General features: G+C 41.3%; 1 protein-coding gene across 8 annotated transcripts; it reads left to right on the top strand.

Moving 5' to 3' along the window:
- The first annotated feature begins 53951 nt into the window (after positions 1-53951).
- LOC140727745 (solute carrier family 22 member 15-like) lies at positions 53952-139815 on the top strand. Of its 8 annotated transcripts, XR_012098909.1 has the most exons (13): positions 53953-54109; positions 58657-58869; positions 63023-63155; positions 70980-71144; positions 71815-71944; positions 79761-79973; positions 87118-87258; positions 87805-87890; positions 115206-115320; positions 116397-116469; positions 120053-120116; positions 122254-122350; positions 129700-129815. XR_012098909.1 is itself a non-coding variant. In XM_073045457.1 (12 exons), exons 1-11 carry the CDS (start codon positions 54026-54028, stop codon positions 129781-129783), a joined length of 1437 nt encoding a protein of 478 aa, XP_072901558.1. In that variant the 5' UTR covers positions 53952-54025; the 3' UTR covers positions 129784-129822; positions 130345-130482. The 8 variants fall into 8 exon arrangements, 4 of the variants coding, with proteins under 4 accessions (XP_072901558.1, XP_072901559.1, XP_072901555.1 ...); XM_073045457.1 differs by lacking the exons at positions 120053-120116; positions 122254-122350 and adding an exon at positions 130345-130482 and having other exon boundaries at positions 53952-54109; positions 129700-129822; XR_012098911.1 differs by lacking the exons at positions 122254-122350; positions 129700-129815 and adding an exon at positions 130345-130477 and having other exon boundaries at positions 115467-116469.
- Positions 139816-144179: the final 4364 nt, after the last annotated feature.

Raw genomic sequence — 144179 nt, 5'->3', positions numbered from 1 at the left:
CAGCGCCCTTTTCAAAGATCGGAACGCCTCTTCACATCGATCATCCCATCTCGAGCCAAAAGGTTCCACCAGGTTCCAGTATCCTCCAGCGTCTTGCCTCCGGTCCCCCTTCCTTTTCTTCCCCACTGGGGGATAGCCACACAACAGCTGAGTCAACGGGTGACACATTTTGGCGTATCCTTTCACAAATCGGCGGTAATACCCACAGAACCCCAAAAACGAGCGTAGAGCGCTCACTTTCTGGGGTCTCGGCCAGGTGGTCACGGCCTCTATCTTAGTTGGATCAGAAGCCACTCCCTCTCGCGAAATGATATGGCCAACGTAGCTGACCGACGACTTGCAGAACTGGCATTTGTCCAGGGAAAGCTTCAGCCCTTCCTCCTTAAGCGGGCTTAATACCTTTAACAGCCGCTCTTCATGTTCCTCCAAAGTCGATCCAAACACTATCAAATCGTCCAGGTACACCAGCACCTCCAACAGATTCATATCCCCCACAGTCCTCTCCATGAGCCTCTGGAAGGTGGCTGGGGCCCCCAATATGCCTTGGGGCATTCGTTCGAACTGGAAGAACCCCAGTGGGCAGATAAAGGCCGTCTTCTCTTTATCGCCCTCTCTCATTGGGATCTGGTAATACCCACTTCTTAAGTCCAGCACACTGAACCATTTTGCTCCACTCAGGTAGGCCAACACGTCCTCGATCCTCAGGACGGTATATTGATCAGGGACAGTTTGCCAATTCAAAATCCTGTAGTCAACACACATGCGCACCCTCCCATTCTTCTTCCGTGCCACCACTATTGGGGATGCATAAGGACTTTGAAACTCAGCTATGATCCCAGCTTCCTTCAACTTGCACAAGTGCTGCCGCACATCCTCAACATCTGCTGGGGCCAGCCGCCGGGATCTCTCTCGGAATGGGGTGTCCTCTGTCACCCGGATGGTGTGGCGAGTGCTTTTGGAGCAGCCCACATCAAACTCACCCCGAGAAAAAACAGCTTCCATCTTCAGCATCTTCTCCACCAGCCTGCGCTTCCATTCCGGCCACACAGGAGAATCCCCGAAGTTAAAGGCTTCAGTGGTCAGCTCCCTTTGATGCTCCAATCCCTCCCCGTTAAGGGTCCTCACTGGTGCGCTAGACATTACTGTCATCGGGAACAGATGTGCCAGTGGCATTCCCCTTTTAAAGGTGATTTCTCTTGCCGTAGTGTTCCTGACACTTACGGCTATACGCCTCGCATGTACCACCCCTGGACTCTGCACTTCGGGCCTCACCAGCGCCCCCACCGGAAATCGTGTCTCCCCCTCAAGATTGTCCGGGGCGTCTACTAACAGGGCTTCGCCCGTCGGCACCCCGGGGAATCTGAGGGTCCCCATCACGAGTGCTACCTCCCCTGGTCAGATCGCCTTGGGCCTCGCCTGCGTACACCACACCATCCCTCGTTTACACTCCGGGTCCAGCCCTTGGGGGGCAACCCCTCCTTCGAATATCACTCGAAACACTGGATGCACCGAGAGGGTCTCTAGAAAGTGTTCCCCCCCTTTCTCCTTACAAGCTTCCAGGAGCCATCGTACAATGGGAGAGTTAGTCCCCACCAGGAGGGCAGCACCACCAGTTTCCACCGGGTCAGGACACACCAACACCAACGTCTCAATTGCTTCAGACACTCCCACATCGCCCTCCGAGAACTCCAATCTCACCGATAGGTACCCATCGTATGGGTAGTCACTCTCGCTCACACCCCAAATCTGCAGGGCGTCAAATGGGGTTACGGGCAAATGCTTTAGATATTGGTTGTAGAAAGACCGGTACAATAAGGTCACCTGCGATCCCGTATCAAGAACGGTTTTTGCGTAAACTCCCTCTATCCGTAGACACACACTGACACGGGGTCCTACCAGCCCATCCGGAATAGAGGTGTGGGCACCCAGTGGTCCCCTGGCTGATCTCTGGGAATGTGTTCCTCCAGAGGCTCCAGTCCGTTCCCTCACTGAACCTCTCCTAAGTTTCCTGACACCTCTCCCTTCTTAGTCGCACGGGGGCTTGCCCTCCGCGAGACTCCTTGTCTCTCACAATCCCACCGAAAGTGTCCCTCCTCTCCACAGCTATAGCACACCCTCGGTCGCCCACAGTCCCGCCTGAAATGCCCCTCTTTTCCACAGTTAAAGCACACGCTGCCCGCCATCCCTCCTCTCCCAGGACGGCCCCCGCTCCCAACCCACTGCACGGGCCGCCCCCCAGGAGTGGGTACCTTCCCTGTCCTTTCCCTCCAGCGGGGGGGTCCCTACTCCCCTGGGGATTTTCAGTCCTCCACCCAGCCACCACTTCCTGTATCGTTGAGGATCACTCCCGGTGGCCCAAGCCCCTTTTCCGCCCCAACGCTCTCTCTTCCTCCCACACCTCTCTAATCAGTTGCCCGAACGATGGAGGGGGGCCCTTTCTATAAGCCTGCTGGATAGTCCACGCCACCTTGTCCTCCTCCAGAGAGCCCCTGAATATCTGACTCATCCTCATCCTCGGAGAGGGCGTGGAGCCCCCACGGCCCTGCCTCCCCCGGAACACTGACCGTCACTGGCAGTTCCAACATCATGACGTCAGCACTCGTACAAACCAACACCCAACTAGACTCTACCTCTTTACCACACCATCTAGCTACCAATTCTACCTGCCCAATACCTTTTACCAAACTTAACCCCCGCACTGACACGTCTCCCGAAACTCGAACAACCACTCCACTCACTACACAGGCATACTGAACTGGTACATCTTCCAACTCACACCAGCTAACAATCTTATCTCTGTCCATCTCCACTCTGCTGCCTGCGCGATTCCACAGCCCCTGACAATCCAATCCCGGGTGAGCCCCCACAAATGTAACACTTACCCAACAGGCTGGTATATGTCTAGGGGAAAAGGAGATCCAGCCACTCACCAACCCCACCTCCTGTACATGCAGGTGCTGTGAAAACCAAGTTTATGCCGCGTGCACACACACCATATCAAACTCACACCAGATACCGTTATGGAATACACTTTAAAGATTTTACTAAAACTAAAAGAGTACTATGGAATACAATATATATGAAGGAAAAGAAAATAAAGTAAAAGGTGCCAACTTATCAACGTTCAGTCAGTTTAGTGCACATCGTTGGAGCTCAACCATCGAACCATGCGACCCCTCGTCACTTTCCTCCGACCTCCACGTCCTCGCACCTGGGACCACCCGGGTGGTTGACCGAGCAGAGCAGCGCATGTCCACCTTCCTCGGTGTCTTCTTCCCGACTCCCCTGAAAAGACCGCGAAAACCCCCAAGCTCCCAACCTCACCAGACAAAATAACATTCCCCATTGGTCAACAAATGAATACAATCCCCATATCAGCAAGTCCAAAGCTAAACAACTGCGAGAGAAAGCACTTATCATACAAAGAAGCATTTCTACTCTTAACAGAACAAAGAAGCCATTTTGATTAACATACACAGTACATTGTACAGTAGTTACTGGTGACCCTAGTGTTATGGCAATTTTTCCTGCAATAAGAAAGAAGTGTGTTAGAAAGTGTTTCACAGCCTACTTAAATGTGTGCCTCTGATAATTAAATAAAAACAGTGGTGTGTGCAAGCTGGTGAATGTGAGTGTGATATTAAGAGTGGAGGGAACATACAAAACTATGAACACTGACTTTTAAATATTGTTGGTCACTAAGTGATGAAGGTGTGGTGCACTAATCAGTGATTCATTATTGCATTTGACAATTGAACACGTCTCTAGTCATTTCAACCATTTGTGTGAAGTGATTTAACTGCTTGTAAACTCTGTCCACGCTTTCAAGTCCTAACTCTTGGTGCTGGCCAATGCAGCTAACAGATCTTCCTGCCTTTGAGGAGCTTGTATTGAGGCCTCCAAGTTGGGAGCATACTTTTGCATTCAGACAGCGTGGCTTTGAAAAATCTCAGATCCTTTTCTCTCCTAAATTATACTATTTCTGGATCAGAATGACATTTATCTCCTGTTGTCACAATGAATTCCTCCTTTTAATGTTTCAGCCTATTTTTTGGCATTTCAGGGTAGTAACAATTGCCACTCACAATTTTGAAGCCAGTGGAGATGAATGCAGTAACTCTTTCAGTTTCAGCTGCTCACAGCCATAATGTTGTAAAATCAGTCAGCTCCATCTTGGGAAATAGCCTTCCTAGTATCCAAGACTTCCTTAAGGAGTGATACCTCAGGAAGGCGGTGTCCATCATTTTGGACCCTCATCACCCAGGACATGCCCTCTTCTCATTGTTACTGTCAGGAAGGAGGTACAGAAACCTAAAGGCACACACACAGCGATTCAGGAACAGCTTCTTTCCCCTCTGCCATCTGATTCCCAAATGGACATTGAACTCATGAACACTTCCACACTTACTATTTCTGTTTTTGCACTATTTTTAATTTAACTATTTAATATACATATATACTGTAATTTACTTTTTCTATATGTATTGCATATATATACAATGTATTGCATTGTACTGCTAAGTTAACAAATTTCACAACATATGCTGGTGATATTAAACCTGATGCTGATTCTGATTCTGAAAATATAGGTATGTTGAAGTTGGCAAAGTGCCTTAACCAGAAGGAATCTTCTGAAATCCTTCTTCTAGACTTCTGAAATCCCAACTTTCAATTCTGACATGCATGTTAGACTATCATCCAACTGAATTACCCAGGTATGGGTTTAGGTATTCCATGTGATCATCATACAATACTCTACCTCTGTAGATACAAATAAATACCAAGATTAAATGACTCTGAAATAAATATTGTTATATCTCAGAAATTATAACATGTGATGTCAATTTAAAATGTGCATCTATAATGAAATAGTATGTTTGTAATACACCTATTAATGATGCATCAAATGAAAATGTGATTTGGTACAGCCAAGTGAATCCTGCCGAACGGTTTCGGCCCGAAATGTCGACTGTACTCTTTTCCATAGATGCTGCCTGGCCTGCTGAGTTCCTTCAACATTTTGTGTGTGTGTTGCTTGGACTTCCAGCATCTGCAGATTTTCTCTTGCTTGTGATTCTTTTGTTGTTTCTATAGTAATATAGTTTCCAGGCTTAAAATACTGCTAACATATTTTGGTTGCCTATCTGATATGCCAATTCATGGTTTAGATGGTTACTCGTGGAAAACAATTCTTTTTAACCATTGTCTTCATAAATTTGTAAAGGTATTCTCAATAGGAATTCTTTATCAGATTTCAAGAAATAATTGGAAAGAATCATGCATTTGTTCCTGTTGTTTTTGACAAGTGGACATCACATTAAAATAATTGAGTGAAAACGTTTGTTGGATTGCAGAATGAGTGAGGAACAGTGGATTAAAGGAGAGAAAGCTTTACACATAAACAGACTTTGACTGTTTAAATAGTGAGATCAAAGTCTATCAGGTAGTTTTACTCCCCTCAGCCACTCTTTACCTATTGGCAAAAGAAGATTGACAACATTCTATATTAAACAAAGGAACCCTATGATGTGAATAATTCCAATTCAGCAAAGGATTCTGTAGTCCATGCTTCATTTATGTTGTAATGAACTTGACACTACAATTAAGGTCTTCCCCTTTCTTGCCGCTGTTTCCCTTCTTTCCCTCTGCCTAATCCTCACTCCTTTCCAATCTTTCGCCTTTTCTTTCACTTTCTACATGTCTGTTTCTCCTTTCCCTTTGCCTTGTTGAGTTGCTCACTCTCCCTTTCTCTCTCTGGAGACAGGTAGTGTAGTTCTGACTGCCATCTGCTGCCTGTTTTACGAGGTTGGGATCAGATGGCATCTAATCAATCGTCGCCGTTTCCCTGGTAACAGGAGTCCACGGGAAAGATGAGAAACTCGGTCTCCAGCCTCAGGCTGTTACCAGTCCAGAGGGACTCTCTTTATTTTGTACAGTCACTCCTTCAATCAGTCAAGAACGCCTCCTTTATTTCAAATTTTCATCCCCTTACTTGATCGCTTACAGAACAGGATTTTAATCTTTTTTCATTGGTGCGCCTTTACTCGGTCTCTCAACCTACCAATAACCCGGTCTGATGTGTGTCTACTGTGTTTCTCTTCAGTCCTACAGAAGAAAGGATTTTCCTTTTATGAAGCAGCATTCATGGCTGTGCCCCTTAGTACTTGAGGGAATAAAAATCTGTCTAAGGGAATCCACTGGGCTCTGTCCGATTCTCAGGTGGGCCATCCATTGCCATCAACATGGAACAAAAACAAAATTCTTTTTAACGCTTTCAGTGCCAGTATCTCAGGGTAGTTTTCAGCAGAAACATACAATATTTCTATCCTGTAAGATTTAAAATTTATTGCATTTATTTCTCACATTGAATATTACAGTTAAGTATCTTGTGTCCCTTTTTATTGCTTTGAAATGAACTGCATAGGTTTATGACTAATTAGGAATGATATTTTTCTATCTTGTGTTTTGCATCTTCAGATTTTCCTCTTATTTTCCCTCCATTCTAGGTTCCACCATCCCAAGTCCCTTTGCCAGTGAAATGATAGCAGGTGGCCTGATCCCAGACCACTGCCAATTTTACTATTTGGCCAGCTGCACAACAGTGGCCCAGTGAGACAACCTCCCCATGCCATTCCCTTCCCCCTGTGGGGAGACACCTGTCTTCTGCCTTACTCTGCTCTCCATACAGCGTCGCCAGGATCAGGAACTGTGGAGAATGGGGATCGAAATTCGTTCCTCCCAATTTGTGACATTGCACAATGAGTGGCTTATGGGTTTGCCAGAATCTTCAGATTTGTTGTTTTTGTGACTAATTGCGCAGAGACAATAAAGACGTTAACCTGGGGAAGTTGTATTCTCAGTAAACTTTGTGGTAATTGTACGATATTTCCTAACTTTATCCTTGTTTACTTATTTCTCTTTTGTAGAATGACCTGTTACTAATCAGTTTTCCTTTTTGCTTTGCAGACAATAGGGGCATTTGAAATTTAATGTTAGTCCCAAAATTTCCCTATTGTACCAAAATTATTAGTACCCACTCATACAACACCTGTAGCAATTAATCCATACTTTTGGTCAAAATATTACATATTCAGTGATTTTCAAAGATTAATTTTCTTGCTTGGATGCACTGAACCCACTGATTCTCTTTAGTCTGTCCACAGCTGTAATATTAGTCATCGCTGAATTATTCATGACATTGTCCTCAGCTGGCCATTAGCACGAGTGTTCCCAGAATGTCCCTGCACTGACTACATGCATAACTTTACTGCAGGTGCAGAGGGGTGCCAGTGCTAATCTAAAATTCATGCATTAATTTTTGGTAAACAATTATTAATAATGTGAATTTGATATTTATGATGTTGACCCATTATATTTTTCAAACTAATGGGCTCAAATACAAGGTCCACTGGACAAGCTAACCAAAGATGACATCCTGCATTGCTATTTTAAGAAGTACTTACTCTACTTTTTAAAACAACACAAGAAGGAATCTTACATGAAAACATTCACTTATTAACATCTGAAGAAGACTAAAAATAAAAAATTGTCATTTCTTACTGTTCATTTCTTTTAATATTATGAATTAATTGTGCAAATACAACATAGTTAATATATACATATGCATTGGAAGAAAACATTCCATTATTTTATTTTAAAGGAATGGATCACATACACTTCTGAAATATTCTTCCATATAAAAATATTTTGTTACAATACAGGACTGATGAATACAAGGGTTGGATATTTAACTTCATTTCATCATGAGTTATGCACAGTAATTTTATCTTGGGGACATGAATGATGTACTAAAAATCTTGTCACTTAGCTCGCTAAGAGTGCCTTCTATGAAATTAGTTTGGGCAGTCCAGTTCCCATGGATACAAAACTAATTTCAATTTAGCAGAGTTTGGCAATTACATTTAGACCATATGATGGATGATGTGAAAGGCACACCCACCATAATATCCTACAATACAAGGGACAATACATGTGTAATCAGCTGCCGGATCACCAGAAAAGCCAGGTAAGTGCGTGTTCAGGATAGGGGAGGTGAGGAAATTGATAGGAATGAGAAGAGCTACTGTGAGCACAAGAAGAGCATTTCTACTCCAACAATCAAATATAACATTAAAAGTTTCCTGACGTGATGATTGCTATTGAGGTTGATTGTCATCTGATACAAAAGGATGAAGTGTGAAAGTTTCACCTTCTGGGTATGATATCACTAGCAATCCGGATGACTGAACTTTAGACCCAGAGTTTGAATCCCATGGCAGGGCAGAATTTAAACTCAAGTCATTAAATGCATCTGAAGATGTTTTTAAATAATTACTATCAAAATAGCAATCATGAAATCACAGAATTGTAAAAACCATCTGGTTTACTAATGTCCTTTTAGGAAAATAATAAAACATCCTTCTTTAATCTAGACAATGTACAAATCCAAAGTCTCCAATATTGCCATTAGCCAGGGGCAACTAAGAAAGGCTAATAAAAGTCTTCAATGTACTAATCTCAAGAACAAAAATATATTAAGAAGTACCAGAAATCTGATCCAGTATAGGTCTGGGGTATGACTCAATGCATATATAAGCAGCCTTCCCCACATTCTTTTACAGATAGGCAAGTGTTTGAAAATGCTTTCATAGAACCTTATATGGCTGCTTTCAACTTTTATGTAAGGAACAATGGGAAGTTTCTCCCACATTTCCCACTGTCCCAATGTAGAATGTTTGCTCCCAACTTAGACCCTTGAAACCTAGCTTCTTGGGCTTGTGACAAGAACTGGCAGTTATTTTCCTTCATGGAGTGTTGAATAAATCCTCAGCAGTTTCTAACAACTGAGTTTAGTCACTTAGCCACTGTTTTTCACTCAGAGTTCCCTTTCATCTAAGATGTACACTTGCATTAGTGCCAGATGCTTGAGGAGTTCAGATGCTGTAGTTAGTGGGTGAATCAAGTGAAGAAAGAGTCCTTGGTAAAGAAGTCAACTTTCTGGCTGACATTTCTTTCTGGAACCAGTATGTGATGATTATTCAGGACAATTGGCTTTGGGAGGTTTTCTATAATATAACAACAAAACAGTGGGAACCATTTCAAACCGTTGTATATCTAATCTGTCTGGGATGTATAAAGCTTCTTTATTGTGACTATTTTAAAGGTCAATGGATATCTGATTACAAAACATTCATTGGCTGTTAAATGAGCACAATAGAGAAGTTCTGTGCATCCTGGTCAGATCATACAGGCAATGGTTTGAATGAGCATCTACTGTTTCTTTCTTTTAATTTATTTGCAAAATCCATTCCTTGTTACAATTGTTTACCTCAAAAGCATTGATTTTCAAAGAAAATAATTATTATAAGGTTTGAGATGAGCGTTGTCTATTCATTTTGATAAAAGCTAAGTGTGTGATGAGTGTTTAATATGATATGCCACTTGGCTTGCCTCTTGTGCTATGTTCACTAATTGCCTTGGACCTCCTTGCGCACTACAGTTAATTGATATACTGCTGCATGGAATAAATGCTGAGGCTTCCTGAGGAGTCTCCAGGGGATCTGCTTGTGATTCAGCTGCTCCTTCTGTCAATGTTTTGCCAGCCCAGAAGGTGTTGCCTGTATGTCCCATACCAACAGCAGGAGCCTGATTTGCTTTGTGCCTGTGGAAGTAGAGAAGGGGAGCACACTTTTGCTGTCATTTATCCAGTATCATATACCAGCAAGGAACTGATGTCAGTGTGAGATCCTCCTGCTCCTACACCTCTTCACTCATGCTGTTGTTGGAGAACAAGTCTAAATGGCAGCCACTGATCCCCATAAGTTAAAACTCCGCCAATACAATGAAAGCTCTGAATACTTCCATCAGAGTTCACCATAATTGGTTTTGGCCAAATTCAGCAGCCTTGGTATGAATAGTGGGAACATTCTCTATATTTTAACCTAAGCATGCAAGTTAATGCAAGTTCTTGCTGATGTACACTGCAGGGGAGTACACAGATCCGTCACCTTTGCTCTCTTGGAAGAAGCTGCATCAGATTAGGCTTAAAAAAGTGCTAAAGGTGACTTGAATGGACATGCTCTTTGCTGTGAATAGCCTCTGGAAATTGGATTTAGCTACAGCTTGCTAATCCAAAGAGGGTTTTGCTTGAGGGGCGGGAAGATGTGAGAATGCTATTATCTTCATTTGGTTCCTGTTCAGCACGGACCAGAGCCACAGCACTGAGAATCACAGTAATGATGATCATCATCTCCTTCACAGGTTTTATAAATGCAGGCTTGTCGAACTCCCATTGATTGGTTCTCATTGCCTCCAGTTCTGTTCTACCTTTAGTGCAAGAGATAGAGAAGTATGTTGGTGAATGTTGAGCTGTCTGAGCAATATGGTTGCCATGGCTGTGTATTAAGGTCCTAGCATGTGGCCTTGAGACTTGCTACATTGCTAACTGTGCAAAGTGCAGAAGAGTATTTTGATTTTAGTTAACAGTTCTCGTTGATTGGCATTATTTATAGGTGAGTGTTGGAGTCACTGTGCAAAGTCTGAAGCCACTGATGCTTTTGGCAGGACATTGTATTTTGAAAATACTTTCTGTGAACTTGACCACATATGGCAGGTCAACTCATTTTTTTTAATGACACTGTATATAGATCTAAGTCCCGATTTGTTCATCATAACTACCATCTGATCATGTCTGAGGAGTGGATAAAGGACCCCCTCTTACTTCTTTTTCACCAAGTGCTCCAACCTGTCAATTGATAAAATGGAACTTGATCTGTGGCATATTGCTTGTTGTTGTTGTTCAGTTGTTTAGTCAAGTCAGACTCTTCATGACCTCATGGACCATAGGGTTTTCATGACAAGATACAGAAGTAGATTGCCAAGCCTTTCTTCCACACAGATACTGCTGCTGCCCAGGTTGGGACCCGGCTGGGTTTGAACTCTGGATCATCTGCCTTGAAGTCCAGTGCTGATGCCACTACACCACCAGCCGGCCTGTGGCATATTGTACATTTATAAAATCTCATAGGTTAATTTCAGTTTTTGGAATTGCCAGCACCAACTCCAATCATATTGTTTCTCCCCATTGGTTTTAACAGTTGATAAGCATTCATGGTATTGACCCCAGACAATACCTCCAGCTAACAAGCAGCTCAGCCGACATTGGCAAGCTGCTGCAGTCATGGAAATGTGCAGGCAAGATGAAAATCAGTAGGCAACTGACCTTCTTCTCCAAAGGCATGATCCCTGCTCTTGTTCTTGAATATAGCAGCTGCTTCCAATGAGATGTGGTGTACTTTGCATTTCCTATTGCAAATTATTTATTGCTGTACGTTGATCATGGTTCCTTAAGGTTGTTATAGTGATAATGGGGACAAACTCCCACTACCCATTAAATGCTCCCAGTGGCATGGGCCTCAAATAGCCTCTGACAACCAAGTCCAGCTCCTGGCCTTCACGTGCAGCTTAGCTTCTAAGCCCAGCAGAACAGTTGCTTCAGGCAGGTGGGGTTTATTAGCCATGGTTGGCAGCTCAGCTGGCAGAAGGAAAACTCTGATCTCAAACCTCTGCTGCTTTGCAGCTATACCCACTCATTGGAAAGGCTTTGGGAGTAAACCCAGAGGGAAAAGTCTGAAACTGGAGTCCCTCAGGAAATCCTACATTGAGTTCAGTGCTGACTGGCAACTTCTGTGACGCTTTTGGTACCAAACTGTATCGGTCTCTGCCGTTCCTTTGGGTTCATCAGGTGAGTAGAGATGGGGTGCTTGCTACATGAGCAACAGCTTGCTCTCCATATTGTATTGCCCAGGCTTGTGTATCTAGACAGCTAGGATGCAATATCCATGGTCAACAGACCTACAGAGGCCTCAACTCAACAACATTGAGCATGGTGTCTGCATCAGGCTGTGGTGTTTATATTGAGTACTGCAATTAAGTTTAACATTTGAAGAAATATTCTTCTGTTCCTGGAACATACACATATCTGTCAAAATAAGAAAGCAATCTCAAGTGAACGTATGTCATAACTAGACGAGCCATTCTTGCACTGCTAATACATAGCATACTTTGTAGCATGCTTGTTTAAATTATACAATTATAACAACAAGACCAACGATTTGATCTTCTCTGACTTGCAGCTACAGTTAGCTACAATCCCCCACCTGTTTGTTAACCACTTTACACTCAGGAAGGAATGACTTATCGTGTTTTCCAGTATAAATTGAAATCTGCACCTTATGTTGACGACTGTCTTTTTCATCCACGAGAAGGACAATAGGCACTAGATTAATAGATATCTTGTACTGCCCCATTTAGGTTAATCAGTGCATCATGATACCCTGCATAATTTACCTAAATTTCTAAAGAATTAACTTCAGAAATTCAAGGAAATGCCTTACTGTATTGGAACTGACAAGTGTGTAAGTATGAATAATGCTAGTCAATCATCAATCCCTCTCAAGTGCATCTTTTAATGTTTCTATTGGCTCATTCTAATAATTACCAATAATCCTCATTAGTTGCTGGAAGTGCCCAATTACAGAACAGAATTGCTTACTGATCAATTTTTAAGTTAAGTGTACCAAGTCATTTCATTAAGTATGCTTCATCATATGAAACTTCTGTTGATTGCCATAAATGCCAAGTCTTCAACTGGCACTGGAGACACATCTTCTGGGAAAGATGTTTTTTTACCTGTTGCATCCTCCTTCTGTTTCCAGTAACAATTTGTATTCAAAGAACACCTGGAATATAGAAATACATCTAGGGATATTTTTACCAGAGAATAAAGAGAGACTTAATTTAAGGAGAAATGATAGGTAAACAATGCCTCAATTAAACATAACTAGTTATCTTCATTTTAGGCTAGTCCACTTTTTCCACAATTAATGGATCAAACAGTCTTTGACCTGATATGTTTTTCTAATATTTTCTGTTTTATTTCAGATTTCCACCATCTGCAATATTGTTATTTCTGGATCACATTTGCTAAATGGCTAATTATAAATTTAAGCACTGTTACCACAGGCATGTTGCTATTGGCCATCCAATAATTAAGTGGTGCGGGGATTGGAGCAATATAAACTTGGTTGAAGCCATTGTTTGAAATATTATTTTGCAGGAGAATGCTAAACAGAGGTGGCTGCTCTTTGCTGAATATTCCCAGGACACTATCTGTATGGAAGATGTGGTCCTGGCCAGTACTGCTAATTCTATCCGCATTGCTGGACGATAGACTGGACATGCAATGTTATGTTGCTTGTTGCAGTTAACTTGTATTAATTGTTTACCCAATAACAATGACTATAGCTTCAAAAGGTAATTAGAAACATAGAAAACCTACAGCACAATTCAGGCCCTTCGGCCCACAATACTGGGCCGAACATGCATTTATTTTAGAAATTACCTAGGGTTACCCCTAGCTTATTTTTCTAAGCTCCATGTACCTATCCAAGAGTCTCTTGAAAGACCCCATTGTATCCTCTTAATCAGTCACTCTCAGTCTGTGCTCATATCCACAGCATTCATGATTTTTGTTCTGGTAAATTCCAATTTTACAGATTTCCTGTTTCCCCACTTCTGTTATTTGCTGACCTTCACTAACTCCATCACAATTAGTACTGTGCACACAATTAGGTCAGAAAGCACACTGAGAGATCTCGAGTTTGAATATGAAAAGTGAGCAGAGTTCCCTTTTTATATACATGACCTGACCTAAAAGATGTAGCTTTATCATCTCTAGCTCTGCAGTAAAGAGCTGTGTGGGGTTTTTGTATCCTGGCTGTTCCTCTCCACCCAGCGCACGGTCACTTTCCAACCTCAGTTCTGTGTTCCCACTGATCTCACCAATATTTGGAACCTGCACCTCTGGCCATGTGTTTTATTAAGTTACCTTTATTGAGCCGGTCCAGCCTGAGGACTTAGAATCCTTCAGAAAGCCATCTCCATACATCCAGATTGGGCTTGTTTGCTGGGGTGGAAAGGCATGGCAGCACCTCTACTTTGTTAGGTGTTTGAGGAGATTTAGTGTGCCACCAAAGACCTGCAAATTTCTACAGGTGGACTGTATTCTGACTGGTTGGAGGCTCCAGTGCACGGAACTGCAATAGGCTGCAGAGGGTTACAGCCTGAGCTGGTTCCATCATGGACACAACCCTCCTGACCATTATGGACATCTTCAAGGGTCACTAAGGACTCTCACCAACTGGGACATGTCCTCTCCTTGTTACTACCATCGAGGAGTAAGAACAGGAGCCTGATCACCCACACTCAATGATTCAGGAACAGCTTCTTCCCCTCTATCATCAGGTTTCTGAATGGTCCCTGAATCCATGAATACTATTTAGTTATTCTTTTATTTTTTTTTTGCACTATTTATGTATTTCTGTAATTTATGGTGATTTTATGACTTTGTACAATACTGCTGCCACAAAACAATAAATGTCACATTATATTTCACATCAATAAATCTGATTCTGAATCAACATCCGTAGGCTATAAAAGGGATAAATCTTGGTATAAACACAAAAGAATTTAGAGCAGGATCAGGATATACTGAATGTAGAAGCTTCAAAAACAGCCACGCCGAGAATAAAATAATATTGTCAGAAAGCTATTTTTAAAGTAGCAGTTAGACAATTTTAAGCAAACCTTACTTATAACTTTAATAAAACTCTACCATTATATTTCTTCAGCAGTTGCCTGGTAATCTTTAGACCGTACTAAAGCTTGCAAAACTCACTTGCACTGTGTGAGGATAGGAGATCAATTCCCATCTGATTATTTGGTGCAGGTATTTAGCATAAATTATTTCAACATTTCATCACATTCATTATCTTCTTCCTATAACACTAAAATCGCTGAACTTTGGTTCTTTAAGTATATTGTGCTATGCTAATTTTGGGAACAGGAGGGATGTGGCTCATCAGAATTGAGAAATACAGAAACGCTTCCTGAAAGGACAAGGTAATATGTGTAATATTAAACGGGAAGAATCAGAGCGTATAGTGATTACAGCGAGACAGCAAATAGAAACGTAGTATTGCAGAGGCATGCATTCATGAGAGCAGAGGAGATTATTGCCATGTGTGCTTTTAGAGGTACTGACCAATTAGTCGTCAAATGTTTTTTCAACATATAATCACAAAATATCAAAACTGCTTTTCTCTCCTCCCACACCAACTTTCTTTATCTTCCATCCCCTCTTTAGTTTATAACTCATTGTATTTAATGGTTTCTACTATTACCGATGATGCAAGCAGACTTCGCAGTGAATATCAACTGGTGGAGATAAAGGATGCATGGCATCAATTGGAGACAAGTACAGTCATTTCTAGTTTCCTGGTTAACATACTTTCAACAGTTTTTAGGACTTTTCTGTGTCCTAACCTTCTATTGAATTCCCTGCATAACAGCATTAACTGCACTTTGAAATATTGCATTGGTGCGTAGTGCTCAGTGGCATCCTGATGTAGTAATATAAATGCAAACTTATACTTTCTTCCAAGGCTGATTCTGTCCTGACTGGAAACCCACACACTTCCAGCAGAAATTTCTGAAAAGATATTCAGAGTTTTTAAAAGGCAACAATTATACCAGTGCCTAAGAAGAATAATGTGGGCTGCCTTATGCCCAGTAGCACTTATATGATGAAATGCTTTGAGAGGCTGGTCATGACTAGACCGAACTCCTGCCTCAGGAAGGACCTGGATCCACTGCAATTTGCCTATCGCCACAATAGGTCAACGGCAGATGCAATCTCAATGGCTCGTCACATGGCTTTAGACCACCTGGACACCACAAATACCTACGTCAGGATGCTGTTCATCGACTATAGCTCAGCATTTAATACCATCATTCCCACAATCCTGCTTGAGAAGTTGCAGAACCTGGGCCTCTGTACCTCCCTCTGCAATTGGATCCTAGACTTCCTAACCGGAAGACCACAGTCTGTGCAGATTGGGCATAGCATATCCTCCTCGTTGACGATCAACACTGGCACACCTCAGGGGTGAGTGCTTAGCCCACTGCTCTTCTCTCTATATACACATGACTGTGTGGCTAGGCAAAGCTCAAATACCATCTATAAATTTGCTGATGAAACAACCATTGCTGGTAGAATCTCTGGTGGTGACGAAAGGGCGTACAAGAATGAGATATGCCAACTAGTGGAGTGGTGTTGCAGCAACAACATGACGCTCATCGTCAGTAAGATGAAAGAGCTGATTGTGGACTTCAGGAAGGGTAAGACAAAGGAACACATACCAATCCTCATTGAGGGATCAGAAGCTGAGAGAGTGAGCAGCTTCAAGTTCCTGGGTGTCAAGATCTCTGAGGATCTAACCTGGTCCCAACATATCGATGTAGTTATAAAGAAGGCAAGACAACGGCTTTACTTTATTAGGAGTTTGAAGAGATTTGGCATGTCAACAAATACACTCAAAAACTTTTATAGTTGTACCGTGGAGAGCATTCTGACAGGTTGCATCACTGTCTGGTATGGACGGGCTACTGCACAGGACCGAAAGAAGCTGCAGAAGGTTATAAATCTAGTCAGCTCCATCTTGGGGACTAGCCTACAAAATACCCAGGACATCTTTAGGGAGCAGTGTCTCAGAAATGCAGAGTCCATTATTAAGGACCTCCAGCACCCAGGACATGCCCTTTTCTCACTGTTACCATCAGGTAGGAGGTACAGAAGCCTGAAGGCACACACTCAGAGATTCAGGAACAGCTTTTTTCCCTCTGCCATCCGATTCCTGAATGGACATTGAATCTTTGGATACTACCTCACTTTTTTTAATATACAGTATTTCTGTTTTTGCACTTTTTATAAAAAATCTATTAAATATATATAACTGACTTATCTATCTATCTATTTATTATTATTATTATTATGTTTTATTTTATTTTTAATTTTTTCTCTTTTTTACTCTGCTAGATTACGTATTGCATTAAACTGCTGCTGCTAAGTTAACAAATTTCACGTCACATGCCGGTGATAATAAACCTGATTCTGATTCTGCCCAAATATGGGACCTTCCATATTAGAGGAAATTATTTTCTCTAGACTTTATGCTGAATAAAACTTCCAAAATAAGCGTTCAGTTTCAGGATACCAAAGCAACAACCCATGACTTTGTACTCACTTTATGATTGTGGGAAATCAGTAATCACCTGGTGTGATCCCTGTTTATCACATGATATTGTGTAATTATTAAATTATACCTCAGTGCTGGTTGAGACAGAAATGAGGTAATGACATACCAGGTGATGAATGGGTTTTAGATGATCTCATAAATCCGAGACTAACAAATGGCAAATCATTAATGCACTTTCAGCCTGATGTCCATCATTTTATAATTAGAAAGGAAAACACTTCATGTCAATTAATGAAAATTAATAACAAGCACAAAATCCATGATATTAGAAACTAATAAAGCTATATTATGGAGAAAATATTCTGAATGAGTGACTCCTTAATATCTACTGATAAATCATTAATTTTAGCACAAAAACATATTATCATACAAATGTTGATAATTCATCAAACAAAGTTTGCTATTAGTACTGTCTAACTTCACCTACATCATTATTTTTCTTGTTTTCACAATATTACATTGCCATTTGTTAGCAATATGCTCACTTCACTGTTTTCTTAACCTTATCTTGATCTCACCATGTTAACATAATACGTTAGAACTCATTTTGCAACTTGCTTTATATGGTCCTAAGCACTTACCAAAGGTCCTCCAAAAACTTCCGGTCATTTATTCATCATATATTAAAAGTTGCTCCATATTTCAATTCCAAAGACAGGATGAATCTTTCTATTACTTCAGTGTTTACAATGTTTGCTTCTTACTGTCCACATCCCTTCAGGTCTCTGAGAGTAAATCTCCATTCTTTCGCTCATGTACCACCATGATTACCTATCATGAGGGTGTACTGCAGGAAGATGTGTAGATTTTTATGTTATGCATTGGAGGAAGGACCCTAAATCATGTGAATGCTATATGGGAAAGAAGGTCGAGAGGATGTGACTTGGAGCAAATTAATTCAACTCTATATCTTTACAATATGTCTCACTAAATAAAGTATCCTCTCATTGTTCTATTTACACTCAACCATCATTATGTCCCACAATGTCAAAGAGCTATCAAGTTTTATATAACTCATAAAACTCAAGGAATCCTGCATTATCCTTCTTAAAAAGCTTTTAAAAACATCTAAGATTTAATGCAATTCATCTTATTATTGTCTTGACAGCAGAAGGTGCTAAAAGGATCTGAATAATAGTATTTACTGTGGCTCAAATATGAGACGAATTTATAAGGCAATTTCTATCACCAGAGAAAAAAATACCAAGTAAACGAATAAGACTGAAGGTTAACAAAACCCTAGGAGCTGGTGATCTGCAACCCTGCAATATAAAAGAAGCAGCTACCATGGACGGAATGGATGTGATCTACCAAAAGTTAATAGATTCTGGAAACCTACCAGTGAATTGGAAAACTGCTAATATATTAGCGTTATTCATGACTGATCAAATTTCATGAACATTCTGGTGGTAATAAACCCTATTCTGATCCTGAAAGCAGGAAACTATAGTCCGCTTATGATTTGTCACTGGAAAAATACTGGAATCCATTACTAAGTAAATCAACATAAAATTAAACAGAATCAACATGGTTTTATAAAGAGAAAATAGCATTATATAAATTTATTCAATTTCTTTGAGGATGTAATTAACTTGCTGGATAAGGAAAAAGCTATCCGATCTTTTGTCTAGGCATGTTGTAGCCTTTGGACTCAGTTTTAAATCCAAATCCTTCAGGAAACTTGATTTCTCTACATAAGTCATCCCCTCTAATATTAGCTCAGATTGTTTGTTTTCTTTCCCTTTTTTTCTTCCTTTGGGAATGGAAGACATGCAATACAATGTGCATCTTCTTGCTCTGATTTTGTAACTCTTACACTTTTTTCCTAGTTTCTTTTCTCAATCTTTAACTCTTCCCATTTACCCATGATGAATTAGCCTTATTTTACAGTCTATCCTCATGGTCACTCCAGTTTTAACGTATCAAAGAACCCTCCTCTCTATCTTCCCTAAAGCTTGACAAGCATCTTTTGTTTCCCTCCCAGTTCAGACAAAGGATCTCCAACTATAAATACAGGTATTAGCCTTACTTCCTTTCATGCAGCCTGATCTCTGAGGATTTCCTACACTTTCTGTTTTGATAGCTTTATAAGAAGTACCAATATATGTTTTGACATTGGATTTCTAAAAGGCATTTGTTAAGGTACCACAAGTACGATAGGATAGTGAATGTTGTATTATTGGTCCCCCCAACTTCTTAATCTGGCTTCTGCCCCCTTCCTTTCTCTGATGAAGGATCTTAGCTGACATGTTGACTCTTTGTTCCCCTCCATAGATGCTGCCTGACCTGCTGAGATCGTCCAGTATTTTATGTGTTCCTCTTGATTTCCAGCTTCTGCAGAACTCCTTTTGTTGACTGCATGATTGGTATTCATATTGGTTTATTACTGTCACATATACCAAGATAGAGAGAAAAACTTGACTTGCAAACTGTTTACTCAGATCAAATTATTACACAAATTGAGTATAATAAGGTAAAACAATCACAATGCAGAATGAAATGTAAAAGCTACCAAAAAATGCAGTGCAGGTAGATAAAGTGCAATATCATATGAAGTAGATTGTGAGGCCAAGAGCGCATCTTATCATAAAGAGGCTGATAACAGTGGGATAGAAGCTGTCCTTGAGCCTAGCAGTGTGTGCTTTCGGACTTTTGTATCTTCTGTTGGATGGGAGAGGGAGAAGAAGAGAGAATGCCCAAAGTGGGTGGGGTCTTTAATTCTACCGAGGCAGAGAGAAGTACAGACAGAGTCCACAGAGAGAAGGCTGGTTCCTATGATGTGCTGAGTTGCGTTAGCAGGAATGAAGAGACAAATTATGGAGTGGAGAGAAATGAATCATTTTAAGTTTGGCAGGCTGAAATTGGCAGACTATTAAGGGTCTTCTGGTAAGATTGTAACGCGTTTGGATGGCCACTCCAGGATCAACCAAAGGTGTGTTTGCTCATCCTGCACATCTCTTTTACTATTGCAAGTCACTGTTAGATACTAGAAACATCAAGTACTGCAGGACTATCCCATCAGTAAGTTGCTTGTAGCAATGGAGCTGGACTTGTCTGTGTGTTGTGTTGTCGCCTGGACTTGTCTGTCTTTGTGCTGAGACGGTGTGGTTCAAAGAAAGGTGCGAGTGATTGTCTTGGATGTTTTTGTTGTGATTGCAAGACCCTGTGGACATTGGTAATGTAGAATATTGCAAGCCCAGGGTCACTGGTTCATTGGCGAGAATGACAGCTGGGGGTGGAGGTTGAGGGAGGCACTTTTCCTCAGTTGTAGCAGTGAAGATTATAATGACTGGTTGCAGGGCCCAATATGGAAATACCAATACTCTTGGACAAAAACTTCCACAGAAGTTAGTGGATACAACCCAGTCCATCATGGGAAAATCCCTCCCCACAACTGAGCACATCTACACAGGGCGCTGTCACATAAACACCGCACCCATTGTTAAGGACCACCAACCCCATGCCATTCTCTCTTCTCGCTGCTGCCATCAGGAAGAAGGTACAAGAGCCTCAGGACCCTCACCACCAGATTCAGAAACAGTTATTACTACTCAACCATCAAACTCTTGAACCAGAGGGTGTAACTTCACTGAACTGTTTCCACAACCTATGGACTCACTTTCAAGAATTATTCACCTCGAGTTCTCAATATTTATTTATTATTAATATTTATTTTTGTACTCATACAGTTTGTTGTGTATGCACTCTGGTTGAATGCTCTGGTTGGGTGGTCTTTCATTGATTGTTATGGTTATTATTTATAGATTCATTGAGAATGCCCACCTGAGACATCTGTATTGAAATTCCAAGTTCAAGTTCAGTTTAATTGTCATCTGACTACTTACATGTCTATAAAAAGTATTCACACCCCCCCCCCCGGAAGTTTTCATGTTTTATTGTTTTACAATACTGAATCACAGTGGATTTAATTTGGCTTTTTTGACACTGATCAACAGAAATAGGCTCTTTTGTGTCAAAGTGAAAACAGATCTCTACAAAGAGATCTAAATTAATTACCAATTTAAAACATAAAATAATTGATTGCATACGTATTTACACCCTTCAAGTCAGTATTTAGTAGATACACCTTTGGCAGCAATTGCAGCCTTGAGTTTATGTGGATAGCTCTATCAGCTTTGCACATCTGGACACTGCAATTTTTCCCTATTCTTCTTTACAAAACTGCTTAAGCACTGTCAGATTGCAAGGGGATCGTGAGTGAACAGCCCTTATCAAGTCCAGCCACAAATTTTTCAATTGGATTGAGGTCTGGACTCTGACTAGACCACTGCAGGACAACCACTTTGTTGTTTTTAAGCCATTCCTGTATAGCTTTGGCTTTATGCTTGGGGTCATTGTCTTTATGGAAAGCAATTCGTTTCCCAACTCACAGTTCACTTGCAGACTGCATCAGGTTTCTCCATATTTTCCCTGTATTTTGCTGCATTGATTTTGCCCTTTTCCTTTACAATCTTTCCAGGACCTGCTGCAGTGAAGCAACCCCACAGCATGAGCAGCAACCACCATGCTTCTCGGTATGGATGGAGTGTTTTTGGTGATATGTGGTGTTTGGCTTATGCCAAACATAGCATTTAGTCTGTTGGCCAAAAAGCTCAAATTTGGTTTCATCTGACCATAGAACCTTCTTCCAGCTAACTTCAGAGTCTCCCATGTACCTTCTGACAAACTCTAGCCAAGATTTTGTGTGTGTTGTTTTCAACACCGGCTTTCTCTTTCCCACTCTCCCATAAAGCTGCAACTGGTGAAGCACCCGGACAACAATTGTTGTATGTGCAGTCTCTCCCATCTCAGCTACCAAAGCTTGTAACTCCTCCAGAGTTGTCATAGTCTCTTGGTAGCCTCCCTCACTAGCCCACTTCTTGAACAGTTACTCAGTTTTTGCAGACAGCCTGCTCAAGGCATATTCACAGCTGTGTCATATTAGTTCCTTTTCTTGACGAGTTTCTTAACTGTACTCCAAGTGATTCATCACTTGGAAATTTTCTTGTATCCACCTCCTGACTTGTGCTTTTCGATAAACTTTTCACGGAGTTGCTTGGAGTGTTTTCTTTTATCTTCATGGTGTAGTTTTTGCCAGGATACTGACTCACCAGCAGTTGGACCTTCCAGATACAGGTGTATTTTTACTACAATCAATTGAAACACCTTGACTGCACACAGGTCTCCAAAAACAGATCTCCATTTAACTAATTATGTGACTTCTAAAACAAATTAGCTGCATCACTTATGCAATCAATTATTTTGTGCTTTATATTTGTAATTAATTTCGATCACTTTGCAGAGATCTGTTTTCACTTTGACACAATTTTTTTGCTTTGATCAGTGTCAAAATGCGAGATTAAATCCTCTGTGATTCAATGTTGTAAAACAATAAAACATGAAAACTTCTTGGAGGTGTGGAGGGGGTGAATACTTTTTATAGGCACTCTACATATTCTTAAAAGGACAACCTTGACAGCTAGTGCTGGTGTTTTTAAAATACCATGATTGAATTGGGGAGGGAATATCGATGGCTAAGGATATGGCCAAGCAGGATCATTAATTTCTGTACATGAGTGCAGTCCTTCTTCTCCTGGCTACTGTGAACCTTTGACAGTACACAGAATGTCTGCATTTACCCCGACAGCATTTTGTGCCGAGCTCAGATGATAGTGAAAGAGAACCGTCTGCACAATCGTATCAGTTTAATTGCTCTCCTACCTCTCTGGGTTTTTCTGTGCATGAATTCAGACATGGACGACATGTGGACTGGGATGGTTGGTGATGCTCCTGTCCTGACCTACAATTTTTATGGAACTGTAATGTATTTCTGTGTATTTTCTTAAATATTCTCCATTTTCAATTCCTGCAAAATTTAAGAACAATGCCAAAGTTTACTTTTTGTCTGAACAGACACATTAAGATCTCAGATAACTCCAGATGGACAGATTAAATACACATTTCAAGCATGTAATTTAATATAGTGCAGAAAGAGCTAGGTTCTGGATGATGTTCTTCCTCAGCCTGTGGTTCACAGTGAACCAAACGCTAACAGTATTTTGTGAACCTGTCCATTCCTAACATTTGTGCCTATGCAATGAATGCAATGTGGGGTTACAGAGCAGAGATCAGACACCTGCATGTCTCTCCTTTCGCTCTGACACGAAGTCTAGGAACAGAGATCAGTCACACCACAACTTCACCCGTCGTAGCTGCCACATCATTGGAATTCGTTTGCCAACCTCAATGAAAAAGATAAATGGTATATTTTTCTCCTTTATTTTAATTAGTATGAATGCTTAATTAATTCATATGTTGGAAGTACGTTTGTATTTTTAAAAACAAGAGAAAATCTGCAGATGCTGAAAATCCAAGCAATACACACAAAATACTGGAGGAAATCAGCAGGCCAGACAGCATCTGTGGAAAAACTAAAAAGTCAGGCCAAGACCGCTCATCAGGACTGGAAAAAAATGATTGAGACAGAGTAAGAAAGTGGGGGGGGGGGTGGGAGGAAGAACCACAGCCTGAAACATCGGCTGTTTACTCTTTTCCATAGATGTTTCCTGGCCTGCTGAGTTCCTCCAGCATTTTGTGTGTGTTTATTACTTTTTAATTTAGTTTCTGAAGATATTAATTTATTAAATTATTTTAATTTTTAAACTTACTTAAATCAATTTTACTGTACTTACATGACTAATCATCAGAGAGAGTTAGGCCCCATGAGCTGTGAAGTGCTCATTTGGGAGATAATAAGTAATTTGTAATTTATATAAACATTCTGAATGTAAATGTACAAGGGGTGATTAGTAAGTTTGTGGATGACACCAAAATATTTGGATAGTAGAGAGTGCAGAATGTTATGAAAGCTTACAGTGGAACCTTGGTCAGATAGATATTTGGGCTGAGGACTGGCAAGCGGCTTTCAATCCGGATAACTGTGAGGTATTGCATTTTGGGATATTATAACAGTGAATGGCAGGGACCTGGGGAGTGTTACAAAACAGAAGGACCAAGGTGCGCAAGTAAATATTTCACTGAAAGCAGTGACTCAGGTAGATAGGATGGTGAAGAAGATGCTTGGAATTTAGCCTTCATCGGTTGGGCCATAGAGTAGGAGGAGTTGGGAAGTTATGTTGCAGTATGTGAAATATTGGTGAGGCCTATCGGGTACAATTTTGGATAACCCGTGAAAGGAAAGATATTATTAAACTAGATAGTGTGCAGAAAAGATTTAGCAGGATGTGCCTGGACTTGGGGGCTGAGTTGCAAGTAGAACATTATTCCCCGGAACATAGGAGATTGTAACCTGACAGAGATGTATGAGGTCATGAGAGACACAGACAGGGTGAAGTATAAGGACTGTTTCCCAGGGAGAGGATGCTAAAAACAAGAGGGCAAATGAATGACAGAGCAAGTTTGCCTCTCAGACAGACATGCTCCATCACTCTATTTTCTTTCTCAGTCCCCCCCCGTTATTTGATTCCCACAAAATCAAATAATGACTTGGTTATTTGATTTACATTATTGGTACTTCTATGTATTTTCTTTGCACCTAGTTCTCAAAATATAACTCGGTATCGTTTAGCTTTAGTTTTGCAGAGCGTTTTTAGGACTTTTTACAACAACACACACAAAATGCTGGTGGAACACAGCAGGCCAGGCAGCATCTATAGGAAGAAGTACTGTCAACGTTTCGGGCCGAGACCCTTCGTGAGGACTAACTGAAAGAAAAGATAGTAAGAGATTTGAAAGTGGGAGGGGGAGGGGATGGATGAAGCTAAGAGCTGGAAAGTTGATTGGCAAAAGGGATACAGAGCTGGAAAATGGAAAGGATCATGGGACAGGAGGCCTGGGGAGAAAGAAAGGGGGAGGGGAGCACCAGAGAGAGTTGGAGAACAAGCAAAGAGTGATTGTGAGAGGGGCAGAGAGAGAAAAAAAAAGGAGAGTGAAAAAAGGGGGGGGGATAAATAAATAAATAAGGGATGGGGTAAGAAGGGGAGGAGGGGCATTAACGGAAGTTAGAAAAATCAATGTTCATGCCATTAGGTTGGAGGCTAGCCAGATGGGATATAAGGTGTTGTTCCTTCAACCTGAGTGTGGCTTCATCTTGACAGTAGAGGAGGCCATGGATAGACATATCAGAATGGAAATGGGACGTGGAATTAAAATGTGTGGCCACTGGGAGATCCTGCTTTCTCTGGCGGACAGAGCGTAGATGTTCAGCAAAACGGTCCCCAGTCTGCGTCAGGTCTCATCAATATATAGAAGGCCGCACAGGGAGCACCGGTTGCAGTATATCACACCTTTTTACAATGTTGTTTCTGTCTATGTTTTACATTTTTTGGAGCAGAACAGAATTTGGAATAGAAAATTCCGATTATTTGTGAAATCACTAAATGTGATTAAGCTTCCTTCCATGGTCATGCAAAAATATTGTTTTAAATGAAGTGAATAGAGTTTTATGCTCTCATCTTTACATCCACAACTAAAGTATTGAAGGTTACCATTAATAAGAAGTCCAACGCTGTGCTGCTCGCTTTGTGCTAAACGATTACAGTGGGAAATCCAGTGTCACCAACATGCTCTCTAACCTTCAGTGGGAACCACCTGAAAACCAACGTACTAAACTACGGTTAATCTCCATTTTCAAAGAAGTTCACAACATCACTCCATCAGATGTCCAAATTCGTCACAGGGTCAGTTCAACTCGACAGCAAACCGGACCTTCCATACTGGAAACCCCTTCATTCAACAGGATTTGCTACCAATACTCCCGCTACCCAAGATCAACAAGCGAGTGGAATCTTCTGCCGCCAGACCTGCGCAGTATTTCTGACGTTAATATTTTTAAAGATAGACTCAATTAAATCAATTTAGGGGATCTAGTCAAAAAAGCTCACTTTACAATTTAACTCTCACGCTGTTCATACCGACTGCGCGCTGTAACAGCCGTCCGGCAGTGCTTATGCAGTACCAAGCAGAAGCAGAAGCAGAAACTAGAAGGTGGTGGGAGAAGAAGGAATCTGATCGGAGAGGAGAGAGGACATGGAAAAAAAGGAAAGAAGAAGGGACACTAAAGGAAGGTGATAGACCAGAGTGGGAATAGAAAAAGAGAGAAGGGGAGGAAATATCGATGTTCATGCCACCGGTTTGGAGGCTACCAAGATGGAATACTTTCCTCTAACCTGAAAGAGGACTCATCATAGCAAACGATGTGGCCATGCACCAACATGTCAGAAATGAATGGGAATAGGAATTAAAATGGATGGTCACCGGGAACTTCCATTCTGGTGGGTGGAGCAGAGGTGCTTGACGTTGGAGGTGCCCCAATTTATGTTGGGCCTCACCAATGTAGAAGAGGCCACATTGGGAGCACTGGACACAATAGACAACCCCAATAGATTTGCAGGTAAATTGTTGCCTCACCTGGAAGGACTGCTTGGGGCCCTGAATGGAGTAAGTGAGGAGGTAAATGGGTAAATGTAGCATATCTGTCACTTGCAGGGAAATGTGCCAGGAGGATGATTAGTGGGGAGGGACAGGGGAATTATACCTAGTATGTGTGAGGAGAGATGCATCAGTAAGTCAGAGGGAAAAAGGAAATATGAGTGGTTGACAGGACTTGATGTGGGTGATTCTGCAAACCTGGTTATGTTATGAAACTGCTTTCTGCACTGTTTCTTAGATAAGGTCACAAAACACCTGCTGCTCATCTCCGTGCTAACCGCACTTCCTGAGTGAAGCCAACAGGTTTCTTCCACCCACTGCTGGAGAAACGTATGTGAGTCTTGTTACTGACTACATCCAGCAAAAATCCAAGGGAAGGACTGATCTTTCTGAATCCATCCAAAGCACTTCTTGAGTCCGACAAATTGTATTGCTGCATTTGGTCTTTAAACTACAGATACTTTATTAGATAAATGCAACATTTTTGTAGGAAATAAAGGGGCAAAAGAAAATAAATTCATCAAAACTCAGAATGTACAAACACATGGAAAATCACAAAGAGAAATAATACAGGACTTTTCATTCTGCCCAATGCATTAATAATTTCTTTGGACAACAAAGATTCTGCTTCCTAAGTACTTTTGTGTGTATCTTATGGATTTTGGGCTGCTGGTGGTGAATATTACCATGAAATTTCCCTATCATCCACCATTATTTTTAAAAATTGCCTATGTTTGTTATTTCAAGTCAATTAAAATATTGCCCACAATGTAAGCTGAAAAGTTTTCTGTCTTGTCCAGATATGCCTGGGCATGCTTGGGCAGGACGGATGCTGCATGGCAGGACAGGTTGTCGAAAGGCTATAAGAGCATCATGCACATGTCATTCTTCGCGTTGCGCTTACAGGTATATTGGTTTGCGAACACGTTCATGCGCATGCTTTACCCACATAGCATAATGTAATTACTCATTGTAATAAAGTAATTGTACTTCATTTTGCTAAGCATTTTGTCATACCAAAATGTCTCACCAATGTTGCAAAAGCTATGATACTTTCTGTTATATTTGTGATGAGTATATACTTAAATCTCAAAGACGGAGCATGACTCCTCTCATAAGAAAGCCTACGAGCTCCACTTTGGGTGTAAAATTGGTGACCAAGGCAAAGCCTGGGCTCCTCGCATTTGTTGTGCAACATGCTCTGTCGATATGACAGCCTGACTCAGAGATACTTGGAAGTCAATGCCATTCGCTGTCCCGATGATATGGTGAGAGCAGAAGGATCATGTGACAGACTGCTACTTCTGTCTGACCAGTGTGTCTGGTTTCTCTGATAAAAACAAAAGATCCATTGAACACCCCGATCGCCCTTCAGGCAATGAGACCTGTCATGCATGATAGTACATTGTCTTCAGTCCTGAAGCCACCAGTGACATGGAGTCTAGAGGAGGCAGACAAAGATGCTGTGATACCTGAACCAGGAATGGAAAATGACACTGATACTGATACAGATTTTGAACCCTTTATGTCAAGTGAGCCTCAGCTGCTAACTCAATCTGAGTTAACTGACCTGGTCAGAGACCTGGGCTTTTCAAAGGCAAAAGCGGAATTACTGGGTACAAGACTGCAAGGATGGAATCTACTGTCACCAGGCACAAAAATTTCTGTGAAGGATTTCAATATTTGAGACAGATGTTTCCCAGAATAACTGATGCCAAGATTAAAGAAGTCATTTTTGTTGGTCCACAAATCAAGTGAATCTTCAATAAGCAAACACGAGGAAATCTGCAGATGCTGGAAATTCAAACAACACACACAAAATGCTGGTGGAACACAGCAGGTCAGGCAGCATCTATAGGGAGAAGCGCTGTCGACGTTTCAGGCCGAGACCCTTCCTTCGTCAGGAAATCTTCAATGACGTGCAATTCGTAGGACTTCTAGTGGGACCGGAGAAAATCACATGGAAGGCATTCAAGGATGTTGTTGAAAATTTTCTTGGCAACTACAGAGCACCAAACTACATGCAGCTGGTTGATGAAATGCTTCAAACATACAAAACAATGAAGAGCTACATGTCACTAAAGATTCATTTTCTGAATTCCCATTTAGACTTCTTCCCTGCAAATCTTGGAGCTATCAGTGATGAGCATGGTGCAAGTTTTCACCAGGACATTATGGTCATGGTGAAACGGTATAAGGGCAACTGGAATCCATCAATGCCTGCTGATTATTGGTGGACACTTAAGGAAGAAGCCTCAGACACTGAGTACAAATGAAAATCACCAACAAAACATTTTGGCTTAGTTGAACTATTGCAACGTGTCAGCACTGTTATGCAATTCAGCACATCATACTCAATAAAAATTCATTTCTTTTTTCTCCAAATTCCTATGTGATACAAGTAGTTATATTTGAGTTCAGCTTCAAGATGTCTATCATAAACAAAACTTTCAAAAACATTTGCTGTCCAGTGTTTAGTGGCTCTTTTCTATCCATGATTATATGTGCCTCCATTTAGCCACGTGTTCTGAAACAAGGAAATAGCCAACTGAACAGATGTGATCAAAAAGCAACACCTGGAATAATTGCATCAAACAAATACAAGATTAATACAGTATGAGAAAAAATAAAATACCTGAAATGGCCACAGAAGTCTCTATAATATATAAATAATTCAAGTGGAACAAAACACAAAGTATGGAAGTCCCATTTGTACCATTCTAGTTGTTGGTAAGCAAAAATGGGAGAGGTATTTCTTCAGCGCACAAACTTAAGCTTAATTTTTCTCCTGTTTTTAAATTTAAAAACCACACTTATTTTAGTTATCGCTGTGGCTCAGCTAACAGCGTTTTATGGCTGAGATGAAGTATGAAAGCTCAAGTTTCACTCCAGAGACAAGATCCATGGTGACATTCCTATGCAGCACTGAGGAAGCACTTGGTGGCGGCATTTGTCTGTTAAACTTCAAGATGAGACTTCACCTGTAGTTTCAGGAGAAAGTAATAGATCAACCACATTGTTTTGAAGATAGCTGAGTTTCTCCAATGCCTTAGCGTTATTCATTATCGATATCTTTGCGTTTGATTGTTTTAAGCGATTTGACTGCTGAATTTTCTACATTACAATAGTGACTCTAGAAGTGCTTTTCACCAACCTGAAGCTCGAAAGGGAGAGCCCAAGTTCAATCCTTTCCAATATGGTATGCCACTCAGTTCAAGAACTGTAAATAAACACACCAGACACTGATCAAACATCATCTGCAAAAGTGCTGTTGAATCACAGGATCACATCCACACAGACATGTACCTGTTATGGGTGCTGCATAGTGCTCAGACAGTGGCAGTTGGGAAGATTTCAAAGCACTCGTTGAGATTCTGGCAAGCCATTGAATGGGGTACAACAAGTAAATGTAGATGTCATTGGTAAAGGATGAAATATCCTGAATCTCTATCCAGGTTTTCAACCCAAACTGTTGGACATTCCTTGCCTCCCATGAATGCTGCTGAGTTGCTCCAGCAGATTGTGTTTTGCTTAAGATTCTGGCATTTGCAGTCCCTTATGTCTCCATGAACTGTTCTTTCCACATTTTGTAATGCAGTGATCACAATCGTTAATTGAGTGAAGAATAATGAAATGTCCGTCCTGTTGCACAAAGAGGATGCTTGTTATTTGAACAAGCTGCTTAAATAGTCAAATTTTTAAGAACGTGTTCTGTGAATCTGTGACTCCATTTATTACCCGATTCTTGTTGCCACGAGATGGCAATGGTGCCGTTTTCCTGGAATCCTTCCTTTCCTTGTTGTGACAGTGGTGAGGTCAATGGAAAGAGCAACCAAATGAAAAGAATGGATAGACCATCAATTTGTAATCACCCTTTTGACGTGATGGTGCAAAGTCAAAGTTTATCTCATAACTTTATAATACTCTCGAACTCCATTTCCCTGATGTATGGCAGGATCCATTGTAATCTTCTCCAGTGAGTAGGAAAGGAAAACTACACAAGTTTTGAATCTACTTGAAATTTAACTCTGGTGTATTGCAGGATCCATTACAATCTTCTGCAGTGGATAGGAAAGGTAACACTGCACTAGATATGAATCTGCTTGAAATTTAACTCTTCGTTGTCATCAATTTTAAATGGCAAGATTCCACAAATAGACAATGTTCTCTTTCAAACAACAGGACATCAGGAATTCATGTAAATTGCAACTCTTTTATACTAATTGACTCAAATGTAATTTTAACCAGGACATGAATGGTTGTTGTAGATCAGCAAAAGGTAAGGACAAAGTCAAAATAAGAATTCCATTGTAGAATAGATGGATGGTCATAACTTTCCCTGCCTTGGACATCACTTTCCAGAAAACTGGGAGGCAACCACCTAGCAGCTCAAAATGTCAATCCTTCTTGGAATGGTTGGGGGATGGTCTGTGGCCTGTGAGAGGAGCTTGGTGTTTAATCCTGTTTTAGTTAAAATAGGGAGTGGAAAATTAGTTACTAGCTCCCCCCCCCCCCCCCAGTTAATATTTACTTCTTCTGTATTTCCACAGGAGAATCAAATGACAAACTGCATAGGTTTTGTTGTGGAAAAACTTGTTTTAAGACTTAAATTAATACCACCCTGTGGTAAGTCAAATTGCTTAAAACAATCAAATGTCTTTCATTTCCATTTTATATCATCCTGAAGCACTGAAAAGGTAACGACTTTTGAAGTGCTATCGCTTTGGTGATGTAGAAATGCAGCAAGCAGTTTGCATGCAACGTGCTCCCAGTAATATTGACAACAATCATATTATAAACAGATAACTGTTTAGGAATGTTTCTTGATTATTAAATGTTGGCCCTGATATTTGCTTTTCTAAATGAATTGATTCCATAACCTATGGACTCACTTTCAAGGACTTAACCACTCATGTTCTCAGTATTATTTATGTGCTTAGTTATTGATATATTTATCTGCACATTCTGTCTTCTTTTGCACATTGGTTGTTTTTCAGTCTTTGCTTGTGTATAGTTGTTCATTGATTCTGTTGTATTTCTCTATTCTACTGCGCATGTCTGCAAGAAAATGAATCTCAAGGTAGTATGTGGTGACATATGCATAGTTGGATAATAAATATACTTAGAACTTCAAAGTATTTTTAATGAGAAAGTGATAAAGATCTGATGAATCAGCTGAATTATGACACCTCACATAGCTTAATACTTGACAAATACTATGCCCAGAACCAAACTGGAATATTTGTATGTGGAATGGAACCCATACTTGGAACAGTGAGAGTACTACTACCAACTGCACTCCTTTGTTTCTGTACTGGTGTTATTATGATAATGCTATAGATGACTCCTTGAATAATCTGCAATGAATGATGCATTAATAGTAAATAGTTTTTGTTTAAATTCATAATCCTTCTGAGTGAGTATTTTGTTTCTTTTTTAACTGGCAGGATGATGCGTCTGTTCTGTATGTGTGGCTATGAAACAACAAGCAGCTTTTTAATTCACGAAGTCGGGGGATAAGGCAGTATTTCATTTGCTCGTCTGTATGCTGGCAAATTTCTTAGGTCACATTTGGAAGTATGACAAGGACAGAATACTAACTAAATAATAACTATTGTGCAAAAAAATTGTCAATTGATTATTTATTGTTTCTGACAAATGCCTTATATGTTGAAATCAATTGTAATTTACATCTATAACCAATTATACTTGAAAGTAATCAACTGTGACTGCTGCAAAAACAAAGAAGATAGTATGTGTAGCTGAAGTAAAAAAAAGTCATAATTAAAATAGATTTGAGCATTTTCTCTAAAATATTAGCTCGCACATGCTGAAAATGATTCTAGCTTATCTTAAGTGACACAGTATTTTCGTTTTGCTGTTTTCTCTTTAAATTTTCACTTTAACACCATTTTTTTGACATACAGACAGAATATTTTATCAGTGAAAAAAATTCAAATGAGCAAATCAATATATTTGGATGACCAAACAAAATTTCAATTCATATTAATAATATTTGCTCTAAATATCATTAAATCCATGATGTAAATACAATTAATTTTATTGTATATTCATATAGAGATATCTTATTTCTCATATCTCTGTGTACAACTGAAATTACTCATTCGTTTTAACCAAATGATTGGAATAAATGCAAATAAACACATTTGAATATATAATTAAAATTATTATAACAACAAGAATAATAAGAAAAATACTAACAATATTTAATGGGGGGTAGGAAAGGAAATTAGTTGTAATGGGATTGGGATTTAGTGCGGACATGGATTGACGAAAGTTTGGGACAGGCAAGCAAAATGTTAGGTAGTGGCCAGATATACCTCTGATTGAAATGTTAAGACCACATGAAGATGGCTGTGAATGTGGACAAGAGTTCATCATATTGGAGAAAATCAGGTCTACTAAGAGGGAGGTGAACACAGTTGAAAGGGAGCTTGATTAATTCAGAAGAAATTTAAGATGACTGAGGATGAAATAACAGTGCAGAGGGCAGGGGAAGACCCGTAGGTGTGCATCAGAGAATGTTCCATCACTAACAGAACAGAGTCTCTGTTCATCAGGCAAGTGTTTACTGTTCTCTAGTTCTATAAAAGTCAGGGGCCTTGTTATTTTTGGATAACACATTGTGTCGTATTTTTTTGGTGTGAAAGCAACCTGGAATCTGCCCAAGGCAAAAAGTTGTGTGGGAATTGCTGTTGGCCACTGGTTGCACAACTATCAAGGAATTTTGAATGGAGTTGAACATAATATATCAGAAACAATGGGAAGATTACACATGATCAACAGAAATTTTGCTTTCTGAATACTTTTGGGTGTATCTTATGCATTGTGGGCTGCTGATCATGAAAATCACCATGAAATTTCCCTATCATGCACCGTTTTTTAAAAATCACCTATATTTTTTTTCAATTCATAATTCAAGTCAGAATAACTGAAGCTAAGATTGAAGAAAGCATTTTTGTTAGTCCACAAATCAAACAGGCCATCAATTATAGGCAATTTGAAGAACTTCTAATGGAACTGGAGAAAATCCATGGAAGCCATTCCAGGGTATTGAATATTTTCTTGGCAACTACAGAGCACCAAACTACATACATCTGTTTGGCAACATACTTCAACCATACAAAACCATGAAGTGCAACAGGTCAGTAAACATTCATTGTCTACATTCTCATTTAGACTTCTTCCCTGCAAATCCTGGTGCTGTCAGTGACGAGCATGGTGAAAAGTTTCACCAGGGCATTGCATCATGGAGAAATGGTATCAGGGCAACTGGAATTCATGAATGCTGACTAATTATTGTTGAACACTTAAGTGAGAAGCCTTAGACACTTACAAATGGAAGTCATCAACAAAACATTTTTAGCTTAGTTGAACTATTGCAAAGGTCAGCATGGTTATGCAATTAAGCACATTACATTCAATAAAAAATCATGGCTTTTTTATCCAGGTTCCTACCTGATACAAATAGTCTGAAATTATATTTGTGTTCCGCTTCAAGTGGTCTATCATAAAAATTTCTGAGGAAGCAACACTTTTCAAAAAATTAGTTGATTAATGTTATTGGTAATAAGATTCTGGCAGGGGCTTTACAAAAGAATTTTGGTAAGGATTTTGGTAATCCTTCACTAAGGATGTTGCCTGGATTAGGGAGCATGCCTTATGAGAATAGGTTGAGTGAACTTGGCCTTTTCTCCTTAGAGTGACGGAGGATGAGAGGTGACCTGACAGAGGTGTACAAGATAATGAGAGGCATTGATCGTGTGGATAGACAGAGGCTTTTTCCCAGGGCTGAAATGGCTAGCGTGAGAGGGCACAGTTTTAAGGTGCTTGGAAGTAGGTACAGAGGAGATGTTGGGGTAAGTTTTTTACGCAGAGAGTGGTGAGTGTGTGGAATGGGCTGCCAGTGGCGATGGTGGAGGCGGAAACAATAGGGTCTTTTAAGAGACTCCTGGATGGATACATAGAGCTTAGAAAAATAAATATGTTCCTTAATTGAAATACAGCTGACCTCCAAATCTTTTCTGATGATTGATTGGCCATATTAATTTAGTCCTACATTGAGATATTATTTGAATAATTTTTTGATACTGTTGACTAGATGGAATTAGCACAGTCATGCTGGAATAACTTGAATATGGGAAAGATTAACTCTGATGAATGTATTGTCAATGTTATAGCCTTTACTGATGATTAAAAGAAGTGGGGTCTGCAGAGGAGATGTAAGGCAAGCATTTGTGCAACATTGGCACCCAGTGCACCCGTACATCACCACAGTACATCAATTGCAAGCCAATGACTGCTGGAGAGGCTTCAGGAATCTTTCATGTTGAGATTGAGAATTCCACAAAACTATGAGGTAGAACCTCTTACCAATCCCAAGAACCAATCCCAGGCCAAAGCTGTCCTCCAGTGGTTGTCATGGTAACCATTACCTTATTATGTTCTTAAAACTTCCCAAGCAACAGCAATTGTATGAAGATGATTTGTATACCCAGATCAGCGAATTCATCAATTTCCCCACAGAAAATTGACAGCAGCACAAAAGAATCCTGCACTTTTACTGTTTGACTGGATTCCCTAAAGTGCAGACATTATTGATAGCGTGCATGTGGCCATATGTGCCTCTCCTCCTTTAGGAACAGAGAGACGGTGTACTTTGTGAGCATGCAGCTGGTTGTGACCACGAATACAAAATCATTCATGCTAATATCTGAGGTCCAAAAAAAGCTAAATCATGTCAACCATCTCTCACTATCTTACCTCAACTCCCAAGAGCAAGCCGGCATTCTTTACAACTGTCTTTAATCAGTCTATTTTAAATAAGTGTCAATGCACACTAGAGTATCACTGGAAATAAATATTACTTACCCAATGCATGATGCACGTCATTCACTGTATTAGATTCAAGTGCTTCCCCTCAGCTACTTTCCAACTATGTTTTACTCCTAATAGCTTCCCCAGTGAGAAGAATTTCAGTGGCTACTTTCGTAGAGTTACAGGATGGATTATTGGTTGTTTCCACGGGTATGGATAGTACATACTAAACTGATGGCTGTATAAGCCTGTGGATTAACTCAGGATCAGGTTTATATTGTGAAATTTGTTGTTTTGCAGCAGCAGTTCAGAGCAGGACAGAAAAAAATTATTATAAGCTACAGAAATAGATAAATAGTGCAAAGGAAGAGAAAGAATGGGGTGTTCATGAGTTCATGGACTGTTCAGAGGTCTGACGACAGAAAGGAAAAAGCTCTCTCTAAAATGTTAGGTGCATCTGAGTTTAACCGCAGTAACTAGATGTTAAAGGTGTGGTTATAGACTTAAAAAAACTCTTTATTATCCATACCAGAACTTTCCTGGTTAATCACTCTTCCACACATTCACATTGGACTTTCTCCCAAAATAACTTGACCTGTCCTCAGTCATGTTATCACACTCGAAGAATGGAAAGGCTCTTGATTTAATGACTGAGTTGCCATGTTGTCTCCTCCTGGTTGTTGGTCCACGAAGGTACGTGGCAAGAATGTTTCAGAGCATTGTTAAGAAGATAGATCTCAATAGAGAGCTGATATGGGAAGACAAAATTAAATAGAAATTGCTGGAAATATTCAGCAGGTGAGGATGCATTTATTGGAAGAAAGACAGTTAAGCCAAGTAGGCTTCATCACAATGTAAGATCTTTGACCTGAAATCTCAGTTATGTTTCTATTTCCTCAGATGCCGCTTGACCGCCAGAGTGTTTCTTTTTTTTAAAATTTTAGGGCATCTGCAGTTTTGGTTTAATTTTCATTTATATAGCAAGACCATCAACTACATTGCACAAGGGTGTTGGGCTGCCTTGTGATCCATTTCTTTCACCCAGTTGGCTGACCTCAAGGACAATGAAAGAAGGGCAGTAGATGTCGCTCTTGCCACCAAGGACAGATCACAACAAAAGAATAAAAATATTATGATGTTTTAAAAGAATAATAAGAAATTATAGACATAATATGATACTGACAATGTATTTTGGTTAGATCCCCAACATACTCTCCCCACTTTCTTTATTTTTTCATTCCTTGAATTTCCAGACTGATATTGGTTCTGTATATTTGAAGTAGAAGGGAGAGAAGTCATGCAAATCTCATCTGTAGTGAAACAAGCTCATACTCAGATTATCTTTCATTTGCTAGTAAATTGAAAGAACTGATAAGGCTGAATGGAAAACACAACACATTTCAATTTACAGTACTATATGAGGAGCTATTCGTATCAAAACTCAGACATGACGAGAATGTTAACCCTTACAACTTAGAAATATCGATCAGAAAATATTGATAATGTGTGACATTCCATTACCAGCCCCTCTAGTCAAAAATTCTCTTCAGGGATCCACAGAGACCTGGTAAATAATCTGTATTTCAACAATTCAGAGGCAGTTTTGCTGTCATCCCCAGATTCCAGAGAACATTAACAGTGTCATGAGAAATTGGAGCACTGAATTTCTGCCCTGAATTTCAGAAACAGTATCAAACTCGTTTGTACTGATTGACTCAAGTAAGAAGCGAGGTATCGGCTTTTATTGACTGGAAGAATGAACAACACTACATCCTAGAGAATGAGGCCGGGCATCAGGCCTCAATCGCCTTTATACAGGGGTCTGTGGGAGGAGTCACAGGAGCAGTCAGCAGGGGTCTGTGGGAGGAGCCACAGGAGCAGTCAGCAGGGGTCTGTGGGAGGAGCCACAGGAGCAGTCAGCAGGGGTCTGTGGGAGGAGCCACAGGAGCAGTCAGCAGGGGTCTGTGGGAGGAGCCACAGGAGCAGTCAGCAGGGGTCTGTGGGAGGAGCCACAGGAGCAGTCAGCAGGGGGTCTGTGGGAGGAGCCACAGGAGCAGTCAGCAGGGGTCTGTGGGAGGAGCCACAGGAGCAGTGGGTCTGTGGGAGGAGCCACAGGAGCAGTCAGCAGGGGTCTGTGGGAGGAGCCACAGGAGCAGGGGGTCTGTGGGAGGAGCCACAGGAGCAGTCAGCAGGGGTCTGTGGGAGGAGCCACAGGAGCAGTCAGCAGGGGTCTGTGGGAGGAGCCACAGGAGCAGTCCAGACAGGTATATGTAGTTCACCACAGCTCCGAAGTTCCTTATGTGTGGATGGTAGAAATTTTTGGAATTTCTGGTAACATAGTATACACAGCAAATGGCATGGTGTGGCAAGTGTTCATTTTCTGTACTTGGGGGTATTAAAGTGAGGGCAGTAAGTTACTATAAGGGAAGCCACCTGCCTTGCTGGTTCGAGGCGATCCAATACACCCAGCCAATTGAACATGGAAAAAAAAACTATTTTGGGTTCTGGACATAACTAATGATATAGCAATGAACATCTGTTTTCTCAGCTTACATGCATTCCTCCAGCTTTGGAAATGATTTTCCAAGTTCCCCCTGATTAGAATTTACAGGTGTTGTAGTTATACACCTGTTATTGTGGAATCCTGTTCGACTGGAGTCGGATTCCAATGAAATCTGCCTCAAGCCAGGCTCATAACCCTTGGATTTGACTTGAGGTTCCGTGGGACTGATGGCTGATAGAGGGGATATTCAAACAGATATATCATGCACAAATCCTTGTGCAATAAAAAGGGGAAATTTTATGCACAGTTTGTGTATTTAGTCATTGACCAACTGTATTTTGATAGAATACATTGCTACTTATGAAAGTTGTCAGAGTTTATATTACTCGCATTCCACTGGCATAATGGAATGTATTTTCTGTGAGGCAGGAGCTTGAGCTGGCAGGCTCAATAACCTATTTTTATAATGGTGCTCATTGAATGATATATTTGTCTGACCTACACTGCTTTTCTTTAATATTGAGTGGGATGGAAATTTCTGGGTGACATTGCTTCAACAACTATCGTCAAGACAATGGGAAGATTGGAGCAGTTAATTCAAATGAGCATCCCTGCTCTGTTGTTCAGTTAGATGACGGCTGATCCGTATCTTAATTCCAAATATCTGATGTTTCACAGTAATTTTAACACTAACCGAGCACATCTATCTCTGATTTGAAAATGTTATACATATACGATTTGTTAGATGTATGACTAAGCCATGTATTCTTGATGTGCAAGCCTTAGGGGTGTGCAGTAATAAATTGGTGGGAGGGGAGAAGTAGTTTCTCTGCTGCCCTTTTAATGCCAGCACTAAACAACAGCACACATGCACATTCATCAAAATTCTTTGCCAAGGGTTGGTTTAAAAACTCCACTAGCGAGATTTAGTGGCTAATCGTACACCAGTTCAGTTATATCAAAAATAAATTCCTCAGATTTTGAGGATCACCGTGAAAGGTATTGTTATTGGTAAAATGTTAGTGCCCTTTTTTTGTTTCTAAAGGTGTAGCCAATTACATAATTCAAACAATTTCAGACTTTCAGTTCAACTTTCTAGTAGGTAATGCTGGTTTATTGAATAAAAACCAATGCAGATTTCACAGATCTAGCCAAGCCTTTCCTCAAGCCAAAAATAAGTGACACCAGCACCACCTACAGAGTAAACATCCAAATAACATGCTAGAAACACTGTTAAAGGAAAAAAGTTTAAATGTATTATTAAAGCACTTATATGTCAGAATATACTGCCTTGAGATTCATTTTTTTGCAGAACTAAATCCAATTGAATCGATGAAAAACTATACACAAAGACTGAGAGCCAATGTGTAAAAGAAGACACATTGCGCAAAAAGAACAAAAGAAGCAAATAAATAACACTGAGAACATCAGCTGTAGAGTCCTTGAAAATTAATCCGTAGATTGTGGAATTAATTCAGAGTTGAGGTGAGGAGCCTGCTGTTAACTGCTTGCCATTAATATGTACTTTGCTTTAATATTTGGTTTGGAAAAATAATTTACTGTAAACTTTTGTGGCTGAAACTTTTATAGAATATCCATTCATTGTATTTTAAAATAACTGGTTGGTTAATATTTCAGAAACTCTTTTTCTTGACTTCTCCAGATGTCCCATTCAACTGACTAAAATAATGCGTGTATTTATATGTACAATATGTTGACAATGCCCAGTGATGGGCAGAGCTAAGATGGCACCAAATGGCTGCTTCTTCAGATGAGCTTGAGGGAGAAGGAACGGGGGCAGATGCAGCTGACGGAGATCTCCGTACTCGAGTAATTGCTCCCTCTCTCTCTTTCCCTCGATGGTGGGGAAAGTTTCCTGCCAACTTTTTGAGTCAGAGAATCTCAGAATAAAAAGTGACGCGTCACACTGTGACATCGTAAAAGCAACTGTCAGTCTCCCCTGTCGTTGTGAAATGGGTGACATCTCTCTGTCCCTTGTTAGTGAGAGAGAGAGAGAGAGAGAGAGAGAGAGAGAGAACCTGTGGTATGTCAAACTGTTGGGTAATCAATAGTTTTTATTGACTGCAGATCATGGCCTCTCTTTGGGGGCTTTGTTTTTGCTTGTTTGGTGGATGGTGGGTGCTGATGCTTTCTGCTACATGGGTGGGGGGGGTGGAGAGATTGATGCTTTGTTGTTGCTTGTGTGTGTGGAAAGAGGGGACTTGGCATTCTAATGTTTTTCTGTTACTTATTCTTTGGAGTTCTCTTCGGTTTTTGTTGATGTGTGTGAAGAATAAGAATTTCAGGTTGTATATTATATACATTATTTGATATTAAAATGGAACTATTTGAACTATCTTGATTCATCCTGAATACCATGACTGCTAATTTCTGACATGGTTATGGATGCTTGTTCAAAGAGAGAAGAAAGTGCTGATGATATATTTCCTTTGACCAATATTATCGTCACAGTCAAAGCTGAGTTTGTCATACGTACACTTACATGTTTGTGCAGATGCAATGAAAAACAAATTTGCAGCAGCATCACTGGCACATGGCAGTGTACGTTCACAAAAAACTTAAACATAAATTATACAGTTATAAATGGTGACAATGGATTTAGGGTCATTAATCTGAAATGCTAACTCTATTTCTTTCTCTTCAGATGCTGCCTAATCGGTGTATTTCTAGTATCTCCTGTTTTTATTGTTTTTATTCAATTGCTTACAACAAGAGATTACACTTCAGAAGTCTATTCATTGGAATGTGAATCTCTGGGACTTGCTGGGAAATAAATAAAAGAAATAATGATATTAATCTTAGAAATGAGCTTGTTTTTAATTCCTTGAAACGCTCAACTGTCATCATATGCTATCCTAAGAATCATTTTCTTGCATTAATTCACAGTAGAACAAAGAAATGCAATAGAATCAATGAAAAATTACACACAAAGACTGACAAACAACCAATGTGCAAAAGAAGGCAAATTGTGCAAATACAAAAAGAACTAATAATAAATAAATGAACCGATAATAAGAAATAAACAAACAGACAGACAGATAAATAAATTATTCTTGGAACATGAGACATGGGATCCTTGAAAGTGAGTCTATAGGTTGTGGGATCAGTTCAGAGTTGAGGTGAGTGGAGTTATCCATGATGGTTCAAGAGCCTGATGGTTTAATGGTAATACCTGTTCCTGAATCTGGTGGTATGGGACCCAAGGCTCCTGTACCTCCTGCCCAATGGTAGAAGCATGAAGAGAGCATGACCGGAATAGTGGGGATCCTTGATGATGGATGCTGCTTTCCTGTGGCTGCACTCCTTGTGGATGTGCTCAGTGCTTTTCCTGTGATGGATTGGGCTATATCCACCATGTTTTGTAGGCCGTTATGTTCTGTAATTCCAAAACATAAAACTAATCAAAAGAAAAACATGGACCTAGGATAACATGTCTAGTTTTGTTTTTACTTTAGCGAGACATGTACTTACAATGTGATGGAGTAATGACATATGCCATTCACATACTCCGTATATATAACCTGTAATAAATTATGTGAACAAAGAGTGCTTAATCATACAATATATTTACAATATTTGTCAAATATTACTAAAATACTGAATGCACTACACTCCCTCCTGCTTAGCTATAAACTCTTGTGACATGTTCTGAGCCCATAATCTTCCTATCTTTTTAACACTCTTGAGATTTTACCAGTAAAAATGATGTTATATCCAGGTAGCACTGATTGCCTGGTCCATAGCTTTCAGCCAGAGTGCAGGTGCAGATGCTACTCCAAAAATAATCGTATTATAGCAAAACAGCCCTTTGTGAGTGTTTCTGGTGAGAAACACTTGGGATTCTCCTTCCATCTCAGCTGTCCACTTTACTGAAGTGTTTCCCTCCAGAAAGGGTTGCAAGGGTATCTTCTATCCTTGCCAGGAGGTATTGATCTACTTCCAGTATTGTGATTATGATGACCTTAAAATCACCACAGACCAGGACAGAGCCATTCTTCTTGGCTACTGGGAACACTGGCTCATGGCTCCACTCAGCCTATAAGACCATAAGATGTAGGAGTAGAATTAGGCCATTTAGCCCATTGTCTGATCTGTCATTTCATCATGGCTGATCCAATTCTCCTCTCAGCCCAATCTCCTGCCTTCTCCCCGTATCCCTTCATGCCCTGATTGATCAAAAATCTATCAACCTCTGCCTTAAATACACATTAAAGACTTGGCCTCCACAGCTGCCTGTGGCAACGAATTCCACAGATTCACCACACTTTGGCTAAAGAAATCGCTCCTTATCTTCAGTCTTAAAGGACACCTCTCTATTCCGAGGCTGTGCCCTCTGGTCTTAGACTCCTCCACCATAAGAAACATCCTCTCCACATCCACTCTAGCAAGGCTTTTCACCATTCCACAGGTTTCAATGAGGTTACCCCTCATTCTTCTGAATTCTAGTAAATACAGGCCCATCAAATGCTCTTCATATGACAAGTCATTCAATTCTGAATCATTTTCGTAACCCTCCTTTGAACTTTCGGGAAGCTGCCTGGTCGAGGGAAGTGCCTGGTGTGAAAAGTGCCTGTCTTTGGCTCGAGAGTCTTTGGCGAGGAGGCTGAGGGAGGAGACTACACCAGGCACAATTGGAGTGGGTGAAGACATGACCGCTAAGCTGATTCAGTGTGCTATGTGCATGATGTGGGAGGTCAGGGACACTGATGGTGCCCCCGGCTGCTACAGCTGTGGAAAGTGTGTCCAGATTCAGCTTCTGAAGGAGCATGTTGCAGCACTGAAGAAAGAACTGGATGACCTCAGGTTTATCTGCGAAAACGAGAGTTTTCTGGACAGGACCTACAGTGAGGTCGTTACACCGAGGATACCGGAAGAGAGAAAGGGGGCGACGATGAGGAAGGAAAGGATGCTTGAAATACAGGAGACCCCAGGGGATGTACCTCTCGTAAACAGGTTCACCTTCTTGGAAGCTGTCAGGACAGAAGATACTGCCAGTCTGAGAGGCGGACAGGTCTGCGAGCTGAAAATTGGTGCAGAAGCAGAGCCGAGGGGTCAGACATCAGGAAGAGCTGTGGTAGTAGGGGACTCCATAGTAAGAGGTACGGAAAGGGGTTTCTGTGGCAACAGGCGAGATTTAAGGATGGTGTGTTGCCTCCCTGGTGCTAGGATCCAGGACATCACAGACCAATTGCAGGCAATCCTCAAGGGTGAAGGTGAACAGCCGGAAGTGGTAGTGCATGTCGGCACAAATGACATCGGGAAGAAGAGGAAGGACATTCTGCAGCGGGACTTCAGAGAACTCGGAAGAAGGCTGAAAAGCAGGACTTCCAAGGTGGTTATCTTTGGTTTGCTTCCAGTTCCTCGTGCTGGAGAGGGCAAGAACAGGGAGATAATGGATCTGAATGTGTGGCTGAGGAACTGGTGCAGGAAGCAAGGATTTACATTCTTGGACTACTGGGATCTGTTTTGGGGTAGAGATGAATTGTACAAAAGGGATGGGTTGCACCTTAATAGGCGGGGGACCAGCATTCTGGCAGACAGGTTTGCCACTGCAACATGGATGTGTTTAAACTAAGTAGTGGGGTGGGAGGGGATGAACTGGAAATATAAGGATGGAGTTAAAGGGAAAGTGAAAATAAGAAAAGTTAAAAAGGACAACAGAATCAATGGAGTAGAAAGCTCAAGAAGAGATCATACAGTATGGCCAAGTGAAATAGGAATTGATATGAAAGGAGAGGGGAGTACCGAATTAAAAGTATTATATATGAATGCACGAAGTATAAGGAATAAAGTAGATGAGCTTGAGGCTCAGTTGGAAATTGGCAAGTACAATGTTGTGGAAATAACTGAGACATGGTTTCAAGCGGACAGGGCCTGGGAAATGAATATTCAAGGATATACATCTTATCGAAAGGACAGACTGACTGGCAGAGGGGGTGGGGTGGCTCTGTTGGTGAGGAATGATATTCAGTCCCTTGCGAGGGGGACATAGAATCTGGGGATGTAGAGTCAGTATGGATAGAACTGAGAAATTCTAAGGGTAGAAAGACCCTAATGGGAGTTATCTACAGGCCCCCAAACAGCAGTCTGGATGTAGGGTGTAAGTTGAATGAAGAGTTAAAATTGGCATGTTGCAAAGGTAATGATACAGTTGTCATGGGGGATTTCAACATGCAGGTAGACTGGGAGAATCAGAATGGTACTGGACCCCAAGAAAGGGAGTTTGTGGAGTGCCTCCAAGATGGATTCTTAGAACAGCTTGTACTGGAGCCTACCAGGGAGAAGGCAATTCTAGATTTAGTGTTGTGCAATGAACCGGATTTGATCAGGGACCTCAAGGTAAAGGAACTATTAGGAGGTAGTGACCATAATATGATATGTCTTAACCTACAATTTGAGAAGGAGAAGGGAAAATTGGATGTGTCAGTATTACAGTTGAACAAAGGGAACTATGGAGCTATGAGGGAGGAGCTGGCCAAAGTTCAATGGGACAATACCCTAGCAGGGAAGACAGTGGAACAAAAATGGCAGGTATTTCTGGGAATAATGCAGAAGGTGCAGGATCGGTTCATTCCAAAGAGGAAGAAAGATCCTAAGGGGAGTAAGGGGCGGCCATGGCTGACGAGGGAAGTAAAGGGCAGTATAAAAATAAAAGAGAAGAAGTATAACATAACAAAGATGAGTGGGAAACCGGAGGACTGGGAAGCTTTTAAAGAGCAACAGAAGATAACAAAAAAGCCAATATGCCAAGAAAAATTGAGGTACGAAGGTAAACTAGCCAAGAAAATAAAGGAGGATAGTAAAAGCTTCTTTAGGTATGTGAATAGCAAAAAAATAGTTAAGACCAAAATTGGGCCATTGAAGACAGAAACAGGTGAATTTATTATGGGGAACAAGGAAATGGCAGATGAGTTGAACAGGTACTTTGGATCTGTCTTCACTAGGGAAGACACAAACAATCTCCCAGATGTAATAGTGGCCAAAGGAACTAGGGTAAAGGATGAACTGAAGGAAATTTATATTAGGCAAGAAATGGTGTTGGATAGACTGTTGAGTCTGAAGGCTGATAAGTCCCCGGGACCTGATGGTCTGCATCCCAGGGTACTTAAAGAGGTGGCTCTAGAAATCGTGGATGCATTGGTAATCATTTTCCAATGTTCTATAGATTCAGGAACAGTTCCTGCTGATTGGAGGGTGGCTAATGTTGTCCCACTTTTCAAGAAAGGAGGGAGAGAGAAAACAAGGAATTATAGACCGGTTAGCCTGACGTCAGTGGTGGGAAAGATGCTGGAGTCAATTATAAAAGAGGAAATTACGACACATTTGGATAGCAGTAGAATGATCAGTCTGAGTCAGCATGGATTTATGAAGGGAAAATCTTCTGGAGTTTTTTGAGGATGTAACTATGAAAATGGACAAGGGAGAGCCAGTAGATGTAGTGTACCTGGACTTCCAGAAAGCTTTTGATAAAGTCCCACATAGGAGATTAGTGGGCAAAATTAGGGCACATGGTATTGGGGGCAGAGTACTGACATGGATTGAAAATTGGCTGGCTGACAGGAAACAAAGAGTAGTGATTAACGGGTCCCTTTTGGAATGGCAGGCTGTGACCAGTGGGGTACCGCAAGGTTCGGTGCTGGGACCGCAGCTGTTTACAATATACATTAATGATTTAGATGAAGGGATTAAAAGTAACATTAGCAAATTTGCTGATGACAGAAAGCTGGGTGGCAGTGTGAAATGTCAGGAGGATGTTATGAGAATGCAGGGTGACTTGGACAGGTTGGGTGAGTGGGCAAATATATGGCAGATGCAGTTTAATGTGGATAAATGTGAGGTTACCACTTTGGTGGCAAGAACAGGAAGGCAGATTACTATCTAAATGGAGTCAAGTTAGGAAAAGGGGAAGTACAACGAGATCTAGGTGTTCTTGTACATCAGTCAATGAAAGCAAGCATGCAGGTACAGCAGGCAGTGAAGAAAGCTAATGGCATGCTGGCTTTTATAACAAGAGGAATTGAGTATAGGAGTAAAGAGGTCCTTCTGCAGCTGTACAGGGGCCTGGTGAGACCCCACCTGGAGTATTGTGTGCAGTTTTGGTCTCCAAATTTGAGGAAGGACATTCTTGCTATTGAGGAAGTGCAGCATAGGTTCACAAGGTTAATTCCTGGAATGGCAGGACTGTCATATGTTGAAAGATTGGAGCGACTGGGCTTGTATACACTGGAATTTAGAAGGATGAGAGGGGATCTGATTGAAACATATAAGATTATTAAGGGATTGGACACACTGGAGACAGGAAGCATGTTCCCGCTGATGGGTGAGTCCAGAACTAGAGGCCACAGTTTAAGAATAAGGGGTAGGCCATTTAGAACAGAGATGCGGAAAACTTTTTCACCCAGAGAGTGGTGGATATGTGGAATGCTCTGCCCCAGAAGGCAGTGGAGGCCAAGTCTCTGGATGCATTCAAGAGAGAGTTAGATAGAGCTCTTATAGATAGCGGGGTCAAGGGATATGGGGAGAGGGCAGGAACGGGGTACTGATTGTGTATGATCAGCCATGATCACAGTGAATGGCGGTGCTGGCTAGAAGGGCCGAATGGCCAACTCCTGCACCCACTGTCTATTGTCTATTGAGCCCTTTCCAGTTTCAGCAAATCCTGTCTAAGATGAGGGGTCCAAACTTGCTCACAATATTCCAAGTGAGGGCTCACCAGTGCTTTATAAAGTTTCAACATTATATCTTTGCTTTTATATTCCAGTCCTCCTGAAATAAATGCTAATATTGCATTTGCCCTCCTGACCACAGAGTCAACCTGTAATTTAACCTTTAGGGAATCTTAGACAAGGACTTTGTCAGGGCGCTGGAGCAGGGATCCAATCGCAGACCCAGTATTGTGCATACAGGGATATTAGTTGAGTAATAAATCCCGAAGTACAAACAAAGTCAGCGTCAAAGTTCAGGCAGAGATCAAAACATCCAGAGAAATCCAAAAACCAGAATCAGGAAACAGGCAGAGTCGATATTCAGACAGGGTACAGTTACGAATGCTGGAAAGGCTGAGGAAAGTTCACCGGCACAATCTAGCAACAAACACTGAGCAGTGAACAGAGAGGCAGGTGATAGGTGGAACATAATGAGACAGAAGTGGCAGCAAAACAGGTAATAATGAGAAACAGCTGAGAGACGGAGTACTCAGTAATACAGGGGCTGGAGTAGAGCAGGAGCAGGGACAGGAGCACATGGGGTATGAAAACAAACAAGAGCACATGGCAATACAAAACCACAGACTGACGGCTAGGGGGAAAACACACAAAAAGACAAAGTTCAACTGAAGGTCCTGATAGTACCCTCCCCCCCCCCACAGATGCCTCCTGGCATCATGGCAGGTAGAGCTAGGTGCTGGCGATGAAAGAGGGTCCAGGATGTTACGGGTGGGGACCCAGCATGTCTCCTCAGGTCCGTAGCCCTCCCAGTCCACAAGATACTGGTGGCCATGGCCCCGGCAATGAATGTCCAACAGTTGACGTGCCTTGAAGGCCTCTGACCCATCAATGAGCCATGGGGAAAGGGGGTGATTGGGGACAGGACCCAGGGGTGGCTCATGAAGGGCTTTATGTGAGACACATGGAAGGTGGGATGAATGCGGCAGAGAGTGAAGGGGAGCTAGCAACTCAGATTTATTTGAATTTTCTCTCCATTTAGAAAATAGTCAATCCTTTCATTTCTTCTTCGAAAGTGAATGACCATACACTTCCCAACACTGTATTCCCTCTGCCATTTCTTTGCCCATTCTCCTTATTTGTCTACGTCCTTCTCTACTTCTTCAAAGCTTTCCTCCCCTCCATCTATCTTCAGATCATTTGCCAACTTTGCAACAAAGCTATCAATTCCATCATACAAATCATTGACATATAACGTAAAAAGAATTGGTCCCAACACAGACCCCTGTGGAACACCAGTAGTCATTGGCAGCCAGTCAGAAAAGGCTCCCTTTATTCCAAATCTTTGTCTCCTGCCAATCAGCCACTGCTTTATCCATGCTATAATCTTTCCAGTAATACCATGAGCTCGTAGATTGTTAAGCAGCCTCATGTGCGGCACCTTGTCAGAAGCCTTCTGAAAATCCAAGTACACAACATCAGCTGATTATTTCATTAAAGAATTCCAACAGATCTGTCAGGCATGATTTTCCATTAAGGAAATGATGCTGATTATGGCCTATTTTATCATGTGCCTCCAAGTACCCAGAAACCTCATTCTTAATAATTGACTCCAAAATCTTTGCAACCACTGAGGTCAGACTAACTGGCCTATAATTCCCTTTCTTCTACCTCACTCCTTTCTTGAAGTGTGGAGCGTCATTTGCAATTTTCCATTCCAGAATCTAGAGATTTGTGAAAGACCATTACTAATGCCTCCACGATCTCTTCAGTCACCTCTTTCAGAATCCCGGTGTGTACAGGTAAATCCCGGTCCAGGTAAATTATCTACCTTCACCCTTTCAGCTTCCCAAGAACCTTCTCTCTAGTTATGGTAACTTCACACACTTTATGACCCCTGACACCTGAAACTTTCACCAAACTGCTAGTGTTTTCCACAGTTTCTTCTTACTTTTTCAGTTACCTTCTGTTGGTCTTTAAAAGCTTCCCACTAATTTTTGCTCTATTCTATGTCCCCTCTTTGGCTTTTATGTCAGCTTTGACTTCCCTTGTTAGCCACCATTATGTCATTTTTCCTTTAGAATTCTTCTTCCTCATTAGGATGTATATATCCTGTGCCTTCCGAATTGTTTCCAGAAATTCCACCCATTGTTGCTCTGCTGTCATTCCTGCAGGTGTTTTTTCCCAATCAATTCTTGCTATCTTTTCTTTCATGTCTCTGTAATTCCCTTTACTCCACTGTAATACTGATACATCTAACTTTAGCTTCTCTTTCTCAAATTTCCGGGTGAATTTGATCATATTATGATCACTTCCCCTAAGGGTTGGTTTACCTTAAGCTCTCTAATCAATTCTGGTTCATTGCACAACACCCAATCCAGAATAGCTCATTCCCTAGTGAGTTCAACCACAAACTGCTCTAAAAAGCCATCTTGTAGGCGCTCTAGAAATTCCCTTCCTGGAATCCAGCACAAACCTGATTTTCCCAATCTTCCTGCACATTGAAATCTTCATAAATATTGTAACATTGCCCTCTTGGCATGCATTTTCTATCTTCCATTGTAATTTGTAGACCACATCCTTACTATTGTTTTGGGGTCTGTATACAACTTCCATCAGAGTCTTTTTACCCTTGCATTTCCTTAGCTCTATCCACAAGGATTCAACACCTTCTGACCCTATGCAACCTCTTCCTAATGATTTGATTTAATTTTTTACCAACAGAGCAACTCTGTCCTTTCTGCCTGTCTTTTCAATACAATATGTATCCTTGGACATTAAGCTCCCAGATATAATCTTCTTTCAGGCAATGATTCAGTGATGCCTACAACATCATACCGGCCAATCTGCAACTGTTCTGCAAGTTCACTTACCTTGTTCCGTATACTGCACACATTCTAATATAACACCTTCAGTGCATTATTCGCCCTTTCCAATTTCACCCACCTTTTACGTCACAACTCATCCAGTTGACTGCAATTTTGCCCTCTCAACAACCTCTCCTCACCATACATTGCCTCTGTTTGTAAACCACCTATCTCATCTTCAGCAGTATTATCCACTTTTCCTGCGATACTTCCTGTATTGAAATATACACAGCTCAGGACACTAGTCACTGCTCAGCCTTTTTATTCCTAACTTTGTCAGAGGTTTTACCAACATCTGCCTCCACAGCCTCTCCACTAGCTACCCTGGCACTCTGGTTCCCATTCCCCTGCAACTCTAGTTTAAACACCACCATGCAGCATTAACAAACCTTCCTGCTAGGATATTAGTCTCCCTCCAGTTCAGATGCAAACCATCGCTTCTGTACAGGTCCCACCTTCTCGGGAAGAGAGCCCAATAATCTAAATATGTTATGCTCTCCCTCCTACACCATCTCCTTAGCCACGTGTTGAACTACATAACCTTCCTAGTTCTGGCCTCACTAGCACGTGGCACCACCGATGCTCTGGAGATCACAACTCTGGAAGTCCTGCCCTTTAACTTAGCACCTAGCTCCCTGAATTCCCTATGTAGAACCTTGTCACTCACTCTACCCATGTCATTGTTACCTACAAGGACAACAACTTCTGACTGTTCACCCTCCCACTTAAGAATGCTGAGGACTCGATCCGAGATATCCCAGACCCTGGCACCAGGGAGGCAACATACCGTCAGGGAATCTCATTCTCGCCCACAGAACCTCCTGTCCGTTTCCCTAACTAATGAAGCCCCTATCACCACAATGTGCCTCTTCTTCCCCCTTCCTCCTTCTGAGCCACAGAGGTGGACTCAGTGCCAGAGACCCAAATATTGTGACTTTCCTCTGTTAGGTCATTCCCCCTTCCCCCCTGACCCCCGACAGTATCCAAAGTGTTGCTGAGAGTGATGGCCACAGGGGTACTCTGCACAGGCTCTTTAATCCCTTTCCCCTTCCTGTGAGCCAGTTTCCTGTGCCCTGCACCTTGGGAGTAACTCCCTCTCTATATGTCCTATCTATCACACCTACTGCCTCCGGTGTTCATCCTGTTCCAGCTCCAACTCCTTAACAAGGTTTGTTAGAAGCTGGAGCAGGATACATTTCTTGCATTTGCAGTTGCCAGGGTCGCTGGAGGACTCCCTGCCTTCCCTGCAAGAGAAGCATTCCACTATCCTGCCTGGCATCTCTACTGTCCTAGCTGAAGAGATAGAAAGAAAGGAAGGTGGAAAAAATCTTATCCTTGAGCTTTTCTTCTCCTTGCTTTCTCTGACTGAGGCCTCTCTTCTTGAAGTCTCGAAGGCCTAACGTCTCAAGATCACCTCTCAGATGACAGCCGCTGTGAAGTCAAAGCTCTTTTTCGATGTGCAAACTGCTGCTGCCTTTTGTACTTGGGCAATGGACCTGACTGAAGTCCCCTTCTTTCAAAACTTCTGATATCTGATGTCCGATGTCCGGGTTGTTCACTGGTCAAACCTTGGAAAGAATTCCTTCAGCCTCAATGTGATCTCGCTCACTGGTTATGTTATTGCAGATGGAATAAGGAAACAGACAGTCTTTGTAAAACTTGGGAGTGGCATTTTCATTAAGCACTATTTTACCCTTGATATGTTTGTTTTCCAATGCCATCCTTGAACATGGCTGAGGCATCATCTAGTACTTTTCTTAATTTGCTTTCAGGTGACTGTATTGCAGGGGATGTGGCATGAAAATGGCCAATAGATCTACAATCAAGATGTAGTTGTCTCGTCCAATCATGGCCCCACAGCTCTGGCCCTCCTGTTTTTACCACATAAAAGCCCAATGTGGCCTATTGTATTTTACTCTTATAAATATCATTCCTACAGGAGTATTTTTTTTCTCCAGCTTAAGTTCTTATTTGGATAATAGCAGAATTCAGTTCTGTATCTTTGAAATGCTGTTCAAACTTATTTTATGAAATGACTGAAGCAGTCGAGAAGGAGTCTAATTCCATTTTAATTAATTTGCTGTTCACTTGTGGTGTAAACCATATTGCTTGTTAGTTTTCACATTGTAGATCTTAAGGCTACCAAGTCCTGTGTCACTCTCTTCATTATAAGATTTTTTTATTAACAGCATGCAGATTAGTTTTCTTTTTGAAACTGCAGCATGACTTTTTATCTTTTTCTGTTTCCTATGCAGACCATTTATTTCTCTCTGTCCAACTTGCTCTTTGTATGTGTCCTACTTAGTTCATTTTCTCCAAGTTTCACCTTTAAACCTCATCGGTCTGGCGTACGTGAGCCCCTGCTACAATGGTAACACAATTTGTTAATCCAGACTATTTTCTGTTTTGATGCTGCTATTTTGTTCACACTCACTTTCATTCCTGACAACAATCCAGTTGCGTCTCTGTCTGTTGTTTCCATTGATACAGCCAGTTCAATCGCTCTTTTAAATATGAGTTGTGCTTCAGTTAGGAGCCATTTTTTAATGTTTTCTTGTAAGATTCCACAAATTAAACAATATCTCAATGAATTATTAAACTAACAAACCCATCATTGAACTGACAATGCTCAGACCATCCTTTCAAATCAGACACAGACACTGAAATGGACTCCCCTTCCTTTTGATTTCACTTATGAAACCTAAAGAGTTCTCCACTTGACAATGGTTTTAGTTCTAAATGTTCCTGCATTACTTTCACAATACAGCAAAGCTTATTTTAGCTGGTTTGGTTGAAGCAGTCAATCTTCTAAGCAAACTGTATGCTCTTCCACTAGTTACACTCATTACACTGGCACTCATTTCTCATCGGCTATTCCATTTGCTTTAAAATGCTGCTCAATTTGTTCATACATCATGCAAGTGTTTGTTGTGCAATCGAACACGTCTATCTTTCTGATTTAGCCAGCCATTTCTTATTATTTTTTTATTATTTTTCATCTGGTATTCACTGCTTATGAACCTGTGAATTATGACTGATTTCTGTCTTTTTTAACTCAAACATCTTGCTGTGCTTCCAAGGAAAAAAACATGCCTGGCTTTTTTTTTTAACATCAATGTAGGCTATCAAGAAGGCAAATGGAATGTTGGCCTTCATTGCTAGAGGGATTGAATTTAAGAGCAGGGAGGTCATGCAGCAACTGTATAGGGTACTGGTGAGGTTGCATCTGGAGCACTGCATGCAGTTCTGGTTCCCTTACTTGAGGAAGGATATACTGGCTTTGGAGGCGGTTTAGACGAGGTTCACCAGGTTGATTCCAGAGATGAGGGGTTAGACTACGAGAAGAGATTGAGTCACCTGCGATTGTACTCACTAGAATTCAGAAGAATGAGAGGAAATCTTATAGAAACAAATAAAATTATGAAAGGTATAGGTAAGATAGAGGCAGGAAAGTTGCTTTTCTCGTAGATGAGACGAGAACTAGGGAACACATCATCAAGATTCGGGGGAGTAAATTTAAGATGAAGATGGGGAAGAACTGCTTTTCCCAAAGAGTGGTGAATTTGTGTAATTCTCTGCCAATGAAGTATTGGAGGCTACCTCAGTAAATACTGTATATTTAAGACAAGGTTGGATAGATTTTTGCATAGTAAGGGAGGTAGGTGGAGATGAGTCCATGGCCATATCAGTCACGATCTTATTGAATGGTTGAGCAGGCCCAATGAGCCAAATGCCTACTCTGCTCCTGTTTAGTATGTCCGCTGCACTTTTTAAAAACTTGAACATCTCGCTGTACTTTGACAGATAGGTGGTTGTCTCGGGTTCGTCTAAAACTTCCTCATCACCACTGTTATGTTTTGTAACTCCAAAACATAAAGCTAATCAAAAGAAAAACAAGGAACAGGAGAGAATGTGTTAGGTTCGTTTTTACTTTAGCTAGGCCCGCACTTACGATGTGGTTGTGTAATGCCATTCACGTACTTTATACATATAACCCATTATGAATAATGTAAACAAAGAAAGAATGCTTAATCAAACAAAATATTTACAACATCACTCAAATATTTCAGAAATATTAAATATAGAAGATAGGCTTTTCTGTACGTTTGTACATTTTTTTGCCATAACGTGACAAAAGGAGCTCTTTGAAAGATTTTTCTTTGGTGGAAACAAAAGTCCTGATACAGTAACTGGTGAGTTACAGTCAATTGCACCTTGAATGAAAGGCGAGTTGATGGCCATGGCTCAGATAGACTAAGTAGCTCTAATGCTGTCAAATAAGGGTAAATAGAACTAATGGAAACAATTCTCTGGGACCCTGCAGACCTTTTGACCTGCGTGGTTATTATTTGTGATGAACCAAACCTGGCCACGTTAGGCTCAGCGGCAGCACCCCCCCAGTCCACCCGACATTGGGTGACGAATCAGCTTCCCTGGTGACGGGGCAGACCGACACCCCGCCCCCTTCAGCCGGCCGCTGAAAAGCCGACCTGGGTGGACCCGCATTCCTCAGCTGTCGGTGCTGCCATGTCGCTGGATGAGGCTTTCCAGTCGATGGGTGGAATTGGGCCACGCCAGGTATACCTGGTTTCCTTGTTGACCTTGCTACAGGTAGGGTGACCGCTGGTCGTGGCGCGCTGTGGAGAACGGGGAGCAAAAGTTCACACGAACGTTGATCTGTGCGTAAAGTAACTTCTGCGCAGGGATTTGGAGATTATTGCTCTCACTGGGCGTGGCAAAGAAGTATAATAACACAGCATAGGAAATAATGTATGTAATTTAACTTTTATTTTCGTGACGAGAGCACGGCGAGAGTTATTACTGATGAGATGTAATTATAGAAAACTTAACAGAAGAAGTGAATGGAATTTGGAATTGCTGGCATCTGGCCTTATCGCCTTCCATGTGTATCATCTTTATAAGATGTTTCAGTGGACTTTGGAAGTGCTGTCAATATTTAATAGCATATCTACAAGACCCAGCGGTCTTAAATAATCTAATGTTAACTGTTAATATAACAGTTAGTATCTCATGTATATACTTCACTCTATCCCTGTATTCGCATTTAAGTATGAGTACTGTACATTTTACTGCTGAAGACGGTGTGCAGTGATAGCAGGTGGTTAAACCAGTTAAACGACTTCCTTCATTTAGCTGAGGCACAGAATGAAAGAGGAAGGAGGTTATATGAGAAGAGGGTGTAACCAACTGGGCAGCTGTTGGAGTTTTATAGAGTTCCAGTCGCCATATTCCAGAAAAGATATGATTGCAAAGGCCATTGTTAAAGCGTGAAGTTGCAGCTGTGAGAAAGGATGGAATAGGTGCACAGTTTTCTTCTTTGGCACAGAGGAGGCTGAGTGGAGCCTTAATTGAGATGTGTAAAATTATTAGGAGTCTGGATTAATAAGTAGGAAGGACTTGTTTCCCTTAGCAAGGTAGAAATCTAGAGGCATGACTAATAAGGGAAATGAGAAAGGAATAATATTTTCACCTGGAAGATGATGATGTCAGAACAGTTATAATTTCTGCCTTTCTCCCTTCCTGAAGTGGAGTGACATTGTGATGTTTCTAGTCCTTTGGAACCATTCCTGACTCTAGTGATTCTTGAATGATCACTACTAATGCCTCCACAATCTCTTCAGTTACCTCGTTCAGACCCCTGGGTGTAGTCCATCTCGTCCAGGTAACCTATCTACCTTCAGACCTTTCAGCTTCTGAAGGACCCTGCTAATAACAGCGACTGCACTCACTTCTGCCCCCAACCCATTCGTGTTTCTATCATTTTGCCGGCGTCTTCCACAGTAAAGACTGAGACAAAACACTCATTCAGTTTATCTGCCATTTCTTTCTCTTCCCCCCCCCCCCATTCATAAAAGAAGGCGTACGGCACGCCTTTATTGCTACGGGTGTTGCTTATAAGAGAAAGAAAGTCATGCTGAAACAATATAAATTTTTTATTGCAGTTCAGGTCACCCCATTATAGGAGGGATGTGGAGATCATGGATACAGAAGATGTTTATCAGTTTGCTATCAGGATAAGACTGTAGGAGCTGGAAAGAAAGGATGGAGAAACTCGGAGTGTTCTTCCCTATGGAGTCAGTGGCTTAGGGGAGACCTGACGGATGTCTTTAAAATTGAGAAGAATAGATAGGGCAAGTTTTAACGCAGAGAAGAAAATGCCCAGAATGGGTTCCTGAGGTGGTAGTGGAAGCAGTCAGTTTGGTAGAGTTTAGATAGGCAGATGTGGATGGTTTGGAGAGAGATGGATGATGTACAGGAGCAGGACACTGAGTATAAATTAGCATCAAGATCAGCACAATTTTGTAAGCTGAATAGCCTCTCCAATACCGACTGTTCTATTGTGCTCTAACAGTGATGGTCTGGACCTTTTTAAGTGATAAGTAGAACTGAATAATTGCTAGTTTTCCCATTTTGTTGTGCTGTTCTGTTTGCGTTTGTTACTCAGAAAACAAATAGTTAATACCTGTGCTACCTGTCATCTGTAATATGGCTGATAATAGTGCTTATGTTAATTTGACTTGTATGCTTGCCTTAAAGGTCACTGCACAAAGTCTACTTGCATTGAGTGGATGCTTGTTGGCCAATTCCATTTGCCATTCTTAAATTGGTGTTTCAATATTTGGGTCCAGCAGGAGCCTGGAATAATATAGAATTATTCCCAGAAATGAATAAATCTCTACATTATTCTCCACATGCTTAATACTCACAATGGTCTCAAGCACACTATTGATTGGGTTTTTACCTACCTTCAGATTGAGATGCATCACTTCCAGCTGCACAAAGGTGTGCCAAAGCAGCTTTTCATTTTCATGCTGTGATGTTGGAGTAAAACTTTAAAATATTATCCTCTGAACAAGCTGCGGTGATCAAAAGACTTTTTTCTTGCACACCTAATTATGCATGCCCTTCAAACTTTTACCTGTGGTGAAATGGTGAGAGGTTGACTTCATGTAGCAATTTAGCATAGAAGTGTTTTTGTGTTTTGGTAACTGCCTTTAAGTTCACTCAGTAGCAAACATGGATACAGCCAAAATTAAAGTTCAATGTAAGTTTGTTATGAAAGTACATATGTCACCATGAACAATGCTGAGATTCATTTTCTTGGGGGCATATTCAATAAATCTATAGAATAATAAACATTACAGTCAATTAAAGACTGCCCAACTAGGGCATTCAAGCAGAGGGCAGAAGACAAAAAACTGTACAAATACAAAATGAAGAAATAATAATAAATATTGAGAACATGAAATGAAGAGTACTTGAAAGTGAGTCCATTGATTGTGGGAACATTTCAATGATGTGGCAAGTGAAGCCAAGTGAAGTTACCCCCTTTGGTTCAAGATCCTGATAGTTGAGGGGTAATAACTGTATCTGAACCTGGTGGTGTGAGTCCTGAGGCTAGCGTACCATTTTCCCAATGGCAGCAGCATGAAAAGAGCATGTTCTGGGTGGTGGGAGTCCTTGATGATGGATGCTGCTCTCCTGCAATGGTGTTCCATGTAGATGTGCCCAATAGATGGGAGGACCTGTGATGGACTGGGCTGTAGCCACTACATCCTTGAAAATTAGGAAGTTGTATTGTTCATTGTTGATTTAGTTTTTAAAGGTTACTTTGCAGTTACAGATTAGTTTTGCTATTTCACTTGCCTTAGGAGTGCTATCATTAGACTATTTTGACCAATATTTCAATTTTCTTAATTCCTTCTTCCATTCAGCCATTTAAAGAAATAATTAACTGGCTATGAATTGAAATAGGTTTGTTTGACACCTCTATTCCTTGTGTATCCTTCTGTGAGGGCATCTTTGAGAATGTCATTACTTAGCCAAACCTGACTTTGGACTTCTTGTGCAAGGGCTAAAAATCTTCTTTCCAAATGAGTTTGCCCAGCAAATAGATGCATAGTCTACTCCCTTATAACAGTCGGTAATGCAGGATGCAAGTAATTGTACCATGGCATGTAAAAAGCAACTTTATGTGAAGTATGCACCGCTTCTGAGTAAGCATTTACATTGACTTTGCCCCTCAATGAAAGCAGGTGATGGATATGTTTGCTGTCAATATCCTTTATCAGAATGGAATCATTTCCACTGCTAACCTTTACCATTAAAGTTTAAATTTCAAAGTAAATTTATTATCAAAGTACATATACCATGTACAACCTTGAGATTCATTTTCTTGCAGCCACCCACAGGAAAACAAAGAAATACAAGAGAGTCCATAGAATGCTATACACAACAAAGTTTGACAAGGATCCAGTGTTCAAAAGGAGACACATTGAGCAGGTAGTAAAATAGACAATAATACATAGAACATGAGCTGCAGAGTCTCCAAAACTGAATGCACAGTTGACTGAAGCTGGTCCCAGAGCCCCATGGTAACAGGGCAACAACAGCTCCTGAACCTGGTGACATGGGGAAACGAGACTCTTGTGCAAACCACATGACATTCCTGAGAGTCAAGTTCACTAAATCCTTCAAAAGATCTAAAATTGTAAAACCATTAGTTCTGTATTGAGCAGGACTTGTATCTAGAGGGAAAGTTGTTTATCTTTGTAACATCGATATGAGACTTGGAGCTCGTTCTCTTTCTACTGTTATCAACTAGCCATAACCTGTGTGTCCTTCATTAAAATGCATTTTGTTTAGTCTCTCTTGTTGTGGCATCATTTACATTTCTCACCGATGTGATTTTATTCAGATATTATATATAAGCACACCAAATGTTAGTTAAAATTTAAATTAAGGGGAACCATAGGTGCTTGTTGGAAACAACAAGGGAATAAACTGCAAGGCCTGATTGTGATATTGCTGCAAATATGTTTTATTTTAATTCTGTCTTCAGTTGTATAACTGTAACTATGATGTATGCAGACTGGAAAACTTTTGAATAGTTTTAAGTTTGGGCTGAGACCCTTCATATGTCCCGATGAAGGGTCTCGGCCAGAAATGTCGACTGTTTACTATTTTTCATAGATGCTGCCTGACCTGCTGAGTTCCTCTGGCAATTTGTGTGTGTTGCTTTAGATTTCTAGCATCTGCAGGTTTTCTTGTGTATGTGTCTGTATCTGCTGGAAGTCTGTGTTTCTTGCTAGGTCCCGACGTTGGCTATGCTCACTCTCTGTTGTATCTTTGTCCAGATTTTTACTGCCAATCATTTTGTCTTAATGACCATAATTGGAGCATCACCAACTTTTCATTGGGATTTCGGGCCGCTTCCATCTAATCAGAGCCAAGGTAACACCACGACCAATGAGATTCAGCAGTTTAAGGATTGGCTTAAAGTGACGAATGAAAGTGAGATTCGAAAACATGTTCATTTTGACCCTGGTTTCTCATCTGTTATTACTGAGGTAGGTGATAACTCTAGTGAGCAGCGTACTGACTGCAGAGTCAGAAAGAGTGGAAATTTGCCTTGGTATTCTGTTTTCAGTTGTATTGAAATTGTAGGTTTTCACAAATAAGAAGACATGAGGCGTTTTATGTTTAAGAAAAACTAACAACTCATTTCTTGTACTCCCAAAAACTGAGCATGACAGACCATCCCCTTAAAGTGAACCCCGACTCAATGTCTGTTGTGAGTTATGTACATTACATTATCCTACACATCCTGAGAATTCATTGTGCGCCTGTCCAGAGCTCGGACGAGCCACCCGCCTCAGGTCCTGTGTTCCATGGGTGGAGGAACAGCAGATACCTCTGGCTCGTCCAGGGGTGTGTTGACATGCTTATGGTTGTGTTGTGTCCGCAGGGGCATGGTAGCGGAATCCTCTAAATCTTGTTAGGTTGGTTTAAGGTGATCTACTGAAATGCATTCAGGTTTACTCCTCTTATCTATGATAAACATCTTTTCTCTCCATTCCAAAGTGTGGAACAGGCCGTTGTAAGGGGGCTTAAGGGGATGCTGGTGTGCATCGTGGTGGACGGAAACAAAAGAGGCAGAATGCAGGTTCTGCACCCCCAAGAGTACTGTACGCCATGATGGGAGGTAGGAATAGGTGCAATTTATTGAGGAGGGTGGGATGCTATTGAGAGGCCAAACAGGCAGTTGTGGTGTCAGGAATAAAGTCATCTGGCACTCATAAAGACGGCCTGCAGCCGTGGATGACTGCAGGCCCTCTTTTGGAGTAGTGCTGAGCCTCGGCAAGACCCACAGGAGATGATCATGCCAGCACTCGTTTGTCAGGGAAGCCCTCACGGAGAAACCGTTTGCATAGGCTTTTTGACTGCGGGTGATACGCTGTGATGTGATGTAGCCTAATGCGGAAGCTCTGGGCCATCACAGCCCAGAGATTTGAGATGAACTAGGGACTGAGGCTGAGGAAACTTCAGATAGGTTGCCAAACTGAGCAACCCAGTTGCTAATGAATGTCCAAGTCGTGTCTGCGGCCGTTGTTGACACTAGAGGGTCGATCTCTGGCCACCTGGTGATATGGTCCACCGTGGTAAGGAGGTACATGAAACTGGTGGGGAGGGGTGCGGGGGGAGTGTGGGGAAGAGCACCAACAAAGTTCACATTGGCATGGTCAAACTGTTGCTTGGAGACCTCAAAAGGTGCCAATGGTGTCTGAACCTGGTTGTTAATTTTTGCCCACTGACACTCCACACAATCATGTGCATCCTTTCTAAGGCCATGCCACAAAACTTTAGTGCAACAGTTTACTGTGAGGACTTTCGAAACAGAGGCGAGAGGCCATGTATGGAGTTAAAAACAGTCCACTCGCAGTTTGTGGACACCATGGGATGAGGGCAGCTGGTTGAGACATCACACAGGAGTGAGACCCCAGCTTCCTGGAACTTAGTGTCAGCCAACCACCGTGACTGAAGTTCTGTAAGCCTGGACCTCTGGGTCAGTAGCTCAGTCGGCTGCCATGCTGGCATAGTCAACCCCTATGTGTGTGGCCTGAGTGGCTGGCTGTGAGAGGCAATTAGCCACGGCATTACTTTTCCACTTGCCATGTTGTATATCAGGTGTGAACTCGGATATGTAGGCCAGGTGGCACTGCTGTCGTGCAGACTAAAGGTCTGATGTTTTGCTCTTCATGTGCACTTGAGGTTTGTGGTCAATGAATGCTGTGAAATGATGATCCTCTAAAAGAAAATGAAAATGGCAGACAGCCAGATAGAGACCGAACAGCTCACTGTCACAAAGAAGCATCAGTAGTAATGGCTGTACGGGAGTGGGTGTGCCAGTAGGGTCATGTTAGAAAGTGCAGTTTTAGAGTCATCAAATGCCCTGGTCGTGTCCGCTGATAGAAATTCACCACATCTGAAAACCAGTAGTTTTTCAGTAGTGTGGGGTGGTGGGAAATCGATAATAGTGGTTACTTTTGATGGGGGGGTATTGCACCTTCTGTGGAGATGCAGTGGTTGACAACCCAGAATGGCATTTAGCAGGGTTAATAATCAACCTGTGCTGGCTTAAGCACCCAAAATGTGCAGAGGTGAGATGCATGTTCAGATTTGGATGCACTGGCAACAAGAATTTCATCCAGGTAAACAGAAAGTCGAAGTCTTGTAATAGTCCAGTAGCTATTGGAAAGTCTGCATTGCATTTTTCAGCCCAAATGGCATGCACTGAAGGTCAGAAGTCAAATGGGGTTATCACAGCTCAGTAGTGTCCTCTGAGCATACAGGCACCTGATGGTAGCCCCTAACTAAGTTGACTTTGGAAAAAAAATTAATTTTCTGGCTAAGCATGTCAATGAGACTTGAATGTGTGGGATCAGATAGTGAACGGTGTGGAGGGCTCGATAAGGTGTCAGTAATTGGCACGTGGCCAGTAACCACCATCTGACGTGGGACCGTATGAAGCGGAGAAGCCCAAGGACTATTTGACCAGTGTAGAACACCAAGTCTTTCCATATTGGCACGTTCGGCCTTTGCGGTTGTCAGCTTTTCTGGGTCCAGAATGGGCATGGACTGGTGGGCCAGTTGTGAAAGTGTGGTGCTTGACCCTGTGTTTTGTGACTATAGTGGAGAATGTGGGCTTGGTGAGGTTTGGAAATTTGCTCAGCAGTTGAGTAAATTTGCATATGGTGGTGCATGCACTTGACAGTTGTTGTAGGAAACTTGCCGGGGGAGCAGGATGACAGCCTCCTTGACATCCACAAGCCAGCAGTTCTTCAGATTGAGTAATAGTCCTTTGGCACACAGGAAATCTGCTCCGAGTAGAGGTCTGGCTACTTTCGCCAGGATGAATTCCCTTGTGTAATGTCTCTCCTTGAAGCAGAGTATCACCCGTCCTGTCCCATAAGTCTGGATCCTGCTCCCATTGGCGGCCTCCAGTGAGGTTTCATTGCTCTTTGCCTTCTCATCAGTGGCCGATGCTGGCTGTACCCTCACTTGAGCACCCTTGTCACACAGGAAGTGTTGCCCTGAAAGGGTGTCCATGATGAACAGTAGACATCCCTGGCAGCTGGAACCCACGGTGTTCACAGACCTCTGTCCTGATGCGCTGGCACTGTTGAAGCTACAGGGTAGTCAATACTTCCTAGCGTTCCTACTGAAGCAGGCATGGTAAAAGCACAGGCCCAACGTAGTCTGTTTCACAGGCGTGGGTGTCCTTATGTTGGGGGCCTTGCTGATCAGGCTTATGAGCTAGAGGAAGGGGGAGGAATGATGCACTACTGCTTAGGTGAGTGTAGACCATCAGCCATTTTAGCAAGCTGACTATAGTCCTTCACAGATACGTTAACGAGGGCTATGTGAACTTGACCAGGGGCTTGTTGCATGAGGAGGTCTTTAAAAATAAAACAAGAATGGTAATTTCCCAGGAGGGACAGTATTTGGTCCATTAGCTCTGACGGCTTGGCATCGCCAAGGCCAGGCAAGGAGAACAACTATTTGGCATGCCCAGGAACTGATAGTCCAAAAGTCTGTAAAAGGCAAGTTGTCAGCGTTCAGTATTTATCGTGTTATGGTGTGTGTTCAAGTTGACTCTCTACTCTTGCAACCATGGAGTTGCTGAGCGACACTAACACACAGAAATATTTGGTGCTGTCAGTGGAGATTTCTCATAGAGTGAATTGGGCTTCTGCCTGTACAAACCATGCAAGGGCATTTTGCTTCCAAAACTCCAGCGGTTTCAAAGCGACTGCATTGGCCAACATGTCCAATAAGTCTGGAATTGTCCTACAGCATTGGGCTCACCAATGTAGGTTTTCGCAAATAAAATGATGTGATGAGGTGTTTTGTGTTTAAGGAAATCCATAACCACTTATTGTACTCAAACTTGAACACAAAGCACGGTAGCTGAACTTCATGTCAGAGCAGCTTCTTAAAATGAACCCATCTCAATATTGGTGGTTGTGAATTGTGTACATTTCCACCAATTACATTACCCTAGAAAATGAGGTCATACTCGGTCTGAAATCAAAATTGGTATTTTGCCTTCTAGCCAGAAATGGCTACTCTCCAACTTTAACTGAAGTGTTTACCCATTTGGAATTAATTAAACTATGATTTGAACTGATACTCACTATTATGTTTATTGTAATTTGACAGTGGCTCCTCATTGGAGATGACTCGTACAAAATCAGTCTGGCCAGCTCAGTATATTTCTTTGGTGTTTTGATTGGTGTTGTTATCTTTGGACAAATTTCTGATCGATTTGGAAGGAAGAAAACTTATTTGACAGGTATGGTGATTTAAATTTATAAAAGGTTTTTTTTTAATAACTATCAATATGATATACTAGACTTAAGGCTCCTCTCAATTTTCTAATACTTGTAATAATTTGAGTATTGTGAATAATTAAAAACAAAGTACAAAGATCTTGTTTGATGACAACGGACTGCTGTACTTTTGTGGATCAGTTGAGTATATGGCCCCAATTTTTTAAAAAAATTTTCTTCTTCTGAATAGTGTGCTGGTTCCCAGGAAATAAGTGACAGCAGAAAGAATGGCTTGTGGATTAAAATAACCGGTGAAGAAGGAAAATGCTTTTTGTTGCAAAAGCAAGTAGCTTGCAAATTCTGTGCTATGTAAATGTGTAATCTAACTGCATTGCATGGTATTACAACTTGTGTTAAATGCAAACTTGTCTCTGTGCTGAACTGAGGCTGTGGCCTGCAACTAATGGACTGCTGAATTGGCTGCTGTGATGCCCGGCTTCACGGCTGCGGTCTCACTTTTGTTAGCTTCAGTTCTGAATGCTATTTGCTTGCTTTTATTATTTGCACGATTATTTCTTTCCCCTGCAAGTTGGGTGTTTGACAGTTTTCTTTATTTCAATTGGTTCTATTGGATTTCTTTGTTATGTGGCTACCTATACGGAGAGTAATTTCAAGGTTGTGTATAGTACTCATACTTTTAATATTAAATGTACTTTGTACTATGAACTTCGCAAGATGCAGCAGATGATGTAATTGTGGAATGATTCTCTAGTATTATAGAAGTCTCCACAACAATGTTGCATTTTACACAAGCATCTTAAACAGTTCAAACTACTTCATTGATTTCTTATCAAATGAAATTTGAAAAACCAGTTGGATATTGCTGTAATATCTCCAGATTGTGATAACAGATAAAAGTTTAGCCAATATGTTTAAGGAGTGTTTTGAAAGTGCAAAGAATTAAGGGACAAGTTTGAAGGAAAGAATTTTATTTATTCATTGACATCCAGCGTGGAATAGACTCTTCTTGCCCTTTGAGCCATACTGCCCAGCAACACCCCCCCCCCCCCAATTTAGTCCTAGCCTAATCATGGAACAGTTTTCAATGACCAATTAACCTACCAACCAGTGGATCTTTGGACTGTGAGAGGAAACCAGAACACCCAGAGAAAACTCGTGCAATCACAGGGAGAACGTACAAACTCCTTACAGGCAGTGCAGGGAATTGAACCCGTGTCACCTGTGTTTTAAAGCATTGTGCTAACCACTAGACTACCGTACCACCCCTAGGACCTAGGGCCTTGCATCTAAAAGTATATCAACAAAGGCAGTGGTACAAATTCGGATTCTTAAAAACCAAAACTAGATGTTGTTGAAGGTTATATGGATTGAATTATGCAGGAAAAGTGAGACACATCTGATCTGTAATTCATCTCCTGTTCATTTGTCATTAATAATGTTTAATCATAAAGCAGTTTCCAAGAAGGACAAAGCTGTAGGTTGGCAATTTGAAATCATGGCTGTTTTTTTTTCCGGGGAACTTCTGCTCATCTGGTGCTCTATGTCAGACAAGTAGTTTGATTTATTTGGACAGTGGAGGTGATGGGGCAGAGTCTGATTTTACTTCTGGAAATGTGCTGTATTTTCAGTTGGTGCCACCAAGGGACAGCATCGAGATTAAAAAATTTGTAGAGTATTGTAGACACCATTTGGATCATTGAGTCTGTTCTGCCATCTTGCTTCTCAGCCCCGTTTTCCTGACTTGCCCCTTAATTTTTGACACCCTTACCCATCAAGAATTCATCAACCTACACTTTAAATGTACTCAATGATTTGGCCTCTTATGTCTTGTAACTCCAAAACATAAAACTAATCGAAAACAAACACTGAGCATGGAACAACTTGTCTTTCTTTCCAATGCAGACAGCCATTTCTGCTTTTAAAATTTTTGACTATTATCACCTGGTACTTGCTGTTAATGAACCTGTAATTTGTCTGTTTTCTGCCTTTTTTTGACTCTTTAACATCAGTTGCAAAATATAACAGCCCACGTAGCCATCTGGCTAAAAAAAATTCTTCCTCATTTTTTTCTAAAAGGACATCCTTCTATGCAGAGGCTGTGCTCTCTGGCACAACACTCTCCTGCTATTGAAAACATCCTCTGGATGTCCACTCTTACCTTCAATATTTGCTTGGTTTTAATGAGGATTCCCTGCCCTTGGTGTTGTAAATCCCAAGGAGCACACAGTCAAATGCTCCTGAAACATTAATACTTTTATCCCTGGGTTGTTCCTAGAGCCTCTCCAGTGCCAGCACACACTTCCTTAATAATCGTACCAAAACTGCTCTCAGTACTCTAATCATGGTCTGACCAATTACATCCTTGATTTTATATTCTAGTAACACGCACGATGCTGGGGGAACTCAGTAGGTCAGGCAGCCTCTATGGAAATGATAAATGTTTGACATTTTGGGCCGAGACCCTTCAAGATTGGAAAGGAAGGGGTAGGGAGAAGGGAAAAAGACTTCCTAGAAGGTAGGAGAGGTAAAGAGCTGGGGAGAGTGGCCCATAGGAGGAGGGGTATGGAGGGGGAGGTGAGGAGAAGAGGTAAGAGACCAGAGTGGGAATGAGGGAAGGGGGAAGGGCATGAACATTGATTTCTTCTTTTGGTAAAAAATAAAATTCCATTAGGTTGGAGGCTACTCAGACTGAATGAGGTGTTATTCCTCCACTCTGGGGGGCCTCCATCATGGTACAAGAGGAGGCCATGGTCTAACGTGTCGGAATGGGAATTGGAATGAAATTGTTTGGCTGCCGAGAAGTTCAGCTTTTGGCGGATGGAGCAGAGGTGCTTGATGAAGCAGTCCCCCAATTTATAATGGGTCTCACCAATGTAGACGAGGCATTGGGAGGACCGGACACAATAGATAACCCCAACAGATTGTCAGGTGAAATGGGAATTATCCACAGGCCTTAGAACAATAGCCAGGATGTAAGATTAAAATTTTAATGGGAAATAGAAAAGACGTAATAAGGGCAATGTTACAATAAGATTTTCAATATGTAGGCAGACTGGGGAAAATCAAGTTGGTGCTGGATCCCCAGAGGGAATTTGTAGAATACTTTTAGAGCAGTTCGAGGTTGAGCTCTCTGGGGAAAGGCAATTGTGGTCTGGGTGTTGTGTAATGAACTAGATTTAATTAGCGATCTGAAGCTGACAAATCTGTTGGAATTACATGAAATAACAAGCAGGCTAGACGAAGGAAAATCGGTAGATGTTGTGCTCTTGGATTTTCAAAGGCCTTTAACAAGGCGCCGCACATGAGGCTACTTACATGAGGCCGATGGTAGTACAGGAAAGATACTATCATGGATAGAAGATTGGCTAACTGACAGGAGGCAAAGTGTCAGAATAAGAGGCCTATTCTGGTTGGCTGCTGGTGACTGGAGATGCTCTGCAGGGCTCAGTATTGGGATCGCTTCTTTTCATGTTGTATCTCAATCATTTGAATGGCAGGATTGATGGCTCTGTGGTCAAGTCTGCAGTGATATGAAGGTAGGTGGGTGGGCAAGTAGTGTTGAGCAAGCAGGGAGTCTGCAGATTGGGGGAATGAACAAAGTGGTAGATAGCATATAGTGTGGGGAAGTGCAAGGTCATGCACTTTGGTAGAAGGAATGAAGGAGTAGACTATTTTCTAAATGGGGAGAAAATTCGAAAATCAAAAGCGCAATGACTTGGCCTCCATAGCCGTCCAGGGCAATAAATTCTACAGATTCAGCACCTTCTGGTTAAGCACATTCCTCTACTGGCTGCCCTCTGCTCCTAGACTCCTATACATCCACTCTATCAAGGTTTTTCAATGTTGAATAGGTTTCAATCAGATCCCTCCTCGTCCTTCCAAACTCCCAATGACTACAGGCCCAGCTTCATCAGATCCTTCTCATAGGTTAACCTTTCATTCCTAGAATCATTCTCATCAATCTCTGGATGCTCTTCAATGCCAATGTTATCCTTGCCCCATTTCTTAAATAAGTTGCCCAAAACTGCTCACAATACCCCAAATATAGTCTGATCAATGTCTTATAAAGCATCAGTCACATTGTTGCTCTTGTATTCTAGTCCTCTTTAAATGAATGCTTACATTGAATTTGCCAACTTTACCACCAACTCAACCTGCAAGGTAACCTTTAAGGAATCCTGCACTCCATGGTTGCTCTGCCAGTGTGCTTTGTGTTGTTGTCTTGCTGAAAGACTAACTTCCTCCCCAGTTTAAGCTTTCTGGCAGAGGCTAGCAGGTTTTTATCCGAAATCTTTCTGTATTTGGCTGTATTCATCTTCCCATCAATCCTGATCAAATTTCCAGTCCCTGCTGCTAAAAGCATCCCCATAGCATGATGCTACCTCCACTATACTTTACAGTGGGGATGGTGTCACCTGGCTCTTGCACAGTATTAGAGCTGCACCACATGTACTACTTGGTATTGAGGCCAGAATGTTCCAATTCAGTCTCATCTGATCACAAGGCCTTCTTCCACATCTTTGCCATATCTTCTAAGATATGCTTTACAAAGACCTTACGGGCAAGGATATGTTTTTTTTTTAAAGCCAGGATTTCTTCCTTGCCACTCTTCCATAAATACCATTTTTGTGCAAGGCCTTAGAGATTGTGGAACCATGAACTTCATCTCCAGTTGCAGCCACTGACCTGCAGCTCACTCAGTGGCTGTCGGTGTCACGTTGGCCTCTCTTACAGGTGCCGTTAGTCTCTGGTGGCAAAGTTTAGATGGGTGGCTTGATCTAGACAGTATGGCTATGGGTTCATATTTTTTTCCACTTTTTCAAGATAGACTGCTCTGAGATGTGATCAATACCTTTGAAATGGTCCCCAGATTTGTGATTCTGTATTATTTCTCTGACTTTTGGTTTGGTCTGTTGAAAATCTATCATACTGTTGGACCTTGCAGAGAGAGGAGGTATTTATTCTTAAACAGGTGATCCTTCGCACCTGAGGAAAGTTAGCATATTAATCACACATGAAGTGAACAGTTTTTCAGCCTTAAGTTTGGTTTTTAATTTTTAGTAAACTGTTCACTGGCTTTGGAATTTTTCTTTTGTTTCGACATGATGCAGGATGTTTTGTAGATTAGTTCAAAAAATCGTACTTCAATATATTTTCAAGTTAGAAAATAAGACAGTAAATCATGAAAATAGTTGTGGAGGCTGAATTTTTTTAGAGGCACTGTATCTTTCCAGTAATGCAATAGGCACCCATCTTATGTTGCAGCCTTGTGCAGTACCATGTCAAAGGTATTCTGAAAATGCAAATGGAAAAACATCCACTGATTCTCCTTTGTCTATCCCATCTGTTACAAGATTTCTCCTTACACAAACGGTGGTGACTTTTGTTTATTTGCCTCCAAGTACCCCAAATTCCTTACCCTTAATAATGGAGTCCAGCATCTTCCCAACCACTGAGGTCAGATTAATTGGCCCATAATTTCCTTCCTTCTACCTCCCTCCTTTCTTGGAGTGTAGTGACATTTGCAATTTCAGTCCTCTGGAACATTCCAGACTCTAGTGATTCTTGAAAGAATCCACAATCTGTTCAGCTATGGGTTTCAGAACCCTGGGTCGTAGTCCATCTGGTTCAGGTGACTTATCTGCCTTTGACCTTTCAGCACCACATTAGTAATGGTTACTGCACCCTCTCCTGCCCCCTGACTCTCTCGACTTTCTGTCACATTGCTGGTTTCTTCCACAATGAGGAATGGTGCAAAATATTCATTTCATCTGCCATTTATTTTTCCCCAATTCTGCCTCTCCAGTGTTATCTTCATCTGTAGGATGCCTCTATCCTGCACCTTCTGAATTGCCTCCAGAAACTTCAGCCATTGCTGTTCTGCTATCATCCCTGTTGGGCTCCCCTTCCAATCAACTTTGGCCAGCTCCCCTTCCATGCCTCTACTTATCTTTACTGAATTGTGATACCGGTACATCTGATTTTAGCTTCTCCCTCTCAAGCTGCAGGGTAACTTCTATCATATTTTGATCTTTTTGGGGTTCCTTTACTGTAAGCTCCCTAACCAAATCAACTTCATTACTCAACATCAAATGTAGAGAATTGCCTCTCAGCCACTAGATGCTTTTAAAGCACCAGAGCTTTTTCTATATGTTTCAAAATGGAATGTTGACTATACTTTGCAAAATGGCATTGAGTTATTGAGTGTGACTCCGGCTAGCAAAATAATGATGGCATTGGATTGGGCTTGGTTAATTAGAATTATCAAAAGCTGCAAATAAATTGAGTGTTGGTGTGTTGTCAAGTGGTTAAGGCTTTGGGCTGGCGATCTGGAGGTCGTTAGTTCGAGCCTCAGCCGAGGCAGTGTGTGTGTCCTTGAGCAAGGCACTTAACCACACACTGCTCCTGCATGTTTATAGCCCAGTGGCAGCGGTTGGTGCAGTATGGACAAGACAAGAGTATGGGATGTGGCATCTGAATTTTCACCATCAATGTACTGTATTGTAACCTTTGGAACTAATTTTGTACAATGCAAAATATGAAAGTTTGCATTTGACCAAATTTGGTGGAATGTGTTGGGGAGATTGTGAAATAAAGGTTGCAAATACTGACTCTTGCATGAGGATTTTTCAATATTTTAATAAAATGTATTGCCTTGTACAGTTTTGGGATCAGTAAGAAGTTCTTTAATGTAAATTATAGATGATATAAACTAATCAATTTCCAGTAAATTTTATGTATAATTGATCAGATACATTCATTCCCTTTCGGTCCTCTTTTAAGGCAAAGAAAGAGAAATGTCTGCAATCATTATTCCCCACTATCATGACATCTCAATGACTCCCAACTGAAGGAAATTCTTATAGCATTAGTCAGTGAAGCTGGCTACTCCTGTTTCTCCATTTCTATTTGTATTGGCACTCTGCTCAGTGCCACAGTGCAGAACATTGCTTTATGGTATTCTTAATCCTAGAATTCAAACATCATGGGTATATGCCACTATGCCCTTTTTAAAAAGGGACATCTGCTCAAGCTACTGCACTAGGAAGCTGGTGTGATTCATTCTGACAGCAATGAATCTCATCTCATTTCATTGATCAGATCATCGGATCTCACACATTTCATCATAGAGTGATGTGCACTGGTAGCTGGGGTGAAAGGGCTAGCTATTCGGTGTTGAGTCGAGAGCTTGTGTGTAATCGGCTGGCAACAGTAAGTGTGGGTCGTGGCTGGGGATAGGTGGTTGTGGCTGCTGCCTGCAATTTACAGGCCACCTGGAATCCTAGCCCCTCTCATCTCTTCCTGATGGATGTAATGGAAGCTGCCATCTCCCTCTCATTTGACTGCATGCTCCCCAATGCATCAACTGCATGTTAATGCTATGGAGTGCTCTCAAGTTTGCAAGAGCCTTCCAGCTAAACAAAGAGAAAGAACAGGTAGCTTCCATATCCAACAGGAGGAATGAAAAGGGCTGCAAGAACCAGTTGAAGGCAGTCTCTAGGAACTGGCTTAATATATTGGTCAAGCTGTATATTTGAGCCCGAAATCTCAGTGAGGGGCTCGATCCAGCTGTGACACATTGCCTCAGTGTCTCACTCCACATTGTAATGAGATCACTTTCAACCTTCTGCTTGTGGCAAGAGTGCCAGCAGAGGGCCAAGTCTTTCACTGGTTTCCATTCAAAGCAGTGTCTCCCGCTGAAGGAAGGCAGTTCTGTTTCAAATTATAATGCTGTGATGACCCCTTTCTGTGCTGATTGTTTTGGTGTTCAATAGCTAATAATTGTATCTCTAATAGAGTCCCAAATGTGTTATTTTTTGCTGTAGGTCTTACACTTGATATCATTTTTGGTATTGCAAGTGGAATTGCGCCAACATATCAACTGTTTTTGGTATCACGTTTCCTTGTCGGTGTGACTAATGGAGGAATGGGATTGGTGTCCTTTGTTCTACTTCAAGAATATTTGGCTGTTTCTTATTGGGCGATAGCTGGTAAGATACTAACGCTAGTATTTTTTAAATTCTTAAATGAGAGAGGCACATACTTCACTTCTAGTGGAATGTTTTGTTTCTAGAAAAGTAGGATTGTGTTTATGGTTTCCTATGGTTCTCATCATTTGGTGAAGAAGTTTTCTGTTGAATTCTTGGTCACTTGGTTTGGTGTTGATCTGAACTAGAAATATTTTCACTGCTTCTCTGAGAGAGAAAAAGCAGCATTTCTGATTTCGTATGGGAAGGCGATGCTGTGAAATCCAGTTAAATTTTTGTGATGCTTACCCAATGTAGCTTTCTGTCTGGAGTAAGGCAAGCTGAAATGATGGCTGGTTTCTATATTATTCCTTCTTTCCATTTACTTACTCACCCTCCTGACCCCAAGTCAAGTAATCTTTTATTTAATGAGCGTTAAGTACCTGGAATCTAAGGAGCAGCTTTGCCATTTTGCCTGCATTTAAATAAGAATGTTAAAACTTCATGGTGGGAGAATATATAGAATTTGGGAAAGAAAACTGAATTTTAAGTTTAGAAAAGTTGCTCTTATTTTTGATTCTTCTACCAAGTAAGAAATGTTTACTACTATTTTGACACAAATCAGTAATTTAAAGTCTCTTGCAATTAATGTAGAATTTAATATAACACCTTTTTCCTACTGCCCCTCCGTCAGGTTCACTACAGAACTTCTCATTTGCTATTGGAATTTCTCTGTATGCATTGACTGGGTACTTTATTCGATCGTGGAGGATACTGGCTATTGTGATCAATATCGAAGGAGTACTTATTCTGCTGCCATCTTTGTAAGTATGCTTTCTTACATGTGTGTTAAATTTCTTACATGTAGGTGATTTTGAGAGGAAGATTTTCTGGATCTTTGTAGGCATCTTTTTACAGGAAAAAGAACATTAGAAGTGATGTTTTTTAGATTAATGAAGGAACTGGTTTGGTGTGTTTAAATCCTTTTCTCACTTGAAAATTACATTGTCTGTACTACATTAAATTTAATGGAATAACGATGCAAACAAGCTGCTTCTATTGTGCAAGTCATACAAAGTGTTTGTAGTTGCAAGGAAACTTTGTTACTTATTTCTCATTATAAATCAAAAGGACTATCCTGAAGCATAACGTAGGTTGCTCCAGAATAATTTTAGCGAGAACCCTGGATTCATCTGAGCCCAGTTTTGTTGGTGCATTTCTAAAGCTACTAAATTCATAATGGTTAATAAAATAAATTCCAATTTTATTTTGTGTTCAGTTTCTTGACAGTTCAGACAAGCTTGAATGGTTTCAATATGTCTGAATCTGCTAATGGTAAACATGTCCATGATGCTGATAAAGATCTACTCCTATATTTGGAATCGTGTGTTGAATTATTTTCTATCATTTCCTTGGGTGAGTGACAGTGTTTTTCAGTTAGAAAAGGTGTTTTAATGTGATTAAGCAATCTATCATTGCGCAAAACTGGAAATAGATCAGACTTTGGTCAGTGCACTGGCCCTTTAAGACTGTGGCAGAACCGAAGTTGTCATGCTGGGCTAATGGTGCATTTAAAAAAAAACGAAGTTTTCAACTTCCAATACTGACTATCTTACTTACCAGAGACTGTACATTTGTCTATGAAAGTGACCATCTCCGAGCTAGAGTGCTGTATCAGAGGGACATTAGGACCGCTTGTGCCCTTTGTTTTACAGAATCTTGGTTAACCCCTTCCATTCCAAACGGAATGGTTCAGGTTGACGGGTTCACAATACACCGCCAAGATATCCTTTTAAACCAAGGACAGTGGAGTATGCTTCATGACCAACTCCTCGTGGTGTACAAACGTGGCGACGCTGTCGCAATTCTGTAAACTAGGTTTGGAACACTACGCGATGAAGCAGCTGCCACTTTAGACCACAAGGCACAGGAGCAGAGTTGGGCCATTCGGCCCATCCAGTCTGCTCTGCCATTCAGTCATGGCTGATCCTTTTCTCCCCTCTTCAACCCAGCCCCAGCCTTCTCCCCATAACCTTTGATGCCATGTCCAGTCAAAAATCTATCACAATCTGCCTTAAATACGCCCAACAACTTGGCCTCCACAGCTGCCTGTGGTAATAAATTCCACAAATTTTCCACCCTTTGGCTAAAGATATTTCTCCGCATCTCTGTTTTAAATGGACGCTCCTCTATTTTGAGGCTGTGCCCTCTTGTCCTAGACTTCCCCACCAGTGTGGAAACATCCTTTCCACATCTACCCTGTCCAGGCCTTTCAACATTCAAAAGGTTTCAGTGAGTTCCCTCCCCTCATCCTTCTGAATTTCAGCGAGTTCAAACACAGCACTATCAAATGTTCCTCTTATGATAACCATTTCATTCCCAGAATTATCCTTGTGAATCTCCTCTGAAACCTCTCCAATGCCAACACATCTTTTGGATGAGAGGCCCAAAACTGTTCACAATACTCAAGGTGAGGCCTCACCAGTGCCTTATAAAGCCTCAGCATCACATCCCTGCTCTTGTATTCTAGTCCTTCTGAAATGGAAGCTAACATTGCATTTGCTTTCCTCACCACTGACACAACCTGCAAGTTAACCTTTAGGGTGTTCTGCACAAGGACTCCCAAGTCTCCTTGCATCTCAGATAACTGGGTTTTCTTCCTGTTTAGAAAATAGTCTGCACATTTTATTTCCACCATCAAAGTGCATGACCGTGCATCTTCCAACATTGTATTTCATTTGCTACTCTCTTGGCCTCTTTCATAATCTGTCCAAGTCCTTCTGCAGCCTACCTGTTTCCTCAACACTACCTGCCCCTCCACCAATCTTTGTATCATCTGTAAACTTGGCATCTATTCCATCATTTAAATCATTGATATGCAGCATAAAAAGAATCAGTCCCAGCACCAACCCCTGCAGAACACCACTAGTCACTGGCAGCTAACCAGAAAAGGATCCTTTTATTCCGACTCTCTGCCTCCTACCAATTGGCCAATGCTCTAACCATGTCAGTAACTTCCCTGTAATACTTGGTAAGCAGCCTCATGTGTGGCACCTTGTCAAAGGCCTCCTAAAGGTCCAAATATACAACATCCACTGCATCCCCTTTTACTTGTAATCTCCTCAAAGAATTCCAACAGGTTCATCAGGCAAGATTTTCCCTTAAGGAAACGATGCTGACTTTGTCCTATCTTGTCCTGTGTCACCAAGTACTCCATAATCTCATTCTTAAAAATTGACTCCAACATCTTCCCAACCACTGAGGTCAGGCTAAATGGTCTATAATTTCCTTTCTGCTGCCTTCCTCCTTTCTTAAAGAGCAGAGTGACATTTGCAGTTTCCCAGTCCTCTGGCTCCATGCCTGAGTCCAGTGATTTTTGAAAGATCATTACTAATGCCTCCATAATCTTAACCTCTTTCAGAACCCTAGGGTGCAGTTCATCTGGTCCGGGTGACTTATGTACCCTTGGGTCTTTCAGCTTTTTGAGCACCTTCTACCTTGTAATAGTAACTGCACTCGCTTCTCTTCCCTCACACTCTTCAACTTACAGCAGTGCAAATCCCTGCAGCACCCAGTGACCCTGTGATCTGTGTCTTGGAGTGTGAAGTCAGGCTGTCTTTCAGGCGGGTGAACTCTCGCAAGGCAACAGTTCCCAATAGAGCAGCTGGTAAGGGCCTGAAAACTTGTGCTAACCAGCTGATTTAGGGTGTTCAAGGACATTTTAATCTTTCCTGCTACAGTCAGAAGTTCCCACCTGCTTCAAAAGGACAACTATTATACCAGTGCCAAGAAGAGCACTGTGATCTGCCTTAATGACTGTCATCCAGCAGCACTCCTCTATGGTGATGAAGTGTTTTGAGAGGACGGTCATGGCTCGTATCAACTCCCGCCTTAGCAAGGACCTGGATCTACTGCAATTTGCCTATCATCACAATAGGTTACAGCAGGTGTGATCTCAATGACTCTCCACACAGCCTTGGATCATTTGGACAATACAAATACCCATGTCAGTATGCTGTTTAATGACTATAGCTCTGTGTTCAACACCACCATTCCGACAGTCCTGATTGAAAAGCTACAGAACCTGGGCCTCTGTACCTCCTTCTGTAACTAGACCCTCTAATTCCTACCCGTAGGGCCTCAATCTGTGTGGATTAGAAATAACATCTCCACGTCACTGACAATCAACGCTGGTGTGCACCTCAGGGGTGTGTGCTTAGCCCACCACTTTACTCTCTCTACCCATGACTGTGTGGCTAGGCACAGCTCAATGCCATTTATAAATTTGTGAATGATACAACCATTGTATCAACCAGGTGGTGAATATAGTGCACATAGGAGCAAGATATACCAGCTTATTGAGTGGTATCGCAGCAACAATCTTGCACTCAATGTCAGTAAGACCAAAGAGCCAGGGAACACACACTAGTCCTCATAGAAGGACCAGAACCTAAAATGCTCAAATTTCTACAAATGTACCATAGAGAGCATTCTGACTGGCTACATCTCTGTCTGGTATTGGGGGGGGGGGGGGGGGGTGGGGCTACTGCACAGGATTGAAGTAAGCTGCAGATAGTTGTTAAATTAGTCAATTCCATCATGGGTACCAGCCTCTGTAGTATCCAAGGCAATGGGACCAATCAAGTGTGACAGTGCAAAAGTATGTATGGAACCAGAGGAGATAGCAGAGATATATAATGAATACTTTGCTTCAGTATTCACCACGGTAAAGGACCTTGGCAATTGTAGCGATGACTTGTAGTGGACTGAAAAACTTGAGTGTATAGACATTAAGAAGGAAGATGTGCTGGAGCTTTTGGAAAGCATCAAGTTGAAATAGTCTCCGGGACTGGATGAGATATACCTCAGACTACTGTGGGAAGTGAGGGAGGGGATTACTGAGCCTCTGGCAATGATCTTTACATCATCAATGAGGACAGGAGAAGTTCCTGAGGATTGGAGGGTTGCAGGGTTCCCTTATTCAAGAAAGGGAGTAGAGATAGCCCAGGAAATTAAAGACCAGTGAGTCTTACTTTGGTGGTTGGAAGGTTGATGGAGAAGATCCTGAGAGGCAGGATTTATTAACATTTGGATTAGGAATATATGATGAGGAATAGTCAGCATGGCTTTGTCAAAGGCCGTGCCTTATGAGCCTGATTGAATTTTTTTGAGGATGTGACTAAACACATTGATGAAGGTAGAACAGTAGATGTAGTGTATATGGATTTCAGCAAGGCATTTGATAAGGTACCCCATGCAAGGCTTATTGAGAAAGTAAGGAGGCATGGGATCCAAGGGGACCTTGCTTTGTAGATCCAGAATTGGCTTGCTCACAGAAGGTGAAGAGTGATTACAGATGGGCCATATTCTGCATGGAGGTCGGTCACCAGAGGTGTGCCTCAGGGATCTGTTCTGAGACCCCTTCTCTTTGTGATTTTTATAAATGACCTGGATGAGGAAGTGAAGAGATGGGTTAATAAATTTGCTGATGACACAAAGGTTGGGGGTGTTGTGGATAGTGTGGAGGGAGGTCTGAGGTTACAGTGGAATGTCGATAGGATGCAAAACTGGGCTGAGAAGTGGCAGGTGGAGTTCAACCCAGATAAGTGTGAGGTGGTTCAGCTATATAGGACCTTGGTCAGACTCCACTTGGGGTACTGTGCTCAGTTCTGGTCACCTCACTACAGGAAGGATGTAGAAACCATAGAAAGGGTGCAGAGGAAATTTACAAGGATGTTGCTTGGATCGGGAAGCATGTCTTATGAGAATAGGCTGAGTGAACTCAGCCTTTTCTCCTTGGAGTGACAGAGGATGAGAGGTGACCTGATAGAGGTGTATAAGATGATGAGAGGCATTGATTGTGTGGATAGTCAGAGGCTGTTTTCCCAGGGCTGAAATTGCTAACACAAGAGGCCATAGTTTTAAGGTGCTTGGAAGTAGGTACAGAGGAGATGTCAGAGGTAAGTTTTTTTTTATGCAGAGTAGTGAGTGTGTGGAATGGGCTGCCAACAACGGTGGTGGAAGTGGATACGATAGGGTCTTTTAAGGGTCTCTTGGATATGTACATGGAGCTTAGAAAAATGGAAGTCTATGGGTAACTCTAGGTAATTTCTAAAGTAAGTACATGTTCAGCACAGCATTCTGGGCTGAAGGGCCTGTATTGTGCTGTAGGTTTTCTATGTTTCGGTCTTCAAGGAGCAGTGCTTCAGAAAGTCAGTGTCCATCATTAAGGACCCCCACCACCCAGCACATGCCCTCTTCTCATTGTTACCATCAAGAAGGAGGTACAGAAGCCTGAAGGCGCACACTCAATGATTGAGGAACAGCTTCTTCCCCTCTGCCATCCAAGTTCTAAATGGACACTGAACCCATGAACACCACCTCACTACTTTATTTCTTATTACTTATTTAATTTAACTACTTAATATATATACTTAGTTTTTTCTATATTATCATGTATTGCATTGTACTGCTACAGCAAAGTTAACAAATTTCAGGATATGTGCCAATGGTTTTAAACATGTTTCTAATTCTGAAGTTCTGCTATAAATCATTTCACTGGTGGTAAGTCTCCAATAACTTTGTGCTGTGAAATGGGCAGATCTAAATGAAGAAAAGCAACTGCAGTTTTTCAATATGATCTTACAAGGGTCAAGCAAAGTTAAAAGGACTTGTGTATGTGTACATTAATTTTCTGTTTTTATTTAAACAAGGACTGGGGACCGTGCACTGTCCAATTAAAAATACCCATGGTTCTTTGTAAACTGCACAATTCCAAATCTGTACTTTGAACAGATGTGTGAAATATCAGACATTGTTCAGTTTGCTGTGGTATGCAAATGAAGACATTTTTGACATAATTCCACCTCAATTCATTTTGCAAAGTATCACATCAAGGCCTCTGAACCGCATCCACTTCACTGGCATGGTTGCTAACCATTAGAAGCTAAGCAATAACAGTAGATCTGGTCAGCCAGTCGGTAAGGTAATTGCTGATCTTTTTCTCAGCATCACTTCCCTACACTTGTTTTTTACTCCTCTTTATATCTGATACTTTGAGCCAAATGCCTCAGTCTGCATTATTATTGCTCTCTCAACCAACAATTTGTTAGTTTGTTTTGATTCACGGCCAAAAGTTGGGGTAGCATCACATTCATGTGGATAATATGCATTTGTCCTTGATTAACTAATAGAAATCTGTAATCTTTGTGAAGCTGATGTTGCACCAATAAAACTGTGGGTTATCTTGGAGTATCTCTTGCTAGTTAAGGTGCTCCTCTCTGTATTGTCCATACTTTGAATTGTTCCTACCAGTGAAACCAGGCCTATAAAGCTCTTTTAAAGATTTAATTCTTAATTGTAAAGTCACGCTTTTAGGATTGATTCCATCCTTTTGGGGATGTGACTTGTGTGCAAAAAGAACGACTTTGCAGTCATTTCCTTCAGAGGTTTGGGTAAGCTGTACTGAGACCTTTCAGCTTGCATTCATCTTTGAACTGTGATATTGTAGTTCTCTTTCCTCCACTGGTTATTTCTACAGACATCTGAAAAATACTTAATTACTATCACAAATGTCAAAAAATAAATTGCATGTCTCTTGTAGTTATGCCAGTTTTACCTTCTGTTTAGCTGCGACAGCCATGGAGTGACTTTACCGGTCAGTTTTCCTTATAATTTCTTGCCATTTTTTTTTGGTATTCCATTTTTGATATACCTGTCTGTTCCTTTCTTAGATATTTGTTAGAGATATAGATAACTAATCTCACACACTGTGTATATGACATTAAAGTGTAGATGGTTGAATTTGTAAGTTTACAAATAACCCTTAAGTGGAATTGTGGACAGTATAGATGGCTGTCAAGAGATTTAGCAGAATAAAGAATAGTTGCAGATCAGGTGGAGGAATGGCAGATGGAGTTAATACTTGGAGTATTATATGCAACTCTGGTCACCTGAGCTAGTGAAGAATGTAGAGGTTGTATTCTCTGGAGTGTCAGAGACTGAGGGGAGAGCTGATAAAAGTTTAAGACTATTACAGGCAGGTGGGGTAGATGGTATGAATATTCCCAGGATAAAAATGTCAAGTACTAGAGGACGTATGTTTAAAGTGAGGGTGGGGGGGTGGCAGTTGGATGGAAGTTTAAAGCAAGATGTGCGGGGCAAGTTTTTATATTGAGTGGTAGCTGCCCTGAACAGGCCGCTGGAGGAGCGGTGGAGTGGTGTTTAAGAGGCTGCCAAAGACAGAATAAAATACAATACCAATCCATTTGTTCAAAAAAAAACTATTTTTAGAAAGGAAGTGTTGTAGTAACAGCTCTGTACCACAACAACCTGCTATATTCTTCAATGTTTTCAGGCAGGCTGTTGAATAATATTCCTCCCTGGGGGCACAGGCACCCCAGCAACTCAACACTATCTTCCCTCTCACAGGGTTAGCAAGGTTGGGTAGCACATCTGGCCATGGCTGCAATGCTCATATGGAAGTATCAAACAATTTGCATGACCACTTTATTTCTGTCATTCTATTTGCACTTGACTCATGTTTTGTATCTTAACTCATTAAAAGGTATTCCCAACAGGGATTTGAGTTTTCCTGCAGTGAAATGGTTTATTACAAAGATTTTGTGCTTGTGACTACAGATGTTTTCCAGAATCTCCACGTTGGCTGTACGCTCAAGGAAGATGGAGTGAAGCACAGCATATCCTTGAAACCTTTGCTAAAAAGAATGGGCATCTGAGTCGTGTTAGTCTAAAGTCACCAACCACTCAAAGTGGTGCTGAAACAGCTAGTATTTTTGACCTTCTCCGACATCAAGTTCTCTTGAGGCGAACACTAATATTAATGTTTGTATGGTATGCTTTAGATTCTATTTCAGTATATTGTTTTAACTCTTTTAAAATAGTACATGTATAGTTTCAAAGTAAAGCCATTATTAGACTTGTATTTGGATCTAAATCGCTGTATACCCCCTACTTTACAGTAGTTTTCAGTAAAATAGAAGGATGACTGGAATTTGACTGCCTTAAGAAGAATCATCTTGTAAAATATTTGTTCTTTGCATTGAGATCCAAACCAATTCTCATGAAATTTTCAGCTGCATTGATATGAAATTGAAAAGAAAACTGGAAGATTAAACTCTTCTCTAAATTTCACTGGTGGGCATGTTGGGACTATGAATTACTTATTGTTAGTTTCCCTGAAATTTGTCAGAAAGTTAACATTGGGATTTTGTTTCGGATTCCCATTATTTTCATTATAGTGGTGACTGTGTTGTACATTAGTACACAGAAAGAAGTAGTTTGAATTTGTATAACTTGTGCAAGACCTCAGAATTAGAAATTTTTAATAGATAATGAAAGATGCCATTTAACACATTTATTAAAAAAAAAAAATTCATTATCCCCATACTCTAATATAATATTGTTCCACTTGTTAGGAAACACTCTACCTTCTGAATTAATATAAAGCGAAGTAAGTAAAAATGTGTAGTGTTTATTTGATCTTTTTATTTACTATTCATAGAGGCACCACCACATGAATGATCAATTAGACCAGCCAGATCTTTCCTATGCCACATCTTAAAGCAGATGAACCAAAATGTAAATTAGTTGATTATTACCACTGTAGATACAGTGGAAAAGCTTGTCTTGCATTCCTTTCATGCAGATCAAGTCATTGCAACAGTGCACTGAGGTAGTATAAGGTAAAACAAGAACAGTGCAGAATAAAGTGTTTCCAGTTTCGAGAAAGTCATTGCAGGTGAACAATAAAGTACAAGATTACAACAAAGCAGATTGTGAGGTCAAGATTATATTGTACTAAGTAACCGTTTAATAGTGTTATAAGAACGGGATAAAAGCTGTTCTTAAGCCAACTGGCACATGGAGGCTTTTATATCTCCTACCTGATGGAATGGAGGAGAGAATATGTCTGGGGTAGGTTGGATTCTTTGTTTATACTGCTTGCTTAATTGCAACAATGAACTGTAGACAGTCTGTGGCTGGTTTCTGTGATGTGCTGAGTTGTGATGTTAAGAGCCACATCTTTCTAAAGAATTGTAGATATTATCTACAATCATCTGCAGATGAAGACAGCAGAGTCTCCATAGTTGTGAGTATATAGGAAGTAGAGTAGGGGGCTGACGGTGTACCAGTGTTGAGGATAACCGTGGTGGAGGTATTACAACCTCTCCTTACTGCTTACAGACTGTTGATCAGGAAGTTGAGCATCCCGTTGCAAAGGAGGTTGTTGAGATCCGGGTTTAGGAGACTGACGATGAGTTTACTTGGATTTGCAGTATTGAAAGGGGATTGTAGTCAATAAACAGTAATCTAATGTAGGTGTATTTACTCTTCAAATGCTCCAGAGGTGAGTGTAGGACCAGTTTTGTATTCAATTCACTTTTGAAAGCGAAACTAGGACTTTCTCTGCTATTTTGGGCAATGCAATGCATTTCAAATCCAAACAAATTTCCCTACCATTTTTTATATAGTCATTTTCTTTAGCTGGCAGCTTTGCTAGCGGAATGGTTTTTCCTTCTGATTCTGATTTCTCAGACACTACAGTACTGAAACAGGTGCTTAGGCCCATCTAGTATGTGATGAACTATTAATCTGCTTAATCCCATTGAAATGCACCCAGACCATAGCCCTTCATCCATGTACCTATCCAAATTTCTTTTAAATGTTGAAATCGACCCTGCATCCACCACTTGTACCAGCAGCTTGTTCCACACTCTTATCACTTTCGAGTGAAGTTCCCCTCAAGTACCCCTAAACATTTCACCTTTCACCCTTAACTTATGACCTCTAGTAGTTGCCTCACCCAACCTCAGTGGAAAAAGCATGCTTGCATTTATCCAATCTATACCCCTCATATTTTTGTATACCTCTATCAAATCTCCCCTCAGCCTTCTATTTTCTAGGAAATAAAGTACTAATCTATTCAATCTTTCCTTAGAACTCAGTTCAAGTCCCAGCAATGTTATTCTAATTATTTTCTTTCAATCTTATTTACATCTTTCCTGTAAGTAGGTGACCAAAACTGCACACAATACTCCAAGTAAGATCTCTGCAATGTCCTGGACAATTTCAACATACCATCCCAACTCCTGTCCTTGTACATTGATATATGAAAGCCATTGTGCTAACAAATTTTCTTTACCTCCCTATTTACTGTGACAGACTTTCAAGGAATTGTGGATCTGTACTCTCAGATCCCTCTGTTCTACTGCACTCCTCAGTGCCCTACCATTCATTGAGTAAGACCTACCCTGGTTTGTCCTCCCAAAATGCAACATCTCTCACTTGTCTTCCTTGCTAACCATTACACCCCCAATCTTGGTAACATTTGCAAATTTGCTGATCCAGATTGTTGATATAGATGCCAAACAATAATGGACCCAGCACCAATTGTGTGGCACACCACTGTTCACAGGCCTCCAGGAAGAGAGGCAACCATCTACAATCACTCTCTGGCTTCTTCCCTGAAGTCAATGTCTAATTCAATTTTCTACCTCATCTTGACTACCAAGCAACTAAACCACCTTCACCAATCTCCCTTGCAGGACCTCGTCAAAGACCTTGTTCCAGCTCTTCACTGTCTTGTCTTCATTGGCTTTCCTGGTAACCTCAACAAAAGATTCTAAGATTGGTTAAACATGACTTACTATGCACAAAGCCATGTTAACCATCAGTAATCAGTCCCTGTCTATCCAACCACTGAGTTATTTATTGAGATACAGCACAGAATAGGTTCTTCTGGCCCCTGGATCTGCGGCATCCAGCAATCCCCCAATTTAATCCCAGCCTAATCACAGGACAATTTACAATGACAAATTAACCTACCAACTGGAATGCCTTTGGACTGTGGGATGAAATTGAGGTACCCAGAGGAAACACACACGGCCACAGGGAGAACGTACAAACTCCTTTCAGACAGCAGTGGGAATTGAACCTGGGTCACTGGTGCTGTAAAGCATTGTGCTCCCCATCTCATTTGGCTCCATGCATAAATTTGCATTCTAATCTTACAGTGGACCAATTTTGTCCCTTGCAATCATTTTGCTCTTAACTTATCTGTAGAGGCCCTTGGGATTCTCCCTTGCTTTGTCTACTATAGGAACCTCATGCTTTCTTTAGCCTTGCTGGTTTCCTTGAATGTTCTTTTGCATTTCTTACACTCTTCAAGTACATAATTTGTTTCTGCTTGCCTATACCGGCTACACACCTTTTTCTTAACCAGAGCCTCTTAAAAAAAAAAAAAAAAAATCAAGGTTCTATAAACTTGTTATCCTTGCCTTTTATTCTGACAGGAACATACAAACTCTGTATTCTCAATTTTGCTTTTTGAAGGCCTCCCATTTGCCATGTACACCTTTGCCAGAAAACAACCTATCCCATTCTATTCTTGCCAGATCCATTCAGATACATCAAAATTGGCCTTTCTCCAATTTAGAAGCTCAACTCAAGGACCAGAGCTATTCCTTTTCATAATTACCTTGAAACTAATGGCATTAAGATCACCAGATGCAAAGTATTCTCCAACACAATCTTCTGCAATCTGTCCCTGTCTCATTCCGATAGCAGATCTAATATCATACTCTCTCTAGTTGGAACTTCTGTGTGCTGATTAAGGAAACTTTCTTGAATACATTTGACAAGCACTTTCCCACCCAGCTTTTCTACAGTATGGGAAACCCAGTCAACACATAGAAACTTAAAATCATTAACTATCACAACCTTTCTGTTGCTCGCAACAGTCTGCGATCTCTCTGTAAACTTGCTCCTCTAAATCTTGTAGACTGCTGGATGGTGTATCATAAAATCCTATTAACGTAGTCATACCTTTCTTATTCTCAGTTCTATGCATAAAAGCTTCACTAGACGAACTCTGCAGTCTGTCCTGACTGAGTACTGCTGTGATATTTTCTCAGAGTAGTAATGCCATCCCTCCCCACCCCATTTATACCCACTAGCTCCATTCACACAAGCAGCTGTTCTCAATTGGCAGGGTTAGACAACTGCGGCTGACAAGGGAAGCTAAGGACTGCATAAAAGCCAAGGAAAGGGCATATAAGGTAGCAAAAGTGACTGGGAAGTTGGATGATTGGGAAGTTTTTAAAATCCAACAAACAGCAACTAAAAAGCTATAAGAAGGGAAAAGATGAAATATTAGGGCAAACTAGCGAATAATATAAAGCAGGATACTATAAGTTTTTTTCAGTTATATAAAGAGTAAAAGGGAGATGAGAGTTGATATTGGATCACTGGAAAATGATCATGGTGAGGTAGGAATGGGGGGACAAAGAAATAACAGATGAACTTAAGTATTTTGCATCATGGAAGACACTAGCAGTGTGCCAGAGGTCCATGAGCAGGAGTGAGTGCCATTGCTACTACAAAGGAAAGCGTGCTAGGCAAACAAAGGTCTTAAGGTGAATACATCACCTGGAGCAGATGGACTACATCCCACAGTCCTGAGAGAGGTTGCTGAAGAGATAACGGTCATGATCTTTCAAGAATCACTTGACATTGGTATGGTCCCAAGGACTGGAAGATTACAAATGTCACTCCAGTCTCTTGGAAGGGAGGAAGGAAAAAGAGAGGAACTTATAAGCCAGTCAGCCTAACCTCAGTGGTTGGACAAGTGTTGGAGTCTATTATTAAGGATGAGGTTTCAAGGTACTTGGAGACTAATGATTAAATAAGTTAAAGTCAGCATGGTTCCTGTAAAAGGAAACATTGCCTGAAAAATCTGTTAGAGTTCTTCGAGAAAGTCACAAGCAGGATGGACAAAGGAGTGGCAGTGGATGTCATTTTCTTGGATTTTCAGAAGGCGTTTGATAAGGTGCCACACATGAGACTACTTAACAAGATAAAATCCTATGGTGGTACTGGCATGGATAGAGGAATGGTTAACGGCTAGGAGGCAGTGAGTGGGAATAAAGGGGACCTTTTCTGGTCAGTTGCCAATGACTAGTGGTATTCTTCAGGGGTCGGTATTGGGACCGTTACTTTTCACATTGTTTGTCGATGATTTGGGTAATAGAGTTGATGGCTTTGTGGCAAAGTGTGTGGATGATATGAAGATAGGTGGAGGAGTAGGTAGAGCTGAGGAAGCAATGTGATTGCAGCAGGACTTGGACAAGTTAGAAGAATGGACAAAAATGTGGCCAATGGAATACAGTGTTGGAAAATGTATGATAATGCACTTCAGTAAAAGGAACAAGAGTGTAGACTATCATCTCAATGGGGAGAAGGTTCAAACATTAGAGGTGCAGAGGGACTTAGGAGTCCTCGTGCAAGACTCCCAGAAGGTTAATTTACAGGTTGAGTCTGTGGCAAAGAAGGCAAATGCAATGTTGGCATTTATTTCAAGCGGAATAGAATATAAAAGCAAGGAGATAATGCTAAGCCTCTAAGATTCTAGTCAGGTCACATATGGAGTATTGTCAACAGTTTTGAGTCTCATATCTCAGAAAGGATGTGTTGTCATTGGAAAGGGTCCAGAGGAGCTCACAGAGATGATTCTGGGAATAAAGGGTTAACATATGAAGAGCGTTTGGCAGCTTTGGGCCGGTACTCAATAGAATTTAGAAGAATGCATGGGGATCTCATTTAAACCTACTGAGTATTTAAAGGACTAGATAGGGTGGATGTGGAGAGGATGTCCCCTATGGTGGGGGTATCCAGCACTAGAGTGTACAGCCTCAAAATTGAGGAGCGACCTTTTAGTACAGAGGTAAGGAGGAATTTTTTTAGGCAGAGTGTAGTGAATCTGTGGAATGCTCTGCCACAGTTTGCGGTAGGTATATACCCAAGTCCACGGGTATCTTTAAGGTGGAAGTTGATAGTTTCCTGTTTGGTCAGGGCATCAAAGGATAAGGTGAGACGGCAAGTGTATGGGGTTGAGTGGAATCTGGAATCGGGCATGATGGAATGGCAGAGCAGACTCGAGGGGCTGAATGGCCTAATTCTGCTGATATGACTTGTGGTCTTATGTCTAAAACAATAGAACCTTGGGATACTGAGCTAATAATCCTGCCTCTCTTGTAACAAGTCTCACAGATAGCTACAATGTCATAATTCTACATGTTTATCCTAAACTCATCTGCCTTTTCGACAATATTCCTTGCAACTGAATATACACAGCTCAGAAAATTAATCCCACAATGCTCAATCTTTTGATTCCTGACCTTGTATGTAGGCTTAACATCTTCCCCACAGCAATATTTATTAAATATTCTAGCACTTTATCTGCTGTGAAGGAAAATATTATTTAAAAACCGGATGCAATATTCATGCATTCTTTCATCCATGTCCTTTTCAAATGCTTGATGGTTTGTCATTTGCTTAAACAATAGTGTATTTGCCTTAACAAATACATGACTCTTAGTGATTCATTTTGTATTACTTATGATCTTGAATGAAGTAATATTATAATCAATATTGCACATATGGTTCCTTCCACTTGCCTTGCCATCATATTGTTTGGTCTTCGTTCAGCAAGTAGCTCTGACCTCTGCCTTCATTGTGAGCCACATTCAGAAATTCAGCTGCTTTGACTAATTAGTTTGCTGAATCTGTTGATATGAGGGAGTCACGTGGATAACCATCTATCCAAGGTGTATAGTAGGCAAATTGAATTTGGTATGAGTGTATCTGTCGTGGATATTATGGACTGTACAGTTTGCCTATTTCGGCTTATCTGCAGCTGCTGCTAGGTTCTTTGGAGTACTCTTCTATATTGTCTCTTCACAATCTATTTGGTGTAATGGAGGTTTGAAATCTTTACTGATTTTTTTTTTAGCAATGTGGTAGCTCTTTAGGCCACTGTTTGTTAATCTTATCTGTCCTTTACTAGTATTAGATTGTTAATGTTAGAATATTTGCTATGCTCCAAAACAGGGTTCAAATACATAAGTTGTTGGGTTTATTAAAGTTGGCTTGATTAAAGTAAGTAAAATAACTCTTCACCTGCTCTTTCCTCATTTAGGTTAGTATGCAGTCTAGTGTACTATGGTCTGACTCTAAGTGCAGGTGATCTTGGTGGCAATCTATACCTAAACGTAGCGCTATCTGGATTGGCGGAGTTGCCATCATATCCTTTATGTCTCTTTCTCTTGAGTCGTACTTGGTAAGCTGATTTTAAATGTTTCAAACAAATTTTCACTTTGCTATTTATAGTTTGCCTTTCTTTCAGATGTTTTTCTGTTTAAATTAGAATTTGCAGAGTTATTTTACCAGTTTGTATTTATGATGGAATACTTATGTTTTTGCATCTCTGTAAATTATATCATTTATTTTATTAATTACTGTTGATAACGTGGCATTATAAAATTGTGCATCATTAAAATTAGGTGGGCCTGATGTCATTTTATAAACTGCCAAGTTATCTGGTGGTGTGTGTAGTTGGTGATATGATCTGCTTTCATGTGGCACAGTCCTATTAAACAGTAATTCTTGTATTTTGAGACACTAATAGTCCAGTTAGTGTAACAGTAATATTGACTTTAAAATCCTCTCTCATCTAGTACTAGGGGATCTGAAGAGATTTTTATGTATTCATCTGCAAAGGCTCACCAATTAGATTTAGAAAATGTACTATTGATATTCAAAACATAGTGTAGAACTGCACAAAGGTATTTGAACTGTTCTGTTTTGTCATTTATTATTCCGTTAGGTCAGGTCGCAGACGAACACTAGCAGGATTCCTGTTTGTGGGAGGTACAGCTTGCCTTATCATCATATTGCTTCCAGAGAATAAAGGCAAGATAACTAATAATTATCATTTGATTGAAGGTCACTGAAATCAAATCTTTACAATTTACTTTTATACCTCTGAGTGATTTATCCTTCTATGAGAATTATTCATTTTTTGTTATTATGCCTCAGATGTTTCTTGTATATCCACAAACCTAGTACACTAATGGTTAATGTTTCAAGTTCATAGTTATGGAGTGGAAATGGGCAACTTTGCGACCTAGCAAGGAGGGTGCTGTAGTTGGCATGAACCCAAATGGTTCATTTCACCACGGTATCCTCCCTGCCACCCCCAGTGCCTGTGTTTGGCCCATAAACCTCTAAGCTCTTCCTCTCCATGTATCTTTCTAAATGTCTCTTAAATGCTATAGTTGTATCTGCCTCATTCACATCCTCTGGCAGTGCATCCCAGGTGTTCACTACCCTCTGTGTAAAGAAGCTACCTCTTGGGTCTCTTTTAAATCAATCCCCTCTTAACTTGTATCAGTGGCCTCTAGTTATGGATTTGCCAAACCTGGGGAAAATACTGACTGTCCACAATGTTAAATAGTATATCCCTTTACTCTTTCTACCAAAGTGCATGACCGCACACTTCCCTACACTGTATTTCATCTGCCACTTCATTGCTCATACTCCCAATTTGCTCAGCTCCTTATGCAGTCTCCCTGTTTCAATACTACCTATCCCTCCACATAATTTGTATTGTCCACAAACTTGTCCATGAAGCCATCATTCTGTCATCCTAATCATTGACATATAACATGAAAAGAAGCAATCCCAATACCAATCCCTGCAGTCACTGGCAGCCAACCTGTAACCCCCCCCCCCCCATTTATTCCCACTGTTTGCCTCCTGCCAGCCAACCAATCTAAGCTAGTATCTTTCCTGTAATACCATTGGCTCGTAGCTTAAGTAGCCTCGTGTGGCACCTTGTCAGATGCCTTCTGAAAATCCAAGTGCACAACATTTTCTGATTCTCCTGTGTCTATCCTGCTTGTTACTACTTCGAAGAATTCCGACAGATTTGTCAGGCAAGATTTTCCCTTAAGGAAGCCATGCTGACTCTGTCCTATTTTATCATGCACCTTCAAATACCCCAAAACTTCATCCTTAACAATGGACTCCAACGTCAGGAACTGGCCTAGATTTCCTTTCTTCTGCCTCGCTCCTTAGTGTGGAGTGACATTTGCAATTTTCTAGTCCTCTGAAACCATTCAAGGATCTAGTGATTTGTGGAAGATCATTACTAATGCCTCCACCATCTCCAGCTACCTCTTTCAGAACCCTGAAACGTAATCAGACTGGTTCAGGTGAATTATCTACCTTCAGATTTTTTGGCTTTTCAAGCACCTTCTCTTTAATAATAGCAACTACACATTTCTGTCCCCGACACTCAAATTTTTGGCATAGGGCTTACAAGGATTACCACTTAGTAATAATGATCAGTTGGGCACAGAGGATCTGGATTTGCTGACAAGTATCTTTTATTGGCTCAGTTCACAAGCACGTGAATTTGCACAACTAGGTACCAGTGTGCACACCTGTGAGTTTTCCCTAACTCTCCATGAACTGTCGAGGAAGTGAAAGGATAATACCTGGGAAAAGCACCTACACTGCCCAGGTGATTCTCATAGCCCCAATGTGATGTCCACGTATCTGCTGTGGGCTCCTCCACATCTGTGACCGTTGGCCTCTGGAGAATTGCTACTGCTTGTGCTCCCAAATCCCTACATTTTTATTCCTTCTCTTATCAGATCAATGTATTTTAGTTTTGTTGGCTCAAGGTCATCTGACTGACCTGTGTCAGTTCTCATCGGATGTAGCTCAGGGCTACAAGCAATATTGCTTCATGGCCTTTGCCTTCAACTTTGTGCCTTAGATGACTTTTGTTCTATTCAACTGGCTCAAATTAGTTTAACTGGGTTCACTTGACAAGATTGCTTCTGCAAATTTGTCATTTCGCACCAACAGTTTTTTAAATTTGAGAATGGTCTCGGGTATAGCAGAACATTAGCAGAAACTCTGTGTCCATGTTCAATTGCTCTGATTAAGTTACCCCAGAGCAAGGATCAGTTCTTCAAAGAGTTCACAAAATGGCCCCCCTCCATTACTTTTCACTGTAGTTCTTTCTGACCTACCTCTTCAAAGAAATTCAAACTCAAAATTAATACGTCAGAAGTTTTGAGTAACGTCTTTTGTGTTCTATAACATGAAAGCAGTTTCATTCGTAAGGATGACTTTTAGGATTAGAAACACAGAAAACCTACAGCACATACAGGCCCTTCAGCCCACAAAGCTGTGCTGAACATGTCCCTACCTTAGAAAAATAGAGGGCTATAGGTAAGCCTAGTAATTTCTAAGCTCCATGTACCTATCCAAAAGTGTCTTAAAAGACCTATCATATCCGCCTCCACCACCGTCACCAGCAGTCCATTCCAAACACTCGCCACTCTCTGCGTAATAAAAAAAGACTTACCCCGACATCTCTTTTGTACCTACTTCCAAGCACCTTAAAACTGCGCTGTCTCCTGCTAGCCATTTCAGCCTTGTGAAAAAGCCTCGGACTATCAAAATGATCAATGCCTATCAATACACCTCTATCAGGTCACCTCTCATCCTCTGTCACTCCAAGGAGAAAAGACCGAGTTCACTCAACCTATTCTCATAAGGCATGCTCCTCAATTCAGGCAACATCCTTGTAAATCTTCTCAGCACCCTTTCTATGGTTTCCACATCCTTCCTACAATGAGGCGACCAGAACTGAGTACAGTACTCCAAGTGGGGACTGACCAGGGTCCTATATAGCTACAACGTTACCTCTCAGCTCCTAAACTCAATACCACGACTGATGAAGGCAAATGCAATGTATTCCTTAACCACAGAATCACCCTGCGCAGCAGCTTTGAGTGTCCTATGGTCTCGGACCCCAAGATCCCTCTGATCCTCCACACTGCCAAGAGTCTTACCGTTAATACTATATTCTGCCATCATATTTGAGCTACCAAAATGAACCACCTCACACTCATCTGGGTTGAACTCCATCTGCCACTTCTCAGCCCAGATTTGCATCCTATCAATGTCCTGCTGTAACCTCTGACAGCCCTCCACACTATCCACAACACCCCCAACCTTAATGTCATCAGAATTTACAAACCCATTCCCCCACTTCCTCATCCAGGTCATTTATAAAAATCACAAACAGAAGGGGTCCCAGAACAGATCCCTGAGGCACACCACTGGTCACCAGCCTCCATGCAGAATATGACCTGTCTGGGATCGCTTCCCAACTATTCTAATCTTCTAAAATATTATTCCAAATTTCTAGTTTAACTGCCTGCCAATGAGCAATTTACCCAAATACTTTTTTGCATCTGAAATGTGGGCATTTTATGTTGGGAATAGAGATGCACAGATTTCCATCACCTTGAATTCCACATGGCCACTTTCTCGAAAACCAATTCCATGGCAAACAGATGAGGAAACAATCTAAGAACACAGACAAACCAAATTTTTTAAAAAATCATACTTGTCTTCCTTCAGAATATTCAAGCGTAGCAGCTACTCGGACAATCCAACGCTGCTTAAAGACCAGTTAATCCAGGTTGACACGTCCTCCATAGAATCCAATAACAACGATGTTCAAAATTAAAGAAATGTATCAATCCTTTATTAAGAAACTAGCAAAACAAACAATCTTGAAATGTTGAAACTAATGAAACTAAAACTTATGAAATCAAGCTAAATTAAATTAAATAGCCAACAAAATATCACCCGACCTACTCCATTGTTCTAAACTAATCAGAATGACTCTAAAGTACAGAAACTCTTCACTTCTACCATGCCCCCACCCATGTGACTAACATAATAAATGTGCGACACAGAATACGATGCAAATGGAAAAAATACATGGCTCCTACTTTTTAATTATTATAATTAAGCCCCAAATTATTATTATTATTATATATATATAAATTACAAGTACATACTACCAAAACACAGGAGCTGTGAAATCTTAACATTCACATAAATGTCCTTCTTTCTCCTTCTTTCAGATAAGTCATGCAACACTCTCCTAGGCCAGAGGTTACCAGCACTTAGCCCAGTACAGAGTGATCTTTATCACCACTGTCTGGTGAGGCAGAATCATGAAGCTTAGAGCTGCAGCTCCTCAAACCACTGTCTCCTGTCTGGTCTAGGTGAGTTCTAGGCCCAGGGGTCTACAGACTCAATTTGGTTCAGAATGCTGATGCTTGCTTTTATTGTTTGCATCAGATGTGTGTTTTTTCCCCCTCTATTTCTCTGCACATTGAGTGTGGGTCTTTTATTTTTATATATGGGGTTCTCTCCAGTTTCTTGCTTTACAGCTGCCTGTAAGCTGACAAATCTCAAGATCGTATAATTTATACATACTTTGATACTAAATAGTCTTTGAATCCTGTAGAAGACAGATCTTAAAGACAGACTATGTAACAGTTTCTTCCCCCAAGCTATCAGACTCCTCAGAGCCTGGACTGACACCTTACTGCCCTATTGTCCTGTTTATTATTTATTGTAATGCCTGCACTGTTTTGTGCACTTTATGCAGTCCTGGGTAGGTCTGTAGTCTAGTGTAGTTTTTTTTTTCTCTGTGTTTTTTACGTAGTTCAGTCTAGTTTTTGTACTGTGTCATGTAACACCATAGTCCTTAAAAAAAAATCGTCTCATTTTTACTATGTACTATACCAGCAGTTTTAGTCGAAATGACAATAAAAGGGACTTGATTTGTTTATAGGCTAATCCAAACTCTTGGTCTTAGTCTTGATGCACACTGTCCCATATATACTTCTGTTTCTAGAAAAAACTTGAATAATTCTTCCCTTAATCCATGAGTTTCAAGGCACTGTATCATCAACTATAAGTACAATATCTCCTTGCATCTTATACTTGACCATTTCTGATGTTGCTATTGCTGAGGTTCCTAGACCCACTGTTTCCAAAACAAGTTTGACACAAGTCTTGCTTCCATCTATGACAAGCATAAACGTCTTCCTTTTGTAACTCTCTTAGAGAGGTGGTGAGGTATTCATAAGCAACCAATGGTTGGGTGTTAACACTCCTAAATCATTGGGGTTGGATGATTCTTTAGTAATCAGACAACCATTCATAATAGCCTGTACTTCACAAAGAACTGTGTGAAGACATTCTTCGTCAAGATTTTGCACCTTCATGGTAGAACTTGACCTTTGTTGACATTATTAATCTCTCCCATGCTCTTCCATGATGTGAAACAGCTGGGGTGGGGTTAAAAATCCACTTCATTTCTTTCTGAAGAAGTATGTCATTGATCTGTGAATGATTCCACTTCTCAGTGGCTTCACCCAACTCCAACAAAGTTATCAGAGCGCAATTCACAAATGTCCTCATCTTGCAATAAAGCGTTGAAATGCATTAACAAAGGAATCTGTATCTAAAGAAGATGACACTTCAATATGAATGTCTCGTATGGCTGGCCAGGTAAATAATAAATCCATACCTCTTCACTGTATGCCTTCTGCTTTTCACCTCAAAAGATCCAAAGTAGTCCAATTCCACACATGTAAACAGAGATTTGTCTGCAGAGACCCCGTCCAGAGATAGATCTGCCTTTTTGCTGCATCCTGGAACTGTGTGTAACCATTGACAAACAACACATTTGGATAAGATTCTTATAGCTGTACTAGTACTGGGAATCCAATATTTTTGGTGCAACCTGGATAATGAGGTCGAAGATATAAAGATCCTTTGTCAGTATAACAGTATGCTTGGACACTTCTGGCATAGTCGCCCTATGAAGCCGTCCACCAATTCTCAAGGCACTATCTTCAAGAACTGGATTGCTTGAAAATATTACTACTCCATTTCTCACTTTCTCCTTTTGCAAACTAGAGAATTTATCTGGAAATATCTTTCAAAAACCCAACAATCTCCAATTCAGCCTTTCTGAGCCCACGCACTGAGAGACAATCTCATCTGATTTGATCTTTGGTCTCCATCTCCCTCTGCCTCTTCCTTCCACCCCACTTTATCCTCCCCCACCCCTCAACCTTCTCCCCCCACCCTCTTTCCTCCCCCCTTTCCTCCTCACCCTCTTTTTCCTCCCCCCCCCCCCCAAATCTAAGAATCCAGGCCACTATCTTCCTCAAACCTGTCCAAGATGAGAAGTGATGGATAATGTGTGTTACTGTATCCAACTCCTCTTCAATCTGCATAGCACTCACTAAGGCAATCTCCTTGAATTCTGGATCATCTGGCAGAAGTTCAGACTGAATGCTTCATTGCATACCCTGTACTCTCTCCACAGAGGGAATATCGTCACCCAAATCATTTATATCTTTTGCTTTTTGTTCTTCTGGTAATACAGATAGCACACTAAGTCTGTTGATTATCCACTTTGTGCGTCAAAAATCGCCTTTAGCGCAAATGGATACAAGGCATACGAAAGAGACACCAATTTTTCATCAGAGGTCACTAACACCAGGCAGTCATCAGCATAAAGGCAATGCAAAACCTTATCTGCTGTCTTGTTGCTGAATTGTTCTTCATTGACTTATGTGCACTCCCTAAGTGCATAATTGGCACAACTCAGTGATGAGGTTGCTCCAAAGAGATATACCACTATATCTTGGCTGAGGTCATCAGACCACCAAAAAAAAAATCTGAGTAGGTCTGCATCTTCCACTGGCACCTTAACCTGATGAAACATCGATCAATATCTGCCATAATCTCGACTAGTTCTTTCCTGAATCTTGTTACGTCTGCACTCAGTGAGCTAGTAAGATCTGGTCCTTGTAAAAGATGAGCATTAAGTGATATTCACTGAAAGGTCACTCCACAAGTCAAATGCAACATGGAGTTTCCTTTCTTCTAGGGTGATTAACACCGTGATGTGGAATATACCAGACTTTCCCTTCACTGCATTCCAGATCCTCTGCCAGCACTCTTCTGGCATAACCTTTGCAGATGACATCCTTCATGAAAGCTGTGTAGTCAGTGTGAAATGACAAATCGTCCTTGAACTTCTTCCTAAGATTCAGAGCTTGCTGTTCCTGTTATTAGGCATGCTAGCATCCTTCTTTCTCAGAGGCAAACTAATCTCGTAGTGACCATCCACCAGTTTTGTAGACCTTGCTACCAGCTCCATGACTTGTGATCTTCTCTTGACAAACTAGGTTGTTCCTCCTGACCACATTCAGGGAAATTTGTCTTGAATTGCTGCTGTCAAAGCTTATCCAAGTTCAAATCTGAAATCCTGTTGACTGTCTGCTCTGGCTGAGTGTAGTTCCTTCCTCCAGTATGGTCTCCTTTCAATGGTCCAACCCACCATTGATCTGATTGCATAGGCTCCATCATTAACACTGTGAATCATGTGCAACAGCTCCAGTGCTTTACCTCTATCAGCAGCTCAATTTCATGCTTTGGATGAGACCATTCCTGAAGATGCCTATGACGTGGACAGGCATACTTTCCTGCATATAGCTGCTAGTCCAGTGGCCCCGAACCACCGGGCCGCAGACCGATACCAGGCCACAAAGCATGTGCTACTGGGCCGCGAGGGAACGATATGATTTGGTTATATGACATGATGAGTCAGCTGCACCTTTCCTCATTCCCTGTCATGCCCACGCGAGGTCATCAGTCGGTCGTTAACCTACAACTACTCAATGAGTAAAAAAACAAATGTCGCTTGAAAGTTTCTTTGGAAGAGGTGTTAGGGGACATAAACGGCCTAACGCTGATGATAACGCAGAGACAGCTGAGGCTGAGATTGCAACAAAAAAAAACAGAAATCTTCCTTCAACAGAAAATACGAGTCATACATAAAATATGGCTTTAATGTGACTGGTGACTCGCAAGCTCCAAGCCCCGTGTGTGTGATATGTGGAGACAAGCTGTCTAATGAGGCAATGAAGCCCTCAAAACTGCTTCAGCACCTTGAGTCCAAGCACCCTGCACTTAAAGACAAACCCGTTGAGTTTTTTGAGTGGAAAAAACATGAGCAAGCGGGAAGAAGCAAGTGCTGAGAGCCACCACCTCCACAAATGCTGCTGCTCTGAGAGAGTCGTACTTAGTGGCTAGCCTTATTGCTAAGGCTAAGAAGCCTTTCACTGTTGGTGACAAATTGATTCTGCCTGTTGCCAAGGACATGTGCTGTGAACTGTTGGGAGAAGCTGCAACTAACAAGATGGCACAGGTTTCTCTTTCAGCTACCACAGTTTCAAGGAGAATCGATAACATAGCGGAGGACATCGAAGCACAGCTGTTGGAACGGCTTAACGAGTCACCATGTGACGAGTGGATAGCGGAACTCGCTTATCTGTGTGACATCTTCAACCTGCTCAGTGAACTCAATTTGTCACTTCAGGGGAGAATGACAACTGTCTTCAAGTTGGCAGATGAAGTGTCTGCTTTCAAAGCCAAACTGGAACTATGGGGACGGCGAGTGGACGGGGGCATATTTGACATGTTCCCAACATTAGCTGGGATTTTGGGAGAGACTGAGGCTGCATCGTCCTTCTCACAGCTGGTGCGCGATCACCTATCTTCACTGTCGACAGAACTCGAACGTTACTTCCCAACCGCAAATGACCCAAGACGTGCAAAGGAATGGGTCCGTGACCCATTTGTGAATGTCCCTGGTGAATCATCCATGTCAGCACAGAAAGAATATCAACTCCTCGAGCTTGCAAGTAATGGTGGGCTGAGAAGTATGTTTGACATAACATCTCTGCCAGCATTCTGGATCAAAGTCGAGGCTGAATATCCTGAGATAGCCACGAAAGCACTGAAAGCGTTGCTTCCATTTCCAACATCATATCTCTGCGAGGCGGGGTCTTCTGCAATGAATGCAATGAAAACTGAATTGCGGAATAGACTGGACATAAGGAACCCCCTTCGAGTATCGCTGTTTCCCATCGTCCCTCGATGGGACCGTCTTGTTGCAGGGAAACCAGCCCAGGGCTCCCACTGATTCAGCGATATTGGTGTGTTGCAATGATTTTATATGTTCATACGAGGAAAATATGCGCTGTGTTTAATATTCAAACATTACTTAAAATGTGATGATGCTATTGACTTATAAGTGACGTATAATTGACTTATCACTATATTCATGCAAGGGAAAATGCGCGCTGTGTGTTTAATATTTAATTCGTTAGATAAACCCTTTTAGAAACGAAATTGAGTGTATTAGCCAAATAAGTGACTTATAGTTGACTTATCACCTATATTCCGGTTGTGATTAACACCGCCCCCCCCCCCCCCAAGTCGGCTGGTCTGCAAGAATATTGTCAATATTAAACCAGTCCGTGGTGCAAAAAAGGTTGAGGACCCCTATGCTAGGCAATTCACAGTATACACTATCTAAGCCAACCACTTCAATCCTGATATGACATAGCTATACCTAACCTTCTCTTGAACCATAGTGCATAAGAGAATGCCTGTTCTTTTTCCTGTCGGGCTGAGCTTGTTCATGAGGCTCACTGTACTGATGCTGGTGTCCTTCCTAGAAAAGCATAAACCACCCTTCTTGGGTTTCACTTGAACTGGAATTATGGCAAGTTTACAATCATGACCACCAGCCCATGAAGGCCATTAGATATCAAGGCATTACATGCTACTGTGTTTGATTCTTTCAGGGCTTGTTTCAACTCAGCACCTATTTCATCAGGGTGAATATGAAGTGTGCCAGGATCCTTTCCACTACATGCGCTCGTGAAAGGCTCTTCCTGCAGTCCTTGCTGATGTGTCCCATACAAACAACCAAAGTGTATACCATTTTCTTTTAGGAAAACAATCTTGTCATTATGAGCCTGTCTCCAGCTGAGAGCACAAATCCAAAGTATGTTCATACTAGTAGGTCAGACAAACTCCTTTGGCTGGCGAGATCATTTCCTTTTCAATAGCCATGAGCTACTTTTCAGAGTACCCACAGTAGCGGGAAAGCTGCTGCTTTGATCTTTAGACTGAATTTGTGACTTGGTTTAGTTTACACCTTTGCTTATTACTGGTGATATAGCATCCTGTATATTCCCAAACACTGGGTGTGCAGCAAACTTTACTTGCCTTTCTATAAAATCAGCAACATCGTTGAAAGTAGTCTCACAATTGTGCCTTTCTTGCAACTCACAGACGGCCATTCTCCGTTTATCACATAGCAATTTCATTATAACAATCAGCATATCAGCAGACATGTCCAGCTCAGACACGTACTGCACTTCTTCCATGGCATTGCAACAGCCTTTAAGCAAAAGACTGTAGTCTTGAAGACCTTTCACATGTTCAGATTTGATCTGGAGCTGAGAAAGAGCCTTTTCCATGTAGGCAGCTGTGGTTTTCTGCTCATCACCAAAATTTTCCTGCAGTAAAGCTTTGACCCTGAGATATCCTTGTCTGGGTTGGCTTGCGATGGTCGCCATAATCGCCAGTCTTGCCTTCAGTGCTATTCTTGAAAGCCCTCATAAATTAATGATATTACAATGGATTGCCATCAAAGATTTGAATCTCTCTTTCAAACAGAGATGCAATGCGTTGTTGTTACACCACGAAGGTTTATTATTTCCTTTTGCAACCTTATGGCCTCCAGTGTAGCATTTAGATGTCTTATCAGCTGAAACATGAGTGTTACCATACAGTACATGTTTTCAGAAACACCTTGTCATATCCAATAGCACATAGGTTCAGAGTGCCTTCTTATTGCAGTTTGAGAGGGAATACCCTGAACCACTCCCTGGGGTTCTAACTTGTGGCTCGAAGACATTTGAGGAGCAGATGTGTCCACATTGACATCGAATAGGTTAGATTGTTTCTGTGCCATGTCAACATAGGAACTCGCACCATAGAACTGCACCTTTAACACCCAGAGCATGTGCAGCCTTCAGCACTTTCACTTTAGCCATCTTAAATGCAATTTCCTCCTGCAACTGAAGCTGCTCTTTTTGTTCTTCCAGTGCAAGTTTGTTCTTCAATATTTGTTGCCTTGTGCATCACTCATTCAAATCGGTCTCCATTTTAATGCATGCCAAGGAGGTATCAGACGCACAGGAAGCTTGGCTAACATTAGAACCTGCTGCACGCACATTAGACACACTGTCATCTGCGTGTATATCATCCTGTAAATCATCAGCTTTATATGTAGTCAAAGCGTGCCCTGGAATTTGATAAATATTTTATTTGCTTCAGCAACTTGACATTCAACATTGCATGTTAGTTTCAGCCATTGTTCAGCCTCTGTGACTATAGTCAATAGTTGCAGGAGTAGGCCATTCAGCCCTTTGAGCCAGCACCGCCATTCACTGTGATCATGGCTGATCATCCACAATCAGTACCCCCGTTCCGGCCTTCTCCCCATATCCCTTGACTCCGCTATCTTTAAGAGCTCTATCTAACTCTTTCTTGAAAGCATCCAGAGAATTGGTCTCTGCTGCCTTCTGAGGCAGAGCATTCCACAGATGTACTGATAAGATTCTCAATATTTTGAAAGCTTTCAGTTTGTCTACCTTGCTCTGAGATAGGAATGAAAAGCAACAGCATTTTATGTTGCTTAGCAACAACTTCACAGATTTTTCAAATTTTCCAAATGAGACTGTACTGGCAGGACATTTTCCTTTCCTTGTGTAAAATTCCTAATTAATGTTATTAAATCATTAATTTTAACAATTTTATTATATTTGTTTCAAACACTGTCAGTTTTTCCTCACCAAAGCTTTCTGAGTAAGTATAATTTCTATTGTAGTCCTGACTTCAAGGTCACTGCTTTCAGCTTGACTCATGTTGTTTCCATGTGTGCAAACCAGAAACAATGTTCAAGTCAAACGTCAGCAATCAAAATATTTCAGCCTTTCAATAGTATCAAGTGATGAACTCTTAGGCAAACACCGTACTATAGAGCATACAGTCAATGATGAGCATTCCAAACTGTGTCCCAACCCCAAACGCATAGCAAGAGTTAACAAAAGGTCATTACTTGCTGGAAGCTGCTCTTGGCTTATCAAAATTGCTTCTGATTCCACCGACACACCCGAATGTTGATGTTCATTTGGTATAACTGTTGAAAGCTTTTTGTTGACAAAAATGCAGCAGCTACTTGGACAAGCCAATACCGCTTAGAAATTCAGCACGGAGGTGGAGGGAGGGGTTAATCCTGGTTGATGGATAGAAGTGTTCAAAGTTGAAGAAACGTATTCATTCCTCTATTATGAAACTGGTAAAACAATCCTGAAACAATAAAACTGATGAAGCTAAAATTAACGAAATTAGGTGACGTTAAATGCAAGCGGTTAAACAAAATTAAAAGGTCAACAAAAATACCTACTCCCTAATTCTAAACTAACCAGAATGACTTTTTTTTAAAGCATGAACATGTAATTAAAACTGCCATTTCTACCATGCCGCCACCCATATGATTAACTGCCGGAATAAACATACAATACAATGTAAAAAGAAAATAGATATACAACTCCTACAGCAAATAACTGCTAAACCTAGAATAAACAGTTAATTCCAACCATGAAAAACTTACACACACTTTTTCAAGGAAGGAAGGAAGGAAGGGAAGAAAACTGCTGGCTGTGGCTCCCAACACAATTACAAAACCTTTTTTAAAAAAAAATGTACCATCTCTTACAAGACAAGAAAGTGTTCCTACAAATCCATTTCATAGAAACATAGAAAACCTACAGCACAATACAGGCCCTTCAGCCCACAAAGCTGTACTGAGCATGTCCTTAGAAATTACCTGGGGTTACCAATAGCCCTCTATTTTTCTGAGCTCCATGTACCTGTCCAGGAGTCTTTTAAAAGACTCTATCGTATCTGCCTCCACCACCGTCACTGGCAGCCCATCCCACGCACTCACCACTCTGTGTTTATAAAAAAAAACACTTGCTTCTGACATCTCCTCTGTTTCTACTTCCAAGCACCTTAAAATTGTGCCCTCTCATGCTAGTCATTTCAGCCCTGGGAAAAAGCCTCTGACTATCCACACAGTCAATGTCTCTCATCATCTTATACAGCTCCATCAGGTCACCTCTAATCCAACGTCGCTCCCAGGAGAAAAGGTAGAGTTCACGCAACCTATTCTCATTAGGCATGCTCCCCAATCCAGGCAACATTTCAGAGTAGCAAAATATTTCAATTGATCACCTTTTCCTCTGAAGCATAGGATTAATTCAGAATTCCTCCCAATATTGTTTGGCCAAGCACATAACAGCCTTTGTGAATGCACACACACTAGTGAATTCGTATGTAGCCACACTTCACACATTTGAAACATACAAAGCATTCTCATTTTAAACTGTATCAGAAGATTCCTTGCTCCAAAATATTAACTTGGCATAAAATAAAATTGAGGAAATGTGTTACTTTAAAACAAAAATGCTGGAAGTTGGGAGCTTGAACAGTGGCTATTTGCAGTTCGAAGGCAAAAAGTTAGAGGTGTCTTCACACAGATCCAGGAGAAAGTTTTAAAAATTAGCTGTTTATTCAGAGCTGGAATAGCAGCCAATCGGAGGTTGGGACTAATTAGCAAGGTCAAATTAAAAATAAGGAGAAGCAGAGTGGGCCAGAGTTAGAGTGGGGAGACTTTTGCCTTTGGCTCAACAGGCCTGGGCAATAAAAGGAGTGGGTGAGATACATATCTGGTAAGCTTTTTCTTACTCATTCTTTATCTATAAGTGTATAGTTAGGGCACGAAGAATGGGCTCAAGGGCTGTGTTATTTTTTTGTGTGAATTCAGAGAGACCTCCAGCCTCCCAGTAACCACATCTATACCAGATGCACTGAGCTGCAGCTCCTCAGAAAATGCCTTAAAGAACTGTGGCCACAACTTGATGACCTTGCACTCATAAAAGAAACTGGAGGGAAATGGGCAGGTGGTACAGCATACCCTGTACCCTGTAACAAGTATACTGTGTTGAATATTGTTGGGGGAGGGAGAACTACCGGGGGAGCTGCAGTGATTGGGTCTCTGGTGTCTGGCTGAGAAGGGAAAGAGGCAGAGGAAGAATACAGTGGTGATGAGAGATTCCATAGTTAGTTGAGTAGGTGGGAGAGTCTCTGGACGTGACAGAGAGACCCAGATGGTATGTTGCCTCCCAGGTGCCAAGGTCAAGGGCAGTTCAGATAACGTCCACAACATTTTAAAGGGGGAGGGAGAGTAGCCAGATGTCTTGGTACATATTGGCACCAATGATGTAGGAAGGAAAAGAGAGGAGGTCCTAAAGAAAGAATTTAGAAAGCTGAAAAGCAGGACCTCTAGAGCAGCAATCCCCAGATTGCTGCCTGTGCCACTTGCCAGTGAGGGCAAGAATAGGATTTACACTGGAGTAAAAGGAATTACAGAGACAGGAGAAAGGAGCTGGCCAGAGTTGATTGGAAGGGGACTCTAGCAGTGATGATGGTAGAGCAGCAATGGCTAGAGTTTCTGGGAGCAATTCAGAAAGCGCAGGATAGATGCACCCCAACAATGAAGAAGTATTCTAAACGCAGATGACACGACCATGGCAAACCTACCCGGGAGTATATTGGTTTCCCTCAAGTTCTTCTCCAGAAGAGATCTCAATGATCCAGAAATCTGAAACCTTGCCCCCTTCAATTCCTCAGCCACGCATTAATCTGCCATATCATCCTATTGTCACCTTCACTGACCCATGATCTCATGAGCAAACCATGCTGACTATTCCTGATTTGGCCTTGACTATCCAACTGCTAGTAGATCTTATCCTTCAGATTTCCCACTGGTAGAATCCCTGCAATGTAAGTCAAGCTCACTGGCCTATCCTTACTATCCTTAAACAATGGAATAATATCAGCCACTCTCCAATCTTCTTGCCCTTTACCAGTGGCTAATGACAAAGAAGTATCTTTAAGGGTCTCCATAGCTTCTTCCCTGGCCTACCATAAGAGCCAGAGGTGAACTTGGTCACACCCTGGGGATATACCCTCCTCAATGTGCTTCAAGGCTGCAAATACTTACTTCATTAAATGCATGAGTGCACTACTTATTAGCCTCATTTCTTTGCCAGCCATGATATTCTCCTTAGTAAACATTGAGGGAAAAATAGACATCTTAAAAATTTCAGCTGTCCCAATATATCTCGTCAGCCAGGCTTCCCTGAATTTGATCTGTTTACCCATCACCCTAACGGGATATGCCGCCCGTAGACTCTTGATAAGGCCTTTTAAAAAGTCTCTTAACTGTTCCTTTGTGTTTAAATAGAATTTCCCAGTTAACGCCAGCTCGATCCTGTCTAATGCCCTCAAAGTTGGCACTGCTCCAATTCAAGACCTTAACCTGTGGTCTGCTCTACCTTTTTCATAACTATTTTAAAAGGAATAGAATTGTTGTCACTGGAGTCAGTGCTCCACAACTGCCCTACTATTCTCATGATGAGGTGCAATTTCTCAACACGTCTACTCCTCGAGTTCCCCCTGACTATTGGAGTTATAAAATAAAACCCAACTACAGAGACCATCCCCTTATTTCTAAGCTCTACCCAAATAGCCTCATTAGATGAACCCCAAAGAATATCCCCTCTAAGCACTGTTATGTCTTCCCTTAAAAAAGAAGAAACACCACTCCACTCTTGCCTGTTCCCCTGTCACACCTGAAGCATCAGTATCCCAGAACATTGGGTTGTCAGTCCTACCCTTTTCTCAACCACGTTTCTGTTACGCCACAATATCTCAGCCCCAAGAGGCAATCCATGCCTTAGGTTCATCTACCTCATGTTCAGCTATGTGCATTGAAACAGATGCAATTTAAAGCAGTGGTCCTATTTGCCCTTTTACTGTAAACATGGTTAACTGGGTTGCTGAACACACCCCTATCTTTCCAGTGACTTCGCTCACTTCAGTCCCACCCCACTGCCTATCTTGTTTAAACCCTCCCTGGTGGCAAAAGCAAACCTCCCTGCTAGGATATTGGAACCCTCTGATACAAATGCAACCACCCTTTCTTGTACGGGTTACCTCTACTTATCATTAATACCATCGGGGAGGAGGTACAAGAGCCTGAAGACCCACACTCAACATTTAGGAACAGCAAGTTCTGCTCTGCCATCAAAGTTCTCAGCAGTCCATAAACACCTCACTACTCTTCTCTTGCACTTTATTTATTTTTATTGTAATTTGTGTAAATTTTTTCTTGCACTGTACTGCTGCCACAAAAAAAAAACAAATTGCATGACATATTTCAAGATTCAAGATCGGTTAATGTCATTTCCAGTACACAAGTATAAAGGAGAACAAGATAATTGTTACTCCAGATCCAATGCAGCACAAAAACACAATAAGATAAATAACATAATAATAAAAACACAATATATATATATTAAGATAGCTTTTACATTGATTGTACAGTATATACATAAAGTGACACTAGGTATAGAAGTGTCGGTACATAAGGTGACTCTGGCAGGTAATGCTAAAGTAGTGTTGGTCGTGGGGGTGTTGATCAGCCTTGAGGCTTGGGGAAAGTAAATGTTTTGAGTTTGAGACAGAGCCTGCACCCTGATGGGAGTGGGACAAGAAATTCATGACCAGGGTGGGCGGGATCCTCCATGATGGTGCTGGCCTTTATTTGACATCTTTTGTATATATGTCACTGATGGCGGATAGGTTGGTGCCGGTGATTGTTAAGGTAGTTTTGACTGTCCATCGTAGAGCCTTCCTGTCTGCCGCACTTTTTTCTGTACCATACAGTGACGCAGCAAGTTAGGATGCTCTCTAATGTGCATCTGTATAAGGACGTGAGTATTAATGTGCATTGTCCAGCTCTCTTCAACCTCAAAGTAGAGGCAGGGGTGAGCTTTCCTGATTGCGTAGAATGTGTTCTGGGACCATGAGAGGTTGTGCAAGATGCACACTCTCAGGAGTTTGAAACTGCTTGCAATTTCCACTGCTGTGCCACAGATGTAAAGGGATGTGAACTCAATAATCATCTCCTTTGTCTTGTTGACATTGAGGAAGAGGTTATTTGTCTGGCACCAGGCCTGGAGCTCTTCCACCTCTTCTCTGTAGGCAGTCTCATCAGTGGTGTTGCTCATCAACAACATCGTGTCATCGGCGAGCTTGACAAAGTGATCACTCGGCTGTGCAGTCACGTGTGAGCAGAATGTACAGCGATCGGCTCAACACACAGCCCTGGGGGGTACCTGCATTGAGGATGATGGCAAGGGAGGAGCAGTTGTGCATCCTTTCTATCTGAGGTCTGGTCATCAGGAAGCCCATTGCCCAATTGCACAGTGGTGTGTTTAGATCGAGGAGTAGGAATAGTGTTGAATGCAGAACTGAAATCCAGAAATAACATTCTGACAAAAGTGGCCATGATTTCTAAGTGTGTCCGGGCCAGGTACATGACAGATGTTACGGCATCTGTCAAAGAGTGGTTCTGTCATTATGCTTATTGGTGAGTGTCCAATGTGGCAGGAATGGAGTTTTTAATGTGTGCCATTACCAGCCGCTCAAAGCACTTCATGATGATTGGCATCAGTGCCACGAGGCAGTACGTTCTAATGGTGTAGAGTCTTTGGTATGGACATGATGGTGGCTGATCTGAAGCATGTGGGGACAGCAGCTGGGATGAATGAATTGTTAAAGATGTCAGTGCATGCTCTGAGTGCTTGGCCTAGGCCGTTATCTGGTCTAGCTGTCTTACAGGGGTTAAGTTCTGCAGAGTACTTCTCACGTTGCTGCTGTGACAGACAGACATTTGCTGCTCAACTGGAAAAGGGAATGGCTTTTGTGTCCGGCGTTATGTTGCATGTCTGGAAATGGGCATAAGAGTTGTTTAGAGCATCAGGGAGGGAGTCGTCGCTGGTACAGTTGATGCTGATTTTCCTTGTTTAGCCAGTAATGCCCTTGATGCCCGGTCACATTGTTATTGACAGGTGTTCCTGAATTTTTTTTTTGTGGGTGGTCTTTGAACTTGTGTTGCTTAAGATGCGGCTTCTCATGGCTGCTCTGAGAGCTGTTCTGTCACCAGACTTGAAGACCGTGTGCTGGGCTTTTAGTAGGATGTACATTTCAGTGTTCATTACCAGTTTCTGGTAGAGGCATGAGGTAACCATTTTTGAGGTACCAACATCATCTGCATTCTTACTGATGTAGCTGGTGACAGATGAGGCATATTCGTCAGTCTGTGGCTTTGTAGCATTTATGTAAATGATTTGGAAGAATGTACATAGCACGATCAGCAGGTTTACTGATAGTAAATTAGCAGTTCTTGTCGATATTGAAGTGGGTTGGCATGTATCTACAAGATTATGAGAGGCTTAGATAGGGTGGATAGTGAGTACCTGTTTCCCAGGGCACCAATAGCAAACACCAGAGGGCATATGTACAAATTTAAGGGAGGGAAGTTTAGGGGAGACATCAGGGGTAAGTTGTTTACACAGAGGGTTGTCAGTGCCTGGAATGACTTGCCAGGGATGGTGGTGGAGGCTAAAACATTAGGGGTATTTAAGAGCCTCTTGGACAGGCACATGGATGAAAGAAAAATGGAGGGTTATGGGGTAGTGTGGGTTTAGTACTTTTTTTAAGGATTATATGGGTCAGCACAACATGGAGGGCTGAAGGGCCTGTACTGTGCTGTAGTGTTCTATGGAAATGCAGAGAGATCTTGATCATTTAGCGAAATAAGCTGAGGAATGGCAAATGGATTTCAACTTGGATAAGTGTGAGGCGAAGCATTTTGGACAGTCAAAATTGGATAGGACTTGTATCGTGAATGGCAGGTGTTGTGGGACTGGGAGTGCAGTGCACAGTTCACTGAAAATGGCTTTGCTGGTAGACAGGATGATAAACACTGCTGCCTATGCCTTTAGCTGCTGCTGCCATCCAGTCATGGGGTGGATGGCGAAACCCTCAGGCTGGGGCATTGTATCTGAACTATATATGAATCCCTGATATCCCTCTGGTACTGCAGTTTTCATCTGCGGTCTTCAAGAAAGAAGAGTTTAGGTTCCACAGAGAATAACACTTAGACTGTCTTGGGAGGTTCTATATCACCATAACACTTCTTATTTTGCTGTCACTGCTGTGAAAGCCATACAATGGTTCTCTTCAAAGCAGTAGGAGTCTAAATCAATTACTGTCAGTGCTAAAATCTACTTCACTGCCCCAAGCAAAGAGGCTCTGTGTGACAGGAAACTACACGAAAATCCAAATTTGGAAGGGACTGGAATGTAAAAGAAAGCTAAATTGGAAATGGTGAAAGCAATTGAAACAATACAAGGAACAAAAATGGAGTCTTTACCAAATGGTATTCAACTAAATACAAAGAGTACAATGAAGTAGGCAATGCTACTGGTGAACAAATAGAAAAATTACCTTGTGCATTAGGACTGGAAAGAATCTGGATCATTGGGACCTCTTTTGGGGCAGTTGTGACCTGTACAAAAAGGACAGGTTGCACTTGAATCCTAGGGGGACCAATATCCTGGTGGGGAGATTTGCGAAGGCTACTGGGGAGACTTTAAACTAGAATGGTTGGGGGGGGTGGGAATCAATTTGAAGAGAATAGGAGAGTGAAGGTTAGTTCACAAATAGAGAAAGCTAGTAGACAGTGTGTGAGGGAGGATAGGCAGGTGACAGAGAAGGGGAGCGCTCAGACCGAAGATGTAGGGGAGAAGGAAGAAAAAGATAATAAAGTTGTTTGCACCGTTAGGGATAAACAGAGTAAGAGGTGGAGAGTTTCTTAAATGCATCTATTTTAATGCTAGGAGCATTGTAAAAAAAAAAAGGTGGATGAGCTTAGAGCATAGATTGATACCTGGAAATATGATGTTGTAGCTATTAGTGAAACATGGTTGCAGGAGGGGTGTGATTGGCAACTAAATATTCCTGGATTTCGTTGCTTCAGGTGTGATAGAATCGGAGGGGCAAGAGGGGGAGGTGTTGCATTGCTTGTCAGAGAAAATATTACAGCGGTGCTTTGGCAGGATAGATTAGAGGGTTCGTCTAGGGAGACTATTTGGGTGGAATTGAGAAATGGGAAAGGTGTAGTAACACTTATAGGGGTGTATTATAGACCACCTAATGGGGAGCGAGAATTGGAGGAGCAAATTTGTAAGGAGATAGCAGATATTTGTAATAAGCACAAGGTTGTGATTGTGGGAGATTTTAATTTTCCACACTTAGACTGGGAAGCCCATTCTGTAAAAGGGCTCGATGGTTTGGAGTTTGTAAAATGTGTGCAGGATAGTTTTTTGCAGCAATACATAGAGGTACGAACTAGAGAAGGGGCAGTGTTGGATCTCCTGTTAGGGAATGAGATAGGTCAGGTGACAGAGGTATGTGTTGGGGAGCACTTCAGGTCCAGTGATCACAATGCCACTAGTTTCAATATAATTATGGAGAAGGATAGGACTGGACCCAGGGTTGAGATTTTTGATTGGGGAAAGGCTAACTTTGAGGGCGAAAGGATTTAGAGGGAGTGGATTGGGACAATTTGTTTTATGGGAAGGATGTAATAGAGAAATGGAGGTCACTTAAAGGTGAAATTTTGAGGGTACAGAATCTTTATGTTCCTGTTAGGTTGAAAGGAAAGGTTAAAAGTTTGAGAGAGCCATGGTTTTCGAGGGATATTGGAAACGTGGTTCGGAAAAAGAGAGAGATCTACAATAAATATAGGCAGCATGGAGTAAATAAGGTGCTCGAGGAATATAAAGAATGTAAAAAGAATCTTAAGAAAGAAATTAGAAAAGCTAAAAGAAGATACGAGGTTGCTTTGGCAAGTAAGGTGAAAATAAATCCAAATGGTTTCTACAGTTATATTAATAGCAAAAGGATAGTGAGGGATACAATTGGTCCCTTAGAGAATCAGAGTGGACAGCTATTTGTGGAGCCAAAAGAGATGGGGGAGATTTTGAACAATTTCTTTTCTTCGGTATTCACTAAGGAGAAGGATATTGAATTGTGTAAGGTAAGGGAAACAAGTAGGGTAGTTATGATAACTATGATGATTAAAGAAGAGGAAGTACTGGTGCTTTTAAAGAATATAAAAGTGAATAAATCTCTGAGTCCTGACAGGATATTCCCTAGGACCTTGAGGGAAGTTAGTGTAGAAATAGCAGGGGCTCTGACAGAAATATTTCAAATGTCATTAGAAGCAGGGATGGTGCCGGAGGATTGGCGTATTGCTCATGTGTTTCCATTGTTTAAAAAGGGTTCTAAGAGTAAACCTGGCAATTATCAGCCTGTAAGTTTGACGTCAGTGGTGGGTAAATTAATGGAAAGTATTCTTAGAGATGGTATATATAATTATCTGGACAGACAGGGTCTGATTAGGAACAGTCAACATGGATTTGTGCGTGGAAGGTCATGTTTGACAAATCCTATTGAATTTTTTGAAGAGGTTACCAGGAAAGTTGACAAGGGTAAAGCAGTGGATGTTGTCTATGTGGACTTCAGTAAGGCCTTTGACAAGGTTCCACACAGAAGGTTAGTTAGGAAGGTTCAATCGTTAGGTATTAATATTGAAGTAGTAAAATAGATTCGACAGTGGCTAGATGGGAGATGCCAGAGAGTAGTGGTGGATAACTGTTTGTCAGGTTGGAGGCCGGTGACTAGTGGTGTGCCTCAGGGATCTGTATTGGGTCCAATGTTGTTTGTTATATGCATTAATGATCTGGATGATGGGGTAGTAAATTGGATTAGTAAGTATGCAGATAATACTAAGGTAGGTAGCGTTGTGGAAATGAGGTAGGTTTTCAAAGCTTGCAGAGACATTTAGGCCAGTTAGAGGAGTGGGCTGAGCGATGGCAGATGGAGTTTAATGCTGACAAGTTTGAGGTGCTACATTTTGGTAGGAATAATCCAAATAGGAAATACATGGTAAATGGTAGGGCATTGAAGAGTGCAGTAGAACAGAGTGATCTAGGAATAATGGTGCATAGTTCCCTGAAGCTGGAATCTCATGTGGATAGGGTGGTGAAGAAAGCTCTTGGTATGCTGGCCTTTATAAATCAGAGAATTGAGTACAGGAGTTGGGATGTAATGTTAAAATTGTACAAGGCATTGGTAAGGCCGAATTTGGAGTATTGTGTACAGTTCTGGTCACCGAATTATAGGAAAGATGTCAACAAAATAGAGAGAGTACAGAGAAGATTTACTAGAATGTTACCTGGGTTTCAGCACCTTAGTTACAGGGAAAAGCTGAACAAGTTAGGTCTTTATTCTTTGGAACATAGAAGGTTGAGGGGGGATTTGATAGAGGTATTTAAAATAATGAGGGGGATAGATTGAGTTGATGTGGATAGGCTTTTTCCATTGAGACTAGGGGAGATCCAAACAAGAGGACATGATTTGAGAGTTAAGGGGCAAAAGTTTAAGGGTAGCACGAGGAGGAATTTCTTTACTCAGAGTGGTAGCTGTGTGGAATGAGCTTCCAGTAGAAGTGGTAGAGGCAGGTTTAGTATTGTCATTTAAAGTAAAATTGGATAGGTATATGGACAGGAAAGGAATGGAGGGTTATGGGCAGAGTGCAGGCCACTGGGACTAGGTGAGTGTAAGCGTCGGCACAGACTAGAAGGGCCGAGATGGCATGTTTCCATGCTGTAATTGTTATATGGTTATATGATACTAAATTTTTTTTTTCAGTTCCATAAACAAGTAAAGGAAGCTGAGAGTTGATATTGGACCACTGGGAAATGTTGAACATAGAACAGTAGAGCACATTACAGGCCCTCCGGCCCACAATGTTGTGCCAACCCTCAAACCCTGCCTCACATATAACCACCCACTTTAAATTCCTCCATATACCTGACTAGTAGTCTCTTAAATTTCACTAGTGTATCTGCTTCCACCACTAACCCAGGCAGTGCATTCCACGCACCAACCACTCTCCGAGTAAAGGTGGCTGGATGGGAGATGGCAGAGAGTAGAGGTGGATAACTGTTTGTCAGGTTGGAGGCCGGTGACTAGTGGTGTGCCTCAGGGATCTGTACTGGGTCCAAAGTTGTTTGGTCATATACATTAATGATCTGGATGATGGGGTGGTAAATCGGATTAGTAAGTATGCAGATGATTCTAAGATAGATGGCATTGTGGATAATGAAGTAGGTTTTCAAGGCTTGCAGAGAGATTTAGGCCAGTTAGAAGAGTGGGCTGAAAGATGGCAGATGGAGTTTAATGTTGATAAGTGTGAAGTGCTACATTTTGGTAGGACTAATCAAAATAGGACATACATGGTAAATGGTAGGGCATTGAAGAATGCAGTAGAACAGAGTGATCTAGGAATAATGGTGCATAGTTCCCTGAAGGTGGAATCTCATGTGGATAGGGTGGTGAAGAAAGCTTTTGGTATGTTGGCCTTTATAAATCAGAGCATTGAGTATAGGAGTTGGGATGTAATGTTAAAATTGTACAAGGCATTGGTGAGGCCAAATTTGGAGTATTATGTACAGTTCTGGTCACCTAGGAAAGATGTCAACAAAATAGAGAGAGTACAGAGGAGATTTGCTAGAATGTTACCTGGGTTTCAGCACCTAAGTTACAGGGAAAGGTTGAACAAGTTAGGTCTTTATTCTTTGCAGCATAGAAAGTTGAGTGGACTTGATAGAGGTATTTAAAATTATGAGGGGCATAGATAGAGTTGACGTGGATAGGCTTTTTCCATTGAGAGTAGGGGAGATTCAAACAAGAGGACATGAGTTGAGAGTTAGGGGGCAAAGGTTTAAGGGTAACACAAGGGGGAATTTCTTTACTCAGAGAGAATGGTAGCTGTGTGGAATGAGCTTCCAGTAGAAGTGGTAGAGGCAGGTACAATTTTGTCATTTAAAAAAAAAACTGGATAGGTATATGGATAGGAAAGGAATGGAGGGTTATGGGCTGAGTGCAGGTAGGTGGGACTAGGTGAGAGTAAGTGTTTGGCACAGACTAGAAGGGCCAAGATGGCCTGTTTCTGTGCTGTAATTGTTATGTGGTTATATGTTATATGGAATGTTTCTAGATGTTGCAGTTAAGAGAGAAGGGATTTAAAAAAAAAAAGAAATTGGTGGACAAATATTAGTTACACAAAAAACCACAGAAGGGTCGGCAACCCACATTATTTGGGTTGTACTAAAGAAACATCCAAACACTTTGGCAAATAGGAAAAACACAAATTTATGACAATTGCAAATACACTCGGCTGTATCCATGGGAATTTTCAGTTACTCAAACATAAACTAGGATTCACTCAGTGTTTTCTTCAATGTATAAATGGCACTGAATTCCTAACTTGTATTCTGGAGAACTTTTATCTGGTATGTAGTAAGACCAAGTCAACGGAGGACAAGCGAGAAGCTTATTTTTGGTGATGGTCAGAATTTGATTAAGTTCAGAAAAGGACAGATACATATAATAGTTGTGAAATCAGAATTTACACTAGACTGAGAAATGATTTAACTCCATGAGCAAATACTAATCTTATCAATGGGAAACATCTAAGTGAATTCAGGATAGACATGTTCTGACAAGGAAAAGGAAGTGGAAAATCACTAGAGCTGTATAGAATCTATGCCAGCCTGTTAAAAGAAATGAGGGAGGAAATTGCTAGTGTTCAGAATACAATTTTTTAAAACCTCTTTGACTACAGGGCTGGTGCCAGATGTTGGTGAACCCCTACTGATGTTGTTTATAGAATGAGGAAGGGATAAACAAAGTAAATGCAGAACTGTTAAGATGGCAGGCAAGCTATTGAAATCCTTTAGGGATCATGATAAACCATTGGGGACAGATTAATTTGGACAAGTCTACACAAATTTATTAATGGCATGTTGGCTAACAGCTAGAAATTTTGAGGAGTGGCATTTGAAGTCAGTGCAATTTTCTACACGGATTTTAGCCCGGTTTTTGACAAAGTACAATGTGGCAAGCTGGTCAAGTGGTTATTGAATCCAAAATTTGTTACTTGCAATTCCTACCTAAAAGTAATCCTCATTCTAGGAAGGTAACCTACACCAAGGCAAACATATCCTTCCTTGACTACCAACACGAAAACTGTCATCTGTAGTCCAGATATCTGAATGACCTTTCAGTAAGTTGTACCGAGACTTGCCTATTTTTTTATCTCGATTCCTCTCACAATGAAAGCCAAGATTTGTGCTTCATCCTTGTGTTGGGTGTTATTTTTCACAAAGATGAAATGGTACTTTCATGATGGGTTAACAAGCAGTGCACTATTGAATCAAATTGTGATAAATCCAGTTGCTGGATCAGTAACAAACTGCCAGCATCATGTTATCATAAATCCCTGATATTTATGCAATTAAGCATTGAAGTGTAGAAATCCAAGATGAGCTGGAAGTTAGATGCTGGTACACTTAATACTCCACTCCATCTCTGAACTTGACTTTGAAGTCAGAACAGAGTGGTAATGTTTTAGTAAGAGTGGTTTATCTAGTTCCTAAGCTTTATACCAGGATGGGATCGTGTGTAAAGTAAATGGCAACCGAATTGATCTGAATACAATTATTAAAGTAAGCAGTCATTAACGTAAGCTCCTGAGTTAATTTCCCATGATGTTTTCCAATGTGTTTTTAATTTTAAAACTTTAAATGTCCATAAGACTTAGGAGCAGAATCAGGCCATTCAGCCCATTGAGTCTGCTCTGCCATTCCATCATGGCTGATCCCGGATCCCACTCAACCCCATACACCTGCTTTCTCACAATAGCCTTTTGATCCCCTGAGCGATCAGGAAACTATCAATTTCTGCCTTAAATATATCAATGGGCTTGGCCTCCACTGCAGTCTGTGACAGAACATTCCACAGATTCTCCGCTCTCTGGCTAAAATAATCCTCCTTACCTCCGTTCTAAAAGGTCGCCCCTCGATTTTGAGTCTATGCCCTGTAGTCCGGATACCCCCATCTTCTCCACATCCACCCTATCTAGTCCTTTCAACATTTGGTAGTTTTCAATGAGAACCCCCACATTCTTCTAACTTCCAGTGATTATAGGCCCAAAGCTGCCAAATGCTCTTCATATGTTAACCCCTTCATTCCTGGAATCATCCTTGTGAACCTCCTCTGGACGGTCTCCAATTACAACACATCCTTTCTGAGATAAGGGGCCCAAAACTGTTAACAATACTCCAAGTGCAGCCTGACTAGTGTCTTATAAAGCTTCAGCATTATCTCCTTGCTTTTATATTCTATTCCCCTTGAAATAAATGCCAGCATTGCATTTGCCTTCTTTACACAGACTCAACCTGTGAATTAACCTTCAGAGAGTCTGCACAATAACTCCTTAAGTCCCTCTGCACCTCTGATGTTTGAACCTTCTCCCTATCCAGATCATAGTCTGCACTATTGTTCCTTTTACCAAAATGCATTATCGTACATTTCCCATCAGTCTATTCCATTTGCCACTTGTTTGTCCATTCTTCCAATTTGTCTAAGTCCTGCTGCGATCATATTGCTTCCTCAGCACTACCTACCCCTCCACCTATCTTTGTATCATCCACAGATTTTGCCACAAGGCCATCAATACCATTATCCAAATCATTGACAAACAATGTGAAAAGTAGCGGCCTCAATACTGACTCCTGTGGAACCCCACTAGTCACAGGTAGCTAATCAGAAAAGGCCCACTTTATTCCTACTCACTGGCTCCTGGCTGTCAGCCATTCTGCTATCCATGCCAGTATCTTTACTGTAATGCCGTAGGATTTTATCTTGTTAAGCTGCCTCATGTGTGCCACTTTATCAAATGCCTTCTGAAAATGTCCTCTACCTCAAAAGATTTCTAGAACTTGGGGTTTTGCAATGGTAATGCTCTAGTATCTCACTGAGCAAGAGTCTCCACCCGACTCTAAGATCAAGATGCTGTAGAAAATAGAACTCAGAATCTTTACTGGGTTAGTGTGGGTGTGGGGTAAAGCATGAAGTTAGCACCCGGAGAGCATGCAAATTGAACACAGTTTGGACTAATGGTTCATGTGATTCAGCACTACCATATTTTTCCTCCTTGAAACAGATCGTCTACAGGAATAAATGATATTGTTGATAAAATTATCTGATATGTAATCATTATTCTGTTTTAAAATCCTTCATACCTCACTAAAAGATGGTGACATTTTGGTTTAGTGTGTGTTAATCTGCTGTTTTTTTTAAATATTTTGACATACATTCAACATTTTGAAACTACTGACTTCCCTTGGAGCATATTTGGAGTGACTAGTTTTGAGATTTCTTTCCGTATTACACGTGTATATTTTATTTCAGGCATCTAAATATTTGATTGTCATTGCATTACTTTTCTATTTGCAAGAATTTTGTGTAAAGACTTCATGTAATTCAGGGATATCCTTTTCTCTTTTTCAGGCATCTTATCTTTCGTTAGCAGACAAATTTCCTCCATTCTGGGTAAACTATCTGTAAGTGCTGCATTTAATGTGGCCTACATCTTTTCTTCTGAGCTCTTTCCCACCTCAGTCAGGTAGGTGAAACCTTGAATGTGACTACAGTTGTTTGTTTCCGATCCACCATTTGAATCTGGTTGTGTAATAATTTTTAGTGCATTTGTTTCCGTCTTTTTTTTTATGGGAATGATGCTGACATAATTAATTTCCCTTGAGTTTCTAGGTTTCCAGCTGCATTGAGTGGAACTGGAGCTATGGAGACTAGTCTTGGTAGCTATCAATGATTCCCTTCAAGGAAATGGGAGAAGTGAAATTGTACAATTGAAATAGTTAATCAGAACGTAATAGCTTGGCTGTAGATGTGGAGTGATTGTTTCCTTGTGGAAGAATCTAGTATTAAGGAGTCACACAACGATAAGTGAGGCAAAACAGTTTTTACTCCATTGGAAGTGAGTTACGGAATTCTGGTTCCACTTGTTTTAAAAATAAGTTTCTGAATGCTTTTAACATTGAAGTGGATAGTTATTTGATTTGCAAGGCAATGTTGGAGTATTGCCAGTGGACATGAATGTAGAGCTGTAACGATAGATCAGATGAGCCATGATCTCAGGAAAAGGTGGAGCATGTTTGTGAGACGGTGTGTGACTACTCATAATTATGTTCTCAAGAACATTCATGAATTAAAGTGGCTTTCTTCATCAAATTTTCATTTAATTTTCTGGCATAAACTCTCCAAATACCTGATATAGTACATTATTTTTTGGTTTCTGTGGTGTGTTTTCAGGCTTTATGGAATGTTATGTAACTGCATTTATAATATTGCTATGCAGCCTCAAACAGGTTTTGTATTTATCTTGTGTACCTTCATCTTCAATGGCCCTTATTCATTTGGTTATAACTGATTTATAATTCATTTTGTGTTATGCGCTTCCACTAAGAATGCTTTTGAACTCAAACCTTTAGTTTGAATTTAAATCTTAGGGAACTGGTGTTTGAATATTGTTATATTTTGACAGTCAAAGGTACTTGTTTACTGATGGTGCATCAATAGTTTAAAGTTCTCAGTAGAATGAGTTTGTATATTGAGTCATACTTGCATTAGTTCATAAATTTATATTTCAGAAGTTCAACTAATTTTGTCCTTTTCCTGTAGGAATGTTGGAATGGGGATCTGTTCCATGTCTTCTAGAATTGGTGGGATCATTGCGCCCTTTGTTCCATCACTGGTCAGTTTGTATTACTGTTGTTTTCATTTGAAATTCCTTATCAATTCCCTTCCTTTCCATCCTCATTACTTACTTTATTAATGTATACTTGTTTCAGTAAATCTATCTCAACAGTGACCATTATTAATGGAATTTGAGAAGTGTGCTTGGGTTTTCATTCATCTATAAAGTTATAAATGCAAGCATTAATTTTGCTGAGTTTTTTTGTACAGTTTATGTTTTTAGGCAGCTCAGCAATGAGTATTATAATATTTTCTAGTACAGACTAGTTATTTTGTTCGTAGTTATGAAGGGTACCTCATGTTACACACGACACATACAATCCTCTCGGGTTTAGATCTTTTGGAAGGACAAAACTAATCTTCCTTATCTGACCTCATTTCTGCAGCAAATTCACCAGGCTACAGTTTCTCATCCTCATGAGTGAGGTATTGTTAGAATTGGCTTCAGAAATCCATTTTTTTAAGTTGGTTATGCATATTTATTATCATTCACATCCCATTTTTATCTTACAAGCTGGTAATGTTGCCCTTTGTTCAAATCCCTATAACAGCAGCTGCAACATTTAACATCTGAAATCTGTGGTTCTGCCATTAGAGAAGGTCTTTATAAAATAATCTTGCCAGCAACATCTAGGTTATGTAAATGAATACCAGAAGTTATAATATGGTAATTAAAGGTATTATGTAAATGACTCTGAAGCAGAGGTGATAAAGAACTGTCATTTTACTTCAAAGGATCTTTGGTTACTTTTGACCCATGTGTACTGATTAGTCTAGTTTGGAATGGAACTGTAATAGAGATTATAAATGCAAAATGATTAAAGGGTTTTCTTCCTTGGGTTGAATAAAGCTTTAGCAAAACGTAAGAGTAACTTGGTTTACAGTGATTATTTTGATCTGGTCTGGTAATTTTAAGTCTGCTTATTGATTTTTGCCAGTGTGGCTTGTTTCAAATAATCTTCAGCTATTTTATAAACAACGTTCCTTTCATCTTAAGGTTGCAAATGGAGATATTTGCTCATAATCATGCTAAGTTCCATTTCATTCACAACTCCTCAGTAAATGATTCAGCCTGTGTGCCTTCAAACAGTACAGCTAAGATGAGATTCAGTCATAGACCTACAAGTGGCAAGAAACATTATTGCTACTTAAAGTGCCAGGTTATAATCTCTGACAGCCATTCCTTACGCTCCTGCTGCACAGTGACTATAGCATATCCAGTCTTCTACAGATTACATTGCAGTTATTTACAGTACCTGGGCTACTCTAATAGCCACCCCCAAATCTGCAAGAAGGACAAGGGCATCTTGGGCACAGGAACACTACCTTCTCAAGGACAACCGGAGATGGACAGTAGATATTGTCCTTGCTAAAATGCACAGATCCCGAGAATTACTTGTAAAAATGGCCAGCTTAACCGTTAACAGAATCTGCATGTCTGTTGTCACTGACTGATGTCCCAGGATACCCAAGTTTTTCTTGTACATCAATGCTTTCCAATTTAGCACCATTCAACAACTCATCTTCATGAGGTAGTGCACCATTTCGTATTCATCCATCGTAGTGGATGTGCTGTGTTTTTGCCCAATATGAGTCGCAGTAAAGTCTGTTTGCATCCTCCCCACAATTCGCATAGTTTAGTGTAGATGTTTGGGGGAAATAATCTACCACAAACTCTTCAAGTATTTTGAGCAAGAATACTTATAAACCTACAAGGTACCAGCTTGTCAAATTAGCACAAAAAATTGTTTATTTGCCCAAGTGATGCATGAAATCATCCCAAGTCTGTGCTCCAAGTTACAGGACTATTCTATGATACAGTATTTTAGGCAGCCTGGTGCCATTTCTGGGAGTAATGCTGTAATAACGAATAGTTTCGTTTTGATAATTAATGGCAGACTGGGCACAATGTGAGTGCTCTGAAAGTGAGATCTATTTGGCTCCCCCCCCCCCCCACCCCCCCCACCTTCTTACGCTGACTTCTCATCTTTCTTTCCCCCTGTCCTGATGAAGGGTCTCAGGCTGAAACATCGACTGTTTACTCTTTTCCATAGATGCTGCCTGGCTTGCTGAGTCCCTCCAGCATTTTGTGTGTGTTGCTTGGATTTCCAGCATCTGCAGATTTTATCTTATTTCTATTTGGCCTATTAAGTTTTTTGAAAAATAGTTGTTGTGGATCTTTAGTTTGATTACCCAGTTTTCTGGAGTTTTTAGGCGTAATAGATAGATAGATACTTTATTCATCCCCATGGGGAAATTCAACTTTTTTTCCAATGTCCCATACACTTGTTGTAGCAAAACTAATAACATACAATACTTAACTCAGTAAAAAAAAATATGATATGCATCTAAATCACTATCTCAAAAAGCATTAATAATAGCTTTTAAAAAGTTCTTAAGTTCTGGCGGTTGAATTGTAAAGCCTAATGGCATTGGGGAGTATTGACCTCTTCATCCTGTCTGAGGAGCATTGCATCGATAGTAACCTGTCACTGAAACTGCTTCTCTGTCTCTGGATGGTGCTATGTAGAGGATGTTCAGAGTTTTCCATAATTGACCGTAGCCTACTCAGCGCCCTTCGCTCAGCTACCGATGTTAAACTCTCCAGTACTTTGCCCACGACAGAGCCCGCCTTCCTTACCAGCTTATTAAGACGTGAGGCGTCCCTCTTCTTAATGCTTCCTCCCCAACACGCCACCACGAAGAAGAGGGCGCTCTCCACAACTGACCTATAGAACATCTTCAGCATCTCACTACGACATTGAATGACGCCAACCTTCTAAGGAAGTACAGTCGACTCTGTGCCTTCCTGCACAAGGCATCTGTGTTGGCAGTCCAGTCTAGCTTCTCGTCTAACTGTACTCCCAGATACTTGTAGGTCTTAACCTGCTCCACACATTCTCCATTAATGATCACTGGCTCCATATGAGGCCTAGATCTCCTAAAGTCCACCACCATCTCCTTGGTCTTGGTGATATTGAGACGCAGGTAGTTTGAGTAATTGAGTGTGATATGATTTGCCCTTCATGTTTCGCAAACAACAAGTACACTTAGCTTAACTTCTGTTTAACCTTGCAATTTACTGTGTTTTCTTAATTGTGTGGTAATGTGCAGTGAAACTGAAAACCAGAGTCTGTCATTGTTTTTTGCAGATATTTTAGAAGTCATTAGTATTCATGAACAAAAGAAAATCTGCAGATGCTGGAAAATGCTGGAGGAACTCAGCAGGCCAGGCAGCATCTGTGGAAAAGAGTAAACAGTCGACGTTTCAGGCCAAGACCCTATCCTGATAAAGGGTCTCAGCCTGAAATGTCAACTGTTTGCTCTTTTCTGTAGACACTGCCTGGCCTGCTGAGTTCCTCCAGTATTTTGTGCGTGTTGATTAGTTTTCATGAATTTATTTATTTATATACTTCCATGGTCAGAGGTACTGAGGGTTCTGCATTAAATCCAGAGTAGCTAACCTTTAATGGTGTACCAAGTTATGATGCCTTCCTGGCCCTGAGAAAATATTTATAAGTTTCATTCTGATTTGGAGGAATTCTTTTCATTCATATTTGCATCTGACATTTTAACTCTAGGTATCTCTATGGATGATTTAACTAATTGATGATATACAGTGTAAAGACAAGTTGATATTTAGAGGTGAGCTTGTATAAAAAGTAAACTAAACCTGTACTTTTTTTTAAGAATTTTTTTGAATAGGAGAATGTCTCATTGAAACTTGATTTCTTATAGGATTCAGTAAGCCAAATGCAGGAAGAATGAATCATTTCCCTGGGTGAGAAGTGTGGAACAATAAGTCAGTGTCAGAATAAACTACAGGCAATTTGGGAATAAAATGAGAAATTCACAGTTGTGAATCAGAGAAGGCTTGAGCAATGAGTTCATTCAAAACAAAGACCGATATGTGTCAGTGTTAAGAATATCAAGGTTTGTGAAGATAGGGCAGGGAAATACTGAAGATAGCCATAATTCTGAATGGGGCAAGGGCCTATGGGACCAAACTGCCAGCTCATTCTCCCAACTACTTCTTCTGCAAGAAGACACAAAGACAATTAATTCAACATTTGCTCCATGTGTACATTCCAAACATTATTGTACAGAAATTGAATAGATTAAATATACTTTTCAATACATTCCATGCTCTTTAACCTGTTGTTTTGCTGCTGATAAAATGCCTTTGGTCCGGTTGCTCAGCTGTCTGCTGTACTGTTGCAGAGCTACATAAATAACCTCTAGAAAATGTTAGATGAATCTGAAATCAAAGCCTATTGAGGGTAACACATCAGTCACTGTGGCCAGCTTTGAACATTGCTATTGCTTGCTGCTTTGAACAGTCTCTTTGACCCATGATTTGCTGACCTTTCAACCTACTCCAAGATCAAGCTAACACTTCCGTTCCACATGGCCCTCTATTTCACTTTTATCCATCTACCTGCCTCAGAGTCTCTTAAATGTCCCTAATGTGTCTGTTTCTACCACCACACCTGGCAGGGTGTTCCATGCACCCTCCACTCAACAATACCTTCCTCGTAACATCATCCCTTTTACTCGAATCACTTTAAATCCTCCTTTGCACCAAACAGAGTTTAAAAAAAAAGCCCAAGCTTGCTCAATATTTCTCATAAGACATGCACGTAATCCAGGCAGCATCCTGGCAAATCTGGTCTGCGCTGTGTAAAGCTTCCAACATCAATTGCTCCCTCTCTGACTTATCACTCTAGTTTCCATCCCCCTGCTAAACTAATTTAAACCCTCCCCAACTAGGAAATCTGCCCACAAGGATATTGGTCCCCATCATGTTCAGGTGCAACCTATCCCTTTTGTTCAAGTCATACCTTCCACAGAAGAAACCCCAGAGATCCACAAATCTGAAACCCTACACCAATTCTTCAACCACAAATTCAATGCCATTTCATAATTCTTGCCCTTACTTTGCCACTGATAAATTATAGGTTAATGAATTGATTGCATCAATTAATTGAAAATGGGTCCAAAATAGCTTATTTACTTCAGCCACATAATTTCTCTCTTCACTTTATGTCACTGAATAATTATACTAGACATGATAACACTGGTAAGGCATGTAATTAGAGCTGGGAAAAAAAGTAGCTGGAAAGTAAAATTTAATACCTAAAGCCAGTAGTCTTTCATTTTAGAAGTAAAGGCTGTTTCTGGAATAACTTTTTAAAATTTTTTATTAGTTTCTAGAATGAAAAAAACAGTAAAAAAAGAACTTTGTACAGTGCAAAACAAACATATCAAGTATACAGTTCACAACAGTTAAAGAAAAGCACCCATGGTAGATTCATATAAAGTTACCACCCCACCCTCCCATTCCCCAACTCCAAGCCAACCTTATAATAGAAAAGTTAATCAGAACTTTTATCTCCACAGAGCTGTATTTATAAAAAGAAGGTATATTGCCTACTACCTGGGCTATTATATGTTTACACATCATATACCGTAAATCTTAACCGAAAGAAGCTGGAGGTAAAGAATTTATATGCAAAAGAAAAATAACGGATAGTGAAGTCAAGGGATATGGGGAGAAGGCAGGAACAGGGTACTGATTGTGGATGATCAGCCATGATCACAGTGAATGGTGGTGCTGGCTCGAAGGGCTGAATGGCCTATTCCTGCACCTATTGTCTATTATTTTTTTAAAAAGGGATGGACCTTTAAACTAAGTGGGAATTATGAAAATATTCAAGAAAAGTCCCCACACCCTTTGGAACTTTATGTCTGAACTAAGAAGTGAATAATGAATCTTTTCAAGGTCTAAACAGGACACAATGTCTCTGAGCCACTGAGCACGAGTGGGCGGGGCAGCATCTCTCCACCTGAGTAGGACTGCGCATCTGACCAAAAGAGAGGTAAAAGACAATGTACAACGTTTAGTTGGACTCGGGTGCGTGTCAACCTCTCCTGAGGTGCCAAAAAGAGCAATCAGAGGGTTAGGTTCCAAATAATAATTAAGTATATGGGATAAAGTTAGAAAGACATCTCTTCAGTATTTCTCCAAGTCAGGGCAAGTCCAATATATATGAATAAGGGAAGTCTCGCCCCAATGCCATTAGGCTTTACAATTCAACTGCCAGGACTTAAGAACTTTTTTTAAAGCTATTATTAATGCTTTTTGAGTTAGTGATTTAGATGCATATCATATTATTACTGAGTTAAGTATTGTATGTAATGAGTTTTTGCTACAACAAGTGTATGGGACATTGGAAAAAATGTTGAATTTCCCCATGGGGATGAATAAAGTATCTATCTATCTATCTATCTATCTATCTTTACACTTGTCGCAACAGGGACTAATGTCTGGATAGATACGTGATAATTCAGTTTTAGACATATGAGCTCTATGTACAACCTTAAACTGTAACAGGCAATGGTGAGCACATAAAGAAGTTGAATTAACTGACTTGAGAATTGAATCCCATACACGGTTTACTATCTACATTTCGAGATAAGTTAGTGACTTTGAGGCAAGCTCCCCTTGACAAAATTAAAACTGCCTGGCAGCAAGATTTAAATTTCCCTTTTTCCAAGGAATAATAGTTTTAATATGCTTGTATTGTTGTAAATACAAATGCTGTAAGGATCATTGGCATCTGGCATCAAAATAGTCTGACTATCATCCAAGTAATGCCAAATATTGGCACATTCTTGAAATATTGATCAGAAGCACAAATTAAAGTTAAAAGATTTTAAAAATCATTGAATTCATGTTATGTTGCAAGCTAAGTTAACTTGCTTGTTGAAAATCAAAGCACTTATAGCAATCTAATTAAACTCTCCTGCATTCATGTACTGCAGGAGTGTTCGGCTGAGGAAGAGTAGTGACTGAGATATTAGCATATGCATCAGCCAAAAGTTAAGATAATGGGGTTGTGTTAATTGGCTTGCATCAATCCAAAGTGTGAGTAATGGGTTTAAGCAAGTTCAAGAAAGCTTGCAGACCACACTGATAGTATCACTTGGCTCTATCAACAGTTGGGTGCCTGGGTTTCCTGTCATGTTATTTTTTGAGAATATTTGTGATAATTATAGTTTTTCCTGGCAAAAGCCTTTGAACCTTCTCAGAGGTCTCTTATCATTTACAATGTGCTTCCACTGTAAATATGTACCTCAAAGGAACCATTTGTCTACCCAAAGTATTGAAGTAAACAATGTCATTGTAACTATTGAAATTGTATTGAATCACCTGCTGTTACATAGAAACATAGAAAACCTACAGCACAGTACAGGCCCTTCGGCCCAGAAAGTTGTGCTGACCATGTCCCTACCTTAGAAATTACTAGGCTTACCCATAGCCCTCTATTTTTCTAAGCTCCATGTACCTATCCAGAAGTCTCTTAAAAGACCCTATCGTATCCGCCTCCACCACCATTGCCGGCAGCCCATTCAACGCGCTGACTGCTCTGAGTAAAAAAACTTACCCCTGACATCTCCCTTGTAGCTATTCCCCAGCACCTTAAAGCTTTTGACTATCCACACAATCAATGCCTCTCATCATGGCCCAGAGCTGTGGCCTCCATCACACCACTCCCACAGAACAACGACTGAAACTGCAAGCACATGCACACACGAGGACTCAAATGCTTGCACAAATGGCACTTTGTGCATTACTGTGATATTCTGGTGCTGCTGCAACTTATTTTCTGCTACTTGTCTATTTAATACTGTTTTTCTATTACTGCCTTGTTTTAATCTACCGCCTCATTTAATTGCCTGAGAGGAAGCCAAACAGAGTTTCATTGTACCTATGTATAATGACAATAAAGATCATTCAGTTCAATTCAGTTCAATCTTATATACCTCTATCAGGTCACCTCTCATCCTCTGTCGCTCCAAGGAGAAAAGGCCGAGTTCACTCAACCTATTCTCATAAGACATGCTCCCCAATCCAGGCAACATCCGTGTAAATCTCCTCTGCACCCTTCCTATGGCTTTCACATCCTTCCTATAGTGAGGCGACCAGAACTGAGCACAGTACTCCAAGTAGGGTCTGACCAGGGTTCTATATAGCTGCAACATTACCTCTTGGCTCCTAAATTCAATTCCACGATTGATGAAGGCCAATACACCATACACTTTCTTAACCACAGTGTCAACCTGTGCAGCTGCTTTGAGCGTCCTATGGACTCAGACCCCAAGATCCCTCTGATCCTCCACACTGCCAAGAGTCTTACCATTAATACTATATTCTGCCATCATATTTGACCTACCAAAATGAACCACTTCACACTTATCTGGGTTGAACTCCATCTGCCACTTCTCAGCCCAGTTTTGCATTCTACCAATGTCCCACTGTAACTTTTGACAGCCCTCCACACTATCCACAACACCTCCAACCTTTGTGTCATCAACAAACTTACTAACCCATCCCTCCACTTCCTCATCCAGGTCATTTATAAAAATCACAAAGAATATGGGTCCCAGAATAGATCCCTGAGGCACTCCACTGGTCACCAACCTCCATTCAGAAAATGACCCATCTACCACCACTCTTTGCCTTCTGTGGGCAAGCCAGTTCTGGATCCACAAAGCAATGTCCCCTTGGATCCCATGACTCCTTACTTTCTCAATAAGCCTTGCATGGGGTACCTTATCAAATGCCTTGCTGAAATCCATATACACTACCTCTACTGCTCTTCCTTCATCAACGTGTTTAGTCACATCCTCAAAAAATTCAATCAGGCTCATAAGGTACGACCTGCCCTTGACAAAGCCATGCTGACTATTCCTAATCATATTATACCTCTCCAAATGTTCATAAATCCTGCCTCTCAGGATCTTCTCCATCAGCTTAACACCACTGAGGTAAGACTCAGTGGTCTATAATTTCCTGGGCCATTTCTACTCCCTTTCTTGAATAAAGGAACAATATCTGCAATGCTCCAAGCCTCCGGAACCTCTCCCGTCCCCATTGATGATCATTGCCAGAGGCTCAGCATTCTGTTCCCTCGCCTCCTTCTGTAGCCTGGGGTACACCTCATGCAGTCCCGGCGACTTATCCAACTTGATGCTTTCCAAAAGCTCCAGTACATCCTCTTTCTTAATATCTACATGCTCAAGCTTTTCAGTCTGCTGCAAGTCATCACTACTATCACCAAGCTCCTTTTCCATAATGAATACTGAAGTAAAGTATTCATTTAAGTACCTCTACTATTTCCTCTGGTCTGTACACACATTCCCACTGTCACACTTGATAGGTCCTATTCTTTCATGCCTTATCCTCTTGCTCTTCATATACTTGTAGAATGCCTTGGGGTTTTCCTTAATCCTGCCTGCCATGGCCTTCTCATGGCCCCTTCTGACTCTCCTAACTTTCTTCTTAAGCTCCTTACTGTTAGCCTTATAATCTTCTAGATCTCTAACATTACCTAGCTCTTTGAACCTTTTGTAAGCTTTTCTTCTTTACTAGATTTATTACAGCCTTTTTACACCACGGTTCCTGTACCCTACCATAACTTCCCTGTCTCATTGGAACGTACCTATGCAGAATTCCACACAAATATCCCCTGAACATTTGCCACATTTCTTCTATACTTTTCCCTGAGAATATCTGTTCCCAATTTAAGCTTTCAATTTCCTGCCTGATAGCCTCATAATTCCCCTTACTCCAATTAAACGTTTTTCTAACCTGTCTGTTCCTAGCTCTCTCCAAGGCTGTTGTAAAGGAGATAGAATTATGATCACTATCTCCAAAGTGCTCTCCCACTGAGAGACCTGACACCTGACCAAGTTCATTTCCCAATGCCAAATCAAGTACAGCCACTCCTCTTGTAGGCTTATCTACATACTGTGTCAAGACACCTACCTGAACGCACCAACAAACTCCACCCCATCTAAACCTTTAATCTTAAGGGTATAAAAAATGTGATGTACTTTTAGGTTTGTGAACCTCTACCAAGAGTGTCTCCGGAAGAATGTCTCTTTGCTATAAAGACTTTCATATCCACAACTCCGGTGTCTCTCGGTGACTTAGATCAGTCACAACACTATATTTGTTTTCCATCTCAAAAAAAAAAGCAAGTGTAAGAGGACCTTGGAGACATCTATCTAGTTATTGTGTTTATTAGCCTTATGGAAATATGGTCTAAAATGCTTTGGGAGGTGTGGATTAGAATCCTATTTCTAGTACTTGAGTGAGAGAAAGAGGAGGAGACTGTAAAGTCTATTAAGTATATAATTATTATTTATAATAATAAATATATATTACCTACAAGTTACCCAATCATAATCCAATCCACTTACTGCCTGTTATGCTGCAGGTGTTTAGGGCAGCAATAAAGGTCCTCCATTTCTGTCTGCCCTTGGTTGCACACAGATATAGAAGGGTTCTTCATTGCTGTGTCCTTAACATTTTTTTTGACCGGTCAAGGTTGATAGCCCTGAGCTGAACCCCCAGACCTGGAGAACTGTTACTCTGGCCTCTACCCTTAGACCTACTTGGCAAAGAGTCAAAGCTCAAGGCCCAGACTCCCAGTCAACATAGCTCTCTGGGTCATTGAGGCACGCAAGCCTCCAAACCCCTCAACAAGGCTGTGGTTCTCTTGGAGGATTCCAATCCACAGTTCACTTCTATTATTCTGATCCTTAAAGTAATTATGTTTTGAATCAGTAGCTGAGCAGATTAAAATCTGACAGTTCTCAGTACAAGAACAATTTTCTAACCTACTGTTTAAATCTGTTCTTGATTTAACATTTCAACAGTGCTTATATGAATTTAAAGAAATAATTGATTTGAATCGTCTTTGCAGGATAATGGACAAGGGTGATATTTAATTACTTAATGGTTAACCCATAAAAGTCAAGCAGTTGCTATGAAGATTTATAGCTATTTTAGCAGGGCGAATGTTTTATTCTTACGGCAATAGATAAAGTGATGATTCTGTATCAAATTTTACTAGTTACATTTTTGGCATAATTTCATGTGCTTTATTTTCTATAAGAGTCTATGGAAATGACTTAAGAGCTGGAAATTAAGTTTTGCATGTACCTGCTATGCGCTTAACCAGTTCTGAAATGGGCAAGGTTGATTGAGTTTTCAATAAGATACATTGAAGCTTTGTATGAAAGACCAGATTTCAGTTGATTCAATAGGATTTCTTGAGTATTTTCCATCTTTAGTGACACTAACCAGATAGATTATTTGTTATGTCTGTCATCTTAAGATTGGTAACCACAGGAAGCTCTAACTGTGGGGCAAAAGTTGTGACTGCTGCTGGTTTGTGTTTTAGCCTGGTATGCTGCTTGCTCTTAGTGTATTAATTATTAATAATTTTTAAGAAAAAGTACAGCAGATTCCAGTTAATTGGAACCCATTGGGACTAGTACATTTTAGCCCAATTAAGCGGCTGCCCCAATTAGCTGAAGTTTCATTGAAATTTTTTTAAAGGCAAGTTACCATTTAACTGAGTAATAATCCATGTATTTAAATGAAATACAGAACAAATTAGAACACTCCCAATATTACTACAATATTGGTGGTTTTTTAATTCGTTCTGTATTTCACTTAAAACTGTATATTGACTCCTAACAGTTATTGATAGAGGAATTCATACAGTGTCCACTGCTGTATTCTTTTGATTGCCTGTAAATGAACCAAGTCAGTGCAGACACATAATGCAGATAGTGGACTGCCTTCATTGCTTTCCTGTGTAAAGTAGTGTTTTAAAAAAAAATCACTGTTTTTAATGCAACGTTGGTCAGCCCAAATGAATACATAACACAAGCATACAAAACTGACGTTATTTTAAAAACTGTTTGCTCAAAGGACACTACACTGTCCTCAGACTACAGTGTAGTGTTTAATGGCAACACAAGTGCATACAACTGACACTAGTTAGAAACCATTACATCCTCCAAATCTTTATTTTAATTGTAACATTCAAAATAATTGTCGATACCTTCAAATTTTTCATAGTTTGCTGTTTAGTTGAAGTAGCAAAATTGTTTCAATTTCACCTGCAGCCATTTCTGGCATTTCCAATCCTGAATGCTTGAAACTGCAGTGAGCAAAACAATTTTAAATTGTCTTGCTGCTTATTTCTTGCCAACTATCTGTGACAACAATCACTGCTTTTTAAAAACAAGCAAACACACAACTGGTGCTATTTAAAACCACCACCTTAAGCATTGTGTAGTGTCTTACTGTGGCTGGAAAGGAACCTGTACTGTAAAGCCTTGTGCTAACCTGTCTCAATGAAGAAGCAGTGTCCTAAATAAGCTAAGGGAATCCTAGCTGTTTTGGCAATTTTTGTTCTTTGAGTTGTCCCAAATAAGTGACTGCCCCGAATAACTGATGGCCCAATTAACCAGAATTCACTGTATTTTATAATCTTGAAAATATTCATTATATTGGATTCTAAAAGCAGTAAGGTTTAAGTTGTATTAGAAATTATAGTGCAGAAGCTTTTTGATGCAACTGATCTAGGATTTATACATAACGGGAGTATTCCCCTTAGTTATCAACTATAGTTAAGTTTTTCTATTCTTTCTGTATCTAAGCATCATGCTAAACGTCTCATTGGTATACAATCAATGATTCCTGAGGTTATGCATTCCATATGTTTGTCATCTTTGGTTCATTAAGATATTACTAAGTTTACTACTAATACTGGACACTAACTTTTGTAACTTTAAACATGACAATTTTTGGAAGGATTTCGAAAGGGTTGGGTACATAGGAGCACACCAAGCAAAACCCTTGTGTCCAGTCATGAGTTTTGTAAATTGAGGAGATATATAAAACACTGAGTTACAAAATGTATGAATTATTTTGTGGAAGTTGAGCTTTTTTATAAACAATAACTTATTGAGAAACAATTTGCAAAAGGTTAGTTAATTATGTACAACACTTAAGATAAATATTAAACATGACTTAAAGGCTTGGTTTCATGAATTTAAAACTTTCCTTGAATAGATACAGAAGAACCATACAGTTAAGTATGTTACATTCTAGTTTCTTGACATGCAAGAAAATTTATCACTGAATACAATGCTGTATCTTAACCTGGATTTAACATTGACATATCTTCTTGAATCTTAATTTTACTTGCACTGAAAACTAGGTTCTTAGGAATTTTTTTCAATATTTCTTACCTTGATTTCTCTGCCTTTTATCAATTGCCTGTTTTAAGTTCTGAAAGCTGAATAATAATTATCTTGTGTGATGAATTGTTGGCCATTAAAGTCCTGTTTTTATTGACAGTTTGGTTTGCTCAGTTGGATATTCTATCTGATCAAAATGCTTCTTTGGGAAAGATCAGCTATTGTGAGGTGCCTGCACCTCTAAACACAGGGGAAGATGTACTTGTTAGGATAGGAGAGCAAGGTAAATTACTGCCACCTTTCTGTTTTTCTCCTTCCTACTGATTTTTTTAATGAATATCCTAGAAAAGGTTTAGGGATTGTGGTGTAAGGTTAGTCCAAGTGGTTTGATGAAATGCAGACTGCCACAGAATTTCCTGTAATAATTTGAAAGTAACTACTAGCTGAGTATGCTGCTAAACCATAAAGCTCAATGTCAGAATGGCCTATAGTTCATGGGCGTCCCACAACTTTTAAATGGGAATTACTATGCAACTGCAGACAATAGTACAAGTCTCCTGGGTGTTGATAGAATAATCTCGCATGGGATGGCTGCCCACATCAGAGACTGAGGCCATGATTTTTTTCTCACGGTTCACTAGAGGCATTGGTGACTGGGTAAAGAGGAGAGAGTGCTATTGTGCTTTCAGTAGGGCTGTTTTATGTAATACCCAGTGTTATTTATATCTTTGACCTAGTGTTATTTATATCTTTGACCTGGTGTTTCTTGGCCCTTCATTAATTTTTTTGCTATACTCATTCACAGAAAGCCATTCAGTCGTCGCTGCAATTTGTGGTGTTTGGAATCTCTGGAGTGTTAGCAGGAATTCTTGCTTTGCTTCTACCAGAAACGCTGAATAAACCGGTTCCAGAGAAGATCTCTGACCTTTATGGCATGGTACACCACAAAGATGGAGGAACAGCTGTTTCCCATCAGCCGCAGGTAAATGGAATAGTGTGCTACCGATCTGATGTTTTCCTGGATAGTTCTAATCTGTTCAGTTCATCTTGGGCAAATCTGAGCGCAAATCCGCTTGGTGTCTGAAATCTCACCCTACAAAACCCCGAATGTGAAGAAACTCATTGCTGCACCAGTAAAAAATGTCATTGTTTTCAACTAGAAGTATTTGGTGTAAGCTTTTTGTTATTCGCCATTAGTCTTATTTCTGATAGTATTAGTTGTAGGGGAGGGATTTCAACAGGGATCAATACTTCTGAGCAGCCTGAAAGATTGTGGAGTCACTTGTCCCAGACCCTGCTAGTTAACTATAGTTTCAGATTTCAGAACTAAACTTCAGATTCAACCTGGATGTGTATTTCTCTTAAACTGAGCTATTCTGCGACAAGGCAGTCTGGTAATTATGTTGTGTAGTGACTAACAGGAAATGATAGATAGATACTTTATTGATCCCAAAGGAAATTACAGAGTCACAGTAGCATTACAAGTGTACAGTTATACAAATATTACAAGAGAAGTAAGATAGAATTAAAAAAAGTAAGTTGCCTCTAACAGGAGGGGGGTTATCACTTCCCCGGCTATAAGTTGACTCATTATAGAGCCTAATGGCCAAAAGGGTAAGAATGACCTCATATAGTGTGGTGAACTACATATACCTGTCTGGACTGCTCCTGTGGCTCCTCCCACAGACCCCTGCTGACTGCTCTTGTGGCTCCTCCCACAGACCCCTGCTGACTGCTCCTGTGGCTCCTCCCACAGACCCCTGCTGACTGCTCCTGTGGCTCCTCCCACAGACCCACTGCTCCTGCGGCTCCTCCCACTGACCCACTGCTCCTGTGGCTCCTCCCACAGACCCCCTGCTGACTGCTCCTGTGGCTCCTCCCACAGACCCCTGCTGACTGCTCCTGTGGCTCCTCCCACTGACCCACTGCTCCTGTGGCTCCTCCCACAGACCCCTGCTGACTGCTCCTGTGGCTCCTCCCACAGACCCCCGCTGACTGCTCCTGTGGCTCCTCCCACAGACCCCCGCTGACTGCTCCTGTGGCTCCTCCCACAGACCCCCGCTGACTGCTCCTGTGGCTCCTCCCACAGACCCCTGCTGACTGCTCCTGTGGCTCCTCCCACAGACCCCTGCTGACTGCTCCTGTGGCTCCTCCCACAGACCCTGCTGACTGCTCCTGTGGCTCCTCCCACAGACCCCTGCTGACTCCTCCCACAGACCCCTGCTGACTGCTCTTGTGGCTCCTCCCACAGACCCCTGCTGACTGCTCCTGTGGCTCCTCCCACAGACCCACTGCTCCTGTGGCTCCTCCCACAGACCCACTGCTCCTGTGGCTCCTCCCACAGACCCCTGCTGACTGCTCCTGTGGCTCCTCCCACAGACCCACTGCTCCTGTGGCTCCTCCCACAGACCCACTGCTCCTGTGGCTCCTCCCACAGACCCACTGCTCCTGTGGCTCCTCCCACAGACCCACTGCTCCTGTGGCTCCTCCCACAGACCCACTGCTCCTGTGGCTCCTCCCACAGACCCACTGCTCCTGTGGCTCCTCCCACAGACCCACTGCTCCTGTGGCTCCTCCCACAGACCCACTGCTCCTGTGGCTCCTCCCACAGACCCACTGCTCCTGTGGCTCCTCCCACAGACCCACTGCTCCTGTGGCTCCTCCCACAGACCCCTGCTGACTGCTCCTGTGGCTCCTCCCACTGACCCCCGCTGACTTCTCCCACAGACCCCCTGCTGACTGCTCCTGTGGCTCCTCCCACAGACCCCTGCTGACTGCTCCTGTGACTCCTCCCACTGACCCCCGCTGACTTCTCCCACAGACCCCCTGCTGACTGCTCCTGTGGCTCCTCCCACAGACCCCTGCTGACTGCTCCTGTGACTCCTCCCACAGACCCCCGCTGACTGCTCCTGTGGCTCCTCCCACAGACCCCCGCTGACTGCTCCTGTGGCTCCTCCCACAGACCCCCTGCTGACTGCTCCTGTGGCTCCTCCCACAGACCCCTGCTGACTGCTCCTGTGGCTCCTCCCACAGACCCCCGCTGACTGCTCCTGTGGCTCCTCCCACAGACCCCCTGCTGACTGCTCCTGTGGCTCCTCCCACAGACCCCTGCTGACTGCTCCTGTGGCTCCTCCCACAGACCCCTGCTGACTGCTCCTGTGGCTCCTCCCACAGACCCCCGCTGACTGCTCCTGTGGCTCCTCCCACAGACCCCCGCTGACTGCTCCTGTGGCTCCTCCCACAGACCCCCGCTGACTGCTCCTGTGGCTCCTCCCACAGACCCCCGCTGACTGCTCCTGTGGCTCCTCCCACAGACCCCCGCTGACTGCTCCTGTGGCTCCTCCCACAGACCCCTGCTGACTGCTCCTGTGGCTCCTCCCACAGACCCCCGGCTGACTGCTCCTGTGGCCCCTCCCACAGACCCCTGCTGACTGCTCCTGTGGCCCCTCCCACAGACCCCCGCTGACTGCTCCTGTGGCTCCTCCCACAGACCCCCGCTGACTGCTCCTGTGGCTCCTCCCACAGACCCCCGCTGACTGCTCCTGTGGCTCCTCCCACAGACCCCCGCTGACTGCTCCTGTGGCTCCTCCCACAGACCCCCGCTGACTGCTCCTGTGGCTCCTCCCACAGACCCCCGCTGACTGCTCCTGTGGCTCCTCCCACAGACCCCCGCTGACTGCTCCTGTGGCTCCTCCCACAGACCCCCGCTGACTGCTCCTGTGGCTCCTCCCACAGACCCCCGCTGACTGCTCCTGTGGCTCCTCCCACAGACCCCCGCTGACTGCTCCTGTGGCTCCTCCCACAGACCCCCCCGCTGACTGCTCCTGTGGCTCCTCCCACAGACCCCCCCGCTGACTGCTCCTGTGGCCCCTCCCACAGACCCCTGCTGACTGCTCCTGTGGCCCCTCCCACAGACCCCTGTATAAAGGCGACTGAGGCCTGTTGCCCAGCCTCATTCCCCAGGATGTAGTGTTGTTCATTCTTCCAGTCAATAAAAGCCGATACCTCGCTTCTTACGTCTCAGAGTGAGTTATTGATGGTGCATCATATAGTGCTCTTTGGAGCAGTCTATTACTAAACATGCTCCTCTTTTCAGCTAAAGTGGCAAGCAGAAGGTGAAAAACATTTCCCGAATTGCCAGGATTTTCCATAAGGTCCTATGTTCTACCACAGGCTTCAGTGTGTCCGGTTTGACTGCTATAACAGAGCCAGCCTTCCTAATCAGTTTATTGAACCTGTTGGCATCACTCATGTGATGCCATTGCCCCAGCACACCACTTACGTATAAGATTGTTCTGGCGACAACAGACCGGTAGAACATGTGAAGGAGAGGCCTGCCTACTCCAAATGACCTCAGTCTCCTCAGGAAGAGGTTTCAGGCCCTTCTTGTACATGGCCTTTGTGTTGGTGCTCCACTCAGGTCTGTTGTCCAGGTGCACCCCCAGTTTCTTGTAGGTCCTCACCACATCACCATCAATAGTAACGGAGCAGTGCAGACTTAGTCTTCCTAAAGTCCATCACCATCTCCTTTGTCTTACTGATGCTGAGCTGCAGATGATTCAGCTTGTGCCATTTGACGAAGTCTTCCACCAGGGCCCTGTGTTCATCCTCCTGTCCTCCCTTTATACACCCAACTGTCGCTGAGTCAGAGAATTTCTGCAGATGGCATGACTCAGTGTTGTATCTAAAGTCCTAGGTATACAGGGTAAACAGGAAGGGAGCCAATACAGTCCCCTGTGGTGCCCCAGTGCTTATAGCCATGTCTGACACACAGCTCTGAAGCTGCACAAACTGTGGTCTGCCAGTAGGTAGCCCAATATCCAGGAGACAATGGAAGTGCCAGCCTGCATTGAATGGAGCTTCTCCCCAGCAATGAGGGCTGTCTGGTATTGAAGGTGCTTGAGAAATCAAAAACCACGACCCTCACAGCGCAGCCCTGCTTGTCCAAATGGGAGGAGGCTCTGTTCAGCAGGCAGATAACAATATCGTCAACTCTGATGTGCTCCTGGTAGGCAAACTGCAGGGGATCGAGGGCTGATCTGACCAGGGGTCAGGGGTGAGCCAGGATCAGCCTTTCATGAGTCTTCATGACGTGTGAGCTCACGGCCACTGGACGATAGTCATGCAAAACTTTTGGTTGGCCCTTCTTGGGTACCGGGACCATACATAATGTTTTCCTTCACGGTCCTTCAGGACATTGTGGTTCACACCATCCGGTCCCAATGCTTTGCCATGTCTCAGTTTCCCCAGAGCCCTCACCTGTTCAGTAGGGAAAATTATGGTGAGATGACAAATTATGGATTATTGTTCATGCAAAGAAATATAATTTTGCTGCATTGTATTACAGACAATGATACCCAGCTTGTCTCCACAGAGTTGCATTACTACATCGCTCTACTATTTTGTATTTAAAGTTAAAGTCTGTCCCGCCCCTTATCAGCTCATCAGGCCAGTGCTTATGCCGGCTTCTGTGGCGTGAAGTGACTGAGAGTACAAGACTCCCCCCCCGGATAGGAAGCCAGTCTATCACGAGGTTAACCCCCAGTATTTTGTAACCCCCCCCCAGTACCCATTTTCAGCTGGGTAGACTGGAGCAGTTAAGTGCCTTGCTCAAGGTCACAACATGCTGCCTCGGCCGGGGCTTGACCTTCAGATCGCTAGTCCAACACCTTAACCACTTGGCCACGCACCACACATTTTGCATTTAGAGATGTGAAAACCTGCTGGCTTGGATTACTCTCTCCTCCGTGGATTGATCATACTTGTCCTTGTGTACAAAGTGGGAGAAATGAAAGACTACATGAGTTACACCTTTTATAAACTCCAGCCCCTAGCTGGTAACTTAAAGCAATTGTCTTGTGTGATACATTTGATGTGAACATACTGAGGTTTTGTCAACATTTATCCTATGAATAAAATTAATTTTTAAACACTTGAAATTGTTTTCAGCCCTGGTCACCTCATTATAGGAAAGATGCAGAAACTTTAGCAAGGGCACAGAGGAGATTTACCAGGAAGCCACCTGGATTAGAGAGTATGTCCTATAAGAATAGGTTGAGTGTGCTTGGTCTCTCCTCTGGAGTGAAAGAGGATGAGAGGTGACTTGACAGAGGTATACAAGATGATAAAAGGCAGAGATCAAGTGGATAGCTGGAGATTTTTTCCCCCTGAAGTGGAAATGGATAGTATGAGGGGACATAATTTTAAGATGATTGGAGGAAAGTTTTGGCAGTAAGTCAGAGGTAAAATTTTTTACTGAGGTGGGTCCATGGCATACGCTTTCTAAGAGACTTAAATGGGCACATGGATGATAGAAAAATGGAAGACTGTGTAAGAATTAAAGGCTGCAATGATCTAGAGTAGATTAAAAGGTCTGCATGACATCATGGTCTGAAGGGCCTGTATGCACTGCAATGTTCTATGGCGTGTGGGGAACAGCTGAAGCTTGACCCACCTGGCCATGTTTCAGCATTTCGGACTCAATACAGACTGTTGCTTTCCCTGCCCGATCAGTATTGGTTATTTCTGCTCATCTCTTAGTGTGACAGCTCAGTGCTTCTTTTCTACATTCGCACAGGCTTGTTACTTGCAGCACATTGTCAGTATCATTACCCACAAACTGGCCCTCTAACCCTTGCCCCACCATATTCCTCTCTCTGACCCATAAGTACCTCCGTCTCCTTCTCTGCAACTTCAAATCAACTCATTTTCCTCTCCGTCAGATTGCTGACAAAGCACCTCGAGCCTCAAATTTCAACTCTATCTCTCTTTCTGCAGATGCTGTCTGCTCCGTTTCCAGGACACAATGGCTTGGACTCAAATTCCTGTGGAGACCAACATCACAGCAAAAATGCTTTTGAATAGAGGAGCTACCTTTGTCAGGGAAAGGGGTTTTGATCTGCAAAAGTAGCATGCGGTTACATTTCAAAGTTCCTATCAATAGAAATGATTTGGGAATGGTTTAGAAAAGGTTTACCAGGTTGCTACTGGGGTTAGCTATAACAAGAGGTTAGATAAACTTGAATTGTTTTCCCTGGAGTTTGAGAACCTGATAGATGTTTATAAAATTGAGAGGCATTGATCGTCAGGACCTTTTTGTTCAGGGTAGAATTGTTGAAGAATGGACGGTTAGGATAGATATTTTGTGTATGTTGATTTTCTTGATTGGAACAGTTTGTTGCTCTGATAACCCGACAGTAGTCCATGGAAAAGAGAACAGTCCACTGCTGCATCTACTAATTCCAATCATCCAAGGAGCAAAGTATGGTGTGCTATGGTCAGGGTGCATTAGATGGGACTAGACAGAAAACCAAGCTAGCATGGATTAGATGGGCCAAAGGGCCTAATTCTGTGCTGTAGTGCTTATGACTGTGAACAGCAGAACATAGTTTCTAGTTTGTAATTTTCCTAATAATTGTTCCTTTCATTGGTTACCATATTGAGCGATTTGTATATTTGCTGACTAGTGAGACAAAGTTGCTAAAAATGGAACTTGTTCATGAACCGGGGATGGCCTGTAATCTTTTCCTATGACTGAGATTGTCTGTTTCTGGAGCCTGATCGTGAGCAGACTAAGGATGTGGCCCACCCATTGGTAATCGGGCTTCAGTCCTGTGAATGTTGACCTTGGCCACATGAGCTACACAGAATAAGGTATAGATCAAGTGACAGAGTCCAAGGTGACTGGACACCAAGCTCAGCTGAATAGATGTTGATGCTTACAAACAGATGGATACATACAGTACAAGTGTCACCAAGCAAAAGCACCCTTGCTCCCTCTCACACAGGTGGGATCAGGCAGAGGAACTCTTTGTCGACTGCTTCCCCCACTTCTCAATACCCTTGGACCTCTTCCTGGCCCCATTCCCCTGCTCTTTTTTTTAATCTCTTCTCCATGTAACTGCAATTTATATTTTTACTTTCAGGCAAGTGTTGTGAATCATGCAGGAAACATCAGTAGTGAGAGTGAGAAAGATTTTGATGCCGATGAAGAAACAGCATTGATTCAATAACATGAAGAATATTCTACAATGTAATGAGAATGCAAAAGCTGTAAGCAGCACTTTACTTTTACGGTTTACTGGTGTTCATATACACCCATCTATTTATTGAAATGTGTCATGCTAGTTGGGATATTATTGTGTTCACAGTGTTTACAGGATATGGCCAAGCAATATTGTATTTATAAGTGAATTTGGCAGCAGGACTTGACTTGCATTAGTGTTGTCATTCTATAAACAGGCATTTTGTAGGTGGCATTTTTACATTTATTGATATCCAGCTTCTTCTGCATTCCAACTTACTAGGGCTTACTGTATATCTGACCTGGAAGGTAGTTGGTTCTACCACAAATTCAAGTCCTGAGTTCACAAGCAGAATTAGCCTGTGAAGGAGCAGTTGTGTGCAGGAAACGCCCTTTTCTAGCTTTCTGGTGTCAGATTTTAAAAAGCAGCAGTGGGAAACAAGTAAGGTGACCTTCCAATAAAAGTCCTCTACATTAGAGCTATCGTGCTGTTCTGTCTCATAGGTTGCTGTACTTTAAAGTAGTACATTTCTAAGTGGAAATACTTAATGACTATGAAATGCTATACAAGATCTTAATTAAACTTTTTATTTCTATTTTGAGAAGTTATCCAAGTTGATTGCTGGAAAATAAAAACTGGAGTGTTTTATATATATTTTTTGCTGGAAATGTATACTTAGCCATTTTACTTATTTTATGAAGATAATGATGGCTTTTCAGCATGGGGGGGAACAGATCTGGTACTGAAAATGGAACATATTCTACTTCTGTCATCTACTCAAGAATACAGAAATGTTGGTAGTCATGGTATGGTTCTCCAATGTCCCAAGCAATAATTCCCCACCCCCACAGTATTCTAAATGCAGTTTATAATTTAATCTCATGCCAAATCATACTGGATTGTTAGTGCTGCAGGTTCAAGTCTACTAAAGAATTGGTTAAGATCACCCAGACTAGTTTCATGAAATGAGTGACGCTGGTAATAGGAAACATCTGTTTACCAGGGTCCCACTGTTGAAAGGAGAAATTTTCTGAACTTGAAACAGCATATTGATTTTTAAAAGCTGAAAAAGTATTTAAAATTGAATTCTGAATTATTGACCTTAATGTTTTTAGACTTCAGTTACACTAACCAAGTCAATTATTTACTTAAGGCAATAATTCCCTGACTTCATTTCCAAAGGAGAATATTTTTTAAAAAGTTGTCCAATTTCAAGAAGCTGTTTTTATATAGGCCAAGAAGATTTTTATCTTGTAAGTACAATATTGATTGAAATAGGAAGAAATGTAGTCAATTTCCTTACTGACTGAGAAATGATTAATGACATAGTTTAAAACTTCTAGATTCACAGCAATCATGGTCTTGCAAGGTGCCCCAAAACCAAAACAACTTAAATTTAAAAAAAACAGATTATTTGCATTTTAATTGTTTTTGTATTTTCTGGGAAAAATGCTCCAAAATCCCATCTTCAGTTGCTAGTGCCAACGTTCAACAATTAATAAAGCATTGCAATTATAACAATGACAAAAATTCTCGCCAAACATTAGTTTTATCATTCGTCCCTTGAAAAAAGAAAAATCATTGAAACAAACATGGTGCACTTGGACGAGTGAGCAAAAATGCTCATTTCTATTGTAATGAGCATTTCCTCCCTCTGCCAATGACACTCTTGTAATCCTGCGCACTGCTTGGATGGACCTACCTACATGGTAGACTTAACCCTTTCTGATTCTGCTGATCTGGTCAAAAATGGTTTTATTCTCTTTTCATTTACAAAGGTTTAGCTTGAATCAGTAAATTCAATATTTTTTCGACGATGATGGATGAAATCCCCTAACAACAAGAAGCTGAATTCCTAATACAAGAATCAAACTGCCTGGTGCTTTTTTCCCTTGTAGTGTTTGTATTATGGGTACTGTTTACATTTAGTGTAGGTATCCTGTAACATTTAATAAATTGTTAATGTATTCTGAAATTTGAACTATGTGGTTATAAAGTTTTGTAACATTTGTGTACTGTATCTGTTTTATTAGTAATCCAGATCTTTGAAATAAACATTGTGTAGTATGAATCTTAAAGTCATTACTTTGAATATTTTTAATAAAATTTGTGGAATGAATCAGCTAAGAGGCCAAACACTTAAATTGATTTTGTATTTTGTAAAGAACTTGTGCATCTGGTAGAATCTGTAGGCAGTTGGGTCCACTGACCTTGCATATGTTGTAGCTAATAAACATTAAATCCTTTCTACACATGGTTGCACTTGATATATGTTGTACAACAAAGCCAAGAGCAAAAGATGCCTACATTTGGGTAAAATTTTTCCATAAATTATACACTTAACAAAGATGATGGCAGAATTCTACTTAGTCCATCATTCCTTATTTTGAGTGTAGTCAGCCGGACTAGCAGCTGCTCGTACAATTCTTTTTGGATGCCAGTTATTCACAATTAAAGGATTCCATCTGTCAAAATCTGCAGAGGGCCAATTGCTCCTTGCCACCTGGACTACAAACAAAACAAAAATCAGCAGACAAGGTTGCCTTGACGTACAACAAGTCTTTTCTCTATGTCTCCAGTCAAATGCAAATGATTGTTAGATTAAGTTGCGATCCGTGTTTGCAGATATTTGAATTCTTGCTTCATACTTGACTGTGTTGAGCTGAACGTACTGGAGTATGAAGATCAATAAATGTGTCACTCTAATTCAATATAACTGGCAGTCACCCAGCAAGGGTGTATCTACAGTACATGGAATAAGTATAAAATATTGTATTCACATTATGGAAGATTCTGGGAATCTCCAGCCAGAGGTCTTCCTGTACTTGCCAGGGTAGTTGTTTATTTAGAATAAAAAGTGAATTTCTTTTGGTGCCTAATGACGAGGTGAATAAAGATATTTTTACAAAGGCCACAGGTTTATTTTTTTAAAGAATGTATCGGTTGTCAGTCTTCTGTCCATTTCCCAAGTAGGACACATGAGAACTTCGAGGTAAATCCTGAAATAGAGTCGTCAATGTCTTCATTTCAGGCAGCTGAAGCTCAACCTTGCCCTCAACCAACCAACTTGAGTCCCTATCAATTTACGACTTAGTCCTGGCAAAGTCTGCAACTTACTCCCACTGCATCTTTGGGATTACAACGGAACAGCTGCAAAGGCCAAAGTATTTTTATATCTGAAACGCTGAAGTAATCAAGCCCCAAGGAGAAGGTATGTTCTGTCTTTTGTCGGATGGGCTTTTCAAGTTATTGGGTAAACTGTGCTGTACTACTGAAATCCTAGGGTTGAGAGAGGTTTAAAAATCTATTCTGAATAGATAAATATTTTAAAAAGCTTCCAGTAGTCCTACTCTCCCTACTTGTTAGTGACAACTGGCTGCAAATTTTGAATTTTTTTTTTTGCTGCTTTTGTTCAACTTTAGAGTCCTTTATGTTTTTGTATTTTGTCCATTAAATCTTTAAAAGAACAGATTACTTTTTTAAAATTGTGGCTGGCTAAGAAGTTACACTCCCCTAAGTAGGGGCTGTTAACGCACGCTGCTTCCTTCTTTTTTGTAGGCAACTGGAATACTTACAGTACTATTGAAAATGCATGTATTTGGTTTTCCACCACATGCGTAATGATCGTGGCTGCTGCAATACTGATACTGGCTGACTAATTCATATCAGTGCTGCAGTATGAAATATAGTTCTCAATAATACTGCCGGAGATTTAAAAATGTTCCAAGTTTTAAGTTTAATTATCATTCAACCATACATGAATATAGTCAAATGAAACAGCGTTCCTCCAGGACCAAGGTGCAAAACACTTTACCAATAGCACACAACACTGCACATAGCACATACTATAAATAGCAAAGATGAACAAAAATACAGGTATAGCTGAAGTCCCTGAGTTGTCCTGGTCCAGCTTGTTTGTCCACTGAGCAAACACTGGAGGGCAGCCAGCTCTAGTGTCTCTTTTGCCTGTGACCACCATAGGTGACTACGAGCCTTCAGGATCTTGTTCATGCAACAACTGACGCAATGCAATTCAGTCTCGCCAATGAACCGGACTTACAGTATTATGTTACCAATGTCCAACAGGGTCTTGTGACCTCAATAAAAACGTTCATGACATTCATTCATTTTTCCTCTGGACTGTGCACTGTCTCTGCACAATAGGACGCAGTAAGTCCAGCTCTATCATTATCGAGCAATTCGCTGATGGAATAGTCCTGAGTTACTCGATGTTCTTAGTATCCAGCTGTGACTTGCAATCGTTGAAGGAGACATTCAGGGTGAAGAAATACACCCCTGGTTAGGCTCAGATTGGCTGTTGCATCTGAGTGTGTTGTAACCTTACTAGAATGCAGCAGCCGATCTGGGTCCAACCAAAGGTGTATTTGTGTAAGCTCCTTGGATACATTGCATTGACTTTGAGGATTTTCCTTGCTGTGTTGGATCTTCAAGGAGTGACAATTTATGTGGACCTCCAGATTTTCAGAGTCTGAAACACCACGTGTGAGTGATCTGTCACTCCTTAAAAGTCTGGAAGATCTGGGTCTCTGCTTGCGGAAAGGGGAAGCCACTTGAAAGATGAACAGCAACCTCCTTAAACAGCAATGTTTAGCAAACTGTGACATTGGCACAAAATAGATGCTGCTGCTGAGAATATTTCACAAAGAACATTAACCTCCTGATATGTTGCTTCCTAGGAAACTCAGGAGTATAGCTCTCTGCATACTCGGGGATGTTGTCTGCAGCCCCTATTCCTCCCGTTTCCCTATACTTTGGAACCTCAAACCCCTTACTTATTCTATAGTTGTGGCAGGATTCAACATTCTTTTTTGGGCAATGAACTGAGAAGTCCTTTAAAATCAGGGGATCACAACTTTTTTTATGCCATGGACCAATACCATTAAGGAAAGGGTCTGTGGACCCCAGGTTGGGAACCGCTGTTTTAAATGGTGCCGCTGCTATGAAAGGCCGGTTCTCTGACAGCATTCCTTGATGTTTCTAAAGCAAATAAATTCCCAATTTCAGCTAATTAATTGTACATTAGATTTTATTTTGTCTATGTCCTATGCACCCAACATTAAACCAGCATAGAAGTTCAAAATTGAATTTTCAAACTGCATCAATTGTGCGAACTTCCAGTATTTACATATAAAGTACCTCATCTGCATATTGCTGGAAAAACTAATGATTTTCCAAATCCATGTGCTTGTGTGGATTTTTTGTTACCACTGTGCCGTAAATTATTAAATAGTTTTGTACTTGTTCTAATGAAGCATCTCCTCTACGTTAGTAAGGATGTTTTCTGCTCATTTACACTTTATAATTTTTGTTCACTGTTTTCTCTTGCCAGTATGCCAATTCCATTAGCATATCCAGCAGCCTGCTCATTTGTATTTAACCATTGACTTGCTTTCAGATTAGGCATTGCTAGCTGGAATGCATTCCATGCTTACATTGACATATTGATTACTGTGTGATCATGTCTGCAGGATAGAAGCCTATGGATTTGTAAGTGTCACAATATATTAATGGCTGCATCCAATACCGTAAGATACCCAACAATTAAAGGCTGTAGGCTGAGGTATATTATTGCAAGAGGAGCTAAAAGACAAGAAGTTTTTTTGCACAAAAAATGAAAGATCAATTTTATCAATATATTAAATATTAAAAGTAAAATTAGGATCATTGTTTTCTATTAAACATGATTAATTTACTTGCTTTTATAGTAACAGGATCTACCATCAGCAAAGTGGATGGCACAGACTAAAGCACAGAAGATGCTTGAGTGAATTATTGAATTGATAATCTACCAGTTTCACTGTTAGCTGTGGTCTGGGATGCATTTTACTATAAAAGGCCCTGTTTGGTCTGCTGGCTGTCAAGTTACAAATCTGAAAAGAAATCTATTAGATCATATGGCAGTTCAGATAACTTTTGAGTTGTCACAAAACAGGCTGAATAATTCCAAACTGCTGGAAAATCCACCTAACCCTAAAATGTGGGAATATCGATGGCAAACAAGTACTCTGGAAAGATGGAATACAACACAAAGCCTGTCTGCTTACATGAGCTGCAATATATTTATAAAGCTGAAACCGACATTTCTCAAAAGTGTAAAGGAGAGCAAAATAATTGTTACTCCAGATAATATAAAACCTCAATAAATGCAAGTAAATAAGATTAATTATATACGTTGGTTGTATGTGCATACAGTGATATTTGGCACAGGAGCATCTATACATAAGGTGACAGACAGAAAATGATAAAGTGGTGGTGGTGGAGAATTCGGAGAGTTTAATTAGTGGGTGGAGTTGTTGATCTGCCTTACTGCATGGGGAAAGTAACTGTTTTTGAGTCCTGGTGTGAATGCAATGTAGCCAACTCCCAGATGGGAGTAGGACAAACATGGGCAGGGTCTGTGTGATCCTTCATGATGTTATGGCTTTTTCTGGCACTTTTCTGTATATATGTCCTTGATGGCCGGTAAGCTGGTGCCAGTGATGCTTTGAGTAGTTTTGACCACCTTGTGTCGAGCCTCCCAGTGATGCAGCATGTTAGGATGCTCTCTACTGCACGTCTCTAGGATAATGTGAGTATAGATATGCATAGTCTCTTC

This window comes from Hemitrygon akajei, chromosome 5 (genome assembly GCF_048418815.1).
Source record: "Hemitrygon akajei chromosome 5, sHemAka1.3, whole genome shotgun sequence".
Classification (NCBI taxonomy): Eukaryota; Metazoa; Chordata; class Chondrichthyes; order Myliobatiformes; family Dasyatidae; genus Hemitrygon; species Hemitrygon akajei.
The sequence above is the reverse complement of the archived record's forward strand: the minus strand, read 5'-3'. Positions and strand labels throughout refer to the sequence as shown.

Coding starts and splice junctions, on each gene's coding strand:
- LOC140727745 (XM_073045454.1), top strand. CDS start 54,026: ATGTCGCTGGATGAGGCTTTCCAGTCGATGGGTGGAATTGGGCCACGC. Junction 71,145..71,814: donor TTCTTATTGGGCGATAGCTG/GTAAGATACTAA, acceptor CCCCTCCGTCAG/GTTCACTACAGAACTTCTCA. Junction 115,321..116,396: donor CTCTTTCCCACCTCAGTCAG/GTAGGTGAAACC, acceptor CTTTTCCTGTAG/GAATGTTGGAATGGGGATCT.